Source organism: Capricornis sumatraensis, chromosome X, assembly GCF_032405125.1.
Source record: "Capricornis sumatraensis isolate serow.1 chromosome X, serow.2, whole genome shotgun sequence".
NCBI lineage: Eukaryota > Metazoa > Chordata > Mammalia > Artiodactyla > Bovidae > Capricornis > Capricornis sumatraensis.
Window position 1 is genome coordinate 78,186,505 of NC_091092.1, and position 142,185 is coordinate 78,328,689.

General features: G+C 41.4%; 3 protein-coding genes and 1 pseudogene across 4 annotated transcripts; 2 read left to right on the plus strand and 2 right to left on the minus strand.

Annotated features, from left to right (window-relative positions):
- Positions 1–45,796: 45,796 nt before the first annotated feature.
- On the plus strand, positions 45,797–46,906 carry CXCR3 (C-X-C motif chemokine receptor 3). Its single transcript, XM_068963196.1, has one exon. It carries the CDS (start codon positions 45,797–45,799, stop codon positions 46,904–46,906), a length of 1,110 nt encoding a protein of 369 aa, XP_068819297.1.
- A 2,553-nt stretch (positions 46,907–49,459) lies between these two features.
- Positions 49,460–77,720, minus strand: GCNA (germ cell nuclear acidic peptidase). The gene is made up of 12 exons (XM_068963197.1): positions 77,708–77,720; positions 77,152–77,207; positions 74,070–74,249; positions 72,255–72,318; positions 72,061–72,115; positions 61,139–61,221; positions 58,342–58,710; positions 56,104–56,179; positions 53,008–53,152; positions 51,753–51,891; positions 50,600–50,804; positions 49,460–50,303 (listed from the first exon to the last, which is right to left on the minus strand). Exons 1-12 carry the CDS (start codon positions 77,718–77,720, stop codon positions 50,054–50,056), a joined length of 1,635 nt encoding a protein of 544 aa, XP_068819298.1. The 3' UTR covers positions 49,460–50,053.
- OGT (O-linked N-acetylglucosamine (GlcNAc) transferase) lies at positions 75,747–116,487 on the minus strand. Of its 2 annotated transcripts, none has more exons than XM_068961900.1 (22): positions 116,322–116,487; positions 112,796–112,946; positions 111,683–111,926; positions 102,207–102,275; positions 98,831–98,947; positions 95,955–96,034; positions 95,281–95,476; positions 94,897–95,037; positions 94,216–94,316; positions 93,904–94,057; positions 93,701–93,802; positions 93,324–93,503; positions 92,299–92,457; positions 92,093–92,182; positions 90,049–90,174; positions 89,502–89,672; positions 89,275–89,391; positions 89,012–89,182; positions 87,512–87,664; positions 85,379–85,631; positions 85,033–85,156; positions 75,747–78,000 (listed from the first exon to the last, which is right to left on the minus strand). In XM_068961900.1, exons 1-22 carry the CDS (start codon positions 116,356–116,358, stop codon positions 77,826–77,828), a joined length of 3,111 nt encoding a protein of 1,036 aa, XP_068818001.1. In that variant the 5' UTR covers positions 116,359–116,487; the 3' UTR covers positions 75,747–77,825. The 2 variants fall into 2 exon arrangements, with proteins under 2 accessions (XP_068818001.1, XP_068818000.1); XM_068961899.1 differs by having other exon boundaries at positions 112,796–112,976.
- Positions 116,488–116,552: 65 nt separating this feature from the next.
- LOC138071771 (suppressor of cytokine signaling 6-like) lies at positions 116,553–121,509 on the plus strand (annotated as a pseudogene).
- The last annotated feature ends 20,676 nt before the right edge of the window (positions 121,510–142,185 follow it).

Sequence of the window (142,185 nt, forward strand, 5' to 3'; positions counted from 1 at the left end):
AAGGCAGAGGAACCAGAAATCAAATTGTCAACATCCATTGGATCATAGAAAAAGCAAGAGAATTCCAGAAAAACACCTGCTTCTGTTTAATTGGGAAATTCTCAAAGAGATGGTAATACCTTACCACCTTACCTGCCTCCTGAGAAATGTGATTTTAGATGAAGAAACAACAGTTAGAACTGGACATGGAACAATGGACTGTTATCAAGTTGGGAAAGGAGTACATCAAGGCTGTATATTGTCACCCTGCTTATTTAACTTAAATGCAGAGTAGATTATGTGAAATGCCAGGCTGGATCAAGCACAACCTGGAATCAATATTGCCAGGATATTTATTAATAACCTCAGATATGCAGATGACACTACACTTATGGCAGAAAGTGAAGAGTAACTAAAGAGCCTCCTGATGAAGGGGAAAGAGGAGAGTGAAAAAGCTGGCTTAAAACTCAACATTCAAAAAGCTAAGATCATGGCATCCAGCCCCATCACTTCATGTCAAAAATAGATGGGGAAACAATGGAAACAGTGACAGACTATTTTCTTGGGCTCCAAAATCACTGCAGACGGTGACTGCAACCATGAAATTAAAAGAAAAGAAAATTAAAAGAAAAATTAAAAGAAATTAAAAGAAAATTAAAGAAATTAAAAGAAATTAAAAGAAAATTAAAGAAATTAAAAGAAATTAAAAGAAAATTAAAGAAATTAAAAGAAAAATTAAAATTAAAAGAAAAGAAACCAGATAACTGGCTCCTTGAAGAAAAGCTATGAGACACCTAGACAGCATATTAAAAAGCAGAGACACTACTTTGCCAACAAAGGTCCGTCTAGTCAAAGCTATTTTTTTTTCAGTAGTCACGTATGGATGTGAGAGTTGGACCATAAAGAAGGCTGATCGCTGAAGAATTGATGCTTTTGAACTGTGGTGAAGCCTCTTGAGGGTCCCTTGGACTGCAAGGAGATCCAGCCAGTCGATCCTAAAGAAAATCAGTCCTGAATATTCATTGGAAGGACTGATGCTGAAGCTGAAGCTCCAATACTTGGTCACCTATTGTGAAGAGCCGACTCATTAGAAAAGACCCTGATGCTGGGAAAGATTGAATGTGGGAGGAGAAGGGAATGACAGGGGATGAGATGGTTGGATTGCATCACCAACTCGACGGACATGAGTTTGACCAAGCTCTGCGAGTTGGTGAAGGAAAAGAAAGCCTAGCGTGCTGCAGTCCATGGGGTCGCAAAGAGTCAGACATGAGTGAGTGACTGAACAACAACATGCAAGCAAACAAAAGTCCAGGACCAGATGTCTTCATGGACAAATTCTATCAGGCATTAAGGGAAGAGTCAATACCTATCCTTCTGAACCTATTCCAAACTCATTCCATCAGGCCACTGTCACCCTGATACCGAAAGCAAACAAAGATACCACCAAAAGAGAAAATTATAGGTTGCTATCACTGATGAATATAGGCAGAAAATCCTCAACAAAACAGTAGCAAACCTAATCCAACAATACACTAAAAGGACCATACAATATGATCAAGTGGGATTTATCATACAATACAAGAATTTTTCAATATTCACAAATCCATAGGTCTCTATATGCAGAAAAAGCTTTTGAGAAAAATCCAATAACCTTTTATGATTTAAATAAAAAGTTTACATTTCCTGAGGAAGGAGGCAAGTGGGCTTGAGTCTAGATATTTAAATCAGATTTCTGCTTGCACTTTGAAATAGAAATAACAACAGAAACAGGGTAGTCAGGCTTTGTCTCCTGAGGACACTTTAAGATGATAGCTATGCCAGAGACAGAGAGGGGTTACACCCTGTTTGAGTAAAAGATCAGGAGATCACATATTTCCCATCCTTACGGCAGGAGAGACACGGCACATGTGCAGAATGTGCTCCTTGGGGGTCAAAATGAAAAGGGCACCACCTCATAGTATGTGATGCCATCTCCCCTATAGGTCTCTGGGCTGGCTTCCATCTTGGAATAGAGTAGTGCATGCATGTTGGGGAGGGTCCTAGGGCAAGTCAGATGTGGGAAAAGAAACCAGATAACTGGCCAAACATAAACTAAGACCCAGAATGACTGCCCTATATAAATGACTTAACTGACTCTTTACTGCACTCCTCCTCATTACCACGGATGCCCACACTGTTTCTCTCCAAGTGTGTATCTTTGCCTTCAGTTCAGTTCAGTCGCTCAGTTATGTCCCACTCTTTGCCACCCCATGGACTGTAGCATGCCAGGCTTCCCTGTCCATCACCAACTCCCGGAACTTGCTCAAACTCATGCCCATCAAGTTGGTAATACCATCCCCTTCTCTGCTGGGAGCCAGCGTGAGGAATCCCGCCTGTGACAAGGTCATGAGGAAGGAAGCCTGGCAAAACGCAAGGACGTGATCAGGCTTCAGGGGTTCCCCCTGGAATTTCCTGAGCATCCACCCCCCAAGACCAGAGTCTGCCTGCTTTACTGTGTTATGCTTTCCACCTACTCTTCTGTCATTAACAGGGGGCTGTCCCCCCACCACCTTTTTCTGGGAAAAAAATTAATTTAGGGCTTTTAGATAATAAATCTCCTGGGCATAATACGAGTGTTTCAATCCAAAAACCCCTCTGATGGCTTTCTAGCCTGCCTGCAGGACTCGTACAGCTGCGCATGTGATTGTTTGAGGCCTGCCGTGGGAGGCACAGGAAGGTTAAAACATCCTAGGAATGTAGGGGCTTCCGAGGTGTCAAAATCATTAGAATAGGACTGATTAAAGGTTTCATTTGTTGAGCCAATACTTGCTGCCAAATTTTTATATCTTTTATTTTTAGATATAGTTGGTATATAGAAAAACAGGTAGTAGACCTGGTATTAGCAACATTAGATCTTTGAGTTAAGTACTTTCTTTGTTATAACCCACTGCACCTTTGTTCTACAGGACTGTAACTTTATTTAGTACTTTGAGGGTGATGCAGAGTAAAGAAAAAACTCCTTTCCCAGTTTGAAACCAGTCCATTGTTCCATGTCAGTTGCTTCTTGCTGCATACAGATTTCTTAGGAGGCAGGTCAGGTGATCTGGTATTCCCACCTCTTGAAGAATTTTCCACAGTTTGTCGTGATCCACACAGTCAAAGGCTCTGGCATAGTCAATAAAGCAGAAGTAGATGTTTTTCTGAAACTCTCTTTCTTTTCTGATGATCCAACGGATGTTGGCAACTTGCTCTCTGGCTCCTTTGCCTTTTCTAAATCCAGCTTGAACATCTGGAAATTCTTGGTTCATGTACTGCTGAAGCCTTGCTTGGAGAATTTTGAGCATTACTTTGCTATCGTGTGAGATGAGTGCAATTGTGCAGTAGTTTGAACATTCTTTGGCACTGCCTTTTTTTGAGATTGGGATAAAAACTGACCTTTTTCCAGTCCTGTGGCCACAGCTGAGTTTTTAAAAATTGATGGCATATTGAGTGCAGCACTTTCACAGCATCATCTTTTAGGATTTGATATAGCTCAACTAGAATTCCATCACCTCCACTAGCTTTGTTCATAGTCATGCTTCCTAAGGCCCACTTGTCTTCATACTCCAGGATGTCTGGCTCTAGGTGAGTGATCACACCATCATGGTTTTCTGGGTCATTAAGATCTTTTTTGTATAGTTCTTCTGTGTATTCTTGCCACTTCTTAACATCTTTTGGTTCTGTTAAGTCCATACCGTTTCTGTCCTTTATTATGCCCATATTTGCATGAAATGTTGCCTTGGTATCTCTAATTTTCTTGAAAAGATCTCTAGGCTTTTCTATTCCATTGTTTTCCTCTATTTCTTTGCATTGATCACTTAGGAAGGCTTTCTTATCTCTCCTTGCTATTCTTTGGAACTCTGCATTCAGATGGGTATATCTTTCCTTTTCTCCTTTGCCTTGCTCTGTCTTAACTAAACAAACTGTTTCTCTGTGTGGTCTTCCACTTATTGTGCTATATCACTAATAATAAACTTTGTACCTGTTTTTACAATGGAAACAGTGACAAACTTTATTTTCTTGGGTTCCAAAATCACTGCAGATGGTGACTGCACCCATGAAATTAAAAGACACTTACTCCTTACAAGAAAAGTTGCGACTAACCTAGACAGCATATTAAAAAGCAGAGACATTACTTTGTTGATAAAGGTCCATCTAGTCAAAGCTATGGTTTTTCCAGTAGTCATGTATGGATATGAGAGTTGGACTATAAAGAAAGCTGAACGCTGAAGAATTGATGCTTTTGAACTGTGGTGTTGGAGAAGACTCTTGAGAGTCCCTTGGACTTCAGGGAGATCAAACCAGTCCATCCTAAAGAAAACCAGTCCTGAATATTCTTCGGAAGGACTGATGCTGAAACCGAAGCTCCAATACCTTGGCCACCTGACGCGAAGAACTGACTCATTGGAAAAGACCTTGATGCTGGGAAAAATTGAAGGCAGGAGGAAAAGGGGATGACAGAGCATGAGATGGTTGGATGGTATCACCGACTCGATGGACATGAGTTTGAGCAAGCTCTGGGAGTTGGTGATGGACAGGGAAGCCTGGCCTGCTATAGTCCATGGGGTCACAAAGAGTCGGACACAACTGAGTGACTTAACTGACTGAACTGACTTCAAGTTTTTACTTCCTTGAGAAATGCGTTTTTCATTGGTGAAAGAGCCTCTAGCCATTTTCAGTCTAGTGGGTAGGATTCCTGGTTTTCATCCAGGCTGCTGCTAAGTCACTTCAGTTGTGTCAGACTGTGTGTGACCCCATAGATGGCAGCCCACCAGGCTCCCCCATCCCTGGGATTCTCCAGGCAAGAACACTGGAGTGGGTTGCCATTTCCTTCTCCAATGCATGAAAGTGAAAAGTGAAAGTGAGGTCGCTTAGTTGTGTCTGACCCTCAGCGACCCCATGGACTGCAGCCTTCCAGGATCCTCCATCCATGGGATTTTCCAGGCAAGAGTACTGGAGTGGGGTGCCATTGCCTTCTCCATTCATCCAGGCTACCCATGTTCAATTACTGGGCAGGGAACTAAGATCTCATTCAAGCCACTGCTCACTGCTGCCTCTCCACTTGGATTGGAAGAATCAAAATTGTCAAAATGACTACACTACCCAATGCAATCTACTGATCAAATGCAATCCTTATCAAATTACCAATGGTACCTTTCACAGAACTAGAAAAAAAATCTCAATTTGTATGGAGACACAAAGACCATGAATAGCCAAAGAAATCTTGAGAGAGAAAAATGGAGCTGGAGGAATCAGGCTCCAGGGCTTCAGAGTATACTACAAAGGTACAGTCACCAAAACAGTGTGGTACTGGCACAAAAACAGAAATATTGATCAATGAAACAGGATAGAAAGCCCAGAAATAAACCCATGCACCTATGGTCAATCTCTGACAAAGGAAGCAAGAATATACAAATGAAAAAAGACAGTCTCTGCAATAAGTGGTGCTGGGAAAGCAGTATGGTTACATGTAAAAGAATGAATTTAAAACATTCCCTAGTATCATACAAAGAAATAAACTCAAAATGGATTAAAGACCTAAATGTAAAACCAGATACTATAAAACTCTTAGAGGAAAACACAGGCAGAACACTCTTTGACATAAATCGCAGCAATATGTTTTTTCATTCACCTCCTAGAGTAATCAAAATAAAAACAAAAATAAACAAATAGGACCTAATTAAAATTAAAAGCTTTTGCACAGCAAAGGAAACTATAAACAAGATGAAAGACATCACTCAGAATCAGAGAAAATATTTGCAAACAAAGCAACCAACAAGCGATTACTTTCCAAAATATGCAAACAGGTCATGCAACTCTCTCTCTGTCTCTCTGTCCCTCTCTCTCGCTCTCTCTATATATACACACACACACACACATACACACCTGGTTGTCATATATTTTACATCTATGCACATTATAAACTCTAAATACATTATCATTGTTCTGTTTTAAATTGTCAATTTTAAATATTTTTTAATGAATAAAAATATCTTCTGTGTTTGGCCACATAAAAAGTAAAATAATTAAATAAATAAAATAAAAACTAGTCAATTTGCCTAAGTTGTCAAGCTGATTAGAATAAAATGGCTCATAGTGTTCTCTTTCCTCTCAAATTCTATTTTTGGAAATATTAATATTTTTCCTACATATAGTAGTTGCAAGAAAATAACACAGAACACCAAACATCCTTCACCTTGACAGGCTCATTATTAATATTTTGTCAAATTTCCCATATTCTGTTTCTGTCTCTGTTTTGTTTAATCATTGGAGTTACTTTAAGACACTGCAGTGTTTCTTCTCTCAATATTTCAGTATGTATCTCTTCAGAGAAAGATTCAGTTCAGTTCAGTTCAGTTCAGTTGCTCAGTCGTGTCCAACTCTTTGCGACCCCATGAATCACAGCACGCCAGGCCTCCCTGTCCATCACCAACTCCCGGAGTTCACTCAGACTCACGTCCATCGAGTCAGTGATGCCAACTCTCACATCCATAGTCTGCCTCCAATCTTAATCCAATTATCATACTCAGGAAATTTAGCTTTGAGACAATATAATTAACTTACTATATGAGTTTCATTCAAAATGTCTGATTGTCCCAGTGTTGTTTTCGTACCTGAACACTAAAATAAACTTTGCTTCCAAATAAAGGTTATGTAGTGCATTTGGTTGTCAGTGTTTTTGCGGCTGCTGCTGCTGCTAAGTCGCTTCAGTCGTGTCTGACTCTGTGTGACCCCATAGACGGCAGCCCACCAGGCTCCCCCATCCCTGGGATTCTCCAGGCAAGGACTCTGGAGTGGGTTGCCATTTCCTTCTCCAATGCATGAAAGTGAAAAGAAAGTGAAGTCGCTCCGTCATGTCTGACTCTTAGCGACCCCATGGACTGCAGCCTACCAGGCTTCTCCGTCCATGGGATTTTCCAGGCAAGAGTACTGGAGTGGGGTGCCATTGCCTTCTCCTGTCAGTGTCTTTAGTGTCCTTTAAACTATAACATTTTCCTAGATTTTTTTGGGGGGGTCTTGCCTGATATATTGAAATTTTTAAAGATCCAGTCCAGGTGGTTTTCAGAAAGCTTCTCCAGTGGAATTTGTCTGATTGCTGCTTCCTGATTCCATTCAGGTTAAACGTTTCGGCAGGAATATTGCATAGGTGATGTCCTGTCCTTCTGAATTTATGGCATCAGGATATTCTTATGATTCTTCCAATTCTATTCAGATATATTTGACATACAGCACTGTATAAATTTAAAGTGTACAGCATAGTGATTTGACATACATACATCGTGAAATGATTACCACAATAAGTTTAGTAAACATGCATCTTCTTATATAGATAGAAAATTAAAGATAAAGAAAAAATTTTTCTTGTGACGAGAACACTTGGGATTTATTCTGGTAACAACTTTCATATGTAACATACAGCAATGTTAATTGTATTTATCTTATTATACATTACATCCCTCGTACTTATTTATCTAATAACTGGAAGTGTGCCCCTTCTGCCCACCTTTGTCCCCTCCCCCACACCTACCCTTTGGTAAGTGCAAATCTGAAATATCTTTCTGTGAATCTTTGTTTGTTTGCTTGTTTGTTTGTTTTTGAAGTGTAATTGACCTACAACACTATGTTAGCTCCTGGTACACAACATAGTGATTGATCATTTCTGTACATTTCAAAATGATCAGCACTATAATTCTAGTTATAATGTGCCACCATACAAGATAGTACACAGTTATTGGCTATATTCCCTACACTGTGCATAACTCTTTCTGTATCTGATTATTTTAAGTTGCTGACCTCTTAAGTTTAAACACATTTTAACGCCCCCACATTTTTACTCCTGTCCTCATGTTTACTGTTTCTGACATCATATTTTCCCTCTTTTTTTTTTTTCTGTATATTCCTTAACTAAGGGGTTTCCCTGGTGGCTCAGTGCTGGAGCTGTGAGTTCGATCCCTGGTTCGGGAAGATCCCCTGGAGAAGGAAATGGCAACCCACTCCACTATTCTTGCCTGGAGAATCCCATGGACAAAGGAGCCTGGCAGGTTACAGTCCATGGGATCTCAATGAGTCGGACATGACTTAGCAAATAAACAACAACAACAATCCATTAACTACGTATTGCAGATGTAGATAATTTTACTACTTTTGTCTTTTAACTTTCCCACTAGCTTTGTAAGTCACTGATACATTTCCTGTAAAGCTGGTTCGATTATGCTGAACTGTTAGCTTTTGCCTGTCTGTAAAACTTTTAATCTCCTTCAAATCTGGATGACAGATTTGAAGAAATGACAGATTACCAGTAGTGTCTTCTTGGTTGTAGGTTTTTCTCTTTACTATTTTATTTTTTTAATATAAATTTATTTATTTTAATTGGAGGTTAATTACTTTACAATATTGTATTGGTTTTGCCATACACCAACATGAATCCACCATAGGTATACACGTGTTCCCCATCCTGAGCCCCCCTCCTCCTCCCTCCCTGTACCATCCCTCTGGGTCGTCTCAGTGCACCAGCCCCAAGCATCCAGTATAAATATACCGTGCCACTCCCTTCTGGCATGCAGAGTTTCTGCCAAAAAGTCCCTTGTTTGTAACTTGTTGCTTTTCCCTTGCTGCTTTTAATATCCCCTGTTTAGCTTTAGTTTTTGCCATTCTAATTACAATGTGTCTTGGTGTGGTCTTTTTGTTTGGGACTCTGTGTTCCAATACCTGGATGCCCATTTCTTTTTCCAGGTTAGCAAAGTGTTCAGCTAGTATGTCTTCACATATGCTCTCTGCCCCTTTCTCTCTTTCTTCTCCTGCTGGGACCCCCAGAATTCAAATGTTTCTATGCTTGATGTTCCAGAGGTCTCTGAAACTCGTTTCTGTTTATTCTTTCTTTTTTCTGTTCAGCTTCAGTGATTTCCACTATTCTGTCTTGCAGCTTATTGAGCCGTTCCTCTGTATCATCTCACCTACCATTGAAGTATATTTTTCATTTCACTTATTGTACTCTTCAGCTCTGTTTGGTTCTCCTATAGATTTTTTATTTTTGGTTCTTTTTAAAACTTTTTTATTGATTATTTTTAATTGGAGGATAACTGCTTTAAAATATTATGTTGGTTTCTGACATACATCAACAGGAATCAGCCATAGGTATATATATGTCCCTTTCCTCTGTTTTTTTGTACCCTTCTCTTGAACCTCCTTCCCAGCTCCCACCCCATCCCACCCATCTAGGTTGTCACAAAGCACCAGGTTTGAGTTCCCTGTGTCAGAACAACAAATTCCCACTGGCTGTCTGTTTTATATAAGGTAATGTATGTGTTTCAATGCTACTCTCTCCATTCGTCCCACCCACTCCTTCCCCCACTGTGTCCACAAATCTGTTCTCTATGTCTGTGTCTCCATTTCATCCCTACAAATAGGTTCATCAGTACCATCTTTGTAGATTCCATGTGTATGCATTAATATCTGAAATTTGTTTTTCTCTTTCTGATTTACTTCATTCTGTATAATAGGCTCTAGGCTCATCCACCTCAATAGAACTGACTCAAATGCATTCCTTTTTCTGGCTGAGTAACATTCGATTGTATATATGTACCACAACTTCTTTATCCATTCATACGTCTTTTTCCATTATGGTTTCCTTATGGTATATGCCCAGTAGTGGGATTGCTGTGTCTTATGGTAGTTTTATTCCTAGTTTGCTTGTTCGTTTGTTTTTTTAAGGACTCTCCATACTGTTCTCCATACTGGCTGTATCAGTGTACATTCCCACCAACAGTGCAAGAGGGTTCCCTTTTCTCCACATCCCCTCCAGCATTTATTGTTTATAACTTTTTGATGATGATCACTCTGACTGGTGTGAGGTGATTCCTCATTATAGTTTTCATTTACATGTCTCTAATAATGAGTGATGCTGAGCATCTTTCATCTGTTTATTAGCCATTTGTTTCTTTTTTGCATAAATGTCTATTTAGATATTTTGCCCTGTCTTTGATTGGGTTTTCTGTTTTTCTGGTATTGAGCTTCATGAGCTTCTTGTATATTTTGAAGATTACTTCTTTGTCAGTTGTTTCATTTGCTGTTATTTTCTCCCATTCTGAGGGCTGTATTTTCACCTTGTTTATCATTTCCATTACTGTGCTAAAGCTTTTAAGTTTAGGTAGATCCCACTGTTTATTTTTATTTCCATTACTCTAGGTGGTGTGTCATAAAGAATCTTGCTGTTCTGCCTGTTTTCCTCTAAGAATCTTAGAATTTGTCTTAGATTTTCAATTCTCTGTTAAAAACTTTTAACTTCTTTCCCTGTCCATCCAATCTTGCCCTGAATTTTTTGATCTGGTTTATGATCCCTACCCTGAATGCTTTCTCAGGTAAAGTGCCTACCTCCCCTTCACTTAGTGCTTCTTTTGGGGTTTTACCTTGCTCCTTTGTTTTGAACATATTCCTCTGTCTCCTCATTTTGTCTAATTTTCATTTTTAATCCTATGTGTTTAGTAGGTTGATTACATCTACCAATCTTGGAAGAATGGTCTTTTGTAGGAGACATCCCATGCATCTCGGCAGTACACTCCCCTCTGGTCCAGAGCTGTATGCTCTAGGGATGCCCCATATGTAAGCGTGGTCTCATAGGGCTAGCTAGCCTCCGGTCTGACTGCTTGCCAGGCCCTGCTTTGTGTGGAGTCTGCAAGTCAATTATGAGTGGGGTGGGGTACTACCGGCTCTGTGTCCCTGAGGGTTTTTTGAGCCTGTTTCTCTTGTGAATAGGTGCAAGCTTGGGAATCCCAGATCTAGTGTAGGCCTATTGTTTTGTAGGGCTAGTTCCTGCATTGCCAGGTACGGGGTCCTAGGTATTCCAAACTTTTTCTTGTTCCGCTGGTGAGTGTGGCTGTTTCTGAGGGCAGCTGGTTGACATGCCAAGGTATCTTGAGGCTGGTTTGTCCTGCCACTGACTGAGTTTGGGGTCCAGGGTGTCCTGGGGCTAGTGCCAGCTCACTCGTGGGTGGAGCTCTGTTTCTGTGCCTGGGTCTCTAGCTGCAGGGCCCTGGGGGTCCCAGAGATGGTTTCAGTCCACTGTTGGGTGGGGCCAGTTCCTGACATGGCTGGCTGTGGGGTCCTAGATGTCCCAAAGGGGGCTTCCACACACTGCAGTGTGGGGCCAGATTCCAGAGCTGCTTGGCTGAGAGCTCCAAAGTGTCCCAGACCTGGTGTCTCCTTGCTGGTACACTGTGCTGGGATCAGTGGCTCTTGGGGCTGGTGTGGGTCTGCTGGTGGGTGACCTATTTCCTGGTATGGCAGGCTGCAGGGCTGGAGTTACCCCGGTTGCTGTTGTCTGCCTGCTGGTGTGTGGAGCTGGTTCTTGGGTTCTCTGGCTTCAGGGCCCTGGAGGGGTCCAAGAGTTCGTGTTTTGGGCCATCGGTGGCTGAGGCTGGGTCCAGGGCATACTAGGGCTGGTGCTTACCCACTGATGGGTAAAACTGGTCCTGGGGCTAGCGATGCCCTGCTGTGGGAAGGAACTAGGTCCCAGGGTCTCTGACTGCAGGATCCTGGAGTCCTGGGCTTAGTGCCTTCTCACTGGTGTATAGGGCCAGTGTGGTGTGTCGGGGCCTCTGATTGACAGGTCCAGCTCCAGGGAGTCTTAAGGCAGCAGGCTTGCTTGTGGGTGGGGCTGCATCTCTGCCTGGCTAGTAGTTTGTCCTGTCCTGGTATTATTGCCTACAGGCTGATGGGCAGGTCTGCGCACTGGTGCTAGTAAGCTAGAGGGAGGATTCCAAAATGGCACTTGCCAGCACCAGTGTCCACGTGGTAGATGGAGCTCCGCAAATGGCTGCCTCCAGTGTCTGTGTCCCCAGGGTGAGTTCAGCTGCCTCTTGCCCCTCTGGGAGGCTCTCCAAGATCAGCAGCTGCCTCTGACCCTGGCTCCTTTCAAATTATTGCTTCAGCCCTGGGTCCTGGAGCATGTGAGATTTTCTATGCCCCCTTTAAGCGTGGACTCTGTTTCCCACAGCCCTCTGGCTCTCCCAAATTAAGCCCTGCCGGCTTCAAATCCAAAAGTTCTGGGAGATCCTCTTCATGTGAATAAATACAATTTCATCAGCAAAAATATACAAACTACCACTACACAGAATAGGCATGAATCTTACAAATTTAAAATTGACTGAAAAACCAAGAAGCAACACAGATATATTTAACAATTCCATTCGTATAACTGTAAGTAGCTGTCAACACTAACTCGTAACATTACATATATATATATATAAATATATATACATATATAGTATAAAATTTTTGAGGGAAAGGGAAGAAAGGATGGCACATAAGTAAGAGTGTGCCTGTTCTCCTTGAGGAAAGAACAGGGCTCAAAGATAAGACAGGGAAAATTCAGGAGTGTTGGGGAAAGCCGACACTATTCCTTTCTGTGACTTAGGGGTATACACTTGATAATCAATTATTAAACCCCACGTATATATTGTGACTTTTTTCTCTATGTTACGTTTCAGTATAACTGGAGAAAAATATAATGCTTAAGGAAATAACATCCAGTATAAGCATATTGTAATTATGTTCTAACCAGAAGTAGAACCAAAGTTACTTTCTTTGTTTATAACATATCTAATTGAGCTTAGTAATCTTATTTCACCTACATTAATAGCTATATTTTTGAGGACTCATACCTTTGTAACAAAAAATAATACAGTGATGCTTACATAATTATAATATCAATCTCAGTTTTTAATAAATATTCCATATTTGGTAGTACATGATCATTCAGAATTTAACTGTGAACTTGTGGTGAAACTCACGGAAGTGATGTATTTGGATACAATTTCTCAGAGACTTCTCCCCTCCCTATCCACTTCTTCTCAGAGGTGGAGCACCAAGAACCTGAGAAACAGAAATGAAGGCCAAAAATCCAGAGCAATGTCCCTGCATTGTAATACTCCGATTCGACCAGCCGAGGGCAGTATCGTTTAAGGCTGTGTGTTGGGAAGAGCCAGCTGCCATGCCTTGGGAGTTCCTCCTGTTCTTTGTGATTAGTCTGTTAACCCCTGAGACTGGGAGGCTTATTTGTGCCAATAAAGGTGGTGGTGGTGATGGTGCTGGTGGTTGGATGGGCTGCATCTCCCTTGCCCGTTTGACACTTCTATCTCAACGCCAGCCTTCACCCCTGCTCCCCGCAGCAGCAGCTCTTTTCTTCCTCTTTCTCCTCAGACAGAAACTGAGACCATTGATGTGCTCGACTGGGTGTGCTCCCACCTTCCCCTGGCACAGAAGCAGTAGGTGGGTGTGCACAGCCCTTCAAGCCCTTCCCTTGTTCTTTGTAGGGAGCAAAGCTGAAAGAATTTTCCTTAAATGTTAGCCTCCACCCCGCAGTGAGTGCCCCTGCTTTTGTTTCTAGTCTTGTGTGGCCCAAGTGAAGGCTCCACACTGGTTTGTGGCATTGATAGGGTCAATAGGAAGAATGTCCTGCTTTTTAAATGCTCATTGATTGATGAAACAAGAGTCATTTTCTGGGGCCACCCCTCTGCGTAAAGATAACATGACTTTTCCCATTATAAATACTGTTTCATCTTCTAACCTTGTTGTTCAGAATTCCAGCTATTATAATTCACCTCCCTTTTTAAGGACGGACCTGAAAGAGAAATTGAGGAAGCATTTCTGTGGAGACTTTACCTTAAATGACTGAGTGTGTAAAGGGTCTTCTCGTGCTTATTAGGGATTTTTCATCTCTTTAAACTACATGTGCTTTATTGCTAATTCTTGGACACCATAAGAAGACATTTTGTAAAAAATTATTTTGCCCTTAATTCTAGAACCCAAATGCCTCAACTAATCTTTTCCACATGGTTCCGGCCCCAGAATCACAGGCGTACAGAATATTAGAGCTAAATAATCTCATGCAGAAATCTAATAGGTCTACTTGTGAGAGGTGTACAAATGAAGGAATCTGAGAGTAGAGGGACAGTGCCATGTCAAGGCCAGCAGACAGTCTTACTATACCTCTTCAGTCCCCACTTTGCCATTTGTTAGGACAGAAGCACCTCCATCTCCTCATACTCAGAACTCTTGTGGATGTATGTTGAAGTTGGTGCAGCTTCTTCCCAACCTCCAATTTGAAACAATGAAATCTGTCCCATTTACTGTCAGTTATAGCTAGGGCCTTGTTCACTCACTTGCGCATCCCAGGTGAAGCACTCCCCTTCACTGCAGCCACAGAATCTCTAGTGTTTGGGGGTCACTGTGGATTGCTGACCTAACAGGCCTAACATAAGGCTAAGTAAGGTAGGGCAAGCGCTTGATGAGGAATCAGAAGACCTACCTCTCTCCTAACCTGCTGAAAATCACTTTCCCTTTCTGAACCTCTTGTTTCTCCATCTGGGAAAAGAGGAAGGTGATCTAGAACAGTGGTTCTCAGCCTGGGGTCCAAGAACTTCCTGAAATGGTGTGCAGAGTTGTGGAGGCAATGTATACAGTCTTATTGGGAGGGTGTATGGAGCTTTCATTAGATTCTCAAATGAGTCCTATCATTGACTGAATTGTGTTGCCCCCAAATTCCTATCTTACAGCCCTAACCTATCAATGTGACTGAATTGGAGAAGGAGCCTTTAGAGATGAGGGTTAATTGAGAGAGCTGGTAAAGAATCTGCTTGCAACGCAGGAGACCTCAGCTTGATTCCTGGGTCAGGAAGTTCCCCTGGAGGAGGGATAGGCTACCCACTCTAGTATTCTTGGGCTTTCCTGGTGGCTAGACGGTAAATAAACCGCCTGCAAAGTGGGATGCTTGGGTTTGATCCCTGTGTTGGGAAGATCCCTTGGAGGAGGGCACTCCAGTATTCTTGCCTGGAGAATTTCCATGGACATGCGAGCCTGGTGGGCCACAGTTCATGGGATCACCAAGAGTTGGACATGACTAAGAGACTAAGCACAGCACATATAGAGGTTATAAGAGTGGGGCCCTAATCCCATAGGATCTGATATCCTTATAAGAGGAGAAGATACCAGCGGTCTGTCTCTTTCTGCATACACACACAGAGGAAACATCATGTGAGGAAACATGGTGGCCAACTGCAATACAAGAGGAGTTCCTTCACCAGGAATTGACCTTGCAGGCACCTTGACCTTGGACAAGTTATCATGTGTGCCTCATATATGAAGTAGGGATAAGATTAGTATTTACGTTACATGGCTGTTGTCAGAGTCAAATGACATAATGTATGTAGAGGGCTTGGCACACAGTAAAGTTTCAACAGATATTAGTCGCTTTTGAAAATATACCTATCTATCATGGGGTTTTGCCCGTATAAACAACACTGTTGTGAGTAAACTTCTTTACACTCAGAGAATATTTTTTCTTTTAAATGATTTCCTCAGGTTCAATTCCTGAGAGTGGTGCAATGAGTCAATCCCTTATCATTTAGATGTTCTTATCTTGTTCTTATTGAAGCATATCATTTACATTTATTTAGGTGTACATCTCTTAGAAATACACAGAAAAGCTAAATAAATTTATGATGTTTCCAGCAGTTCTTACTATTTAGTATAGAATTTTATTAGTCCCTTTTCAACTCAGAATTATCAGTGTTGCTAGTTTTGTACCACATGCAATTCTTTGGTGGGACACCACTTATAAAGGGTGCTTCACACGTTGGGTCCAGGACTCCCTCCCAAATTGAGACCCCCATCTGCACCCTGTCAATGGAGATGCTTTCTAAGCGGGTTTCATGTACGTAGAAGTAATGAAAACTACATCATAAAACTGGCAGATCACCAACAGCTGGCACTGTCAAAAGTATGCTCATTTTAGAAACATGAAAATTAAAAAAAAAAAAGCCTGTCTTAGAATCAATGAAATATTCTTACTCACCACTAGAAGATGAATCCTATCTTCTTCAGATAATTTTCTTAATCTACATTTTCCAACATTCCTTGCAAGCCTGTGATTTGGTTCTCACCAGTAAGGTACTTCTGTGGAAGGCTTTGATTTGCACGTGACATTAGGAAACTGCTGGGCAGAGGTCATGGTTTCCCTGGCATGGATGGAAACCATAGAGGCAGTGTTTCTGAGGTTAGTAAGACAAATTAAGCAGCAGTGTTTCTGAGAGCTTTGCCTACAGCTTCTTCTATAGTTCTTCTAACAATTCTGCAAGGGATAAATTCCTTCCTGTCCCAACTAGTTAGAATAGCCCCCATGAGACATTTTCTTCCTTCTTGCATGTTAACAAACTCTAATTTTGTTGGGGGCAGCAATACGTGCAAGCTACAAAGGTACATTTTCCAGTCTTCCTCAAAGAGGGATAAGCACATGACTAAATTCTGGCCAGTGAGACATAAGTAGAAGTCAGCCCATAGCGCTTTGGGGAAAATTGCTCAGGAAGCAAGGTGACCTCAGCATGTCCCATGGCTGGGACTGTGTGTATGTCATGTGTATGTCAGCTCCTTAAAGCTAGGGTAGTTTTTTTTTTTAATTACTCTTGTTAAGTGTAAGCAGAGGACACAGATTCCTTTTCAAAAATAAGATCACACCCAGAAATGCATTTGAATTATAATAAGGAAACAAAAATATGAAATCCAGATCTCCTATTGAATACTGATAACTCCCCCAGGGTGCAGAATCCTCTTTCAGCTCTGTCATTTTACAGAGTTATTTTACCTGAGCCCCATTCAGCATGCATAAAGAGTCACTAGGTTCAAATTGGCCAGGTGCTTCTGCAGATAGGTTAGTGCAGGGAATAGCTGACAAGCCAGAACCAGAATCTATTGCTTTGGTTTTATTTCAGGTAAAATTTGTATTACATGACCAAATGTTTGGATTTTATTTTGTATCTGCAAGGTTTCCCACTGAAGAATAATATCTATCTTATGGAAAGCTCGTACTCTTAACTCAACAAATGCTAGTTTTCTTCTTACCCAGCATTCCTTTTCTTACCATCAGAAGTTGATTTTACTTTTCATGATGGTCTCATTTCATAGTGTTTTAAATTGGAATGATCCTAGATCATGAAGCTTTAAATTATTATTATAAATCTTTTTGCAGATTGAGTGCTCTTTGTTTAAAATCTGTTTTGATGTACCACTGCCAACTCCACACTGGATATATCATTCTTTGACAGTATACTCTGCTGAAACTAGCAGTGAAATCAGATCATCTTTCTTACCTAAAAGTACCTAAATGCTTAACAAATATGTTTTATGGCAAAGAAACATGAGTGGGGAGCTGAATCAGTTGACTAATCTCCATTTGTTCTTACCTTCACTTCTTCTCTGCTGCCTTGAAGACAGATGTGAAGGATGAAGATCAGGCAGCCATTTTGTGAAGGCTAAATGACCATTGCAACATTGAGCAGAAGTACAAAAGGAGTCTGAATTTCTGAAAGCATCAGGAAGTACTATTTCAGCCCTTGATTGCCCATCTTCAGATTTTTCCTTAAATAGAAATAAAATTTTACTTAATTTGTTTAAGCTACTGTTTTTGGAGTCCCTGTTACTGGAGCTAAATTCAGATTCTAATTGATTTAGAATGTGGTACCACTTACAGCACAAGCTGTAAGTTACAGAATCTAAAGTTCTAGAATTGACTGAATAGGAAGGATTGGACTTGGAGCCATAATGGTAAAGCTATGGCAGGTTTAAAAGTTGTTACTCTTAGGCATGTCGTGATGAAACATTTGGTCAAACTGTTGTATGTGGTACTTTAGAAAGTGGGTTCTGGGCCAACCAAAACTGTATGTTAGGGCAATTAGGTTATTTTTCAATTTGTGTAAATTTATATGTGCTTTTTAATCTTTCTACATAGGAAGTTTTCTCATGTAAGAGAATACAAGGAAGAGAGGCAGAGACAGAGAGAGATGAAAGGAAGATACCCTCACCCACACAGCTGTCCACTCTTGCGCTTGCACAGCCATCTCAGATACTGGGCCCCACTCCCACAAGACTGGAAGACTTTCCCAGATGAGCAAAAGCTGATGGAGTTCTACACCACTAGACCTGCTCCACGAGATAGGCTAAAGGAAGTGCTTCAAATTGAAACAAAAGGACGGTAAACAGCAATACAAAGCCATGTCAAAACATAAGGTTCTCTGGTAAAGGCAAATACATGCACCAAACACAATGATAGTTTTGATGAATAGAATTAAATAAGAAAAACACAAAAATAATTATAAACCTATATTAATGGGTATACAACAAAGAAAGATGTATGTTTTTAATACCATAAAAAGGCAGTGATCTGGAAGAGAATTCAGTTTTTATATATAACTGAAGCTTTTTTTAACCATTTAAAAATAGAGTGTTATAATTTAAAGATGTTTTATATAACTGCAAAGGTAACCACGTGGAAAATATCTGTAGAATATATACAAAAGGAAAAGAGAAGGGAATTAAAACATATCACTACAAAAAGCAAAATCCATGAAACAGGAGGGAAACCAATAAGAGATGAAAGGAGGGCCAAAAAAGCTACAAGACATATGGGAAATAATTAACAAAATGGCAATAGTAAGTCCTTCCTATCAATAATTACTTTAAATGTAAATGGATTAAACTTCCCAAGATACATAAATTTGCTGAATGGATTAGAAAAAACAGGATCCATATACACTGTCTACGAGCGATTTGCTTTAGGTCTAAGAACACACACAGGCTAAAAATGAAAGAATGGAAACAGATTTTCCATGCAAAAAGAGAGTAGGAGTGGCTATATAAATATCAGATAAAATGGATTATAAATCAAAAACAGTAACAAGCAACAAAGTATTATATAATACTAAAAGGGTCAATTCATCAACAAGATATAACAATTACACAAATTTAGGCACCAAACCTCAGAGCTCTTAAATATAGGAAGCAAATGCTGATATAATTGAAGGGAGAAATACATTGCAGCACAATAATAGTAGGAGACTTCGATATCCCACTTTCAATAATGGATAAAACAACCAGACAGTAGATCAACAAGCAAATAGAAGACCTGACAATGCTACAGACCAACTGAACTTAACAACATACGCAGAACACTCTACTCAGCAACAGTGAAATACACATCCCCCTGTATAAATGGAACAGTCTCCATTATAAAATACATGTTCAGCCACAAAACAAGCCTTAACAACTTCAAGAAAACTGAAATCACACACAGTATCTTGTCCAATCACAGTAAATGAAACCAGAAAACAGTAACACAAGGAAGGTGGGAAAATTCATAAATATATGAATATTTAACAACACACTCTTAAACAATTAATGGGTCAGAAAAGAAGTCATGGGGGAAATTAGAAAATACCTTGAGACAGAAAAAATGAAAACACAACATGCCAAAAGTTATGGGGTACAATGAAAGCTGGGAGTTTATAACTGTACATACAGTTTATACAGTTTATAACTGTAAATGCATACATTAAAAATGAAGAAAGATTGCAAATCAAATACATAATTTTATACCTCAAGGAACTAGAAAAAGAACAAACTAAACCCAAAGCTACCAGAGGAAAGAAATAATAAAGATTAAAGCAGAGATTTAAAAAATAAAGAATAGGGAAGAGAACAGAAAAAATCAACAAAACTAAGATTTAGTTTTTTTAAAGATCAGCAAAACTGACAAATACTTAGCTAGATTAACTAAGAGGAAAAGACTAAGTAAAATCAGAAATAAAAGAAGAAATATTACAACCAATGCCACAGAAACAAACAGGATTATATGAGACTATTATAAACAATTGTATGGCCAGAAATTGAACAACCTAGACAATTGAACATTTCACTTCTACAAATGAATAAATTCCTAGAAACACACAATTTACCAGAAAATCAAGGAGAAACAGAAAACCTGATAGACCAATAATGAAATAGAATCAGTAATCACAAACCTCCCCACAAAAAAAAAACAAAAAACAATCTGGAAAAGATAGCTTCACTGGAGAACTTCACCAAACATTTAAAGAATTAATAGCAATCTTTCTTAAATGCTTCCAAAAAGATTGAAGAAGAGAGAACACTTCCAAACTCATTTTATGCTGCTGCTGCTAGGTCATTTCAGTCGTGTCCAACTCTGTGTGACCCCATAGACAGCAGCCCACCAGGCTCCCCCGTCCCTGGGATTCTCCAGGCAAGAACACTGGAGTGGGTCGCCACCTCCTTCTCCAACGCATGAAAGTGAAAAGTGAAAGTGAAGTCGCTCAGTCGTATCCGACTCTTAGCGACCCCATGGACTGCAGCCTATCACGTTCCTCCATGGGCCAGCATTACTGTGATATCATAGGCATCAAAAGAAAATACTACAGGCCTGTTTCCCAGATGAATGCAGATGCAAAAATCCTCAACAAAATACTAGCAAAATGAATTCAACAGCACATTAGAAGAACTATGTACCACAGTCAAATGGGATTTATCCCTTGGATGCAAGGATAGTTTAACATACAAAAATTAATCAATGTAATAAAACACATTAACATGAATGAAGGACAAAAATCACATTAAAAATTCAACATTCTTTCATGATAAAAACACTCAAAGAACTAGGAGTAGAAAGAAATTACCTCAACATGATAAAGGCCATATAAGAAAAGTCCACAATGAACATCATACTCAGTGGTGAAAAACTGAAAGCTCTTCTTCTAAGGTAAGGAACAAGGCAAGGAAGCCCACTCTCACCATTACTATTCAACATACTGAAAGTCATAACCAGAGCAGTTAGGAAAGCAAAAGAAATAAAAGGCATCCAAACCAGAAATAAGTAAAATTATCTCTGTTTGCAGATAGCATGATTTTGTACATGGAAAACCCAAAAGATTACACACAAACACACTCTCACACACACACAAAACCTGTAGAACTAATAAATTCAACAAAGTTGTAGGACAGAAAATCAGCAAACAAAATTCAGTTGTATTTCTATACACTAACAAAGAACAATTTGAAAAGGAAATTAAGAAAACAATTCCATTGATGATAGCATCAAAAAGGAATAAAATACTGAGGAATAAACTCAAGTAAGGAGTCAAAAGACTTTCACACTGAAAACTACAAAACATTGCTGAAAGAAACTAAAAAAGACACAAATAAATGGAAAGGCATCTGTGTGCACAGACTGGAATACTAAATATAGTTAAGAAGTCCAATGGGGATCACCCACAGAGATGTTATGGGGAGGGAGGTGGGAGGGGGTTTCATGTTTGGGAACACATGTAAGAATTAAAGATTTTAAAATTTAATTTAAAAAAAAAAAAAAAAAAAGAAGTCCATACTATCTGTGATGGTTGATTTTATGTGTCAGCTTGACTGGTCCACAGAGCACCTAGACATTCTTATCTGGGTATTTCAGTAGAGTGCTTTTTCATGAGATTAATGTTTCAGTCAGTCAACTGAGTAAAGCAAGCTGCCCCCCAATAATGTGGGTGTGTTTTACCTAATCAGTTAATAGCCTGAATAAAACAAAACGGCAAACTTTCCTCATATAAGAAGGTTCCTTCTGTGTGAAAGCTTTTGGACTGGGTGACTGAGGATATCATGACACCATTAACAAAAATAGTGAATTCAGGAAAAGGAAGCCATTTGGGGGAGATGGATTTTTTTTTTAAACACATTGAACTTGAGGTGTGTGGGGGATAGCAAAGTATAGATATTCTGTAGGCAATTGGAAACACAAGTCCGGAACTCTAGAAGTTCCCTCCAGAGGGGTAGGAGCTGGAGGTATCAATTGGGGAGTTTTCTGCTCAGAGATGGTGGTTGAAACCAAAGGTCAGTTATAGCCAACTGACCAAATCAAACCCACAACCACCTTTTGTACAGCTTGTGAACTAAAAACAATTTTTATATTTTAAATGTTTATGTAAGTACCTACATAATAGCTTTGATTTTGCCTTTTGGCCCACAAAACTGAAAATGTTTACTCTCTGACCTTTAAGAGAAAGTCTGCCAACGCCCAGTTGAAATCATAAGAGTAAAGGTGTTCACTGAGTGAGTCGTGTCTAGGAAGTGCCTCATAGGTAATAAAGAGAATAGACAGAGGGAAAACCATAATAAAGCAGCAGCGAAGATCAGCAAAGGAGAGTGCTTCAAAAAGACAGCTAGGCCAGAGTGCCAAGCGCTGTACAGAGGGTGACAACTTCCATTCGAGTCTGGCAGCTAGGAGACTGTTAGTGGTCGCCGGGTTGGCAACAAAATAAAGTGGCAGAAGCAGATGACAAGTAGGTTATGATCAGGTGGGGAGCTCGTGTAGACTATTCTCTGAAAACGTTTCATGTGGGGAGCGACTAGGGTAGGGTGGTCTCTGGAGTGGAGGGCGAGAAGCTGGTTTCAGAATGGAAGAGATCTGAGTATATTATATGCTGGAGGGAAATGTGGAAAGAACGAATGCAGAGGTAAATGAATGATACAAAGGATCACTGTTGGAGCAAGGTCTTGAGGAGACGATATGGGGCAGGAGCCAGGGTACCCGTCAGAGGAGACTGTTGGCATGAAAGGAGACAATTCTTCCCCAGCCAGGGCAATAGAAGATCAAGGAGAAGCAGGCAGGCTTTTCGGGTGAGGAGTCCTCTACTCCCATAGCATAGGAGTGAAACACTCTCTCCTGCAAATCTGGACATTTGTAAACTAAAACAGTAAGCAGACAGTTATCCAGGCCCAGAGAGCATCCAGAGAAAGGAGTGTGGAAGCACAAGGAGCTGGTGAAAGCACAGTGACATGGCTAGACACAGGGTTCTGACTTGGCAGAGGGGTGGCTGAGACCAGACTAAGGTGGCCTGGGAGAATGAGGATGGCTTGAGGGGCCAGGAGCCAAGCTGAAGACAGACTGACTCTGGTAGAAGAAAGAGAACTGAAAGAAACAGAAGTTATACTCAGAAAAGTGGATTTCCACATTTAAAATCTTGAAAATGAAACTCTGGTTGAATGAAGAAGACATCCTAGGTGTGATTAAATGTGTGGGAGGCTGAATAAGAGTAGACTTGGAGATTACTGAAAATGAAAGGAACAAGTTACATGGCCTTATTTATTCCTTATCACATACTTAGGAAATAGAAGGCCAAGAAACTGGGGCACTGAGAGGTTAAGTAGCCAGCCCCAATTCATGCAGCTAGGAAATGGCAGAGTTGAAATTGGAGTGTGGATCTGTGGCTCCAAAATCCAGTTGACCATGTCATGGGAGAGATGTGATAATTTTCTATCACTGGAGATAGACTAAAAAAGATAGCATGGGGACTTCCCTGCTGGTCCATACTCCCAATGTAGCGGGGCACGGGTTCAATCCCTGATTGGGAACTAAGATCTCACATGCCACAGGGTGCAGCCAAAAAAAAAAATTCAAAGAAAAGATAGCATGGAGAGAAGAGGACAATGTCCCACAGGTAAAGGCAGAATTAAGCATGTGCTCAGTTTGAACAGTGGGAATGGAATAAGAAGGGTTTCATCTGTATGAATCAGGTTCCTAAATTAGGGACTTAGTTTTTTATATCTCTTTTTCTGTGCCACTTTGAGCTAAAGTGATCCTTTGGAAGTCATTAATACATGACTTCATCCATCAGTACCTTCACAACAGTCTCTAGAGGTAGCCATTATTATTATGTCCATTTTATTGAGAAGAAACAGTCTGGAAAACTATGATTTGCCCATGATCACACAGAGTGACAGATACTGGGTTCTTTTGTTGAGCCATCTCAGGGAAAGTAGACTTTATCGCCCCCACCGTCTCACTGGATTGGGGAAATCTCTAGCTCCAGTACCTCTAGCCCTCCCTCCAGCCTGAGGTGACAGACCAAAGGGAGGTGACTTTGGAGAATGAGGAACTGCATAAGTTTGAAACCATATCCTCAGAGAGAACTATTGAGAATCTTACTAAATGCCAGAAGTATAGAGATAACAAGCATAGCTTGTACTTCCAAAGAACTCATCCATAGAGGAGAAAGAAATGTCTTTAAAATGACAACCTAAAGTGCTAATGTACGTTCCTGCTGCACACAGTGCTGTGGGAGCCCAAGGGAGAAACACCTACTACTGCAGAGAGCATTCAAGACCAGCTTATGAAAGGAAGAGCTTCTCAACGGGTAAGGAGGCAACTGAGTTAGAGCAGAGCAGATGAGCACAGCATGCACAGAGATGCAAAAGGCCTGTTGATCGGTTTGGTGAATGAACTTTGCAACATGCTTGGAAAGTGGGGTCGCTCTTAACGAGCCAGGTTAATGGGGCCTTGTGTGGCAAGCTTAGAGCATTGGCCTGTGTACAAAAAGTAGCAGAGAAAACCATCACGGAGTTTCTAAACAGGGAAGTATATGATTAGGTTTGTCTTCTGAGCAGCCTTTCCATAGAGAGGCAGAACTGGGCACTGGGAAATCAGAAAGGAGTCTGTTATACTGGGCCAGGTGAGAGATGCCAGCTTGAACCCTGGGAGGAAGGCCAGAGAGGAAGAAATCTATTTGAGAATATCCTCATACATAGATTTTTGAGCACTTGTTCTGCTGGGGTTGCTGATTCAAAGAAGATGCATGTTTTCTGGATACTAGCCAATTGCTCTCCAAAAAGGCTGGAAAATTTTATGTAGGTGATGTTCATTAAGGGTACCCCAACTATTTTCCATTCTCTCAGTCTTCCTATAATGCTATTTCATATAAAATGCTCCATAGAAGAGATTTTATTTTCTGATTGTGGATGAAGAAAACTAAAACCTTCATTTTAAGCATGTGATTTCCCAACCAATTGGGTGGCTCCCTTTTGCCTTCGCTCCCACTGTGCCCAAGCTCCTCGGCAGATTGAAAAGTATGTTTCCTTCTTACAAGAAATAGTACTTCTCTTTATTGTTTTTCTAAATCAACTTAATTTTGATTCTTCACCCCATCTCAGTAGAGGGTTGGGAAATTCTACCTGAGTCATTCTTGCAGTTCCTGCCTCCCTGAGACCAAGATAGATCTTGGAAATTTCCACAGTGCCAGACATCTGAGGGAGCCCCATCTGGTCATCAATCATCCATAGTATGTAAGTTGCTACCAAGCCACTAATTGTCCTCATTGTCCCCTGCCCATTGCTGCTCTTGTAGAAAGCTGAGGAAATCTTCCAGACAGCTGGGAGCCCTGGTATTTCTGGATGAACTGGGTGAAGAAGAGAGCACTCCACTCTGGAGAATTACCAGCTCCTCAGAGCACTACTAGGAAGCAGGGTCTAGAGACCCACAGTTCTCTCTCTCCTCCCAATACCAGGCTATGTACCTCTCCTGAGACAGTAAAGTTCAGAGCTGACTTCATTTTGGTGGGGTTGTGGGAAGAAAGAGGAAAATACAAGAAAGAAAAACGCAGCCTTCAGCCTATGACACCTAAAAGGATGAACTAATTCACTGCTGAGTAGGTTTATTAAAACTGATCTAATATCAGAGTAAAGCAATCTTAGAGCTTATGGTTTAAAAATAATGTGAAAATGACAATATCCGATCTAACTTTAAAACACTTAAATGGGGCTATAGCCCCACATATTCATGGGGCATCTCCCAGATGATGTTGACATTTTTGTTCCTAGGATGGAGACTCCTTTCTTCCTAGGCCTGTGGTGGGGGGGAGGGTGCTGAATGAGTCCCCTCCCCACCCCACCAAAGATGCTCACATCCTAATCCCAGAACTTGTGAATATGTTATATTAATATTATACATCAAGGGGTAATTAAGGATTCCAGATGGAATTACGGTTGCTAATCAGCTGGCTTTGAGATGGGGAGATTCTCCCGCATTACCTGGGTGGGCCAATATAATCACAAGGGTACTTGTAAGTGGAAGAGGGAGCCAGAGTGAAAGAGCCAGAGAGATGGTAGCCTGAGGACTCAGCCTGACCTTGCCAGCTTTGAAGATGAGGAAAAGATTGCGAGCCAAAAAATGCAGCCAGTGTCCAGAAGCCGGCAAAGGCAAGGAAACCAGTTCTTCCCTAGAGCTTCCAGAAGGAGTGCAATCCTGCCGATACCTTGATTTTAGTCCAGTGAGACCCATTTCTTACAGTTCATCCAGAACTGTAAGAGAATAAGTTTGTGTTATTTTAAGCCACTAAGTTAATAATAAGTTGTTACAGCAGCAATAGGGAATAAATACAGCCTGACAGAGGAAAACAATGCTTTTTTAATGTCCTGACATTGTTTCCAGTGTAACTGTTTCCATCCCGAGGGGCTCTAAGATAGCACTGGGCAAGACTGGTATCATGTTTGCTTCTATACTTGGATGTTAGAGGGTGGGTAGAACAGATGGCTCACCTCTGGCCCTGGCCACATGGACCCTGAGAAATCAGTATCTTCCCCTTGCCCTCCAATCCATCTAAAAACCAAGCCTTGGCTAGAGACGAGTGCTAAAGGCAGCTAGGTCTACAAATGGGTCCTCCTTCAGGCTCATGGCTGAACTGCACATCCTGTCCCCCACTGAAGTTAGATGTGGCTGTGTGGCTTGCCTTGGCCAATGAAGTTTTAGGAGACAGCTTGCAGTTCATCTCATTCTCATCCCATGACTGCGGTAACCATGAGAGCAGGGGCTGAGATGGGACCACCCTCAGCCTGGGTCCTTGAGTGGCTATGGTGAGCCAAGCCGTGGTCAACATGTGTTGCACATCTGATGTGAGTGGGAAATAAAGTTCTGTTTGGTTAACCCTCTGAGGTTTGGATATTTTTGCTGTTATCACCGGATAGCCTGGTCTTGCCTGTGCTCACAGACCTAGGTCCTATCAGTAGCTCTCTTTCCTAGGCTATCTCTTAAGTGGCTACAAGAGGTGGAGCCTGAGCCTTCCTCACTTCAGGCACACACTTGGGCAACATGGACTCTGGCCCCAGCCTCATGCCCTTTTCCTCACTTGATACAAGCTGACCTCTGCTTTCCCATGGTCTACTCTGAGATGCTGTGCAAGTGAGGAAGTTTTTGGCTGCAAGTAAAGCAAGATAGGGACTTTTTCATCTCACTTCATAAACCCAGAGTAGTCTCGGGGATTATTCAGGAGCACAAAGACTTCATCAAGGACCCCAGACTTTTTCCATCCTTCCAATTTGCTAAGCATGTTGACATTTGTCCTCGGGTTTGCCCTAACTGTGAGATGGCTGCTTCACACAGCCATAGCAAAAGACAAGAAGCCACAGGAGGAACAGACCTCACCAATTTCTCTAAGACAGAACCCTTTTACTGAAACCTTCTAGCTGATTTCCCCTTATGTACCACGGTTCAGATATTAGTCATCATACATGACCATTCCTACCTGTAAAGGAGGCTGGGAAACTGAGTGCCTGGCATTTCCAACCTCTTTTGTGAGAGAAAGGCTCCCCTGTGGGAAAGAAAGGGAGGGACGTGGCTGTCAAATAGAAACCAACAGAGTCTACTCAAACCACTGTCTGCCCAAGCTATAGCCTGCTTCTCTCCCACACCAGCTGTGACACTTGGATTCCCTGGATTGTGCAGTTTGCTTCTTCCGTTCCTTCCCACACTCCTGGTGAGATGACTGCCTGGGTTACGGCATAGCTGAAACACAAAACGGAGTGTGACTTGTGGCTGAAATACCTTGAAGGTTTAATGCCCGTCTTTAGGGAATTTTGATTCTTCTATCGTTTGTGCTTATTGGAGGGGCTGGCTTTCCTTAGAAGCAGGCAAGAAAGACAGGGTTACCTTCAGGGATTTTCCGACATGCTTAGATGCAGAGGTGTTTTCAGAAGTGTCATGCAAAGCTTTGATGAGGTATTTCCTTTCTAAATGTCGACAGCAGCTGGAGGATGAAAGAAGTGAAGGCCATACAGCTTGTAAGAGACTTGTTTCTCAGACCTAACCGAGACAGAAAACTCCAGGCAGGAACTTTCCAGTCTCTTCCTCCAGCTCTTCCTGGGGGCTTAGTGGTGATGTTTGTTCAAGTGTGCCCTATAGGAGACCAGGGTGTCAGGGTGCCCTGGGAGGCAGGACACAGACTAGGAAAGGAGAGACCTCAACATCTTCCTTTTGGTAAGAAACAGGCACAAATGTCGCCCAAGCAGAAAAGTCTAGCCACTTGGCCCCTGGGGTTTGTGAAAGCTAAAGCCCCCTCATTCTCCATGAGACTCTCATTCCCCATGAGAGTCTTTGCTATGTGGGCCTGTTCCAAGCTTCCAGGGAGTGTGAATTGCCAGCTTGCAGGGTACTAAGTGCTGTTGGAGGTGGAAGGGTGGAGAGGGAGAGCAGGGCAGCTATTTCTTGGAGGCTGTCTAGCCCAGACAAAAGCCACCGGGGCTTCCCTGATGGCTCAGCTGGTGAAGAATCCGCCTGCAATGCGGGAGACCCGGGTTTGATCCCTGGGTTGGGAAGATCCCCTGGAGGAGGAAACAGCTACCTGCTCCAGTATTCTGGCCTGGAGAATTCCGTGGACCATACAGACCATAGGGACACAAAGAGTCAGACACGACTGAGCGACTTTCACTTTCACTAGACCAGACAATGGGTATGGATTTGGGCAAAGTCAGCATCTGAATCTTGGTCCTATCACTTATTTGCTATATCATCATTTCTGAACCTCACTTTCTTTTCCTACAAAATAATAATAATCCTTGTTCACAGCAACATTATTCACAATAGCCAAAAAATGGGAAAGACCAAAATGGATGGATGAATGGATAAATAAAATATGATATATCCATCCAATGGAATATTATTCAGCCTTAAAAAGAAAGTCTTGCCACATGTTATAACATGAATGAACCTTGAAAATATTATGTTAAGTGGAATAAATGAGCCAAGAAAGGACAAATACTATATGGCTCCACTTACATGAGGTACATAGAGTAGTCAAATGCATAGAAATAGAAAGTAGAATGGTAGTTGCCAGGGGCTAGAGAGAGGGGGGAATGGGAGTTAGTGTTTCATGAGAACAATTTCAGTTGAGAAAGATGAAAAGAGCTCTGGAGATAGTAGTGATGGTTGTAAAAAACTTCGAATATACTTAATGCCACTGAACTGTACCCAGAAATAATTAAGAGAGTAAACTTTATGTGTATTTTGCCACAGTTTTTAAAAGTTGCATGCCAGCTGCCAAAGTAAAAGCACGTAAGTTAAAATGAAGTGAAGTGAAGGCGCTCAGTCGTGTCCGACTCTTTATGACCCTGTGGACTGTAACCTACCAGGCTCCTCCATCCATGGGATTTTCCAAGCAAGAGTACTGGAGTGGGTCGCCATTTCCTTCTCCAGAAGATCTTCCTGACCCAGGGATCGAACCCAGGTCTCCCACATTGTAGGCAGACGCTTTACCATCTGAGCCACTAAAGAAGTCCATGTTAAAATAATATGTCTAAATTAAAGAACTCAAAACAAAGAGTCTGAATCCACGTTGACATATAGTTCTTACTCCATCCCATCACTGTGGGAGAAGGCTGAGAGTCAGACATAAAATGCAGTAAATAGAGTAGTCTTCCTGATATTTATGTGCTGTGCCGTGCTTAGTCGCTCAGTCATGTCCAACTTTTTGTGACCCCATGGACTGTAGTCCTCCAAGCTCCTCTGTCCATGGGGATTCTCCAGGCAAGACTGCTGGAGTAGGTGGCCATGCCCTCCTCCAGCGGATCTTCCCAACCCAGGGATCAAACCCAGGTCTCCCTCATTGCAGGCAGATTCTCTACTGACTGAGCCGCCAGGGAAGCCCCCTGATATTTATAATTATTCAAAATAAGTGAGAACTTTGAAGTTTACAAAAGACAGCTTCAAAGCCACCATCTTATCCTTTCAGTAGACTGAAATAATTTGGGATTTTGAAGCTAAATGTGATATTCTATATGTGAAGAATCTATTACCTATCATAAAAATGTATCTATGATTCCTTGTCCCCAACAAAGGTTAAAATAGTAAGCTTTATGTGATGTATAGTTAGTTAATGTTAGTCACTCAATCGTGTCTGACTCTTTACAACCCCACGGACTATAGCCCACCAGGCTCCCCTGTCCATGAAATTCTCCAGGCAAGAATACTGGAATGGGTAGCCATTCCCTTCTCCAGGGGATCTTCCTGACCCAGGGATCAAATCTGGGTCTCCCACATTGCAGGCAGATTCTTTACTGTCTGAGCCACCAGGGAAGCCCCTTGTGATGTGTATTTTACCACAATTTTTTAAATGAGGAAAAACTAGTAATAATGCCTGCCTGGCTTATTTCCTCAGAGAGCTAGGGGATTAAGGAGATAGTGGACAGAAAAGCCCTGGATAAGACCCCATGGAGTGTTAATTCACTATATTCCAATATAAAAAATTTTTAATGTTTTTAAAAAGACCCCCATGAAAAAAGGAAGTATTCCTTTTTGGAAGCACCAACATCAAAAAGTTTAGTCCATCATTATAAAGCCTCATACCAGTTAGCTTAAACCTCAAACTTACATTTAATACTTTAGTACCAAAAACACTTGGCCCATCCTAAAGGCCAACTGCTCATTCAGAGAATCAGCAGGGTTGCTGAAGACCCCCCAGCCTCAGCCTCAGCGGTTGTGGCAGAGTTGCCTCCTCCAGCTGGGCCAGAAGGGAATAGACGTTGCTAACCAGGGGGCCCAGACCAAGGGCTTTCCCTTCTTTTATTAAATAAACATCACCTCCTCTTTCTTTCCCGCAACCTTTGGCAGCTCTCTGCTGGGTCCCTTTGTCCCGCCAGCCCTGGTCCTGTAGACTCTGGCTGGGGGCTGAGGTTCCCACACATCTGTAGCTCCAGAGACACCTTTCTGCTTTGCCTCTGTCCCTCACACTTACTGAGCATCTCCCCACCCTCCCCCTACAGAGGCAGCCAATGCTCCTGGCACTTTCCTTGTTATCTCCCTGAGAAGGTCAAGAGGGTTAATTATGGACGTCAGCATTATGAACCTTGTTACTATTCTTATAGATAGTATTCACTAACAGCTCTATTTTTACATTCTCATCATACGGACACTATTGTCCAAGTGGTTTTTCCATTCTTGCTACTCATTACAATTACCTGGAGAGCTCTTGAAAACCACCCCTACCCAGACGCCCTTCCTGGCCTAATTAAATAAGTACCATGCGGTCATCACTCTCTTTCTGGTGTAATTACCTCTCCATGTCTTTGTACACAGTGGGTCCTAGTCCTTGACACACAAAAAGAGTCAGCAGGAGGTCTTGGTCAATATTCAGCCTCATTCTTCCACCCTGAGGAGAGCCTGACAATTATGGTATCCTTTTATGTTTTCAAGTTGTTTCTTCCTGTGCTCTACTCCCATATTCACTTCTATCCTTTCTAAAAACCCATTTTTCTCAGCTCACCATTTCTCAAAATAGCAGAGGAGTTGTGGGAAATAGGGAAGACAGTGACTGGTTGGCTGATAATGGTTCCCAAAGATCTGTCCAGCCTTAGGCCCCAGAACCGGTTAAATGTCATCTTGTTTGGAAACAAGGGCTTGACAGATATAACTAAGTTAAAGATCTTGAGATGAGGAATCAATCCTGGATTATCTGGGTGGGCCCTAAATGCCATCACAATTGTCCTTATAAGAGAGAGATAGAGGGAGAAGGCAATGGCACCCCACTCCAGTACTCTTGCCTGGAAAATCCCATGGGCAGAGAAGCCTGGTAGGCTGCAGTCCATGGGGTCACTAAGAGTCGAGTACGACTGAGCGACTTCACTTTCACTTTTCACTTTTCACTTTCATGCATTGGAGAAGGAAATGGTAACCCACTCCAGTGTTCTTGCCTGGAGAATCCCAGGGACGGGGGAGCCTGGTGGGCTGCCGTCTATGGGGTTGCACAGAGTCAGACATGACTAAATCGACTTAGCAGCAGTAGCAGCAGACAGACACATAGATGAGGGAGAGGCCATACAAAAATGGAGGCAAATATTGGAGCCATGGTTACAAGCCAAGGCATGTGGAAAACTGAAAGAAAGTGTTAGTTACTCACTCATGCCGAAGTCATTATGACCCCATGGACTGTAGCCCTCCAGGTTCCTCTGTCCATGGAATTCTCCAGGCAAGAATATTGGAGTGGATAGCCAATCCCTTCTCCAGGGGATCCTCCTGACCCAGGGATCCAATCCAGGTCTCTCGCATTGCAGGTGGATTCTTTACCCCTTGAGCCACCACGGAAAGTGGGCTAACAGCTAAAAGAGCCAAGAACAGGTTGTCCCCTAGAGCCTCTGAAGGGAATGTGGCCTTGCCAGCACCTTGATTTTGGATGACTGGCCTATAAATACTGTGAAGGAATAGATTTCTGGGGTTTTAAACTACCCAGTTTGTGGTAATTTGTTACGGCAGCCTTAGTAAACTAATATGATAACCAAATGAGTTTGAGTACTCTTGTCTTTATAGCAGAAGCTCCCCAAACATCTATGCTAATACACCTTATTTCCCAAACACTGCTGCTGCTGCTGCTGCTAAGTCACTTCAGTTGTGTCTGACTCTGTGTGACCCCATAGATGGCAGCCCACCAGGCTCCCCCGTCCCTGGGATTCTCCAGGCAAGAACTCTGGAGTGGGTTGCCATTTCCTTCTCCAATGAATGAAAGTGAAAAGTGAAAGTGAAGTCGCTCAGTCGTGTCCAACTCTTAGCGACCCCGTGGACTGCAGCCTACCAGGCTCCTCCATCCATGGGATTTTCCAGGCAAGAGTACTGGAGTGGGGTGCCATTGCCTTCTCCTTCCCAAACACAGGCCCTAGAAAAGTACTTCCCAGAATACACCTTGTGCTAGGTCACATGCTTGACAGCAGCAGTGCCAGGTCGTATGCATGAGAGTTATAGCCATCTATATATAAATACATGCACTCACTCGATAAATATATGAGCCCTTACTATGAGTCAGAAACTATTGAAGGCCCTAGGAATATAGTAATTAAAATAATAAAACTGTATCTCTTGTGAAAAGTATACTTTAATGGAGTGATCAATCAATAAACAAATAAGCAAATAAACAGCAGGTGATAATGAATATCAAACAAGCTAAAGGGACAGACTGGGTCCAAATAGGAAAAGGAGTACGTCAAGGCTGTATATTGTCAGCCTGCTTATTTAACTTATGTGTAGAGTACATCATGAAAGACCCTGGACTGGAAGAAGCACAAGCTGGAATCAAGATTGCTGGGAGAAATATCAATAACCTCAGATATGCAGATGACACCACCCTTATGGCAGAAAACTAAGAACTAAAGAGCCTCTTGGGGAAAGTGAAAGAGGAGAGTGAAAAAGTTGGCTTAAAGCTCAACATTCAGAAAACGAAGATCATGGCATCTGGTCCCATCACTTCATGGCAAATAGATGGGGAAACAGTGGCTGACTTTATTTTTTGGGGCTCCAAAATCACTGCATATGGTGACTGCAACCATGAAATTGAAAGACACTTACTCCTTGGAAGGAAAGTTATGACCAACCTAGACAGCATATTCAAAAGCAGAGACATTACTTTGTCAACAAAGGTCCATCTAGTCAAGGCTATGGTTTTTCCAGTGGTCATGTATGGATGTGAGAATTGGACTATAAAGGAAGCTGAGCACTGAAGAATTGATGCTTTTGAACTGTGGTGGTGGAGAAGACTCTTGAGAGTCCCTTGGACTACAAGGAGATCCAACCAGTCCATCCTAAAGGGGATCAGTCCTGGGTGTTCATTGAAAGGACTGATGTTGAAGTTGAAACTCCAGTACTTTGGCCACCTGATGCGATGAGCTGACTCATTGGAAAAGACCTTGATGCTGGAAAGGATTGAGGGCAGGAGGAAAAGGGGACGACAGAGGATGAGATGGTTGGATGGCATCACCAACTCAATGGACATGAGTTTGGGTAAACTCTGGGAGTTGGTGATGGACAGGGAGGCATGGCGTGCTGTGGTTCATGGGGTTGCAAAGAGTTGGACACGACTGAGTGACTGAACTGAACTGAAAGGGATAGAAAGGGATGCGGTGGCTACTTTAAAGTGGTTGTCAAAGAAGGCCAGGTGTTTCACCAGGTGATTTTCCTAAATTTGTTTCATGTAATCCTTTAAACAAACATTTTGTCCTTTTCATATGAGGTAGATATCATCTCCACTTTGCAGATGTGGAAACTGAGGTTAGGAAAGTGAAGTGATTTACCCAAATCATATAGCTGTTGAGTGGCCAATACGAGATTGAAACCCAGGCCTGTCAGACACCAAACAAAGCCCATTTACTACTACCATGCTCCACAGTTCCTGTCCTCAGTAGGACTCCTGCTGAGGTCTTCCTGAGCCTGTCTTGGTCTTTCTGTATTTGTTCAATGATTGCCAGTGAAGTGAGTGGTTCCAAGGGGAAGAAGGCTGGAGGAGAGAGATCAGATGGTCAAGGACACTTCTAGTCAGAGACTTGCCCCACAGAAGAATTTCAACCCATTTCTATCTTTGGAAGGTAGGCAGAGGGTACTGAAACTTCCTACTTCTTGCCTTGGGTCTTCTCACCTTTCCTCTCTGTCAGCCTTATCACCTAGGGCCCTCAGGGCAGAGCCATGGTGTCCAGATAAAGGGACTCTGTAATGCCTTCCTGTCTGAGCTGTACCTCTGAGTCCTAGACAGTGGGAAGGCCTCAGGTAGAGACCAACCAAGCATGAAAACTTGGGGTATGCTTGCAACAGTGTGGGGCTCAGTTTGGTTACCATATAGGATGCACAAAGCAGAGAGGAGAATCAAGCTGCACAGGAGGCTGAGGCCAGATCACAGAAGGCTTTGAAAGCAGGCAAGAGAACAGCCTCCATTCTCTGTACTGGTATTTGCCAAAGTGCATCCTACAGATAACTCGCGTTTGGGGATAACAATAGCAGGAACGGGAAGAGGTATTACGTGAGAAAGTGAAGTTTCCTTGTCACTAATTTGGAGTTCAAAGAAGCTAAACAGACCCCTTTCATGCCAAACGTCCCAGACCTGACATGAGGGTAGGGGACCAGATCAGGAGCCACAGTGGATGCCATCCTCCCAGCAAAGATGAATGGAAATCCAGGAGAGGCAGACTGGACTAGGGTGGCCGATCAGTGCTGTGGATTCCAGCTGTAAATCACCTTCTCTCTCCCCTCCCTGCCACACTTCAGCGAACACTATCCCTCCCTTTAACTTGTCTCCTCACACCTACCTGCCCCAAACTGTCTCCTCACACCCATTCTCCTCAACTGTCTTATCCTACGCCTCTTCACATGCAAGCACTTCTCTAGCTACACTATACACCACTGTGCATGAGCATGTATGCTCAGCCGTGTCTGACTCTTTGCAACCCTATGGACTCTAACCCACCAGGCTCCTCTGTCTATGGGATTCACCAGGCAGGAATACCAGAGTGGGTTGCCACTTCCCCCTCCAGGGCACCTTCTGGACTCAGGGATTGAACCTGCATCTCTTCTGTCTTCTGCATTGGTAGGCAGGTTCTTTACCAGCTGAGCCACTATAGTAGTTTATAAATCCTCTGGGTAGTTATATGAAAGACTGCAGTCACTAGCAAATATGCTAAAAATTCATCTGAATTTCACAGAGGGTTTGTTCTAAGCCCTTCTCTTAAAAAAAATCTAGAATTAAAAACTGTATATATCAATTGTTTTTTTTTTTTAATAGACCCAGACAGGCTCATCTGAGCTTGGAGCTTCATCACACTGTGGGTTTCCATGGTAACCACCTCACGTTCCAGACTCTTGTCCTTCACTTCCCTTCTGGCACTGGCTGTGAAATATGCGCGAGGAGCCTCTGTTGTCACAGGAGTGGCCCTGCCTTCGTTTCTGCAGCAGCCCCCGCACTGGCCTTGCCACTCTGGAACCTTGGTTGAGGTTTAGGATTTGCGTATTGAGCTGCACATTCATCCCGGGCCCAGCTGCAGCTCAGCTTCAGGAGCCTCTGCTTCTATGAAATCATGTAATAGCCTTTCCAAACTCAAGACAGTAGAGCAGGGTTGTTAAGGGTGTGGATTTTGAAGCCAGACTGCTGGGTTTGAAAGCCTGGCTCTGTCACTTACCAGCTGTTTCACCTCATGAGTTACTTCACCTATTTGAGTCTGTTCCCTCACCTTTAAAATAGGAATAAAAATAGAATCTCTCAAAGAGTTGTTAGGATATGTATGTGTAAAGGTGCTTCAAATGCCATGATAAGTGCTATATAAGCATTACTGATTGGTATTATTGTTGTTGTTTTCTGTCCCCTCATCAACAGACATTTTGGCCCAGTCGGCAATTAACATGATATTCTGTGAGTGAGGAACTTGTGGATATTGCAAGGGAAAGCATGTTTTCAATTTGGTGTCTCCTCAAGCTCCTTTTAAGTCCCTAGTCCAGAGCAAGGCTCAGCTTCTACACCTAGTCCCCTCTGCATCTAGAAGGAAACTCTCACCCCATCACCAGAAGACCTGGGCACTGGGATCTGTCATTTGGGCCCACAGACAAAGACGTCAGCGCTCTGACCAATTTAGCAACTCAGGACCAAGGCTTAGGCTTTCCAGTTCGGGGTGTGCAGTACCTCAATGCAACTGAAGCTGCCCCCAGACCTAAAAAACAAACTTACCATTACCGAAGTGGGAAATGAGGGGGGGGGAGGGAGTTTGGTATTAGCAGGTACAAACTCTATTTATAAAATAGATAAACAAGGTCCTACTGTATAACACAGGGAACTATATTCAATATCTTGCAATAAACCATAATGGGAAAGATTAAGAAAAAGGATAGATATATATGTCTAACTATTGCTGTACACTAGAAACTAACACAATGTAAAACAACTATACTTCAATAAAAAAAGTTAAATAAATACAAATATTTTTAAAATGAAGCTGCCCCCGGGGCTGTACCCAGTCCTGGGAGGACCTCAGCAGCCATAGTGAGGAGGGAAGTGCTGCCCATGCAGCAGGCCTTGTCTGGAGCACCTCGACATATGCAGCATACTAACTCTGTTCATCCACAGAGGGAAACCGAAGCACAGAGCAGGGAAGTAACCAGTGCAAGGTCACACAGCTAGCAAATAGCAGAGCCGGGAATCCAATCCAGACAGCCTGGACAGCAGGCTGCGCCAGAGTCCATCTGCTCACCTGCTCTGCCACACTGCTCGGCATGGAGCCAGTTCATTTCTGGCCAGATGAACCCAAATGCCTGTACCTGTGCAGATGACTTAGCGCCTGCATGCATGCTAAGTCGTTCAGTCATGTCTGACTCTTTTCAACCCCATGGACAGTAGCCCACCAGGCTCCTCTAGCCATGGGATTTCCCAGGCAAGAATACTGGAGTGGGTTGCCATGCACTCCTCCAGGGGAATCTTCCTGACCCAGGAATCAAACCCATGTCTCTTACATCTTCTGCATTGGCTTATCACTAGCACCCCCTGCAAAGCTCCCTAGTTGGAGAAATATGGGACCAACACAAATGAGAGGCCAGGCCAGAGCATGTGGCAGCCTTCTTGGGACATGTGGACAAAAAATCCCCCAGGCCACCATCACATGGGATTTTTGGAAATTAGTTTGGCTAGCTGAGGAATTTTCTAGACCAGAGTCCAGGCAGGTAGAGTTCAGACCAGAGTCAGGCTCATCAGCAAAGGGCTCTCCTGGGAGGCCAGCTTAATACACAACTGGGTTCCCTTTGAGATAAGGACCCAGGGAGAGATGCTACCATTCAGCAGCTCCTGCTCAGTGGAGTTCCTTAGTGGCAGGCACCATAGTTTCCAGGGCGTGCCTTTTCCTCTTCGTGGCAGCCCAATAGCAGCCAAACACCCTGCCCAGACCACTGGCTCCTCAGGGAGAGCAGCCTCCCAGGCAGGGTCCTCACCCAACGTGGCAGGACCACTTCTTTCGGGAACAAGAACTCCAGGCTCTCAGCTGGTGACACCCTCTGAAGGACACAAGCCCCAATCCCTTCTCTTCAACCAGCCTGAGCCAAGAGTGGGGTCACCCTGACAGCTTCAGGCACAGGCTATATTCTCTGAGAGGTCGTGAAGGGCTTGGAGGAGTACATGGGGCCAGTGCCTTCCACCTAGAGAGCCAGTGATACTTCCCTTCCTGGCTCAGAAGGCAGTGGGGAAATTTGGGAGGAACTCCAGGCCAAGAGGTTGGAGGCAGCCAGATGGTGGGAAAGGGGAAGGGAAGAAGCCAGAAGCAAATGGAGGCTGGAGGAGAGAAGGGAAGGGGACTGAGCCACGGAAGGGAGTTCCTGGGGATGAGGCCAGAGGACCCAGCCAGAGAGTATTTGCTCCCAGGCCACTTCAGACCCACCTTCTTCTCACAAGGCCTCTAAACTTATCCTAGGAAGGGCAGCTGATACCAAACCCATCCTGCATGACAGAGATCCTTTCAGTAACTTTTATTTTGATATAGTTTCAAATGTACAGAAAAGTTTCAAGAATAGTACAAAGACCTCCTTTATACCCTTTCCCAGTATCACCAACTATTAGCACGCTGACCCAGTGCCTTTACACTTTGTGCATTTTCTCTCACTCTGCATATCTGTTTTCCAAGCTATATGAAAGAAAGTTGCAGATGTGATAGCCTTTTGCCCCTAAATTCCTCAGTCATAATTTATACAAAGACATTCATTTGCATTATCAAACTTTGCAAAATGGCGTGGGTATAAGGTTTTTATCTCATCTCCAGAACATGTTCAAATTTCACCAATTGTCCCAGGTTTTAACTTAATTTTATTTTCTTTTTGGGTTTTTTTTTAAATCATGCAGATAATAGTGAATGTGATCTCCTTGTAAAATGTTACAAAGAAGGCCAAAAGTTGTCCTCTTTGAACATCACTCTCCATCCCAGTCCCTCTCACCTTAAAAGGCATGATAGCGTAACGGGTGAGAGCAGGAGTTCTCTGCTGCTTGCTGGCTCTGTGGTTTTGAGCATGTTGCTTAAACTGTGTTTCTGCTGTCTGTAAAATGGGGATGACAATAGGAGTAATGTCATAGTTACTACATAGTTGTATTAAATGAGTTCATCCCAATAAAGCTCTCAGAATAGTACCTGGTGCATAATTATGTAATCAGTAGATGTCAGCTTGTCTTATTATCCCATTTGATCTCATTCCATTGGGTGACCCAAGGAAGTTTAAGAGGCAAACACTGGGCCTGCCAATGGCTTTGTTCCATGGGGTGGCACAGCCAAGCAGCGCAGGGGAATAGCCTCTATCTGCTCACTGTGGGAGTGATGGGGACTCAAGAATCCATCAAGGTTAGATGCACTCCAATGTTCATAGCAGCACTGTTTCCAACAATCAAGACATGGAAGCAACCTAAATGTCCATCAACAGATGAATGGATAAAGGTGAGGTGTATATATACAATGGAATGTTGCTGCTGCTGCTGCTAAGTCACTTCAGTCATGACCGACTCTGTGCGACCCCATAGACGGAAGCTCACCAGGCTCCATTACTCAGCCATAAAAATGAATGAAATCATGCCATTAGCAGCAACATGGATGAACCTAGAGATTATCATACTAAGTGAAGTAAGTCAGACAAAGACAAATGCCATTTGATATCACTTATATGTGGAATCTAAAATATGATGAATTTCTTATGAAACAGACTCACAGACATAGAAGCAAACTTAGGTTATCAAAGGGGAAACTGGGTGGAGGAGGCATCAGTTTAGGAATTTGGGATTAGTGGATACAAACTACTATAGATAAAATAGATAAACAACAATGTCCTATTGGTATGGCATAGAGAACTATATTCAATATCTTGTAATAAACTATAATGGAAAAGAATATTTTTAAAAGAATATATGTATATATATGTGGAGGAGGGCATGGCAACCCATGCCAGTATTCTTGCCTGGAGAATCCCACGGACAGAGGAGCCTGGTGAGCTATGGTTCGTAGCACTGCAAAGAGTTGGACGTGACTGAAGTGATTTAGCATGCATGCATTCATATATATATATATATCTGGATCACTTTGCTGTGCACCAGAAACTAACACACCATTATAAATCAACTATACTTTGATTTAAAAAAAGAATTCCTCAAAGTCAGCCTTCCATGATAGAAATGTTTTGTGTTGCCAGTGTCGCCACTTGCACCTCTGGAGAGTCTGGACAGGCCCCAGAGCAGAGCTGGCATCCCAAGAACGAGGCGGGATGGGGGCAGATGCACACTGACTGCAGATGTGGGGAATTCTCCAAGTCGGGTCTTCAGGAACCTGCAGTGGAATGGAGACTTCCAGAAGCACCAGAGATCCTCCTGCAAGTGTCACAAAAGGGGTCTGGCACTTGGCAGATTTTTGCTTGGTCCTCTGGGCTCCTCATCCTAGAGACTCTGACATTTCCTCTCCCTAGTAAATGAGGAGGAGCAGGGCAGAAGAATGGAGATTTGGTGAGGTCCACCAAAGCTCCCTCTAGGGCATGAGCCCCGACGGGTGAACACCTGCCCTTACACAAGATGCCTGGGTGAAGCTGCATGGTGAATAAGGTGTGCCTCCTGAAAGATCCAATCCTTGGGCATGAGTGTGAGTATTGGGAGAGCACATCAGAAAGTAGCCTGGATAGGAATGTTGTGACAAACCCTTCTAGCTGACTAGCTTGGGATAGGTCGCTTCACCTTTCTGAACCTTCACTCCATTCTACAAAATGAGTACAGCAAGCTCTGCCTCCCCAGGAGGCTGAAAGATTTAAAGGAGATCATGTGTTACAAAGCCAAGAACTTGCCAAGTAGAAGATACTTTTATCAGTTCCCAGGCACTGCTGGGATGTGGACAGGATAACAGGAAGGTCATTGTGCTTGTTCCCATGGCTTGGGTCCTGAACTACTCTCCAGCCCTCTCCCTACTCTCACACATACCTTCTTTTCCAACCAGACTGCCTGCCCCTGGGCTGACAAGCTCTTCCTCACTTCCTGGCCTTGGCATCTCCTGTTCCCATGGCCTGACATGCCTTGTCTCTCTTTGCCACTTGACAGATGGCAGCAACATCCTCCTTCCTATAGCTTGGGGGCTTAGTCTCATGGGCCTGGACTGCTGAGGCTCCAGCCCAGGGCCCCAGCACTTAGGAAGGACTTGCCTCCATCAGGGTCAGAGCTACAGGGAAAAGGGCAAAGGAGGGGTGGTTCCCAATCCCTGGGCCTCCCTGTGATTTAAGCTCTCCTTCTCTGAAATCCAGAGCTGGCAGAAGCAAGCAGAGTCCCAGCACTGCCTGGGCCTCCTATACTCCTTCCTGGGGTTAGGATTCTTCTTCATTTCGTGTAAGAAAGGCTCTGCCCCAGCCTAGGCCACTGCCTGAACCCCACAGAAAGCTTGAGCCTCACTGAGCCTGCACCCATGGAGGCTGGGGACAGGCAGCCAAATCCAAAAGACTTCGGGAGCAGGGCTTCCAGCGGCACTTGGAGAAGCTGCGAGAGAGGCTGTGAAACAGCAGACACTGAGGGGGAGGAGGAGGAAGTGGCCCCTTTCCCTGGCTGGCCTGACAGACAGCTGTGGAGGCCCTCCTTCCTGTGGGGGACCAGGCCCAGGGCTCAGATCTTTGAGCCTCCCAGCTCCCCAAACCACAGCCCAGAGGTGTGAAAGAGAGAAAAAAAAACAGGGGGAGGGGTGGCAGAGAAGAGACAGGTGCACATTTCACACCTTGACCACAGGTGGGGCCCGGAGCAGCTTCACTCTGACTAACTTCCTTCTCAAGCTTCCCCCCTGGCGGCTCAGAAGGCCAGAAGCAGAAGGGCACAGCCACCAGAACTCAGGGTGCAGGCCCCTGGCTAGGTGGGTCTTCCCCAGGACTGGGTCTGCTTGGGACCTGGTCTGGGGGCTTCCTGGGACACGAGGGGCCAAATTCGAGGGCCAGGTGAGGACTTTGCTTGGCACCATGACCCAGGCAATTTCTCAGGCATGTGAGCTGTGAGAGACAGCAGCAGCCCACTGTAGACCTGACCTTCCGCAGCCTTGGGAGGGGCTGATCTGGAAAGTTACTAGAAGGGGAGGAAACTGCTGCTCACTGGGTACGTTACTCTGTGCCACATGTATTGTTTACAGTTCACAGAACAGCCCTGACATGTGTTTACTATTTTTATCCCTACTTTCCAAATGAGGGAACCAAGGTAGAGACAGAAAATGATCCTTCTAAGGTGACATAATGGCTTAGCCAGAGGATTAGACCAGGACTGGTCAAACCCTCCCAGTTAAGGCGAGGGGCAGTCTTTCAGAAGGATCCATCCTCCACCATGTCCCTGATGTGAAAGGGCTCCCAGCACCTCTGGGTTTGTGGCCAGTATCCCTCACACTCAACATTCTCAGCTCTGCTTCTATTAATGGCTGACCCTGTGCAGGGGCCTCACAGGCTTGGTCATCTCAGATCACCGTGTAACAACCCTGCTGAGACCAGCTCAAAACTGTTATGTCATTGGTCCAAGGTCACACTCCTTGAGCCAAACAAATTCAGCATTTTTTCCATTCTTCCCACCTCATCACAGGCTTCTCGGGTGGTGGTAGTGGTAAAGAATCCACCTGCCAATGCAGGAGAAGCAGGTTCAATCCCTGGGTTGCGAAGATGCCCTGGGGAAGGGAGTAGCTACCCACTCCAGTATTCTTGCCTATAGAATTCCATGGATAGAGGAACCTGGTGGGCTGCAGTCCATGAGGTCACAAAAAAATCGGACACAACTGAGCAAATGAGCCCACACACACATAGTGCATCTTGGCCACACAGGGAGCAGCGGGAACAGCCCGCCCCATAGCCCAGGCTAGCCTCTCAGGATATAGCCCAACTCAGAAAAGAAAGCTCTCTGCCCCTTTCCAATGGTCTTATCTGAACTTCTCTTGTTTTTCCTTTCCAGCAACCCATGAAGGTGGGGATAGTGGTCCCCAGGTGGCAAATGAGGAGACTAGGACACAGGAAGGAGACCTGAGATCCACAGACTTTGAAATGTCACAGGGACCTCTGCACTCCAACATGTCTGGAAGACCCACATCAGGTTGTCAACTTCTTCCGACACAAGATATTTCCAAAACTGTTAACTATTGTCACCATCAATTCATAAAGAAAAGATCTTTCTGATACCAAAAAGCAGGCGAAGGGTATAAATGCAGAATACAAGAACTCCCTTTAAGTTGAACAGAGTTCTTTGTTTTCCTCCTTTCTATCATGTATAGGAGCCCAGGGAATGGAAACTCTTCATGGGATAGCATTGCAAACCATGGTCCCAGCTCCCCCGCCCCCACCCGCAGGCCGTCACCTGCCAAGTCCTGTCTTTCCTAACTGCCAAGGCTTCTGGAATCCTCCCACGCTCCCCTACCCGTGTTGCTCCTGACCTCCTCCAAGCCCTTAGTTCCCTCTGGCCTGGATCCTGCAAGTGACAAGCTGCTTAGAGAGAGAAAAGTCATGTCTTCTGACCACAGGAGGTGGGGAAGGGCCTTGCTGCCTCCCAAGTGTGCGTTTTGTCAGAAAGTTTGAGCTGAATTCCAGGCCTGAGCCTGGAGTCTCAGGTGACACATTCTGACTGAAAACTGGACCCCAAAGCCATGGCCTCTGTCTCAAACTCTCTCTTCTCCCTCCCTCTCTCTGCTTTTCATCTGTGAGGAGAAAGGAAACTGCTTGGAGAGGCAAAGGGCCACCTCTCCCCTCTGTTAATGAGAGCAGAGAGGGGAGAAGAGGGCGGAGGGGGCACCAGGCGAGGTGGGGGAGGAACCTTTGCAGTGCACAGCTACAAAGAGACTGCTTTGCTCCACAAACGCTTTTACAGCTTTTCCTTAAAAAAAGAGATCCCCACGTACTCTTCCCCAACTCTTCTCCTGCCCTAGAAGCAACTGCTCTCATGGATTTGCGGTGTTCATTCCCTACTTTACCCTCTAAAACAAACAGCTGTATCCAAAACAAGATGGTATTGTTTTGTGTGTGTGGTTTTTCAAATTTACATAAGTGGTATCAAACGATACACAGATTTCTATCACTTGCTTCTTCCACTGTTGGCCATTGGCTTTTCTAGGTGCCTCCATGTTAAAGTATCTAGCTTTTAGTTCATCTGTTCTCACCTGCATGAATACATCACTGTTTATCCATCAAAAAACCACTGAAGGCAGTGTGAGGCAGAGTAAGGGCAGAGTAAAAGGAGAGTCAGACAACCGTACGTTCTGTCCTAGCACTTACCCTTACTTGCTGTGTCTGGCAAAGGCCTCTCCCCTTTCTGGGTTAGCCATGGGGATACTGCCTACACAAGGGGCTTGTGTGGCTAGAATGAGGCAGTGTCAGAGAAAGTGCCTGAAGCAACCCCCAGCACATAGCCAGTTCATTACTAGCAGTTCCCGTTCCTTGCTCCTGTTGATTAGCGGGGAGGGGCAATGGTGAAGGACTAGAATTCGTCTGTTGGACTGCTCTCAAATATTTTCAGTTTTTAAGAAGGTTAATCTCCTTTATACAGTTAATACATTTAGCAACCCAGTCTACAGTCATGTGAGATGAACTCCAGCCCAGGACTGATGAGCAGCGGATCTTACCCCTGGCAGCAGGGCTGCCCTGCCCCTGCCAGCTACCTGCTTTTCCCTCAGACCTCTCTCCTCAAAGCACCTACCCATGCCCCGCTGCCCCAGCCTTTCTGGTCCCAGGGTTGTGGCCAACTCCCAGAGCAGCTACCTTGGGCCAGGGGGATGGTGGGGTAGGGACCCCGTGGCCTTAGGTCTAAGGAGGTCTGGTGTAGATAACCCCATGGAAGAGGCTGCTGCTGAGAACCGCGTGAAACCCTCACTTCCTCTGTGTAGCGCAGGTTCCCGACCACAAGCACCAAAGCAGAGGGGCAGGCAGCACACGGCCCAGCAGCCAGCATACCAGCCCAGCCATGGTCCCCGAGGTAAGTGCCGCTGCCCAACCAGGCCAGACCACAGCTATGAATGGAGAGTCTAGGACATGAGGGGACCGTCAGGACTGGCCCAGAAGTCAGGGCCACCGGAGGGTTGGGTGAACAGGTACAGAATGCAGGGATTGTATAGAAGCAGCACAGGACGGGGTATTCGGAAACCACCTTGGCCACTGACTTGCGAATGACCACAGGCAAGTCCCTCCCCTTTCTGGCTTTGGTGCCTCATCTGCAAAATGCATGAGGTTGAGGCTCACCCCTCACGGCCCCCAATGCTCCCTTCAGCTCTGACTTGGAACTTTGATCTTCCGTGCTGGACTAAACTGGCACCTGGGAGACCCACAGCTCTGGGATGGTTTGTGGGGAGGTGGGAGAAGGGGAGAAGGAATATTTCTACTAGAGCTTAGTGGGGGAGCCACCCAACTTGGTGGGTGGCAAGCCTTGGTGTAGGGGAGGGGAAATACAGGGGCAGAAACTTGTGTTGGGGGCAGCAGTGATTTGTAGAGGCGCCCCATGGGGGGCAGGAAGTTGGGGTCCCAAGGCAAGGGCTGAGGAGGGAACAGGAGGACCAGTGACTGGGAGAGGGGACTGTGGGGAGGTGCCTGGGGAGGAAGGTGGTGGAACTAGGCGTGGCCAGGAACTGAGGACCATAAGCCATGAAGAAAGGGTAAGGAGAGAAGGGGCAGGGAGGGTTCGGGACAGAAGGGAAGCTCTCCCTCTGGTTCACAGTCCCTGTGCTGATGGGATGACCCAGAAGGGAAAGAGAGAAGCAGGCTTTAAGAAGGGAAGTTATCAGCCCAGCACCCAGGCCGGGCAGATGGAGCTCAGGGGGTCAGTTTGGAAGGAAACGCAGGACAGTGGCAGCCTGAAGCCCAGCTGCTTTACGAAAGGTTCCTCAGACTAAATCTTCAAGGAGTGACTTTTGTTTAAGTGAAGTATAGTTGATTTACAAGGTTTCAGGTATACAGCAAAGTGATTCAGTTATGCAGACATATATATGTATTCTTTTTCAGATTCTTTTTCATTATAGATAAGCTACAAGCTACTTAGTTCCCTGTGCTGTGTGGTAGGCCCTTGTTATTTATCTGTTTTACATACAGTAGCGTGTTCATCCCAAATTCCTACTCAAAAGAGTAACTTCCAAGGCCTTCACACGCTCTATGCCCTCCCTCCCTCCGCAGATGAGTGAACGCCAAGAGTTCCAAGCCTCTGAGTTTGCCTACCTCCTGGAAAACTCTTCCTATGACTATGGAGAAAATGAGACCTACTTCTGCTGTACTTCCCCACCCTGCCCACAGGACTTCAGCCTCAACTTCGACCGCACCTTCCTGCCCGTCCTCTACAGCCTCCTCTTTGTGCTGGGGCTTCTGGGGAACGGCGTCGTGGCAGTCGTGCTGCTGAGCCAGAGGGCGGCCCTGAGCAGCACTGACACCTTTCTGCTGCACTTGGCCGTGGCCGACGCACTGCTGGTGCTGACACTCCCTCTCTGGGCAGTGGATGCAGCCATCCAGTGGGTCTTTGGCTCTGGCCTCTGCAAAGTGGCAGGTGCACTCTTCAACATCAACTTCTATGCAGGGGCCCTCCTGCTGGCCTGCATCAGCTTCGATCGGTACCTGAGCATTGTGCACGCCACCCAGTTCTACCGCCGGGGCCCCCCAGGTCGCGTGGCCCTCACCTGTGTGGCAGTCTGGGGGCTCTGTCTGCTCTTTGCGCTCCCAGACTTCATCTTCCTGTCCTCTCACCATGACAACCGCCTCAACGCCACCCACTGCCAGTACAACTTCCCGCAGGAGGGCCGCACGGCTCTGCGCATCCTGCAGCTGGTCGCGGGTTTCCTGCTGCCCCTGCTAGTCATGGCCTATTGCTACGCCCGCATCCTGGCTGTGCTGCTGGTCTCCAGAGGCCAGCGGCGGCTCAGAGCCATGCGGCTGGTGGTGGTGGTGGTGGTGGCCTTCGCCCTCTGCTGGACCCCCTACCACCTGGTGGTGCTGGTGGACACCCTCATGGACCTGGGGGCCTTAGCCCGCAACTGCGGCCGGGAGAGCCGTGTGGACGTAGCCAAGTCAGTCACGTCGGGCATGGGCTACATGCACTGCTGCCTCAACCCGCTGCTCTACGCCTTTGTGGGCGTCAAGTTCCGAGAGCGGATGTGGGTGCTACTCATGCGTCTGGGCTGCCCTGACCAGAGGGGCCACCAGCGGCAGCCGTCAGCTTCCCGCCGAGATTCATCCTGGTCTGAGACCACAGAGGCCTCCTACTCAGGCCTGTGAGGCTGGGATAGGGATCCCTCTCCCCCTGCCACATTCCAGCCTGTTCCCTCACTCACTTCCCCAACACACACTCCTGGGAGTCCCCCATGGCCCTAGTCTCCCAAGGAGCCACCCTCCTGACTCTGAGGGCTCTGCCATCACTGCTCCGTGGCCGCCCTGCCCCATCCCACTGCTTCAGGGGTGGCTGCCTTCAGGCCCTTCTTACCTTGGCTGTGCAGAACCCCACCACCCTCCCAACTCTTGCCAACTAGGCCTCAGCCTTCCCCATATGCAGGGAGCATGAGGCAAACAGCATGATGCTCCACAGTGACCGGCAGTGGTTTCTGAGACTGCTGTATTTGCTCACTTTGACTTTCACACATAAGACTGCTTCAAACTTTTCAATAAACAAGCTAAACAGGACCACACTGTGTTAGTGCATCATTACAGCCAGCCCTGCCCAGCCTCTGGGGATGCTCTTCCTGCTTCTCCTTGTCTGGCCCTGGGTTTGTGCCAACCAATGCTGCCTGTCTCCCCTCCTCTGACCTCCTGGGTACACCACTCACTCACAGGGTGAGTGGGTGCAGGGTAAGCAGTTAGTCGACCAGCTGGCTAGACACTGTCTAGGCATAATTTGGGGAAGGGGCTTTCAGACAGAAATAAAAGAGTCCCTGCACTCCAGAAGCTTAGACTGACAAGGAAGATGTGTAGGGGACTACCGAGCAGTCTATGCCACGAGGCAAATGTGTGGCACACGTTCAGAGTGCTGTAGCTGGAGCCATTTGGGAAGACTTCTTGGAGAAATGAGCAAAACTTAAAGGGCAAGTAGTATGTCCAGGGTAAAGAGAAGGAAAGATGGTATTTCCAGGCAGAGAGGGTAGTATACCAAAGGTGGGAAGGCTAAAAGCACGGCAGCTTATTGGAGGAATGGTAAGTGGTCCACACTGGCTAGAATTAAAGGTTCAGATAAAGAAAGGATTGAAAAGACTGGAAGTTAGTTTGGGACCCCAAGGCTGTAGTGGCTATTCATGTTAGAGACGACACAGGCTTTTACTAAGCAAAGCAAAAGGGGGATTGGAAAAAAAAAAAAAGAGATAGGGCAATGACTTACCACCACATGTGTGGGATGCAGGGAGCACCTTCCTGTAGCTATAGCTGGGCTGGGAGTGGAGGAAACTATCAGGGCTCGCCAGGAAGGCAGATGACAGGGCTACTGAGTTAAGCAAAGGGTTGGACCCTACTTTGGCAGGGATAGAACCACTGCACTGTCAGTTCTCCCTGATGGAGTCACCAGTGTGCCATGATCCAGTTTCACAGGCCAGCTGGGCCTTTGCTGAGACTGCCGATATAGCTGGAGGTGGGACTGGAGAAGGACCCAAGGATTCAGCTAGGGAAACTCGCACTACCCCGTGCATATACCCAATCCCATCTAGACTTGTGCTTAAGACTTCAGTTTGTGGCCACTTAAAGAACACCCTCAGGATCTGCAAAACGAAGGAAAGATGGAAAGATGACAGAATAACACATCTTGCCTATAAAAATTATCAGTGATGCTAGACTAGTAAAGATGTTTGGGGTAGGCCGAATAACAAGTTCCCAAATGTCCACACTCTAATCTCTAGAACTTGTGAATGTGTTAATACGTTACCTTATTTGGCAAAAGGAAATCAAGATTTTCCTGGATTATCTGGGTGAGCCCAATATTATCACAAGGGTGCTTAAAAGGGAAAGAGGAAGGCAGGAAGAGAGTCAAAGAAAGAGATGTTGCTGGCTTTCAAGACAGAGGAAGAGGGCCACAAACCAAGGAATGCAAGTAGCCCCTGGACACTGAGAAGACAAGGAAACTGATTCCCCCAGGGCCTCCAGAGAGGAATTCAGCCCTGCCCACACCTTGAGGTCTGAGGTCTGCACCAGACTTCTGACCTCTTGAGATGGAAGATAATACATTTGTGTTAAGTCACTAACCTCCTGGTAATCTGTTTTGGCAGAAATAACAAACAAGTACAACATTGATTCCAGCCTATATTCCAGATACCTCCCCACTTGTTTAAGTGCTTAGGGGCAGTCACAAAAATCCAAGAGAAACCCAAAGTGGAGGCTGTTCTTCCAGACACATCCTGGAAAGCTTATGAAATCAGGGGTCTTACAGAGAGATGTTATGGGGAGGGAGGTGGGAGGGGGGTTCATGTTTGGGAACGCATGTACACCCACGGGGATTCATGTCAATGTATGGCAAAACCATACAGTATTGTAAAGTAAAATAAAGTAAAAATAAAAGACAAAAAAAAAAAAAGAAATACAATGTATTCAAAACTTTACTGTAGGAAAAAAAAAAAGAAATCAGGGGTCTTGGACCAAAGACCCAAGGATTTGTTCCGCTCTGGACATGGGTTGTCAATGAACAGACTTTGCTAACAAGTAAACAGCAAAAAACGTTTTATTTTTATTCGATGAACAATTACACTGCTTAGGTGGCTTCTTCTTTATTTTACGAACAAATACACTGGCTCAGATGACTTCATACAATGTCAAGAGCAACTCAATTCGTGAAGCACATTTCTCTTATTTCTATGTAGGTGTAACAGGTTCCATCAGACAGAAGCCTTGGTTTTGAAATACTGCCTTTAAAACACGTTCTCTTTGCAGCACGTCTCTCCTTCTCTCAACCCGCCACTCTCAATCTCCTTCTCTCAACCCGCCACTCTCAATCTCCTTCTCTCAACCCGCCACTCTCAAAAACTTATTTCTCTTTTGCATTTTGTTCTACGCGTTCACATTTTGCTCTACATATTTTGCATTTTGTTCTACGCGTTCACATTTTGCTCTACATATTTTGCATTTTGTTCTACGCGTTCACATTTTGTTCTACATATTTTGCATTTTGTTCTACGCGTTCACATTTTGCTCTACATATTTTGCATTTTGTTCTACATGTTAAGAATAGCATATAAGCAAGATCCAAGGTATATCCAAAGGGCTTTTGAGTATCAGCACAAAATGGTTAACAACAACAGAATCCTTGGGGAAGAACAATCATCGTTAACAACAGGAAGCGTTTTTCAAAGAATTTAAATTCTAATATTCATAGTTTCACAGCATCAAATATATCTTCCTAAAACTCCTTACTAATAGATGAAGCCAAAGATGACTCATCTCACACAAATAACCTCAAATACCCTGACTTTGTTTTTTGGCAAAAAAATCCTTGCTGAGCTTTCTCATCACATCCCCATGAGTTATCCCTTCTGTCTCCCTCTTGACTTCTCTATAATTCTCCTGTACATATTTGGCAAATGGCCTCACGTGGGGCTTAATGGGGGTTCCATCTTTCCGAGTTAGTGGCAACATGGCCAGAGAGCCCTTGCACCTGGCACAGATGAAGCGGGTGGTATCCAGCGATCTGCTATAGCGCCCGACCCTAAGGAGGAAAGAGACACCACAGAGCAAAGGAATCAGTTACTGTACCTCCACATCTTCTCAGAGCTGCTGGCCTTGGGTCCAAAGCCAGACGTTTTCTGTGGGATCTCAGAAAGTGGGACACCACGAAGGGGCTATGGTCAGGCCAGCTCAAAGCAGAAGAGAATGGAGAAAGACATCACAGAAAGGTGTAGAGAAGTTTTACTCCTCAAGTCAGATAGCCATGTACTTCCTGAAGAGCCACGTGGAGGCCACAGTAAAAACATAATTGGAAAAGTCTAAGGAGAAGGGTCTTACCTGAATTTGCACTGAGTACACTCATAATGAATCTTGTAGTTAATCTTGTAGTTATGGCAACGGGTGACCTTGGGCAACTCCGGGTGCACCATGTTCGATTTTCGGGCATAATATCTCCACATGTCACCATGAGAATCACGGATGCCATCGAGCAGCCAGGAGGCTGCGTGGCATAACTCATGGGTCAAAGTGTCTCGGAGTCGGTCTTAGGAGAGGAATGGAAAGAAATCCTGAGCCTTAAACCAATTACCCCTGGTCTGTTACCCAGCCACCCCTAGACTTTCCACCCGACCAGATCCACAAGCATATGTGGGCAGGAAGAAGCGTTATCTCCCCAGGATGCTGAAAGTGAAATTTCAACCTACCCCAACCCAATTTTGTTAATGGCAGAGAGCCTCAGGTGAGCAAATACTTTCAGAAAAGCTCCAGTGTGCTCTTTTTATGGGACACTGCTACAAATACATCCAGCTGAGACCCAGTCGCCACCCTCCGAGAACATCAGTGGGGTTTGGTCAGGAGAAGCTCCGTGGAAAAGCTGGACAATTAACAATTGGCTGGATGTGGTGGGAAAAGTGAGCCAAGGTTGGGGTCAGGAAAGTGTTCAGTCTATTTTCAAAGGCAGCGTGAAGAAAGGCTAGCTAAAGCACAGGTGGAGTAGTCAGAAACAAGACTGGCCAATGGAGGGGGGCAGAGTACAATGGCCTCGTAAGCCATACTCCAGGCATTGGCAAGCCTGAGGTTTCCTATCAGGAAATTGCACGGAGCAGGGAGAAAACTGAGGTGACAGGGGTCCATAGCTGGGCAAAGGCAAAGACAGAGAAGGAATGATAATAGGAGAGTCATTATGAACATCCAGTGATAGGCTAGATATAGGGACCCTTGAACTTGTTACTAGGAGAATGGAGATGCTGCCGCCTGTAATGGGGAGCTGCAGAAATTAAGTTAGGCCTGGCAGAAATATGGACAAACTAGACTCTCAGTGGTGGTGAGACATCCAATAATAATGTCCTCTAAGCAAAACACAGTAGACCTGTCCACCCAGGAGTGGTAGGGAGGCTGTGATTCAGGCGGCCGGAGGACACCAGCACCCAAGAGAAGCCCTTCAGGTGTGGGAAGGAAGCACGGAGAGGAGCCACCCTACTCCCACCGTCACCTGCAGAGTCGCAGACTTTCAGAGAAATCTGAATCTTCGCATAACGCTCTCTCTTAGGGTATCGAAGCTTGCCAGTGGTGCATAAGCCAGCAGTTCTCAGCATCTTATTATTCCAGCCAATGTCGATTTTCTCCGGCAACTGAGAACAAAAAGCAAACAAGAACAAATCAAAAAGCAGTTCTAAGCAGACCAGAAAATATCAACTCAAGAGTTGTACAAATCTAACATTCTGGGGAGAATAAAATGTAAACTGAAGCCCAGGCAAAGACAAGATTGTTGCAAGAATATGAATGCAGAATCTCTGCTCCCTTGCATGGAGACAAAAGTCAGGGGCAGCCAAGGAAAGGACACTTCTGCTGGGCTAGGAGACAGAGACCGTGCAACTCAGAACACTTAAAGGTTCCACTCATCAGAGTCATCTGATGTAATACCAGTGTCATCAGGAAGGGCTCCAAAGGTTGGGGAACCTTTAGAAAGATCTAAGAACTTTCCATGCAGAAAGTTTTGTCACCAGAGACAATAAAGTCTGAAAAACCTAATGACCACAGGTCTCTCTGCCTCCAGATTCTCTCCGATCCAGTCCATACCCCCATACCACTGACAAAACCATTTCTTTCAGCAGCCACTCCATGTTATATCATATTCCTGGGCAGTGGTGCCTACTGATTTCCATTTTTCCAACCTGATTCCCAAGACCCTCTATTAACCAGGCCTACACCAGCTAACATGTATTGTTCACCATATCACAGGTCCTGTTCTAGGCACTTCAGGATTCTGTGTAGTAGGCAGGAGGTATACTACTACTGCCCCCACTTTACAGATGAGCAAACAGAGGTTCAGTAACGCCCAAGGTCCCATAGCTGTTTCCTAGTATCCTTAACACAAACCCTCTCTTCCAGATAGTCAAGCCTCAACACTTGTCATCTCCCCAACCACTGCTGTTCTCTCCCCTTACCATCCTTCAAGACCCAAAACAAGTCTCAGTCCCTCCAGGCAATCCTATTTCCCAACTTGCTCAGGCTCTCAGTGATTTCTCTCTCTGCTGATCGCCTATGGCAGTAACAGTCTGGACCATATACTATAACCCACAAAACATTCTGTTTCTTTCACATATGCATGTCTCATCTCCCCTCCTCATCTAAACTCACTTCTCAAGGGCAGGAAATATACAGTTAGTACATCTGCACACCTCCCAGCACCCAAGAGAGCTGGGCATACAGCAAGTGTTCAATAGGTGCTTATTCATTGACTCTACCTTTTGATCAAAGACAGATCTGTTAAGCAGAGTGTAGATTTTCTGAATCAGTTCATCCTTATTTCGTTTGTAATTCCTTCCAGAATACTGCTTTACGTTTTCAAGGCCATGAAAGAAACATCCAGGTATTTCGCACTGAGAATCCCTGCAAAAGTAAAAAAGGCTGAGTTTTATAGAGTGAAAGAAATCAATAGAAGAAATGCATTTATACAGGTCACGACAAGAGAGACTTAGAAGACTCGCTGGTCTCTCTTCCTTCCAGCTCCTGCTACAAGGGCATCTCCTATAAGGTTCCATTCATAGCCTTTTCGCCTTCACTCCCCGCACACTGTCAGAGATGTGAAGCCCATGGTTCCAACCCCAAAAGGAGCGATCCCATACCTGGATCTGCAGTCTCCACCTCTCTCCTAAGATCTAGTTCTGAGTTCACAAGTGCCCAGTGCAAACTTCCAACCAACTAACCTGAGTACAGAGGAGCCTGGTGGGCTACAGTCGACAGGGTTGCAAAGAATTGGACATGACTGAGCGACTTGACTTCACTAACCTGAGTATGTCTCCAGCTAAATGTGTTTAATTGTCCAACTTCTGTTACAATAGGCTAAAAACCTGAGACATTTTAAAATCCATTTTCTCTTTCACCCCATATTCAACTAGGTACAAAGACAGATCACTGTCTGCTTCACATCATCTCTTCCAGCCAGCCTCTCCTTTCCAACCTGTTGTCATCACCCTAGGTCAAGTTCCTGTCCTCTTCTCTATGCCTTGCTACTATAACATCCCACTGTGTTCCTTACCTACAGGCTCTTTTTCTTCTAATCCAACCACACACATACACCTTCAGATTAATTTTCCTAGGCCATGTTCCAGTGATGTCCCTCTCTGTGTGGCCTAACATTTAAGGCCCAGGTCAATCTGGTTCCAACCTCTATTTCCAGCTACCATTTCCACTCTGGCCAAAGCGAGCAACTTAAATGTTCCCAGGACATGGACTGACATTTCGCATAGTTCATTCATACCTTGGCAAAACCTATTTGTCCATGGCCTAGAATAGTCACACCTTCACTTCTCCGCAGACCCACCCTCTGTGGAGCGCTTCATCATTTGCCAAGAATTTTTTTTTTACATCATCATATTTAATCCTCACACCATCCTCCAAAGAAGCCACTACTATTCTTTCCATTTCCACTTAGCACATGACAAAACAAAAGTTCAGAAGTTAAATGACTTACCCAAAGTTCAGAGACACTGAATATACTGACCCAAATCTTGTGGTCTTTCCATTAGACCGCTATTGCTGTCCCATCTTTCAAGGCATAATTCAAATGCACAAAGAATAGTGCAAACAAACAAACAAAAAAAGAATAGTGCAGAGCCCATAAAAAAACACACTTGTAATAACTATTTAACATTTTAATCTTGGCTTGGACAGTCCACAAATCCAAAAAGATCAGCCCACAGAGCTGAAAAGATAAACCACTAGCAAACATAGGGAAGTGTTTCTGACTTAACAGAACTTCTGAAACGGAGCTTTTGCCAAGACACTTGTTACCCCTTAAGTCACAAAATAAAACCCCATGAGAGGTGCCCGAGTTGCAGGTGGGCGAAAAGTACCAGACAAGACAAAGGCAGCTAAAGATAGAATCTCTCACCCCAAAACCTGATATGGGTGACTAACATTTCTGCCTCCAATTATTTAGCTCTGAAAGCAAATTTGCATCAGAAAAGGTGGCAGATAAAAACCTAAACCCTCTATAGACCTCAGCAGAGCATGACCCTTGCATGTGTCTGTGCTCATGTCAAGCAGCTTGTGGCTTAGCAAGCCTTCACTTCAGTGGTGATGCCACTCTACTGCAGGCTGAGCATCTCCACATCAGAGGAACCAACAAGACCCCAGACAAGTACATCAGACACCATGACCAGCCAGCAGCCTCCACGGGAACAATGCTGAGAACAGGAAGCCTACAGACTAAAACAGGAAGCAGCAAAGCAACAGTGAAGAGTCCCAACAGGCCAGGCTTCTTTGGATGAGGCAGAGGACAGCGACAGAAAGGAGCAGCTTTTTCCTTCATTCGTCACGTTCTCTAGCAAAGCAACCTGGGACCTACCCAAGACACATGTCCCTAGAAGCAAAGCAGCTTAAATATGGATCTGAGAATCCAGAGAAGAAGCTTTGCTAAAAGAGGGCCCATCTAAGAAAGGGTACACCAAACTGAAGAGAAATGCAGAAACAGAAAGCCTCTCTACTCAAGTCCAGTTTCTCTGTTGCCCTCACGCCTGACATATCATTTTTCTTCTTCCCTTAAGACGCATTTATTGTCCTAAAATACAGGTAAAAAAAGAATCATACAGTCCTTCAAATATACCCCTTCTTTTGTAACATAATTCAGATGGAAGTATACATTATTCCTGAATGCAAGTTAAAAAAAAAAAAAAAACTCAGGGGACTATACTCAATATTATGTAATAACATCTAAGGGGAAAGAATCTGAAAATACACACACTGAATTGCTATGCTGTATACCTGAAACTGAGATGATACTGTAAATCAACTACACTTCAATTAAAAAAAAATTTTTTAAGGGTTCATCTGAAACCCTGGAAGATAATCTTGACTGCCTCCCCTCAATTCCAATGGATGGGAACACATTCATTCTACCTTCTCACCATTCCTACTGCCTTTGCTTTTAGTTCTGTGAAAACTGGTGGCCATAGGGCTGTATCTAGCCTGAAAAAAAATGATCTTGTTTGGCTATACATCATTTAAACAATCTGAGTCTAAAGACAAAGGAAATCTCAGAAGCCAGAGCTGCTGTGGGGGTAAAAGCTCCAGTCTGCCCAGAACCGCTAGGTTCTGCGTGGAGCGCCCACACCAGCTCTGCTAGGGAGATGGAGGAAGGGGACACAGAGGTTCCTCCTCTCCCCATCTTCCTCCTGCTGCTGAGTCTATCCTCCCAATTCAGGGATATAAAACTTGTTCCAGGCTGCCCACCAGACCCCTTCACTTCCTCAAAGACCCTCCCACGTGACCAGTGAATGGCTTCGCATGTGACAACTGTGCAGTCAATTCCTGAGCCACTGACTGTGAGCAGTACATACCCAGGCTTGGATTTTTCAGATTTCGGTGTCTCGGGTTTCTTCTTTGAAGGCTTACGCTTCTTTCGTTCTTTAACAGCTGAAAAGATAATAGTTCATCCACACCCTGGAAATTGGTACCAAGTGGCAACTAACAGGAAGGTAAACCCAGGAGAGGCCCCCACAAACAAGCCCAGAGTACATTTTAGTGTTGATAAAAACTAAAAAGGATAAACTAAAAGCTTCTTTCTGAAGCATGCATCCTACTCTAGTAGCTGGCATGAAAGGTTTTACCTACATGAGTCACAGAGCTGCAGGCGGAGTAAGTGGGGCAGGATTCTATCCTAGGCACCGAGGACTATTATGAAGCTACATGAATATACCATAGAAGGTTAGATTGTGGGGACAACAGAGGCACAAGCAGTATAAGAAATGGTGTGGCAGAGCTCACACACTTGCTTTGAGGAGGGTGGTCCCCATCCTAGGCAGCACCTTTATTCAGTATACAAGCCAAATTTTCTCTCCTTTGTCTAGTACCCACACTGCTAGTTGCTCCAGCTAGAAATTCATTTATCAGTGGAAAATTCTTAAGGAGATGGGAATACCAGCCCACCTGACCTGCCTTCTGAGAAATCTGTATGCAGGTCAAGAAGCAACAGTTAGAACTGGACATGGAACAACAGACTGGTTCCAAATCAGGCAAGGAATACGTGAAGCTTGTATATTGTCACCATGCTTATTTAACTTATATGCAGAGTACATCATGAGAAATGCCAGGCTGGATGAAGCACAAGCTGGAATCAAGATTGTCAGGAGAAATATCAATAACTTCAGATATGCTGATGACACCACCCTTATGGCAGAAAGTGAAGAACTAAAGAGCCTCTTGATGAAAGTGAAAGATGAGAGTGAAAAAGTTGGCTTAAAACTCAACATTCAGAAAACGAAGATCATGGCATCTGGTCCCGTCACTTCATGGCAAATAGATGGGGAAACAATGAAAACAGTGACAGACTTTATTTTGGGGGGCTCCCAAATCACTGCAGATGGTGACTGCAGCCATGAAATTAAGATGCTTGCTCCTTGGAAGAAAGGAGCTATGACCAACCTAGACAGCATATTCAAAAGCAGAGACATTACTTTGCCAAAAAAGGTCCATCTAGTCAAAGCTATGGTTTTTCCAGTAGTCATGTATGGATGTGAAAGTTGGACTATAAAGAAAGCTGAGCACCGAAGAATTGGTGCTTTTGAACTGTGGTGTTGGAGAAGACTCTTGAGAGTCCCGTGGACTGCAAGGAGATCCAGTCAATCCTAAAGGAAATCAGTCCTGAATATTCATTGGAAGGACTGATGCTGAAGCTCCAATACTTTGGCCACCTGATGTGAAGAACTGACCATTGGCAAAGACCCTGATGCTGCGAAAGATTGAAGGCTGGAGGAGAAGGGGACGACAGAGGATGAGATGGTTGGATGGCATCACCAATGTGATGGACATGAGTTTGGTTAAGCTCCAGGAGCTGGTGATGGACAGGGAAGCCTGGCGTGCTGCAGTCCATGGGGTCGCAAAGAGTTGGACATGACTGAGCAATTGAACTGAACTAGCTAGAAATTCATGTATTTAGGAGGTAGCGCCATTCATTCATTTATCTAAAAGTTATTAAACATCTATTACATGCCAACTACCAGGCTAGACTTTGGGAGAGACTAAAAGATGAGTGAGAACCCTCTCACCAAGAGGCTCACTATCGGGACTTCTCTGATGGTCCAGTGGTAAAGACTCTGTGCTTCCACTGCAGAGGGCATGGGTTTGATCCCTGGTCAGGTAACTAAGACCTCGGATGCTGCACGGAGCAGCCAAGAAAAAAGAAAAGGCGGCTCACCATCGACTAGGGGGACAGATTCGGAAAGATACTTAACACAGTTATGTAAGTGCTCTTATTACTGATGAAGTCTGGGAACTTTGGGAACCTGGGAGGGAGGAGCAGCTCAGACTTACAGCTTCCTACAGCAAAGTGGCAATTAAGCCTGGGAGCATGAGGACAACAAGGCCATCCCTCCCCCTCCTCAGAAAGAGCCTTTTCACTGTGATGGCTGCCACCCTTGGCCACTAGAGAGCTGCTGAAACATGGCAGAGGGTTAATAAGCAAGACAGACTCTACAAGACAAACATATCTGGGGGAAAGGGAACAGTGAGCCTGGCTGGCACACTTGTTGCACTAGGCTTAGTCAGTCGGACAGACATACTTGGTTTGATTGGCTTACCAGGTGGCACAGTTATGTTTTTGGTTTTATTTTTCCTTTTCCTTGGTTGTTCCACCACAGGCATAGGCTCTTCATCAGTTGACAACTTTCTGTCTAAAATCTCTGGTTTAGCTTTAGGATCATCATTTGGCAGCTGGCAGAGATTTTTCAGAAGACTCTGCTTACCAGCTGCAGAAGATAACTTGTGCTGGACGACAGCAAACTCATCCTTCTCTTCCTCAGTTTTGACAATTTTCTTCTGATCACACGAATCACTTTCTGTCACCACAGGTTTTTCCAGATCATCATCATCATCATCATCATCAGTGATAACTATTGGAGCCTCCTGGGTCAGCTGCTTCTTAGTATCAGACACTTTCTGACTCTTACCTGAAATTCGAAACACAATCATGTATAAACATACTCCCCCCACCCTCACACACCCCTCAACTTCAGATTATTGAGCACAAATTAAACAAGCCAGGAACTGTGGTATAATGAATCATAGTTAAGAATCAGTTATTTTAGACTGTTTTCCCTCTGCTACTTTATCTTACTGAGAACAATGACAGATAAAATAGGAATTCAAACCCAGAGGCAATTTTCAAATCACATTCTCTGAGTAGCACCATGGAGGTGCTCAGGGGTTCCCACAGGTCTGAAACTTGTATATTTTCACTGGGCCAAAGCAAAAAAAAAAAAAAGAGAGAGAGAGAGAATAATAAAGTGGGTTCTCCCTGCAAATCAAGCCTGGCTTCTATAACTTAAAGGACTGTACTTTATTTTGAGATTATGTTGTCATAAACTTTTGGCACTCTTTGTTTTATGAAATTATGATGACAGATGATAGTTGGAGTTTATTTCCATCATTAGAAAAATTAAAAATTGGCAATCCTTTGTTATCCCCCAAAACTTCTTTCTTAAACTAGTCCATAAGTCCAAAGCTCTCAGAACCACTGATGTGAAAATGAGGACAGAAGTTCTGATGCCAGCACCAAGAGGCCATGGGAACACTGGGATGGTCCCTAGCCTCATGGAGGACCCATCTGTTCATCTAGAAACAAGGGGCAGCATGCCTAAGACACAAGCTGTTTGCATTCTGCTCAGAGTTCAGCATCTAGATTTCTACGATTCTGGATGTAAAAAATACAAATCACAGCACAGACAAGTTATAAAAATGTATTTATGGTGCAAAAACTCTTTATCCTAAAATTCCATATTTGGGATAACATATTCTGAGTACCATCTATGATTTAAATTAATTATCAAAGAACTTAAAAAAAAAAAAAAACTGCAGATATGCAGTAAGGAAAAAAAAAAGCAGTGGGTGTTCCTATGGGAAAAAAGTCATCCTTCCTAGAAGATTTAAAGATTTCCCATGTGCAACTTAAATTCTAAAAAGTAGGGACAAAAATGAACAAATTTATAAAACAGAAACACTCACAGACCTAGAAAACAAATTTCTGGTTACAAAAGGGGAAAGAGGTGGGCGAGGGAGGAAAGATAAATTAGGAGTTTGGCATTAACATATACACACTACAATGTGTAAAATGGATAACCAACAAAGACATACTGTATAGCACAGGGAACTATAGTCAATGTCTTGTAATAAACTAAAATGGAAAATAATAGAAAAAAGGAATATATGTGTGTGAGTAACCTAATCACTTTGCTATGAAACTAACACACCTGAAACTGACAAAATATTGTAAATCAACCCGATTTATGGATCTTCTGACTAAAGGAGTCAGCAACTGACTTTGGCTTTGTCATTCAGGCCCCTACGCTAAAGCTACTTCCCCTGGGGCTCTGTGTACATTGCAGAAGCTTGTCATGTTACACCCCCTACTCTGCACCTGGGCCTGCATCCTGCTCAGGCAATCTACTCAGAGCTAAAGAGGAGGGGAAAAAAGAAATCAGATGGGACAGGTGATGAAACAGTAGGAGATGAGGGTTCCAAGCCACCTATCCTTTCCCTGCTCTGATATCCCAGGTTAACTAGCAGAATCTGGCCAATGCTAGCTCGGGGGGTAGTTACCAAAGCAGGAGCCAGTATTTTGAAGGGTGCCAGTACTTTAAGCAGGTGCCCGTGTCTCTTGCCCTATGTCAGGTCCTAAGCAAATGGAGATCAGTAAAATACTATCCCAAAGGTTTAAGAAGCTCCTAGTCTTCCTATGTCTCAAACCCACTGAACAGGTTCTGAATTGCAAGTAAAACTCCACACCTCCTGAAAGGTGATGAGGGCCTCTGAATTCAAAGAGGCAAGGATCTGTTATGGCAAATACACACTAAGAAAAACAAGACTCTCTAGAAAATATAAAGAGGGTAGCAAAAGGCAAAGACAAACAGCTAGACAGAGAAAACAAGCGTACCCCTGAGAAGTCACCGCCAGCTAGCCTATAAGCCTCACACGTCCTCATCTCCATCAGACTGGAAAGAATGAGTCCCTTCCTCCTCCCTGTCATCCACACAAGAGAGGGATGAAGAGTGGAAGGCAAAAGAGCAGGGCAACCTTCATGTTGCTCAAGTTGAGTTCCTAACTTCCTCTGCTCCTGCAACATAATGCTCAGTAGGTAAGAACCCTACAGAGGGTGATGCCTGGGTTCTACGGTAGCAGGAACAGCTGCTGCTCTGTTAGGAAATTAACCAGGGAGTGCAGGGGACCCAGCCATATCCACATCCAGCACATAGGAAGGAAAAACAGTGGCACTCACTACGGAATGATTCAAAACAGAATGTTTGCCGACTCATCCTGAGATGACTGTGCATGGTGAAGCTGCACTGCACAGCTCTTTCTCTAAGTTAGTAGTATACTTGCCTTTGCTACTTATTTCACGTGTCTTAGGTTTCTTTTTCTTAGGGACGTATTCATCATCAGAGTCTGAGTCAATCACCACGTAGCTGAGTGACAGGACAGAGAAAAACAAAAGCATGAAAGCAACATTCTTCTTTTCATTGCATTTTCTATTATACTTTTCTCCAGTGAGCAGAATCACTTTGAAATGATTGTGTTGGTTTCCTAAAGTAACTCTGTTCCCCTCCTCTGGAACCACTCAATCATTGTTCCTGATTTTCCATCTTTCCTAACTTCCTATCAAACCTTTCTTTCCATCTGGCTAAATACTTTCAAAGGGAGGAATCTGTCTAGTATTGAGAGTTGAAGTGGGGTGTCAGAGGGTATGTGTTCAAATGGTTTTGGTGTGAGGGGAAAATGATTAAGGAAAAGTCTAATTGCCATTTCTCTTTATCCGCATTGAGATCCCCCTGCCACAGATGCAGAGAGGCAGCCTCGGTGGGGAGGTTTTTCCCGGGTGCTACTCTTTGCAGCCCAAAGCCAGCACCACCTCTCTAAGTGAGCAGTATCCCTGTGACACCCAGGATGTGGGTGTTGTGGGCACACCTCTGGAACTGTCATTTTCAGCTCTCCAGGTTTTTGGGTCAGATGTTCCAGAAGGCTGAAATTCACCACCTTTATTTCCTACACAGTGTATAAGCGTGATATACCTTTATGATGAGAGAGAAAACTACTTAAAACGCTGCTAGAGAACTTGTCTGCCCTCATTACAGACACAAATCTATTCATCCATTTCCTTCATATTCACCACTTTTAAGCTGCCAAGTTTACAGACCTTTGCTCTCTTGTTGACCATTCATTCCATCCTTAAAATTCTTGACTCTTGGGACACTATTGATTTTGGTTCTCTTCTCACTTGTTTGCCCAATCCTTCTCACTCATTTCCCTTCCTCGCTCGTCCCCAGGTTTTATCCACATCCCTTTCATGCCAAGCCAATCAATCCCTAAGGATTGGGTAAACATTATCTATCCACCAGCCCAACTTTGCTTCTGACTTCTGGCTCCATAGTGCCAATCTCCTACCTGGATGTCCTATGGGCAGGGTCAATTTTTAGTCAGTCTACACAGGTACAGCCTTACCAACTGTTTATTGGTGGTGTCTGTTTGAACCAGTCAGGCAGCAATCCTGACTAATCCCTGTTTGTATCTCTTGGTTGTTAAATTTTTTTAGTATCAGCCCTGCCTGTAGGCCCCTCAATTTCAGCATACCCAAAACTGAACACATCACCTTCTTCCTCAAATCCACCCTTCCTACAGCATCCCACAGATAGAAGGCCCCAGAACTGGATCAAGATCTGTGGGCACTCCAGGAAGACACCTCAAAATGGATTTTCTTTACATATTTGTTCAACATCTATCTAGTGGAGACAGGAAGAAACCAATTGGATATTCTTAAATTATTTTCAGTCAAGGGCTCTATAGCATATAATATTGAAAATCAGGATATTTCTAAGGATCTATGACATTCAAAATGTAAATGGCAATGATGGAAATTCTGCATCTTTGTGGTGATGTTTACAGTACCTACTCCATATACATACCATACACGTTTGTCAAAACTCATCAAACTGTATACCTAAAAAGGGTGAGTTTTTCTGTATGTAAATCATACCTCAATAGGCCTAACTTCAAAAATATAAATAACAAAACCGATCATTTCCAATAGATAGCTTTATACAATGCATTATTCAGTTCTAGAATTTCAGCTGATTGCCAACTGCTGACTTCACACATTGGTGTCAGGCTTGGTGGCTTGCATGCTGTAAAAATAATCAACAGAGATAAACCAGAACTAGCCAGAAAAACATTTTCCCACTTGACAGCATTATTTCGTCTTAGTGTGGGAAACAGAAACGACCAATTCACATTCCTACAGGATTCAAGGAGCTGATATGGAAACAAGTTATTTCAGATTCATTCCAGTAAATTTAGCACTATAGTTTGGCACCTGGGCAACAATCCTTAGTGTAGCAGAGGACTCCTAAATAGGAAAAGTAGTAGATAATGCTGACAGGTTATGGCCAATTCTCAGAGGACTTTAACTCCTAGGGTTACCTATTTGATCTCCCTTAGATAGACAATTTGAATAGAAAATTAATATGATCAAAGCAGTGTCTCAGGAGATTAATCTGGAAGTGGAATACAGACTTGATCAGAGGAGGAATAAATCAGGCTAAGGAGCCCACTTAAGAAGCTCTTGCATGAATACAAGGGTAAAAATTGATAAAGGTCTTAGTAGTGGAGACTAGAAGTTAAGGTATGGTTCAAAGAGACATTATGAAGAAGAAACTGACCAATTAGATAATGGGCCAGTGATAAGGAGTCTAGTATTTTGAACCCAGGTGTGAGATCCAACACCCATTAGAACCCTGAACATAGGATTCACAGAGAAAATGTGATGTTTATTCTGAAATCATCTTACCCAAACATTATTCCTTTAAAAAAGTCAATTTTCACCAATTCTACCCACCTAGTGGTCTCCTTTTTCATCTTCACTCCAGTTATATCTGAATCAGAGAAAGAAAGAGGGCATTAGAAAGCATGTGAAGCATGGTCAAATCTGATTACCTATGTCTTTAACTCCCTAAAACCAAAGTCCATAAATTAGACTTGGTTAAAATTTATGGTGGACTCTTAAGTCATCTCCCATGAGAGACAGAGAGGAGATAAAAAAGTACAGAGATCTATAATGAAAAAAAGGACAGGAAGCAAATTGGAAAAGAAGCACAGAGGACATCCTCTGTTCCTCACAGTAGGGAAATAAACTTTGTTTCACCAATCTAGAGAGCTCTAGAGGAAACAAAGCTAGAACAGCTTATACCAAATGTCCAAAATCACATTTCAGTCATCTCTACAAAGACATGGCTAAATTACGCTTTTAGACTGTAAATTACTGCTTTGAGAAGACTCTACTTACAGCAGTCAGGCTCTTCATCAGTGTCTGAGTCCACAGTAACAACAGGACTGCAAAATAAAATACATTCTGTTTTAAAGGAAAGCTACTAACATACGTTCTGTTTTATTTTTTTTTTATATGTTCTGTTTTAAAGGAAAGCTACTAACAATATTAGCAACCAAATGTCAAAAATCTCATATGAAAAGAACCACCAATCTGAGTTTCTGAAATGTAAAAAGGCTTTAAGGGCTTATGAAATGAAGATCACAGTAGTGGAAGAGAAGAAAAATTAAAAGCCACAAGCTGCTCAAAGCCGCTTTGTGCTCTACTACACAAAGTCAGGGAAAGAATGTTAGTTGAGTATCATTAGCTATCAGTGAAAAGCCTGTTTTCTGCCCAGTGGTATATTTCTATTTAAAAATATGAGGACTTCCCTGGTGGTCCAGTGGTTAAGACTCCACATTCCAATGCACGGGAAGCAAGTTCAAATTCTGGTTGGGGAACTAAGTCCACATGCTATGAGGTATGGCCAAAAAGTAAAAAATAAAGTTAAAAATAAAAATAGAGATATGAAAATGAATTCCAAGAAAGGAACCACAGGGAAAAGGACTTGAGAATGCAGAGATTACAGTTAAAAATCAAAAGGGCAAAAGAGCAAGGGGGACACCTTTTGGGGCTTTGCTGCGTGAAGAGGATCTACTGATTGGGATTGCTATCTGAGTAAATGCACAAATGCTGAAGTGCATTTCTTGGGGAGAAAACACAGGGTGATTTCAAACCTGCAACTGCTCCCTGTGGTGAACCATGGCATTGGGTCCATTGCTTCCCGGCCTCACAATCTGCCAGAGACCCTAGCACTCATTCTACCCCAGCTAGCAGCAGGCTGCGTGGCTGGTTGTTCTAGCTTCACATTACAGTCAGCCCTCTGTATTGAAGGGTTCCACATCTGCTGATTCAATCAACCTCAGATGGAAAACACTCAGAAAAAAAATATGCCAGCAAGTTCCAAGAAGCAAAACTTGAATATGCTACGTGATGGCAATTATTTATGTAGCATTTACATCGTAGTAGGTATTATAAGTCATCTAGAGATGATTTAAAGTACATGAGAGGATGCGCATACATCATATGCAATTATCACACAGTTTTATGTAAGAGACTTAAGCATCCAAGGATTTTGGTATCCAAGAGGAGCCCTGGAAGCAATCCCCGCCTACCCCAGATACTGAGGGACAATTGTACTGAGGTGACACCAGAGCACATTCCAGCTGGGGGTTCTTTAGCTCACCAGAAAGCAAGTGACTGGACATCCCCTAAATCAGCCACTCATGATGATTCAGAGAGGCTCAAAGTCCAGCTCAGAAAAGCCATACTTCCATGCTGGAGCCAGGTTCCAATTCTAGGACCTACTCATGGGTAATCTTATCATGAACTATTGTGACAGACAGCTAACAGAGGAAAATAAAGTGCTGAAGAAATTGGGCATCATAGCTCTAAAGTTTAACATATATTTATATTGCTTTACATATTTATTAGGTTTTACAAAATATTTATAAGGTTTTACATAAAAAATCAGCCTTAACCACTTCTTGCAGACTTTTATTTTGGCCTTGAGATTGATTACTGGACTGATTATATACCTTTTAAACACACATGTTGGCTCACCCCCTTGATTAAGTTTTCTATTCATTTATTGGTCATTGTACACTGGACTTATTCAATAGTAGGCTTCAAGTCATTTTTGTTCAATCAAGAATGAAATCTCTTGGTTTCCTAGGTATGGGTCAAAACGTGACTTTGGTTATATAAAATCTATTATCAATATACATCACTACATATAAACTAAAATGTGATTCATACATCATCTATCTTTTCACACACACACACACACACACACACACACACACACACACACACATTTTCTTTAGAGGTCAAATAAAAGGAACCAGGGATCAGAAACAGGACACAGAAAGTTATACAACAGAGTTCCACTCTAATCCCCAAAGAGAAAACGTCGAATTCTGGGTTGGCAGGTAACCAACAGGAAAAGTAAAAAGGTCTGAGGACAGCACTAAGGAAGAAATAGGTGGTCACAAAAGTAGAATGTAGTACCCTTTTCAAGTAAAATGTATGACCAGGAGTCCAAGTCCCTAGAAAGTGTTTAAAGACTCATGTCACTAGATGCATATTAGAAAATATATGCACCTGAGAAAAGCCATTTGGCTTACCCAGAACTCTACCATGGAAGGACTAAGAAATCCTATTAGAAAGCTTTCAAGAAATATCAAATAAAAGCCCTTGAAAACTTTTAAGTACCCAGAGATCTTCCCTTTAAAACTGAAGCCATAAACCATACAGATTATGCTTTCCTTAACTACAGAAAAAGATATACAAGAATCAATATCAAGTTATTAGTAATTATTACTTCAGAAGAATGGGAGGGTGTGTACATGTGAGGTTGACTCTCACTTTTTACTTTAGATGTTTCTGTATTGTTTATTTTTAACATGGGCCTGTATTCTACTGGTAATTTCTGAATAAATATGGAATAATTAAATAGGATGGGTACATCCATGGTTCATTCATTCATTGATTCAACCATTTATTTATCATCTATAATAGCCAGCCCACTAGGTGACCCATTTGCTTTTCTGACCCAATTAAAGTGAGTCTAACAGGGTAATTTTTACAATATGGGATTTCTGCATTTTTATTGTGTGGTAGTCATTAACAAAACAAAGAATCCTGCGCTTAAAAACAAAACAAAACAAACAAAAAAAAAACTACTCAGTGAGCACCAGAGAATACGAATTAGGCTTTGACTGCTCAGTGAAAACCAGTCCCCTATTCTTTGTATTATGTATCTCAGTAGCATTTCTGCCGTCAGAGTGCCAAAACCTCCTCAACGACCTTGTCCCATAAATCACTGGGAAAATAAGAGGTAATCACGCAGGAACACCCTCATCCTCCCACCAACAAATCTACTGACCTGTCTGTAACTATAACCAACTCTGCCTTAACAAGGAATGCAGTGTCCCCTCCACTATCTAAGGCCATACCCTCCCTTATTCCTTGGATCTCTCCCTTGCAGTTCTCAAGGAATTGTTTCCTGCCACCTTCCATGCTGTGCTGCAGGACTGACCCCTCTCTCCTGGGTCATTCATTCTACTATCCCTAGACCCCATGTCTTCCAATCTTATATTTCTAGCCTTGAACTCTCCATTGAACTCCACCTATCTATATGGTATCTTGGATATTTACTAAGTATTTAAAGTGTGACATGACCAACACAGACTTTTTTTATTTTGTCCTTCCATTCTGTTCCTTTCTGAGCTCAGTCAATGGCACTACCATCCAACCACTAATGCAAACCAAAAATTTAGGAGTCATCCTTGATTTTGCTCTCTCTTACCTCTCATGTCCAATCCATCAGCACGACCTGCTGGCTCTACTTCTAGAGTGTATTTCATCTAATCTAATACATTATTATATGTACCTCTAAGAAAGGAAAAAACACTATCAAATGATGACATGCTATCAAATGTATGAAGCATCCCAGCCTCAGAAATGTTAAGATGTGGGGAAAGTCTCTGAACTGAACAATAATATATTCTATACTTATCCAAATCTCTCCAACTTCACTATCACCACCCTACTCTAAACCATCATTACCGCTCACCTAGATTTCTGCAAATCAAACCTGGGCCTCAGTTGTCAATGAACCATTTATCTCAGAGGGCTACTATGAAAATTAAACAAGATCCTATAGGGTCATGTACTTCTCCCCCATTCACGGCATTTACCACACTATACTGTTTATTGCCTGTTTACATGCATCTATCTCCCATTTCAGACAGTAACCTGTACATGGATCTCGAAGTGTGTCTGTTTCATACTGTTAAGTACAAAGTCAGTACTCAATAAATATTTGCTGAATAAATGAATGAATCTCAAAAAGTGGTTCCAAAGATCCCTTTCATTATTTTCCATCCTCCCACCCATATCCCACTGAACCTCATTCTTAAAGGATTTTTTGTCTATTGGATCTCATTAAGAAATATTTTTCCACTTAAAAATTTAATTACATACATGAAAACTCAACCCTTAGAATAGAAGAAAATAATAGCAAATGAAATAACAAAGGATTAATTTCCAAAATATACAAGAAGCTTATGCAACTCAATAACAGAAAAACAAACAACCCAATCAAAAAGTGGGGAGAAAAAGTGGGAAAAAAACCTAAACAGACATTTCTCCAAAGAAGACATACAGATGGCTAGTAAACACACAAAAAGATGCTCAACATCATGAGAAACACAAATCAAAACCACAATGAGATATCACCTACACCGGTCAGAATGGCCATCATCAAAAAATCTACAAACAATAAATGCTGGAGAGGGAATCCTCTTGCACTGTTGGTGGGAATGTAAATTGATACAGCCACTATGGAAAACAGTATGGAGATTCCATAAAAAAACTAGGAATAAAATCACATATGACCCAGCAATCCCACTACTACCCTGAGGAAACCAAAACTGAAAAAGACACATGTACTCCAGTGTTCACTGCAGCACTATTTACAATAGCTAGGACATGGAAGCAACCTAGATGTCCATCGACAGATGAATGGATTAAGAAGCTGTGATAAGTATATACAATGGAATATTACTCAGCCATAAAAAGGATCACATTTCAGTCAGTGCTAATGAGGTGGATGAACCTAGAGCCTATTATACAGAGTGAAGTAAGTCAGAAAGAGAAAAACAAATTATCATATATTAACACATATATATGGAATCAAGAAAGACAGTATTGATGAACCTATTTGCAGGGCAGCAATGGAGACACAGACATAGAGAACAGACTTATGGATGAGGGGAGGGGTAGGAAGGAGAGGGTGGGACAAACAGAGAGAGTAGCATGGAAACATACACACTAACAAATATGAAATAGACAGCCAGTGGGAATTTGCTGTATGACTCAGGGGACTCAAACTGAGGCTCTGTGACAACCTAGAGGGGTGTGAGGCTCAAGAGGGAGGGGACATATGTATACCTATGGCTGATTCATGCTGATGTATTGCAAAAACCAACACAATATTGTAACTATCCTTCAATTAAAAATAAATAAATTTTTAAACAAGGGGCCTTTTAAAATATCTACTCAATACTGTCTCAATGATTTATCAATTTAAAAAATTCCCCCCCAAAAAATTAATTACATATATATGTCCATCTATGAGACAGCCCAAAGTACAGAGTCAGCCTAAAGCAAAAATAAACAAACAAGTAACAATATCACCTGCATTAATGAAAATACAGTGCCCAGATACTTGACATAATGGTCCTAACTTGCAGTGGGGGCAGGTGGAGAGCCTGGCAGGTTGCTGTCCAGCCTCAAGAGCAATCTCCAAGCAGAAGTCCAGCATCTGGTCTTTGCATCTATAGCTTCAGGAATTCAGGTTTCTCAATTTTTCATCAAATGCTAGAGGAGTGACTCCTGTTAACCAAGTTTTCAAGGGGCTGATTTATAAAGCAGAATATACTTGCTTGCTTCTTAGGGGAGAACTAATGCCAACCAAGTGCCCTGGGAATTCCCTATTTGGGGCATGTTACTGAGGGTCATGGAGAGAGCCGGGACTTTACCTTGTGCATTTTTGATCACACACACACACTACTTTGATTCTTTAGTTGAATGCCACACCTAGCATCTTTGTGCATTTAATTACTTTCATAAATTGGATTTTTCTAGGATTGAGTTACAGAAGTCAAATTACTCAGTCTAAAGTAGGACCAATTTTATAGCTCTAGGTACATTTCCTTATTTGTTTCCAAAGGGTCATACTAGTTTACGGTGTCAGGAATACTACTATAATAAGACTAAATATTTAAAATTTGCTAATTTAAGCAGTAAATAATTTTAAATTAGCATTTCTTTCTATTACTTCTTAAGATATGTTTCCAAATGTTTGTTTGCTGCATTCTTTTATTAATCCTCCCCATTTTAATGGCTATCAAGAAAAAGTGTTTACCAGTTTTGTGACTGATAAAATACACTGAAAAGAGGAGTAGAGAAACACTTTGTCCCTGTTCTTCCAACAGTCCCACTTCCCAGAAATAAATACTGTTTCTTATTCTTTCAGAAAGTTCTCAAGCAAAGGACATACCCCTACAAGTCAAGTGCACAAAACTTTTTTTCTTATAAATAGTATTATGCTTTATGAATTATTCTGCAACTTACAGTTTTTGACTTTATAGATCTTAGTACTTCTACTATCAGCATATATAGTTCTTATCACATTTTTTTGGATGATCCATAATTTATTTCAAGTACACCCTTAGGATATATAAACTTTCAAATTTGTGTTATTACAAACAATGCTGCAGTAAACATCCTTGTATGTATTTCTCAGTGCACTAGTAATTAATCATACATCCTTCATCCACAGAACTGAACAAAGACCAAAACAGTCTGTGTACGTTTGTACGTGATCCAATGAGCATGAGTTACAGGGAGAAGGGACATGGGAGAAGTAGGCGGAAGGAGTCAAGAGAAAGTAAGAGTGAACTACAAAAAGAACACGTATGAAACAACCACTTGTTTTTAAAAAGAAAAAGTCCTTGTAGTCGAATTACTGGCTCAAAGGACATGGACATTTAAAATTTTCATATTGCCAGACTGCACTACAAAAAGGTTGTACCAATTTACAGTCCCACCATGACTGCATGAAATTTCCCTATGGATTTGCCAACACTGGGTATTATCAAAATTTTTAAATCTTTGCTAATCTGATATTTGAAAAATGGTAACTTGTTTAAAATTCCTTTAAATAATAAAATTAAAATTTGAATAAATTTTAATGTCTATAAGCCATTTGTATTTTTTCCCAGAGAACTACCTTCTAAAACTTTTGCCCATTTTCTCTTTGTTCACCTTTTAATTGTTGCTTTTATTTATTTTTTGGCCATGCCACATGGCTTGTGAGATCTCAGTTCCCCAGTCAGGGAATGAACACAGGCCACCAGAGTGAGAGCCTAGAATCCTAACCACTAGGCCACCAGGGAACTCCCTAATTGTTACTTTTTTCTTTGTAGACTAAGGAAGATAGACTTTTATCATAAGTAATACAAGTATTTTTTTCAGTTTCTTGTTCATTTTTATGTTTTTGTTAAGATATTAAATTTAGAAAGACATTCCTCACTTCAAAATTATTGGAAATAAAATCCAGCTATATTTTCTAGCATTTTTAATGGTTTCACTTCTAATTTTAAAGTATTTTATCTGTGCGTAATTTATTTTGCTATAAGGAGTGATGAGGTAAGAATCTAATTCTTGCTGTTTTCCAAATGGTCAACCAATTATCTTCAAATTATTTGTCAGTGAATCTATCTTTTCCCCACTGATTTGAAATGCCTTTTTTCCCCCATCCTGAACTATATTTTCATATGCATTTGGGTCAATTTCTAGACTCCCTAGTCTATGGTTTCTACTTTCTTCCACACCATACACTTATCTGTATGCTTATCTTACCTAGAAAGGAGAAAAAGAGAGCAACCTTTCAGGAGAATGAAGACTTAAGAGATGAGACAACTATTTTAAAATACCTATCATGAAGAAGAAAAATGCTTCATCTGTGCACCTCTAGAGGGGAGTACTGACAACAATGGGGTGTGAATAACAAAAGGACAGACTTGATGGTCATCAGAATGACGAGTTTTCTAGAAATTATGTTCAACAATGCATAAAGTTGCTTCATGGAGTTGTATACTCCTGGCCACTAAAAGAGCTCTTATATAGAGGGTTTATGCATTGGATAGGAGGCTGGACTCCCATGATTCTAAGATCTCTTTTCACAATTCTCATTTTATGACTAACCAAATTATACATTCTATAGACTCTAAATGACATAAATGTATACTTTTTGAGAAAATCGATTTGACAACAGAGTAGGAGTAAACTAAGAGAAAACAATTTTTTCAAATCTCACCATTTATCATCCTCGACCTTCAAACGGCCAGCCCCTTCTTCGGACATGTCTACATCTGTTAAGAAACCAAAACCAATTAGACGTTTCTACACTCTGCATTTGCTTTTAAGCAGCTTCCTCACTGTAACCTAAAACCAAAACTTCACTCCATGAAATAAGTATTTAAATTTGTTTACTGTCGACCTTTCTCCCACCTCGCTCCACCAAGATTCTTTGTACGTCAGTCAGAACGCCCAAAGCATATGAGGGCTCCGCCACCTATTACAGAAATAAGCGAGAGCAATCATTCATCAGCCTCCAGATCAATTTTCTCTCCGTTATATGGCTTTAGCATGCGCTACTAGGTCCCTGGCCCAATGCTCTTTCACCCTTAAATGTATTCCTAACCCACACACACATCACCACCCTCTCTTCCCTCTCCCCACATCTTCGTTTCACCTACTTCTACCTCACACCCCAAGAAAGTCTTCCGTCAGGCTTTCACAACCCCCCTTCACCACCTCCCTACTTCTGCTCAGAGCTAGACTTATACAGACCAGGCCACACATCCCCACACACCTCAATCCAACTCACAAACTCCCCAACCCCCTCCTCCCACAGGGGATCAGGTCACCCTCCCCCCACACCTCCATCTTCCTACTCTCACCTTCTCCCTCAGCTAGTCTTGCACTCATCAGGCCTCGAACCCTCTGTTCACCGTCACACTCAACACGGTGCCTCCTCTCCCCCTCCTTTGCCTCCCCCTCCCTCTTCTCGCCACTTTTGCACCAATCAAGGCTAGACTCCGCCTCCCTCCAGTCTTGAACCAATAAGACCTCGACACCTCCACCACCCCTCACGCACACTTCCACTCATCTTGTTTCTGCCTCTTCTCCCCAGGAGGTCCTTACACAAACAGGTCTAGACCCTTCTGCTGCTGCCTGGAGACAGCCTTGCACCAATCAGGCCTCGACTCCCACCTCCTCTTCCCCAGGGACCTAGACCCCTCCCCCATCTCACCTCTCCGCGCCCGCCCGCAGTGAGTCTTGCACCAGTAGGGCCTCGGCTCCTCCATTCCCCCCTCCCACACTTGCCTCTCACCCCTAGCTGATCAGGCATCGACACCCCTGCCTCCCTCCCAAAACTTACCCCACCCCTCCCCCACCTTACCCCACCCCCCCACCTTACCCCACCCCTCCCCCACCCTACCCCCAGGAACATACATGCACCCCTACCCAGCCTCCACCTGCCCCTACCGCCATACTCCAAACTCCAGCCGGTCAGCCTTCCACCCTGCTGCAGCTGCATGCCACCTCCCAGGCCTATTTCCTTATGCCCCAAACTGGTATATCTGCTTGCCCATCCCCCATCTTTAGCGGAGTTAATATCACTAACACATGCACAAAAATTCCTTCTTCCAAAAGTATTAGGTGCAAACAGGCAAAATATTTCGCCAAAATCTCAGTCTCAAGATTCACGGAAAATCAGTGTCCAGGGCTTATGGCGGTCCTCACTTTAATGAAGCCTGCTCAACCGCAACAAGTTTCAAGATTCGCTCTCGCTTTGGTACCCTCCGTTCACCTACCTGCTTCTGCAGCCTCTGGCCTAGTCAGTCGCTGCTCTCCTCGGACAAGTGCGTGGTGTGCAAGGTCCCGAGCAACTGTAACGAATGCCAAGCGCGAGCCCTTTTATAGGGCCCGGGCTCAGGGGGGCGGGAGGAACTGACGTAGTCCCGCCCTCCCTGTACCCACCTATCAGTGTGTTCACCAGGCAGATTCAAATTATCGCGGTTATGAATTTGGCGCCCTGGAACAGTACTTCCGGAATCACGTCCATCTTTTTCCACAGTGAATGCGCCATTTCACAGAGATGACGTAGTTTAGCAATCCTTCATTTTGGGGGGCGACAGGGAAAAACCGAGCCAAATCCTCCAAAACAATTTCACCATTTGCAAGGACTTGGATAAGCGAGCCCTGTTTCTTGCTTGAATTGCCCGTGCCTCTAGGTTCCTTTGCCTCCCCCAATCACACATGAAGTTGAGGGATGGGGTGTGGGGGCGGGGCGCAGGTGCGGGCCCAGGGGCACGGGCGCAGAGGCACGAGGCACGGGCGCACGGACGGGGGGGTGGCCACGGGGGTGGGGGCGTGGGCGGCGCAGGCGCAGGCGCAGGCGCAGGGGCGGGCGGGGGCTCGGGCACTCAGGCCAGACGCCTAGATAAGAGTGAAGCAGCAACCCGAAAGTGCCTGGCAACACTGAACTGTGATGCCCGCTTCCAGAACCCTCCGAATTTTGCAGATAAAGAGGAGTTAACTTGAAGCTTTTTGGCACTCACTCCTGACACCAAGAAAAACAAACGGGGGTAGATTAAAACACACACACACAAACAAACACACACACACACACACACACGTAAGCAAATGCTTTCTATATTGTGCCCGATTCTCTGGCAAAAACCCATACATCCCATAATTTAAGCATCTGGCCAACAGAATACAAACAAAATGTCCTTGGCATTTAAAAATATTAATAACTGAGTTTATATCATGTTAGAAATGGTTCCAAACGTTTTATTTGGATTTAATCCCTACAGACAGTTTAAAAAAGCAATGTTAGTACTCTCATTTTATAGCAATCAGTGGCTAAAAAGTGGCAGGGAGCTAGAATTCAAATTCCAGTAGCACTAATTTAGTCTGAAGCACCAAACTGCCTATCTACATATATAAAGGTACTTTCTGATTTGATAAGAAATTGGGTTAAAAAAGGTTTATCATTATAACCTTATCTCTTACAAGAAACTTTCAATTTACCTCTATAAGCTGCTTCCATAAAATAAGGCTTACATAACTGTGTGGCTCAGAGGTTTGGGGAAAGAATCTGAACATTAGCTGTAGTTAGTATTAAAAGACATGTGCTTCAAGTAAAGAGTGGACTTAGGACTGGAATCAAATGGTAAGTTACACAAGTTTATTCAAGGTACATAAGAAACTCCTTTAGACCGGAGGCAGAAGGAGCTGAAGCAGACTGAAAATAACTGATGCAGATTCCTGATAAATAGTCAAGAGGGTGGTATTTATGACTAAGTTACTGGATACCTTTCTTGTTCCATCTTCCAAGAAACAAACACCAACCTACATTAGGGCTTTGAGGGTCACAGTCCACAGAACTTAGGAGGTAAAGCACCAGGTATTTTATTGGAAACAAATTCTTGTTTATATCTCTGTGAAAACAGGCACCTGAACTGCCTGTTCTGGTCCCTGATACATGGATATCCTCCTCCCTCATACCTGTCTTTGAGTTCAATCACCATACAAAGTGGGAAGGAACAGTCCACATAAACAATGAGACTACAAGGGTAGATGAAGCCAGAATGGTTATAAGCTAAACAGGAACAAGCACAAGTGAGTGCGCTGGGAGTCTCAGGCTTTCTCAAGTCTTAATAGATTATACACCAACCTGACCCATGCTCCACCACACATGGCTGAGAAAATGAAATAATTCTTATTATCATAGGTGCACTATAAGGAAATTTGGTCCTGTTGTCGTTTGGAACTGTTGAAATAAAGATTTCATCATTGGAGGACCCTATTATTCCAGCCAATGCTCAATTTAACAGAACACAAAATACATCAGCCATATTAAGGGCAAATCATTCATTTATTGTTTAAAGATTGCAAGACAACATCTGAATTTCTGTAGCACAATTTAAATGTTTTACTTCTTTGATAAAGCAGAGTATAATAGAAAAAAACAAGTAGTTTCCAGTAATATCTATATCTCTATTCAGAAATAAGTCCTCCACAGACATGTTACCTGGAAACAAAAGCCTGTTACAATAAGCAAAGCTTCAACCAGAGCGGCTACTTTTCGTGCCAGGAAAAGGTTCATCCCTATAGGAGGAATGATGTGCTATGTAAAATGGCTGTAAGGTCACAGCCTTGAGGGCACTGGAAGTATATTATCCTATTCCACATTAAGTAGCTTGGTGAATTTCAAACATCAATTTATTTGCAACCAAGCTGGCAACCTTTAACTGGTATCTTAATTAGATAAAAAATAAATTAAGAAATCCCTAAACTGATGTTCTTTCATTTACATTGTTAAAAGGTACACAAGTTCATTAACATGTAATTCTGGTTAGAATTACACTTGAGACTCTTTGCTCAGATTTTGGTTAATAGTATGAATCTTTCAGAAATTTCAGAAAGTTCTTATTAATCAATAATTTGTCAGCTAGGATACATTCAGGCATCAGCTGCAACTACAAAATAGGTGCACTGCCTCAGCACTTTGGAAAGACATTATAATCTAGAACACTACTAGCAGACAAAATATTACCTGTTACTGGATAGCATATGTGCAGTACAGCAAGACAAAAACATATATTCATATGTTGGCTTATTTAAGCCTCAAGCTCTCCATCCTTTGTTGAAATTCAATTTTATTCCTATGGTTTTTTAATACCAAAAAACTCAAGCTCCAGGAGGGCTAAAGTCTAATTTGTACTCCAAACCAAGTAGCAGTGCAGTTTGCTACTACTGAGGCTGAGTCCGAAAAGACTTCAGGATCAAGTCCAGAAGACAGTTATTACACATGATACCCTAGAAGGTCTGAAAAATAATTACTCATATACATTATCTGGTCCTTTAGAGCTTTTTTCCTATAACATGTTTTTTGATGAAAGTTATTTAATGTATCAGAGATAACTGTGACTTACTGATCAAATATTTGAATACTTACCTGGGATTTCATTTCTGCTGAAAGAAATAGGAAGAACAGGACTCACTTTAAAAAAACAAACTTCAGAAATGAAGGTAAAAATATTATCACACATTATCACTTTTGGAAGCAGCATAGAGGGACAGTCAAAGGTAAAACACTGGTGAAATAGGTCAAGACTCTAGGCCAAGAAAACCTATATTATTATCATCAATGACAGTACCACAACTGTGCCCTTCATAATTAATAATCACTCCTAAGAATTTTCATTTGGCACCAGATGATATGTTTAAGAGAAACACTCTGGGAGGTTCTGAATCAGACTTGGTTTTGTTAGCCAAGTTACAGGAAACATTTTAAAGTCAGGGGAGGGGAAGAAGGAACTAGGAAACAGACCAGGAAAAATATTAAGTCATCATCATCGTCGTCGTCGTTGTCATCATCATCATCATCTAAACCAAGAAAGCACTGATAGCTCCAGACATTATGTCAGACACTAAAACGACTGATATAGGCTCAAGTGGTTTATAAAACCTATAAAAAGACTACACCAGCAAAGTTCCCATTAATCTGTAGAGTTCAGAAACTAAAACAAGGAAAATTTTAGCTTAAAACCTTATCTCAAGAGAATCATATACACTTCACATGAATAAAAATACCTGAAACCAAACATTTTTAAAAGCTCCAATACCCAAAATATAAAGAAAAAAATTAATTCAGAAGACTCATCAATCCATGGAATCACAAAACGGCTGGACAATCTCTCTCTCCCCTCCACACTATCCATCCCATGGAAGACCAAGGGAGATCAGACCTTCCAGACCTATGCACCACCTGGTTGCTGCAAAATCCTATGGAGACTCCTTGTGGAATAGCAGTTTCCCATCTCCTGTGTCTCTCCCTATCATGCAGGAAGCAAGTCTGGCTGTGCTATTGTATTATTATTTGTCACCCATCTGCAACATGATGATACCATACAGATAAGTAAAAAGTACATATCTAGTTCCCTTTCACCAGAAGGTTGAGGCTCAGGTATAGGGGTAATTCTCCTGTGTACATGGTGTCTTTATTTAGGCAGATTCAGTGACTTCAACAGGCTTAATCATGTGATCAGGTTTGTTGCCAGCTGCATAATGCTCCCACATCTGTAGATACAGCCTCTCTAGTTCCATTGTGTATTGTTTGGTGTTGAACAGCGGGCTAGATATTCTCTGCTTCCAGACTTTGCCACGAATTTTCTTCAGGCTGGATAATAAAAAGGAGCCAAATTTATAAATCACAACAGAAACTCAGAACTAGCTCTCATAAATACCTAAACACCTCTGTGGTAAATTACATGGCCAAACTTTTTTGTAAGATTTTCTCTTCTGACTGGCCCACCATTACCTCAATGCTAAAACAGTGAAAGATCACAAATAACAAAATGTTAAACACCTATAATGGAGTTCACCCCCACATTCTGTGAAAAAATTTAATTCTTTCCTAAACAAGTATATCCAAGAGATACCATGCTTTCTCCATTCATCTTATTCCTACCTTTAAAATAAAAACAATTCTTGGCAATGACACATATCTATTCCTATGTACTACTGGTTAGAATGTAAACTGCTTTACTCTTTCAATAAGCAATTTAGCAATGTGTCTGTTAGAACCATAAATGTTCATAACTGTATGACCTGTCAATAACCTTTTTAATCTATTCAAAAGAAATCAGAGATGCAGACACATCTGGCCATGCAAAGATGTTCACTGAAGCACCATTCACAATAGCTAAGGCACAAACAGATGGAAGTATTCATTTTATGAATATTTTAATGAAATAGGAAAACACTCCAGGGGAAAAATGCAATGTCTACTGCTATAATTTTCCCCTTGTACATGAACTGAGTTGGTTTAGATACAAAAAAAGTGTTCTCAATAATAGTGGGGGATTTAATACCCCACTCACTCCTATGGATAGATCAACCAAACAAAATTAGCAAGGAAACACAAGCTTTAAACTATACAATGGACCAGTTAGACCTAATTGCCATTTACAGGGTATTTCACCCCAAAAAAATGGATTTCACCTTTTTCTCAAGTGCACATGGAACATTCTCCAAGATAGATCACATCCTGGGCCAAAAATCTAGCCTTGGCAAATTTTAAAAAATTAAAATCATTTCAAGCTTCTTTTTCTGATCACAATGTACATACCAACTACAGGAAAAAAAAAAACTATAAAAAACAAACATGGAGACTAAACAACATACTTCTGAAAAATCAACAGATCATGGAAGAAATCAAAAAGGAAATCAAAATATGCATAGGAACAAGTGAAAATGAAAACATGACAACCAAAAATGTATCGGATTCAGTAAAATCCATAAGAGGGAGGTTCATAGCAATACAAGCATACCTCAAGAAAGAAGAAAAACATCAAATAAACAACCTAACTTTATACCTAAAGCAACTAGAAAAAGAACAACAGAAGAACCCCAAAGTTAGCAAAAGGAAAGAAATCATAAAAACCAGAGAAGAAGTAAGTGAAAAATTAATGAATGAGACTATAGCAAAGATCAACAAAACTAAAAGCTGGTTCTTTGAGAAGATAAATAAAATAGACAAACCATTAGCCAGACTCATCAAGGAAAAAAGGAAGAATCAAATCAACAAAATCAGAAATGAAAATGGAGAAATCACAACAGACAACACAGAAATACAAAGAATCAGAAGAGATTACTATCAGCAACTATATGCCAATAAAATGGACAGCTTGGAAGAAATGGACAAATTCTTAGAAAAGCACAACTTTCCAAAACTGAACCAGGTCGAAATAGAAAATCTTAACAGGCCCATCACAAGCACGGAAATCGAAACTGTAATCAGAAATCTTCCAGCAAACAAAAGCCCAGGACCAGACAGCTTCACAGCTGAATTCTACCAAAAAATTAGAGAAGAGCTAACACCTATCCTACTCAAACTCTTCCAGAAAATTGCAGAAGGTAAACTCCCAAACTCAATTCTATGAGGCTACAATCACCCTAATCTAACACAACCAGACAAGGATGTCACAAAAAAGAAAACTACAAGCCAATATCACTGATGAACATAATTGCAAAAATACTCAACAAAATTCTAGCAAACAGAATCCAACAACATATTAAAAAGATCACACATCATGACCAAGTGGGCTTTATTCCAGGGATGCAAAGATTCCTCAATATTCGCAAATCAATCAATATGATACACCATATTAACAAACTGAAAAGATAAAAACCATATGATTATTCCAACAGATGCAGAGAAAGCCTTTGACAAAATTTAACACCTATTTATGATAAAAACTCTTCAGAAAGCAGGCATAGAAGGAACATACCTCAACATAATAAAAGCCATATACAACAAACCCACAGCAAACATTATTCTCAACAGCGAAAAATTGAAAAGCATTTCCTCTAAAATTAGGAACAAGACGGGTGCCCACTCTCACCACTACTATTCAACATAGTTTTGGAAGTCCTAGCCACAGCAACCAAAGAAAAGAAATAAAAGGAATCCAGACTGGAAAAGAAGAAGTAAAACTCTGTTTGCAGATGACATGATCCTCTACATAGAAAACCCTAAAGATACCACCAGAAAATTACTAGAGTTAATCAATGAAGTTTCAGGATATAAAATTAATACAAGGAAATCCCTTGCATTCCTATACACTGCAATGTATATGAAAAGAGAGAGAAATTAAGGAAACAACCCCATTCTCCATTATAAGGAAAAGAGTAAAATACTTAGGAATGCATTTTACTAAATAAACAAAAGACCTATATATAGAAAACTATAAAACACTGATGAAAGAAATCAAAGATGACACAAATAGATGGAGAAATATACCACATTCATGGATTAGAATAATCAACAGAGTGAAAATGATTATACTACTGAAAGTAATCCATAGATTCAATGCAATCCCTATCAAGCTACCAATGGTATTTTTCATGGAACTAGAACAAATAATTTCAGTTTGTATGGAAACACAAAAAATCTCCAATAGCCAAAGCAATCTTGGGAAAGAAGAATGGAACCAGAGGAATCAACCTTCCTGACTTCAGACTATACTACAAAACTACAGTCATCAGGACAGTATGGTACTGGCATAAAGATGGAAATATAGATCAATGGAACAAAATAGAAAGCCCAGAGAGAAAACCATGTACCTATGGACACCTTATCTTTGACAAACGAGGCAAAAATATACAGTGGAGAAAAGACAATCTCTTTATCAAGTGGTGCTGGGAAAACTGGTCAACTATGTGTAAAAGAATGAAATTAGAACACTTTCTAACACCATACAAAATGGATTAAAGGTCTAAACGTAAGACCAGAAACTCTAAAATTCTTAGAGGAAAACATAGGCAGAACACTCTGACAGAAGTCACAGCAAGAGCCTCTCTGACCCACTTCCCAGAGTAATGGAAATAAAAACAAAAATAAACAGTATGGGACCTAATTAAACTTAAAAGCTTTTGCACAATAAAGGAAACTGTAAGCAAGGTGAAAAGGCATCTTCAGAATGAGAGAAAATAATAGCAAATGAAACAACTGCCAAAGAATTAATCTCCAAAATACACAAGTAGCTCATGAAGCTCAATACCAGAAAAATGAACAACCCAATCAAAAAGTGGGCCAAAGAACTAAACAAACATTTCTCCAATGAAGACATACAGATGGGCTAATAATACATCAAAAAGTGCTCAACATCACTCATTATTAGAGAAATGCAAATCAAAACCACAATGAGGTATCATCTCACACCAGTCAGAATGGCTGCCATCAAAGTCTACAAACAATAAATGCTGGAGAGGCTGTGGAGAAAAGGGAACCCTCTTACACTGTTGGTGGGAAGGCAAACTGGTAACAGCCACTATGGAGAACAGTGTGGAGATTCCTTAAAAAAACAGCAATTAGAATTGCCATCCAACCCAGAAATCCTACTGCTGGGCATACACACCGAGAAAACCACAACTGAAACACATGTACCCCTATGTTCACTGCAGCACTGTTTACAATAGCTAGCACATGGAAGCAACCTAGATGTCCATCAGCAGGTGAATAGATTAGGAAGTTGTGGTACATATACACAATGGAATATTACTCGGCTGTGAAAAAGAATGTATTTGAGTCTGTTCTAATGAGGTGGATGAAACTGGAGCCTATCATACAGAGTGAAGTCAGTCAGAAAGAGAAACTCCAATACAGTGTATTTATATATATATGGAATTTAGAAAGACGGTAATAATGATCCTATATTCAAGGACTTTTGCACTATGTGGGAGAAGGTGAGTGTGGGATGATTTGAGAGAACAGCATTGAAATATGTATACTACTACATATAAAATAGATGACCAATGCAAGTTTGATACATGAAGCAGGGCACTGGTGCTCTGGGACAACCCAGAGGGATGAGGTGGTAAGGGAGATGGGAGGGGGATTCAGGATGGGAGGACACATGTGCACCCATGGCTGATTCATGTCAATGTATGGCAGAAATCACAACAGTGTAAAGTAATTATCCTCCAATTAAAATAAATTAATTTTTTTAAAAAGTGTTCCTAATATCACTTGTTCAGAAACAGGAAAAAAAAATCAATTCTTCTGGGAACACAGGAAAGAATTCACTCTCGACTCTTGTTCTGAATATATCATTTGTCATGAAACTATTCTTATATAGAGACAATTATTACTTTAAAACCAGAAGCTGGAAGACTCCTGAAGAGTTTTTAAATTAATTAAAGTGTTATTTTATTGTTTGCTGTGCCAGAAACTAGTAAAATGGCTATGCATATCCACTGGCCTCAAACCAACCATAACCACATTAATGTTATCTTCCAAATAAAATTCTGAATCTCAGCACTCTACATCCATACACTGAAATATTACTCAGCAATAAAAGGGAATGAGTTACTGATATTAGCCAACAACATGGATGAATCTCAAAACATTATCCTGAGTGAAAGAAGCCTTCAGAGTACATAATGTATGATTCCATTTGCCAGAGGTTCTAATAAGACTAAGTAAATTATGTGCATGCGTGTGTGCATGCTAAGTTGCTTCAGTGGTGTCCGACTCTGCTACCCCATGGACTGTAGGCTTCTCTGTCCATGGGATTCTCCAGGCAAGAATACTGGAGTGGGTTGCCATGCCCTCCTCCAGGGGATCTTCCCAAGCCAGGGATCAGACCTGCATCTCTTACATCTCCTGCATTGCAGGCAGGTCCTTCACCACTAATGCCACCTGGTAAGCCCCAAATAAAGTAGGGTGAAAAAAAATTCAGAACAGTGGTCTTCTCAGGGCTGGTGAGGTGGACCAACTGAGAAGGGGTGTGAAGCAACCTTCTGGAGTGATGGTAATATGCTATATCTTGTTGGAGGTTTGGCTTATAAAGGTATTTCTCAAAACTCACTTCAGATTTGTGTATTCCAGTTGGGATTAGCAGATACTATACATAGCATACACACACACACACACACGTATATCGTATATATAAAATAAACAAGATCCTAGTTTATAGCACAAGGAACTATATTCAATATCCCATAATAAACCATAATGGAAAAGAAAATGAAAAATGTGTGTGTGTGTATAACTGAATCAATTCTGCTATACACCAGAAACACAATGTTGTAAATCAACTACACTTCAATTAACAAAATTTAAAAAAAGATTTGTGCATTCCACTGTATTTAAATTTTACCTCAAAAGAAAAGAGAAGCAAATATTAAACTCTTAATGATGTCCATTCTCAAGTAAAAACACTGATGTCTATAATTTACTTCAAATAAGATGGATTACTAAATGGGTATAGAAATAAATAGATGAAATAAATGTGGTAAAAGTATAGAAGAATATTAGTGGTGGAAGCTAGGTGGTAAGTATGTGTTTATTATAAAACTGAAATTTTTCACAACAAAATCTTGGGGAAAAGCATTATTTATATGAAATCAGCTAAGTTCCAAAAACATTAAAAAAAATACACTAAATTATTTATTCTAGTTATCTCTGGGATGATGGACCTGAAGCTTCATATTTAATGCCCGGTCTCAAATTTTTCACTTATTTTTCTTAGCTGTATGTGATGTTCAATGGAGAAAATTTTGAAAATAAATAAATGCTTAACATACATCTGTTGAATGCTTACTATGTACCAAGAACTGCTGTAAGTGCTTCACATGAAAGACCTTTTTAAAATCCTCACATCTAAAAAAAAAAAAAGAAAAAAAAATCCTCACATCTCTGCAAGGTAGGTACTATCATCCATCCCCATTTTGCAGATGGAAAAACCGAGGGACATAAAGACTAACTTCTCCAAAGTCACAAAAATTATGAGAGCCTGGATTCAAATCCAGGAAGTCTAACTCAAAGAGGGTGCTTCTTTAAGCTTCTACATAATATGCTACTTCTCAGAAAAACAAAAAGAAAAAAAAAATCACCCATAATACCCAAAGAAAAATCTCATTTAAGTATAATACACTATTTTATTGTATGGATAAAGCATCATTTATCTAAGCATTTACGTTGTACCTGGATATTATCAGGGTCAAAGATTTGGCTTTTTTTTTTAAAGCTTTAAAAAGATTGCACCAATTTATTTACCAACGTATGAAAAGGCCAGCACCTCGGTGCTCCCTCATCATTGGTATCATATTAAAAGTCTTTTACTTTATAGCCAAATAATGGGTATACCTCAATGTTATTTTATTTCTACTAGGGAATTCCCTTGTAGTTCAGTGGTTAGGCTACTGCACTTACCCTGCCCAAGGGCATGGGTTCAGTTCCTGGCCAGGGAACTAAGATCCTGCAAGCAGCATGGCACAGCCAATAAATAAGTACATACAGAAATATTTATTTCTAGGACAGAGGCTGAAACTTTTTCCTGTTAACTATTTGATTTTCTACTTTGGTCAGTTGTCATTTCCTTGTTTACTTTCCTATTAAAGGATTTAAAATGTAAATATTCTTCAGTCTTTATATATTGGCAATCCAGTGGTTAAGACTCCACACTTCCACTGCAGGGGGCAAGGATTTGATCCCTGGTTGGAGAACTAAGATCCCTCATTCCTCACAGCACAGCCAAAATAAATTAAATAAAAAATAAAAAGTTCTTATCTCATCCAGAGAGCATACAACTAATTCACTTATTTTATATTACCCTTATTTTATGATTTCACACCTAAATTCCCTCTAAATTTTCCTTATTTCCTTCACTATACCATATAATTTTTCATGGAAAAGTTTACTTACTATTCTAGATCAGTCCCCAGCTTCACAGCTATGTCTTCATATTCTTGTCTATTTTTAGCAATAAGTTCAAGACAACCTAAACAAGTGAGCTGGGAAGCTGCAACTCGAGAAGCAAGAGTCTCTCCTGCAGTAAAAAAACATAATTGCACATTTGAGAATGCAAACAGCAGACAGTTATTAATGTTATTTATGTTTAAATATCCACACAATGCAGATGAGGCATGTTCAGACCTGAACAAGTCTCATTTTCTATCATTTTGCCCTAAATATTGCTTCTAGTACATATGATTTCACCTGGAAGTGTTTCTTCCAAGGAGATTTTTAAAAGAATAAGGAAACAACTCACCTGGCATAGTCACCATGGGTGTCCCTGCCCAGAGAACATCCATCCCTGTGGTGTGTCCATTACAAAGGGGAGTGTCTAGACAGACATCAGCCAGCTGCCCTCTCCGGACATGTTCCTCTTTAGGAGCAACAGGTGAAAAAATAATACGGTTCTGAGGAAGTCCCATATTTTGTGCATACTGTTGAATATTAGGTTCTCCTACTGCTGGAAAACGTAACAGCCACAGTACACTATTGGGAACACGCTTCAGAATCTAAAATAGGGAAAACAAGAACAAGTATTAATAGCTCTGCCCTTCTCAAGAAAGACTCCCATAAATTTCTAGTAATTCTACCATATACCATACTCTATGCTTCTCACCCAGAAAGCAGCCTACTGTGAACTTGTTTTTTTTTCACATAGATAAATTAGATCAACTGGGTTATAGTGTTCTGCTTAGCTGTCCCCAAACACAGTTCAAAGAAACAGGAGACTGATGCAAGAAGCACAAAACAAGTAACTAATTGGAAAAATCTGAGGCAGCTATGTCCTGTGGGAACTGATACTAGGAGTGGTTTTTGTCCACAAGATAGGAATTTTCCATTTCAGCTTTCAAATTCCCCAGCATGGTACAACAAACAAAGTTAGCTCACATTTGCCAAACTTTATTTGCCCAATCTAGATCAGGGGTCGGCAGATTTTTTTCTGTAAAGGGCCAGAGAGCAAATATTTTTGCTTTTAATGCCAGCATGGACTCTGTCATAACTATTCAATTCTGCCCTCGTCACTGGAAAGCAGCCACAGACAATATGTAAATTAGTAGGCATAGCTGTGTGTCAATAAAATTTTATTTACAAAAACAAGCAGTTGGGACTTTCCTGGCAGTCCAGTGGTTAAGACTGTGCTTCTACCACAGGGGGTGTGTGTTTGATCCCTGACTGGGGAACTAAAAGCTGGCATGCCTCACATTGTGACCAAAAACAAACCGAAAAACCAAACAAACAAAACAAGAACAAGCAGCGGACTGGATTTGGCCCACTGGCCACAGTTTGTCAACCTGATTTAGATCCACATCTATTCAATTACGTTCACCATCCCTTCACTCAAAGTCATGAGAACAGACAGATTTCAGAATTTAGAGTATTTCAGATTTTTAAAAAGTAGTACATAAGTATAAATTACATAATGTGCTCAGCAGCAACTTCCTGTAAACAAACATATTAATATCTTTCCATCAAGATGTAGGAATATTCATACTAAATGGAATAAAATAAAGAATCATAAATAGCTTATCATCATTTCAGGCAGTTTTGCTACCAAATAAATTACCGCAAACTTATGAACATGTTTTTGGTTTTCAGGTTTTTTGAAATGGGGAACTGAAAACTAAGGGATAGTAAACCTGAACTCATCTGCTTCCTCTTCTCCCCCACCCTCCCTCCTCCTTCAAAAAAACAAGAAAACACACCAAAAAACCCAGATATTGATCAGAAAAAAAGTCAACCAAGAATTATCTCCATTTTAGCTCTATGGAATAAAAACCAGGTTATGGATAGCAAAGTTTAGAACCTTCAGAGGTCCTGCTTACACGAAGTAGTACAATGAAATGACTGATATAGGTAATGGCATAAACCAATTCCTTCCTAGTTTTAACTCTACAATATTGCAAGAATGCTACTAAACACGGATGTATATACATTAACAGCTTTACTATCAGCTTAGACCATGAGATAGCAAATATAGCCTATGAGCCAAATCTGACATATCTCACGTATTGCCCGCTTTTGTAAATAAAAATTTATTGGAACATACCTACGTTCATTCATTTACATAAGTATGGTGTTTTCCTGTTACAATGGCAGAACTGAGTAGATATGACAGACAGTATGGACTGAGAAACCAAAAATATTTACCACTTGGCCTGAAGAAGTTTGCTTTTAAATACATCAATTTTAAAAGTCCATAATGTGATATTTAGACACATGAAAGAAAATAAAAAACTGCCGAAATCTACAGGTCTTTTGAAAATCAGACATGAGCACAATAGTTCCTGAATGGGGGTGGGGGAGGGGCAGGCAGCCTCAGCAAGATGGCCTATATACAGAATCTTTTCTAGAATCTCTAGACATTAATAATGAATCTACACATACTCACATTTGCCCACATCTGCAAAGTGGAAGGGTCAATTTTATATAACTGATTAAAGTTACAGTACACAATGGCATCTTCTGGTAGCCCATACTGAGACCGTGTGGTTACAATAATGGTACGAGGAACCTCTTCTCCAGTGGCAGCCTTATTGTTGATCTACAACAAGAAAAAGAATATGAATGACAATTATACTTAAAGTCAACATACTCCAATATTTTTCAATCAATAAAGAATCCTTATGATGCAAAGTGGTATAACCATTAAAAGTCATATAACTAAACTACAATGGGAAAATATTGGTGATGCATTAAGTTAAAGGAAAAAAGTTAGGGCACTATCTTAATTTGGGGTGGACTGCACCATGAAACATCTCACTCTAGCCAAAAAGTTCTCTTCAAAATCGTATAAATCCAATAGCAAGCTTCTTCTCACTCTTTTTCTTCATGAATGAAATGTCCTTTTCTAAATCACATCCACCTTTCAGGACTAAACTTCAGTTACCAAACAATCTCTGTAAAAGCACCTCGCCTCACCACTATTTCTGAGCATCCTATATACATAATTATAGTCTTATCTTGCAATTCTCACACATCTGGGGACTACCTTACATTGTTATGTAACTATTCCAGGTGTGATGGACGTCTCATACAAATGGGCATTGTGTTCTACATTCAAAATTCTTTGCCCTTGTACACTTCAAGAATTACACTTTTTTTCCCTTAAGTCAAGCATGTCTGCCCTATTGTTTCAAAGGACAGTTAACCAGAAGGGGGGGAAAAACACATCAGTCTTTTCAACTCACCTGAATTCACTTCAAGCACCCTCTGTATAAATTACTATACCACTAAAACGTTTAACTCCTAAGAGGCCAAAGATGCTTGCCTTATATCTCTTGACAGAGCTACACATTCACTTATTCAAGTACACAAGCAATATATATTTACTGAGCACATACTACATTACGGAGGCTAAGACACAGGCTCTAAAGTAATTCAATTCAGTGGCAAATACATTCAAACCCAGGACTTAGAATGTGTTGTGCTGGATGTAAAGATACATGCCAAATATTTCAGAAGCAGAGAATACAGGTACCAATGGAGCAGGGAAGGAGAGGTTACAGATACGGACAAAAACAGATTGTCGGAGGAGCTGTCTGAACTGAAAGTCTTAGAGATGAGTAAGATTTAACTGGGGAAAGGATGAGTTATATAGAAGCAAGAAACTGTACGATGTCTACAGATATTTCACCACTGATAAGAGTAAAGCCACAGAGGCAGGGAATAACAAGGTATTAACACAGAAGACTCTCATTAAGTAATCTGATGGCTGAATACAAGTGACTTTTAAAATCAAACAAACCTATGTAAGATGCCAGTTTTCCCCAAATTCATTTCCTCATCTATAAAACAGGAGTAATGATGCTTACCTCCTAGAGTTATGAGATCTGAAAAAGATAAATGTATACTTGGTGGTACACAGTACATTCTATTATTCTCTTCTTACCTGGGTAGTTGCCAGTCCATTGCTAATACTGAATCCATTAATTGTTATCTGAATTTGTCCTCTGTTAATCATTTCAATCACTGCTTCTGCAATAGTATTCATAGGAATGACAGGCATATTAAGAGCTGTATTACTGCTGTCCGCATTGTCTCCTCCATCAGGACATTTCATCTTAAAATAATTACACACAAAATACATCATTAGGGAAAAGATCCCAAATGCAGATAACTTTATTTCAATTACAATATTGACCAGGTTCTGACCTTGACAATTTTCACATCTGGTAGACTATCAAGAAATGCTTTGAGGTCGATGCCATTCAGCACAATCCGATTGTCATAAATGTGCCCATTGGACTTAAAATCGATAACTGCTTTTTTCTAATCAAAAAAAGTTTCAGACATATCTGTTAGGATGCACAGGAACAGTAGTAAAAAATAAATGACTACAGTTCTTTGCAATTCCCCTACAGTATTGTTTTTCTACCTACCTTGAGGTGAGGGAACATATTAGCATGATCACCAATAAAGAAAGTATGAGGCATATAAGCCAGCTTCTCAGAATATTGCTCAGCAACTTCAGCAGGTGAAGTTTCCTGATCAGTGATGATATAATCCATGAAAAGTGCGCCACTAGTCCCAGGATACCCCAGCCACATTGCCTAGAAGAAAAAAAAAAGGGTCTAAAATTAAATAAGTAAACAAACGAGGGTGGACTTCTTTAGCCAAGAGCAATCAAGTAATATTTCAGACTAAACTTCCAAGTGCTAAACTGTTTTTCCAATTTATAATACAGAACAACTGTTTACATCAACTACAAACTGCATGTCTCCATAAACATGTACCTGTGGGCATTGTGTCCTTACCTATAATTCTTTGTCCCTATGCATTTTCAAGAACTACACTTTTTTCATAAGTTAGGCACATCTATCCTATTGCGTCAAAGGACAGTTAATCAGAGGGGGGAAAAACATATCACTGTCTTTTTGGCCCAATAAACATAGTGAATGTTGTTATTATTATCATTATTTCCTTTACCTGAATAGGAGCTGGCCTCAGAGCAAAGAGTTCATTTCGAGCACCCTTGGTATAACCATTCATATTTACAAGGATGTGTATACCATCTTGATGGATGCGATCAGCTGCTTTTCCATTGCATGGAATCTACAGAATAAAAAAATAAAAAAATAAAAATTTATTATGAACAATCTCAGACTGATTCAATTAGCCTTAATGATATTAAACAGAATTCAAATTCCCAGATGCAAAAATACAAGAACACAAATTAAGAAAACATTAATGCAGAGTAAAAATATGGTTAAGTGCCATTAAAATGGGCCCACAGTATCACAGAAACAGGATACAGAGGAAGGAGAGTTTAATTCTACATTGAATGTATGAACAACTAGGCTTCATAGCAGAGATGGTATTTGAAATGGGTGTCCAAAGATGGCTAAGAGTTTGAGGGAGTTGGAAGAATTATAATCTCACAGAGAACTGTATGAATAAGGAACCAGAGTAAAGTGCACAGTAGGTTGAAAAAAATGGGTAGATCACTTCTGTTTGCTGTGGGGTATAACTGAAGGCTGATGGTGGGTGAAAAGCACTGGCAAACAAGGTTGCAGTCAAACTCAGAAAGGTTGTGAAGGCCATTCTGAAGAGTCTGGACTTCATATATGAAGTTTACCTATATGAAGATTACTTTAAAAAAAAACCCTCCAGGCATAAAACAAGCCACAGGGATATAACTTATGACATGAGGAATATGGTCATAATACTGTAGTAACTTTGTAAGGAAACAGATGATTACCAGACTTTTCATGGTGATTTCATAATATGTGCAAGTATCAATTAACTATGTAGTACACCTGAAATTTTCCCAGGTGGCGCTAGTGGTAAAGAACCCGCCTGCCAATGCAGGAGATGCAAGAGACACAGGTTTGATCTCTGGGTTGCCAAGATTCCCTGGAGAAGGGAATGGCAACCCACTCCAGTATTCTTGCCTGGAGAATCCCATGGACAGAGGAGCCTGGGGGGCTACAGTCCATAGGGTTCAAAGAGTCAGACACAACTAAAGCAACTTAGTGAGTGCACACACACCTGAAACTAATATTGTATGTCAACTATGCTTCAATTAATATATATGTATAAAAGATATATATATTTTAAAGAGTTTATACTTCAGTCAATAAGCAGTGAATCCTGAAAGGTCTCAAGAGATGGAGGGTCGTATGCTGCTTGGTCACAGAAGAGTCCAACCCTACACCAAAAATGGTAAGGTGTACTTCCAAAGTAATAGCTATAATGCAAAAGATGTTGGGTACAAATTATTTATGAAATGACAAGAGTCTTGCAATTCTACTAGGACTTCAATGATTCATCTATATGAATTACTAGACATACCATACATACCTCTGTTAATCACCAAAGTGGCCAAAAGGGCCTGTAAGAAAAAACTCTAGTCCATACCTTCAGCAACATTCCCTCACAGGTTTCAATCTTAATTTATCATAAAACTTTAGCTCCTAGAGAAAATAGCAATGGAGCCAAGTATAGAAATAAAGATTTAAAGGCAAAGGGCTTTAAATGACCTCTTTGTTCTTCCAAGCCACCATCTTGCTCAACTTATTCAGGTAATATTAGATATCTACTGTCACAAGTGCTAGCTCAATCCCCAGAGAAGTTCTATGTCCAAGCAGAGATATATCATATTTCTATTTAATTGCAACCTCAGCAAAATCCATGATGATTATAAATGTAATGTAATAAATGTAAACAATCAAGGAAATAAGATCAAAGCAATTGCCCACAGGCATGTAGTATGCATGTGCGTGCGTGCGAGCGTGTGTTAGTCGCTCAGTCGTTTCTGACTCTTTGCGACCCCATGGGCAAACCCACCAGGCTCCTCTGTCCATGGTATTCTCCAGGCAAGAATACTGGAGTGGGTTGCTATTCCCTTCTCCAGGAAAGGCATGAAACAGCTGATGTTAAATATTTGTCAGGAAAAATACAAGCTAGACGTCAACAGTTTTATTCACTATTTGCTCAAATTAAAAAGCTAAAGTATAAGAGTTACACCTACCTGAGAAAGATCAATGAAATGATTGGCTTCTGCCATCACCTTCACTCGGAAGTTTGTGCCGTCATCTGGGCTCAAGGCATAACAGAATACCTGAAAGGTAGCACATAATATGTATTTAATAACCTTGGCTCAGATCTTTCCTAAAAAGACACTGGGCTTAACACCTAATGGCGACAATAGTGGCTCTAGGGAAACACTAGTCTTACCTCAAATTTATCAGGATTGTGCATGCCTGGAATAGACTGCATAAGATGAGAAGTAGGATGATTCCCAAAGTCAGAACTCACGTATCCTACACGCAGTCGACCATCACTGAGCTTCAAGTCTTTTGGATGCTCATATGGTGGTTTATGAAGTACATTAATCTAACAATGGAATTCAAAGCTTGTTAGTAAAATTGAATCTATATGTAAACTTTCACCTAGGAAAACTGACTAAAAACACAACTCACACCTATTGGGAATGGTTTTGTGCCCAGAATACCTCTTGAATTCATATAGCCAGTTCAATACAACCTTAGCAACTTATATAACATGGTTCATACTGTGACCTGTTTCTGAGGCCAGTGAAATAGCCCAAGCAAGTCTAAAAGTTATAGGAAGGAAGCAAAGTGGACAGAGTATGACAAACCCTACATTTTAGAAGAAAATTCTGTAGGGGAACATTTTCAAAAAACAGAATTAGACCTAGCACTCCACTCTATTCTGCTAAGTAAATTCCCACCTTTTATCAAGTCGTGCTCTGATTCTCAAAAGTGAGTATAAAATACATTATTAAAAACTATGATTTTAAAACTAAAGGAAAACAACATCAGCCTACTGGTAGTATTTCAGTTAGGATTCTGCCTTATAGAATGGAAGGGATTATGATCAAGATAGGACAGGGACTTCCTTGGTGGTCCAGTGCCTAAGACTCCACACTCTCAATGCAAAGGCCTGGGTTTGATCCTTGGTCAGGCAACTAGATCCTGTGTACTGCAACTAAAGACTGCATATGCCACAATGAAGACTGAAGATCCTGTATGCCACAACTAAGACCTGGTACAGCTAAATATAAAAATAAAAGACAGGACACAATGGAAGGAGCTTCTGGGCTCACTCACAAAGCTTCATTTCTCAACTTGGGTGGTGTTCACCTTATGATAACTCACTAAGCCATAAATCTGATTCACACAGTTTTTTGTATCTGTGTCTTACTTTACAACAAAAAGATTAAAACAAAAGACTTGCACCTTATCCAAGCAGAGGTTTCCATGCCTCTCAGCAATAGCTTTCCTGAAGCCATGAGAAAGAGGATATAGCATACTATGATGAGGATGCACAGAAGGCAACCTATTCTTCTCTAACTGGTCAGCCACAATGCTAACCAACTTCTTCATTCGCTCATCATAGTCTGTCCAGTCACAGACAATCTACAGAAGGCAAAAAGAAGATATTATCCAGTAAATCGTATTCCACGACTTAACATTTTATGTGTCTTTGGCCTCAAGTAATGTCAGATAACCCATTAGAGAACACTGTCTCCAACCAAGCTTGGATTAATATGGCACATAACAATTAAAAAGAGATTACAACCCTGAAAGCCAGTTACTGGCCCGTTATTCTTTACCTGCAGGCAATGAGCCAAATTACAGTAAGCGTCAGGAAAATCAGGTTTAAGCTTCAGAGCAGTGCGATAAGAAGCAATTGCTTCTGGAATATTCCCTGAATCCTGGAAGTAAATAAAAGTGGGATGGTTAAAATGTTCCCTAAAATTAAAAACATTACCTACTAAGATGCACATATAATAAAATACATATTAAAAAATAGTACCTTGTGAATGGAAGCCAGATTACTGTGGGCATCTGCAAATGCAGGGTTAATCTGAATGGCACGAGTGTAACACTGCAAGGCTCCCTGAACATCCTGCATCTCCTTTAGAGTGTTTCCCATATTAGAGTAAGCATCAGCAAAGGTAGGACTGATTCTAAAGGACAGAACAAAGATTTTATTTCTCTAGTACTAAAACCTTTAACCCTGTAATGTTAATTTAGTCTGCTGTTACTAAAAGTGCCATATATCAAATGTGCCAAACACCAAGCATTTAAAACCTTGAAAGAAAAAATAAGGCTGGGAGTCTCTTACCGAATTGCCTCCTTATAATGCATCAGAGCTTCCTGCAGTTTTCCCTGCTGCTGTAATACACTTGCTAAATTTGAATGGGCAGCAGCAAACTCTGGGAAGACCTATAAAGATTAAAAATGATAACTGAGGTTTAAAAAAATAACTTTAGCTTAAACAGCAGTAATAACTTACAAGAACCTGGCTCAAGCACCTTTATATCCCTATACTTCTCTCTACCTTCTCCAAGTCTATGCATTCTTCAAAGCCAAAGAGCTCAAATTCTACCTCTTTCTTTTATACCTCTCCATGTTTCAAAACATAATGAGGCAGACCTCTCCTCATCTTAATTTATGCTGGTAACTCTAGCATCTCTCTCTTTGAAATTGCTACCACATCTAACCAACCAACATTATAGCCATCAGGCACTGAAATTATATACTTACTGATAACTCCTCTTGAACTGTCGCTTACTGTTTAAATTTTTATGCAGATCTTATCTACACATAAAATGACAAACTCAATGTTAAGGACTTTCTTGAATGTTACACAGGACCTCACTCATACTTTAGGTACTCAATTAATTGGTTCAATGAATGATTCAACCACTATTTATTTTTACGAAAGAGGTAGATGACATGGCAGATTTAACTGCCTTCCCTCTACTATCACACAAAATACCCAGTCACACCACCCTCAACATACTTCTAATGCTTTACGATACAAGCGAACTGCCTCCTCAATGTTTCCCTGTTCCCGTTTGATATTGGCTAGGTTGTTCAGAGAGTCTGCATGGGTGGGACACAGTCGGAGAGCTGTATTATAACAATCTTCTGCTTCGGCAACCTAAAAAACAAAACAAACTATTCAAACCCTATACAGAGGAATCAAAGAGCCACCAGTGATATTATTCTAACAATTGCTTAGTTAAGCCTAGTCCAGAAACAGGTATTTTTGCTATTCCTCCTCTCAACCGAAACTCCGAAGTCAAACAATTTACCGCTTCAATATTTAATGACAATAAATACAAAAATGACTTAAAAAAAAATCCCACCAGGTAACAAAGAAAAAGTGAATAAAAATCCTTACACTGCCCTTCTCTTTGAGAGCATTGGCTAGGTTGCAGTAAGCATCAGGGAAATGCGGTTGCAGTTCAATAGCTCGCCTGTAGGTGTCTATTGCTAGATCTATCAGGCCTTGCTCATAGTATACACAAGCCAGGTTGCCATGTACCACTGCATGATTTGGACTCAAGCTTAGGGCACGAAGGTAAGCTGCCACAGCTCTGTAAATAAAACATACACACACAATACAGCTAACCTTTAGTGGATGCTTTGTTACAATTCATGCCATACTATACTTAATCTCAAAAATCAATATTGCACCTTTATAAAATGTATTTTTACACTGAAAATTTTTCTATACCCACATAAGAAACAGGCTTTCCTTTGAAAACAACACAAAGTTAAAATTCAGGATTTACTTTACTTTTTGAACCATTAAGAAGGAATAATTTTGTCTAAAAGATAACCATTTCAATAGTTTTACAATAAAGGAAATTTCAACTAAACTAGTGAGACAGATAGTGACTTTGTGAAAAGCCAACAATGCAAAGTCAGGCAATAATAAAAGGTAACACAGCAGACCTGATCAGGGAAAGCAACACTGTAGAAAAGGAGTACATTTCAACAAACCATTGTAATAATTTCAGTCCAAACTCTCAAGTGTTGATACAACAGACTCCAAACAGAACATTCTCTCACCTGTCAAAAATCCGTGCCTCTTTCAAGACATTTCCTAAATTGATATAAGCATCCAGAAAATTGGGGTCAAGGGTGACAGCCTAAAAATTGCAAGATAGTTACTTAGATGAAGTTAGAATTTCAGACTCACTTCCCAATTACAATTCTTAATTCTGACATAATTTTAGATGTCCCATTACATTTTCTAGTATAATTAGATATTATTTCTTTCATTTTTAAAACCCAATTATTTCAGTACATTCATTATTCACAAGCCTCAATATCATCAAAATAACTTCCTATGTAATATGAGTAAAGTGTGTCCTGAAGGAAAAAATTTTAAACTGGGTCTGCTCCAATTTTATTCAGCTGAATAATTCTAATAGCTGGCCCTATTTTATTCTCAGTTAATGAAGCCTAGGTTTTCTAAAAAAATAATGGCAGGAAGAAGCAGCAAACTCTGAGAAAGGAAATATATACTTCAATAACTACAACTGTATACTCAGACATTAGTAACATATGTAATTAGAGCCATATATTCAGTAAGATATATTACTACAATGGGATGCTAACCATTAAATGGTCTTATCCAAATAGTTCTGAAGCTATCTTAACATATAAGCAGATATATCCACAGAAGTAATTCTCAACCCTGGCACTGTATCAGAATTCACCTCCTAAATGGTAGGACTTCCCTGGTGGCTCAGTTGGTAAAAAGTCTCCCTGCAATGTCAGAGACCAGGGTTTAATCCCTGGGCCAGGAAGATCCCCTGGAGAAGGAAATGGCAACCCACTCCAGTATTCTAGCCTGGAGAATTCCATGGACAGAGGAGCCTGGTGGGGCTACAGCCCATGGGGTCACAAAGAGTCAGACACAACTGGAATGACTAACACTTCGTAAATGGTGCCTGAGTTCTATCACTGGGAAATTAAATCAGATTCTCTGAAAATGGGGCTGGGGGACTTTCCACAGAGATCTAGTGGTTAAGACTGCCTTCCAACACAGGGAGTACAGTTCAATCCCTGATAAGGGAACTAAAATCCCACATGTCTTGGCTGCAGGCAAAAAGTAAAATAAAATAAAAATTTTAAAAATGAAAATGGGGCCAGGACATCCATATCTTTTACAAGCTCCTCATGTGCAACCAAAGAGAACCACTGAGCAAGAGTAGGTACTCTTTTTTTTCTTTTTAACTTTATTTATCTGGCTGCACCAGGTCTTAGTTGCAGCAGTCAGGATCTTTGATTTTCTGCAGCATGTAGGATATTTAGTTGAGCCACATGGAATCTAGTTCCCTGACCAGGAATCAAACCTAGGTCCCTTGTACTGGGACCACAGAGTCTTAGGCACTGGACCACCATGAAGTCCCAGTAGGTACTCTTATAGTGTCAAAAGCAGAAACCTGAACTGAAACCCTGAAAAGGTAAAGGTAAGAAGGAACTGCGAATATATTTAAGATTCATTAAGAATACTTCCTCTTCATAGATGGCAACTTTGTTGCACTTAAATTAGATTATCTATAGTGATAGATGTCCACCCACTAATTTTTTATTATGGAAAATTTCAAATATATACAAAAGCAGAGGACTATAATAAACCCCCAAGTCTCCAATACCGAGATTCAACAATTAAAAAGTCATGTTCAATCATATCTAATCTATATTCCAGCCTAACTTGCCCTCTTCCCAGATCATTTTGAAGTTAATTTTCAGAGCTCTCAAAAATATTTCAAAATCTATTTGAGGGACAATACAGGAATATTTTTTCCTAGCATAACCACAATACCAATATCATACTTAAAAATGACAGCAATTCCTTAATATCAAGTATCCATTCAGTGGTCCAATTTCTGATTAACTTTGATTGAGGATCCAAATAAGACCCATACAACTAACATGTGAGTTTAATCTTTTAAATTAAAAGTTTAAATCTCCATTTTTATTCCTGCAATTTGTTGAAGAGGTCAGATCATTGTTCTATACAGCTTCCCACAGTTTGAATTTGCTGACTGCACTCCTATGGTATCTTTAACATGTTTATGCTTTCGTCTCATGTTACTTCCTATAAATTGGTGGAACTACAAGCTTAATCAGATTTGGGTTCTTTTCTCTTTGGAAAAGGCTACTTTGCTAATGGAAGTATCAATACTTACTTCTATCACAAGGTACAAAATGTCTGGTTGGGTCTCTTTTTTGCCACTGATAAATGCCTAAATTAATGGTGATACTCAGATTCTATCATTTAACCTACTTCATTTATTAACTGGAACACCTGTATAAAAAGAAACTTTCTCCTATCAACTCTTGGGTTACCCTGATGTCCAGTTGACACAGGAGAGGACAATTTTTTAACCAGTTTTCATAATGAATTGGTCCTTATCTTCTGAAGATGACCCATGTATTTCTTCTGAGAATAATTATGCACTCATGAATTTAAAGAATTTGATAAGTTTCAATAATATTTCAATTATTATTCCCACTGATGCTCAACGCCCATTTTTAGACAGTGGAAGTCTCTTCCAGTTTCCTCCTGAGTACTTTTGACATAAATATATCGAAACTTCCGTGCTTTCTGCTATGACAGACTCTGGCACTCCAGATTAATTTTGTACATTTCCTGCCCCAGATCTGCAGTCAGTCTTTTCACCAAGGAACCCTGCTTCTTTACAACCCTGCTTCTTTTCAAGCTGCCAGTTTAAAAAAGCAATTTCTAATTACTAAAGTACATTTTCAGTGCAAAACTGGAAACTGCCATATACCATCCAGCAAATGCTATAATACTGTCAGAGAAAGATATTACATGTCTACTTAAGTAAAGGACTATTATTCAGTTCTAATAGAAACACCCTGCATACATAAGTATTTCATAAATACCAATTATTAGTTTAATGACTAACCTTTTCAAAGTGATGAATTGCAAGCCAAATCTCCCCTTGTGCATTAAAAACACAGCCAAGATTACTCCAAGCTACTGCAAAGTTCGGTTGCGTCTCAATTGCTTTCAAATAACATGCCTTAGGAGGGGTTAATGAAAGAAGATGGGAGGGGAAGGAGGTAAAGGGAAAGGGGAAAATTTGTAAAGGAAAAAAAAAAAGATTGGGGGAGGGGGAAGAAGGTGATATCATTATTCCTTCTCTGACCAGCCAAAAGTGACCCTGCAGCATAGGCTCGCTTGCGCCAAAACTAATGCGCTGCCACAGCTGGCTGCTCCTGCGCTTGCGCCACCAGAACCCAGGTGCAAACCACCATGTTCAGTTCTGCCAACCGATAACCAACCCTTACACTGGGACTTAACCAGGAAGTCAGTTGCCTTAAGACTCCATGCCAGACTTCTCTTATCTGAACACCCAAGGGCTCCTGCTGTTTTCAAATGGTATCTAGGAGGTATAACTTGAAGGCTAAATTCTTCCCACCTATCCTCCCTACTCAAGTTTCCCAAAGTGTGTTCTACAAGGTGATAATAGTTATTACCAGGAAAAAAGGATTTCATGATCAAATAAGAAAATAGAAAATAGGTTTCTTGACTATAGGACTTCCCTAAGCCTTTAACAGTATACAGAGGGTTCCCTAAACTTAGTTGATCATGGAATATTGGACATTTCATGATAATACTTATAAAACACATTTTGGGAAATGCTGCTCTAAATAAACAATATTGTTCCTCACTAACGTCAAACTATGCTGAGGAGGAAAATGTTTTTTCTGCCAAGGCAGATATAAGGCCAAGCTGTCAGTCACATCCTCACAATGCCCTTGTCTCCAAGGGGGACTGAAGCTGAAACCTCATATGACAGGATTGCACCTAGGTTGAGGTCCCTGTAATGCGAGCGCAAACATCGCTTGCGCAACCTAACAGCATCGCACTGCGCAATCGCTGCGAACTGCTGCGCTACAGAGAACACCCCTAGACGCAGCAAACGGCCAACCAGATCCATTAATCTACTAGACAGGCCCATAGAGAATATTTTCTTAATGAGATTAGTTGGACTCAAGGTATGTTAAAACCCAATTTTATCCAAAAAGGCTACAGAATAGGACTGAGGGAGCCAGTCAATCAGATTACTCATCTAGTCAACCGTTCACAGGGGCTCATTTGCACGCATTGCGCATTAACGCTGCGCAGCCTTTGCGCTACTGCAGGGTCACAGCGCATCATCAGAAGAGCAGAATGCTGCAATCCAAACAAAGAAGAAAAAAGGAAAAAATGAACAACAAGAAGAGTTAGAAGCTTTTACTAGTAAATTATCTCTAATAATTTTTAATATCAATTAACTTTTACTTATCTTTGACAGAATTGTGGCTACAGTATAAAACATTTTCTTACATAACTTGCTTGTATTAAAATTATTTTAAGCTGTTTCTGAAGCCACAAGACAGAAGATTCAGGCATGGAGGCAAATTGTTTTGCTGTGGCAGTTACAAACCCGTTACCATATTTCTCATCATGTGACTTTTCGGTGCGTTCCTTGCTGGAAGAGGAGGAGGTGTGTGTCTGCCCTAGATCCAGGCCTCGAGCTCCCTTCAGCGAGGCACCTTACGCATGGAATAGGAGGTTTCACCCACCTGAAACCTTCTAAATACAATATCAATGGTGAAAAACCAAAAACAAGAGAGAAAATAAAAACAAGATCATTAGTAAAAGTTCAACAAAGCAATTGAAATTCTTTGGATGTCTATTACATATGGGAATGAGGACAGTCTCAAGTCTGTAATATGGGAAACATGCAGAAGGGAGAGGGTTAATCAGGGCTATTGCATACAGCAGGGATTTTGCTGGAAGAAAGGCTCTTTATTTTCTACAAAGACAACTGAATTTTGCTTCCATCTACTAGGAATATGCTGGCTTGAATTTTCAAATGCACTGATTACAAAAGAAATACATTGCATTTCACTCAAGAGTATTTTCTTGTTCACTAAATTCTCACAAAAAACAGAGTAACATTTTTCAAACTAGGTGTCTCCAGAGCTCTGAAATAAAGAAGTCAGCAACCTAAGGCAGGCGCAATGTCTCAGCCTAAACCGATCTCTAAAGCTGCAGTGAAGTGCAATTCATGTTAGCTGTCCGCTTGGTGGGGTGACAATTAATAAAAGCTTATCAAATATTTGTTCTATAAATTACCAATTAGATTTATCAACTAAGACTGAAATCAATTACAATTCATTAGCTGGAAACCTACATAAGGTTAATCCAAAGTGTCAGCAGAATTTATGAGCTATGCACTTAAAACTAGTGCCTTTTAACATTAGATAGTGCTGAAAAGCCTTGTCCCTCCCTGGATGAAGCAAACAGACAGCTACGCTGCGCATACACTCCACGTATTAGCATGCGCGTGGGGCTCAGAGCAACAGGTGGGAGTTTCAGAAGCATTCTGGTTTCTCCCCACTCCTCACCCCTGCAGCGCGGTTGCGTAAGGTGGCTTGTAACAAGACAATTTCATTTACAAATTTAATTTAAAATTATACCGAAAGCTTTAATAACCCAACCTGGTGTTCAAATTCATTATTTGGAAACACAATGCTAAAAGCCACCTTTCCACTTTGGCAAGTTTTCTTTCGATCAGTCCATTTCTCAAACAAACCAGCTTTGTCCTTCTGACTTTTTTTTTTAAGGAGGTGGGGTGGGAAGAATAAAAGAAGGAAGTAAGGAAGAAAAGAAGGTAAACAACTAGGATTGGAAAAGAGGAAAAAGGAACTTGGGGGAGGGAGTGGGGACAAGAAAGGGGGAGGATGTTCCAATTATTAATTTGCAATCATTTAACAGCCTTTCTTCCACTGTAAAAAGGGTGAGGAAGATGAAGGGAGGAAGGTTAAATAAGAACTTTAAATGCCAGTATTATAGGGTAACATTTGGATGAAATTCTTCTCCACTTACAAGCCACAAAGGACTTAGAAGAGCAGCATTTTCAATGGCACCTGCATCATATAGGAGTCTTGAGCCAAATCACAGGCGCTCTGCTTGTCACCAGCAGGCAAGCCTCAGATTTAATGGAATGTTATTTATTCCCACACAAGATCATGACGGAGCCCATTGTTATAAAGATGATCTAGTCAGCAGAAAGGCTCCAAAATGTTCAGGTTCTTGCTTTACCCCCAGATTTAGAACAGAAATGCCAAAGCCTGGCCCTGCTCTAGTCTGAGGCGATTCATGCCGTCAGTTTTCCTCAGTTTCATAGGACTGTTTTGTGAAGATAGCTCAATGAAGAGTTGAAGACTTGGCAAAAAGTACAAGTTTCCATAACACTGATGTTTAAATGTGTTCTATCAAACACCTACCTTGGCTTCTTCCAAGCGACCCAGGGCTTTGAGCAGGTTCCCCAGGTCACTGCGAACACAGTACAAATCCTAGAAACCCAGAGATATTATAGCATTAATTACACTCTGCTTCGTCAACCAAAGATATCTTGACATTACTTCTATTCATCTAGCTCCATTTTTCCTATCAATTAGAGATACTGCTTGACAAATTTCAGTACAGAACCACAATCCCTCATCCTCAATTCCAAATTCCAAAAATTTAAAAAACTCATTTGATGATTAAATCTGACTTGAACTGGAATGAAATTATTTAGAGTTTACTGGTCCCACTCAGTATGAACACTCATACCTTTTGCTGCAGAAATATGTGTTGTACTAGAAGGTGCTGCTCCAGACTCACCTGGGGGTTATATATGGTATTATCATCTTTCTAAAGTCCTCAAAATTCTGAATTGTAAGATGCATTTGATCCCAGTGGTTTCAGATAAGACTATGGGCCTTGCTATAGTTCTCCTCTCCCCAAATGGTAGTCATGTTTAAAAAAAGCATCAAGTGTTTGTTCAACTATTTTGTTCAAGGTTATTATGAACCACTACTATATCAAGGGTCAAAAATTTTCCATAGTGGAAAAAAATATTTAGCTGTGATTAGTTATCAGCAAACCTGACCCTAAGGCTGTCAGACACATTTAGAAACTTATTTAGTGACTTCATTTCACTATTATAGACAAAAGGATTACCATCCAACCAAAGCTTTAATCCTGGCACCAGATTATTCATTAGTATTAAGTGCCATTAGAGTTGAGTGGGCGAATAATGAAAAGCAGTTGACTCCACTTTTTATTAGCAGCACAATTGTGTTACTAGTCATCTGACTCACCAGTCTGTTCATCAGTATGAAAGACAGGTCAGGACAGTGAGCTTAAATTTTTATTTGTCCTTATTTGCCTTGTCAGTCAACAAGCAAAGACAATGGCAATAGGGAGCAAGCTTATCATTCTAAATTGTTTCATGGGTCTAAGAGCCTTACACTAAGGCCTAGAAAGTGAAATTCAGTCAACTGTGCCAGAGTATCATCATATATATTATTCTATATACAACTATATCATGGTTCCCAGAACCAGGTGATTAATTTAACTGATAAACAGCTTTTGTGACTGTATATTATTATCCATCAGGTGAACCAAAAGTCAGCCAGCAAAGAATAGGCTGCCACAGAAAACCCTTATGGTTGGCCATTCTAGGTCACTTCCATGAGCTACATGGTATGTCTGTCCATTGAACAATGATTGGTGTTTTGGGGAAGAAAGGTTGTCTCCTGTGACCTCAAGCACAAAAGGCTAACACTAATCCTTATAGGTATCATTAATCTTATTACAGACTTCTCCTCCTCTAATGAGTCTAAGTACTTTTTACCCCTATTTACACTCTGAGAAGTAATGAATTATATAACCTTGCTATCTTCTTTGTATGATTTTTTTCCCCTAAACTTTAAGGGTTACCCTTCTGTTTTGGCAGACCATGACTGAACAATCCAATCTACTCATACAAACTCCTTCTACTACATCTGATTACTGTGGTTATACATCTTTGGACTTTTACCAATCCCTATGCCTTTTCTGAGCCATAGTAATCAGAAGTCTTGCAATACTTCTCCAACAATGACCCTAGTGGGCTATACATCTTGGCCAACTGTTGCATAATTTTACCCTCCAGTTTCTATAAACTCTTGGATGCACGCCATCCAAGTGCTGACAGTGTATGTCATATTTAGTTACATCCCAGTGTATGTAAATATTTAGTTACATCATTTAGATCCATTACAACATGCTAAATCAAGTTAACACAGTGCCCATAGTTTAAAATAGATTATCTTCAAGATCACTATAAAATAATAAAGCAATTTTAGAAGGTAAAACATATATTAAATATCATAGTGAAATCCAATTCTCCCATTGGAAATTCAAACGTTCATGCATGAATAACTAATTTCTAGAAAATTCAAAATTCAAGGATACCACTGTTCTCCCCCAAAGTTCAAAACCTATTCTGCTCCATTTGTCATATCAAAAAAATATCTACTAGAAGAACCACATTTTTCAAACCTGGCCCATTGCATCCATTCCTAGGTTAATATTAGGTTGGTACAAAAGTAATTGCAGTTTCAGACTATGAATTTTAAATCATTATAACTTGGCTCAAAAGCATCATTCTTGATAGGAATCATTACAATCAACACATTTTTGCCAATGAGAAATGTTTATTTGTTCCTGTAGCATAAAAATCTGCGCTTCAGAATTTGATGAACTCTTGGAAAGCATTTTCTGCATCCTACTGGTTGTGGAAGCATTTTCCCTGCGAAAAGTTATTGAGGTGCTTGAAGAAGTGGTAGGTGGTTGTCGAGAGGTCAGGTAAATATAGCAGATGAGGCAAAGTAGCCGAATTTGCTCAACTTCTGAAGCATAGGTTGTGTGATGGGTGGTCAGGCACTGTGGCCTGGAAGAATTGGGCCCTTTCGGTTCACCAATGCTGGCTGCAGGCATTGCAGTTTTCAGTACATCTTATCGATTTGCTGAGCATACTTCTCAGATGTAATGATTTTGCCAGGATTCAGAAGGCTGTAGTGGCTCAGATGGGCAGCAGACCACAAACAGTGACCATGACCTTTTCTGGTGCAAGTTTCACCTTGCAAAGTGCTTTGGAGCTGCTTCTTGGTCCAGCCACTGAGCTGGTTGTTGCCAGTTGTCCTATAAATTCCACTTTTCAGCACACGTTGCAATCTGAGAAATGGTTTGTTGCTGTTGCATAGAATAAGAGAAGACAACACTAAAAAAGGATAATTTTTTTTGATTTTTGTTCATCTCATGAGGGACCCACTTAACTGAGCTTTTTCACCTTTCCAATCTGCTTCAAATGCCAAATGACCATAGAATGATCGATGTTGAGTTCTTCAGCAACTTCTCGTGTAGTTGTAAGAGGATCAGCTTCGATGGTGGTTCTCAATTGGTCATTGTCACCTTCTGATTGTCGACCACTGTGCTCCTCCTCTTCAAGGCTCTTGTCTCCTTTGTAAAACTTCTTGAACCACCACTGCACTGGTATTTCTGGGCAAATGTCTTGTTGATGTTTTGAGTTGTCTCCACTGCTTTACAACCCATTTTGAACTCAAATAAGAAAATCACTCTAATTTGCTTTCTAACATCATTTCCATAATTATAAGTATATAATAAATATAAATATTAAATAAACAGCAAGTAGTAGGCAAGTGCAAAAGTAACTGTGGCTTTGCATTGTTGAACTTTGCTATTCAATATTGGAATACATTCTTAAATAAATCTGGTTATGTTATACATCATTTTAATGTGTTTCCTGATTTATGTTTTTTGCTAATAACTTATTACTTGCTGTGTATTTTATATTTATTTTAGACTAAGGAAATGATGTTAGACAAAAAGCAAATTCAAGCAATTTGCTTACTCAACTACAAAATGGGTCATAAAGAAGAGACAACTCACTACATCAACAATGCATTTGGCCCAAGATCACCTAACGAATGTACAGAGCAGTGGTGGTTCAAGAAGTTTTACAAAGGAGACAAGAGCCTTGAAGAGGAGGAGCACAGTGGTCGACAATCAGAAGGTGACAATGACCAACTGAGAACCATCGAAGCTGATCCTCTTACAACTACACGAGAAGTTGCTGAAGAACTCAACGTAGACCATTCTATGGTTGTTTGGCATTTGAAGCAAATTGGAAAGGTGAAAAGGCTCAGTTAAGTGGGTCCCTCATGAGATGACCAAAAAAAAAAAAGTCATTTTTTAGTGTTGTCTTCTCTTATTCTATGCAACAACAATAAACCATTTCTCAATCAGATTGCAACGTGTGCTGAAAAGTGGAATTTATAGGACAACTGGCAACAACCAGCTCAGTGGCTGGACCAAGAAGCAGCTCCAAAGCACTTTGCAAGGTGAAACTTGCACCAGAAAAGGTCATGGTCACTGTTTGTGGTCTGCTGCCCATCTGAGCCACTACAGCCTTCTGAATCCTGGCAAAACCATTACATCTGAGAAGTATGCTCAGCAAATCGATAAGATGTACTGAAAACTGCAATGCCTGCAGCCAGCAATGGTGAACAAAAAGGCCCCAATTCTTCTCCACAACCACGCCCAACCACACATCGCACAACCAATGCTTCAAAAGTTGAACGAACTGGGCCACGAACTTTTGCCTCATCTGCTATATTGACCTGATCTCTCACCAACTGACTACCACTTCAAGCATCTTGACAACTTTTTTCAGGAAAAATGCTTTCATGACCAGCAAAATGCAGAAAATGCTTTCCAAAAGTTCATTGAAGCCCAAAGCACGGATTTTTATGCTACAGGAATAAACATATTTCTCGTTAGCAAAAATGTGTTGGTTATAATTGTTCTTATTTTGATTAACAAAAATGTGTTTGAGCCTAGTTATGATTTAAAATCCATGGTCTGAAACCACAATTATTTGTTCACCAACCTAACAAGTCATTAGCCAAAAAAAAAATTAATGCAAGAAATGTGCATTAAAATGATGTATATAACATAACCACATTTATTTAGAATGTATTCCAATATCAAACAGCAAATTTCAACAATGGAAAAACCACACTTTTGCACCAACTTAATATCTTTTATGCAAACCTTTATTCAACAATATGCCTGAAACTGTGGGGAAATAATAGAATCCTTATCTTCAAAGGGCCTACAATCTATGTGGAAAGACAAACACATACATATTTTTTCCCATGTAAAACATTGCTTTTTTAAAATTTTATTTATCTTTGGCCGTGCTGGGTCTTCATTGCAGCACGGGTTTTTCTCTAGTTGTGAAGAACGGGCTACTCTCTAGGGGCGGTGCATGCGCTTCTCATTGCAGTGACTTCTCTTGTGCAGCACAGGCTCTAAGGTGCACGGGCTTCAGTAGTTGCCTCACGTGGGCTCAGCAGTTGCAGCTGCCAGGCTCTAGAGCACAGGCTCAATAGGTGTGGTGCACGGGCTTTAGTTGCTCCTCAGCATGTGGGATCTTCCCAAATCAGGGATTGAACTTGTGTCTCCTGCATTGGCAGGCAGACTCTTTACCACTGAGCCACCAGGGAAGCCCTTGCTCTGAGTTTTACTTTTATTTCCCCAAGACAGCCTAGCCTTCACTCTACTTGGATAAATTTTACAAGCTACTTTTCTGCTGCTTCTAGTCTTAAACTTTTAACAGTATTTCTGATTACAGGGAATGCTGCAAAAATAATCTAGTTCAACAAAGAGTTAGGATCACAAAATAATTTTTATCTATTCTACAGTGTTTCAGAATTACCAACTGATTTTTAAACACAAAGTAGATACAGATGTTAATGATGGTTAATCTGGTAAGTTTCTTATAGCAAACTTTTGTTCATGCAACACTAAACCCATACATATTAACCAGCCACATAACTGTAAAGAATTTTAGAGAAGTAAATGAACTCAAAGGAGACACTAAAAGCTGGGCCTTAAAGGATGAGTAGGGTTTTAACAGACAAAAGAGGAGGGCATTGTAGACAAGGGAAAATAGTATGAATAAAGGTAAGATGGAAATGAGTAAGAATTTCCTGTACAACAACCCCTCCTAAGATAGCATCTATTTCCCACCTATCCTCCTAGAGCCTCCCACCCTCGACACCCAACATAGATGGGAAATAAAATCGGGTTGATAAAAGCCTACTGCTGCTGCTAAGTCACTTCAGTCATGTCCAACTCTGTGCGACCCCATAGATAGCAGCCCACCAGGCTCCCCCGTCCCTGGGATTCTCCAGGCAAGAACACTGGAGTGAGTTGCCATTTCCTTCTCCAGTACATGAAAGTGAAAAGTGAAAGTGAAGTCTCTCAGTCGTGTCCGACTCTGTGTGACCCCATGGACTGTAGCCTACCAGGCTCCTCCACCCATGGGATTTTCCAGGCAAGAGTACTGGAGTGGGGTGCCATTGCCTTCCCTGGATAAAAGCCTACAGTAGTTCTCAATTGCCTCTCAAATTAAATTCAAACTCCTCAGCCTCTCTATTCTTTCTAAATCTTCCAATTGACTCTCCTCTACTATGCTTACTTCTTGTTACTACTTGCTATTTACCTTCCTACAGAATGCTTAGGTTATAAGCATCCACTCGAGAAAACCTCATGATTAATACTCTAATAATAATCATCTGAGGAGCTTACAACTTTTTTCCTTTATGGGTCAGGTCCTGCTCATGCTATAATCCACAACCCCCTCCAACACATCTCCCCAGTTCCTAACAAAGTATTGTACATACAATAAGTACTCAAATATTTAAATGTGACATATGCACAGCAAACTTAAAAAAAAAGCAAAGCAGAGAGGGATAGAAATACAATCAACCCTCCGCATCTTTGGGTGAGGAAGCCATGGACATGAAGAGCCAACTATACTACACCGCTTTATTTAAGTGGTAAGGTATATACTAAGGGCTTGAGCACCCACAGATTCTGGAACCAATCCCCCATGGATACCAACGGATGACTGTATAAGTTTTTCTACAGTTTAGCTGTATGAGTGAGGCTTGCAACAGTAACAAATAACAAAAGACAGTAACACTTGATGGTCAGGATGCCAGCAGATCTCAGTGCTATGCTTCCACAATCAAAACAGAAGTACAACCTATAAAATCAGAAACAGGGCTCCTTATAGCAACTCAGGGTTACAGCCATTTTACAAAGAACATTTTAAACATAATTCATAAAAGGGATTGTCAAGTATGAGCAACTCTAGTGAGTCACCATGTGAAGATTACCAGCTGCAATAGTACATTCAAATACGATGGACTAAAATTTTAGTGAAATTATTAAATCACCCAACATTATGGAAGCCAATTCAGAATGTAAAAATATGAAACAGCTCTACTTCTTAAAAGTAATTTCTATAACCAAGTCAGAGAATAACATCCAAACTGACATACCATTAACCTAAAGAGACAAACGAAAAAGAGAAAACACATTGCCAAGACTACCGCCATAACATTTTACTTTTTCACTACAGCAAAACCAGAATAACCTGAGTTTAACTATTCCTCACAGAAGGCCAACTACAACTCTGATTCAGGCCAGCAATGCACTGCGACAGAAGCACAATTAAGGACAGACTCAAGTTTCTCTGTCAGTCCTGAACTGACAAAGACATTTGACAGTAAGCTTTAATCTAGTTAGGAGCTTCCCAGGTGGCACAGTGGTAAAGAATCTGCGGGCCAATGCAGAAGACACAGGAGATGTGAGGTCGATCCCTAGGTTGGGAAGATCCCAGGGAGGAAATGGTAACCCACTCCAGTATTCTTGCCTGGAAAATTCCACGGGCAGAGGAGCCTGAGTGGCCTCCAGGCTGTTCATAGTATCACAGAGTCGGACACAACTGAGCACGCACAGAGTGCATTGGGAAGCTCTTAAATCTAGTTAAGACAAGATACCCTGAAATGAATTAAAGCATGATCACTACGATATATTTAGGTGAAATCAAGGCAGTAGGCACAATCTCTTTCTCATTCTCACTGGTAAAGACAGAGAAATAAAGCAGCACCTTTCACTAGTAGAAACAAAAGCAGGGAATGCAGAGCTGTTCAATACCTTCAAGGGTAGTCCCATGACTTATTTTCATATTATCTTACTTCTTTGGTAGGGCACAATGATAAGCTTTCTGTTAACAGGTTAGATACTGAAATGCATGGTTTTGTCTCCCACTTTAGTTTTTCTTTCTCATCATACTCCTGCAGTTTGGTATACTGTCAGCAGCAATGACTGCTCTGCCACACATGTGGAAACCTGAGCAAAGGGGAGCAGAGTTCAAGACGTTTGGGCCCACGGCTAGGTAAGAGGACACAAATGAATGTCTATGCAATTAACAAGTGAAGGATGGGACCAACCTAATTAATAAAGGGAAAGAACTTACTATCACAGTTAGATGCACAAGTGAGCCCTGAACCTTGGCAAGAACAAGGTCCAAGCCCCAGCAGCAGCACATACAGGGGTACCTAAAACTTTCTGTAACTAGCTAGATAGTACTGCAATAAAAATTACAAGAAGTCCTTTAAATTTACATATATACCCACTGAGTATCTCCAAAAGGATACCTAAGAAATTAGTATCAGCTACCTCCAAGGATACATTGTATCCATACAAAAAACAATAAATAAAGTTTAAAATTATACACTCAAAATTAACTCAAAAAAAAAAAAAACCAACTGTTAATAGATGTCCTGATAAAAAGTGATTTCAAATCTTTGCATAAACTACTAAATTAAGCTTCAGTCTCCTACCTGTAAAATAAGGATTAAGGGATAGCAGAATGGTTTTCACACTGTGCTCAAGGGCTATCTTGAGGAATGTGTGCCCTCTGAGCACCTCTTCCCCTTTTTATCTTGTCTTTCTTCCTCTCTTCAATGTTTGCTTTCAAGATATTCAGACTCAGGTTTCAACATCCACTTCATCATTCTATTTGCTCCCAAGTTACATAACCCCTCCATTACTTTTAAGTGATAAAACTGGAATACCATCTACTTTGAAAGATCATTGTGAGCATTAAGAAAGACCAATGTCTGACTGGCACAGTGTCTGAGTATACAGTAGACTTTTAAATAAATGGTAGCCATAACAGTTAACTATTAACCACTTCCTGGGTTGCTGCAAAGCTAAAAGTTGACGACATAGCTTAGAAACATATCCCTGAATTTTTTTCTGGAACCTATAATCTCTCTATCACTTTCCTCTTAAATTTATGTCTTATCTTATTTCCTTAACTACATCAAAAGTTCTAAGGGCAAGTCTTACTTTTTCTGTTGTACCTTTCAGAGACCCTAACACACTGAATGTGTCCGCCAACTGGGCCTCACTTGCTTCCCAGAAAACATCTGCAATTTAGATTAAAAAAAAATTTTAAGGACTAACCAAAAGCCTTGTGTGCATACTATTACCTCTATTTTACCACTTCTAATTATGTTGAAGGAAGAGAGAATAGGATATTGAGGGAAAAAATTTGCAGCCTAGTTTTCATGTTATGGATCCATATATTGACATCTCATTTTAACTAGTCTATATTACAGATTAAGGCCCTGCTACCACTATTCCTTGAAAATCAATTACCTGTTGTGAATACATTATAGCAGAAATTATCCAAATTTAATCAAAAGAGCCCAAAGAAACAATATCATGTGTTCTGTACTTTTACAGGCATTCTAAAAATAGATGTAAGACTCTCGTGCAATAAGGTAATTTTTATGCTAATAACTTGCTAGATAAAATGAATTTTTTAAAGACGACAACACAGGTCTGGGTCAAAGCAATTTCATCATTTTAAGTAAACTAAACATTTCCAAACTCTTGACTTTATTCCATGCAAAAAAACCTATTTTAGTGTCTAAAGTATCAAACTATGCTTCTTTCTAGGCTTTTGTGAAAGGAAAACAATAACCATTAAAATTATACTTACAGGATTGTACTGAAGAGCAGAGACGTAAGCTTGTACTGCCCCTTCCATGTCGCCTGCTGCTACCAAAGCAGCTGCCAGGTTAATATAACCATCGATGAAATCTGGTTTGAGACGCAATGCATGCCGGTAATGCTCAATTGCTTCCTGCAACTGCCCTCTTTCCTTGTACACATTCCCCAAATTTGAATAGGCTTCTGCCAGAAGGGGGTTCTGTTTAATTGCCAGAGTACTAAAGTGGGCAGATCTGGAAAAGGGGAAAAGTGTTGATGCATGGGTATGCATGTTACAGAAAGAAGGTATGGCCCTTATGCAACAGTTTTTGAAGATCCTGTGTAATGATCATTATATAATAATATATTATCTTTTAACTAGCTCATAGAAGGAAAAATTGTGGAAATCAAAGTTTTTCAGACGTGGAGGCATTCGGAGTTCAAATTAGAACACTTTTTTCTTGAGAGAGAAAATTCTTAACTAGTCTCATTACCAAACTGCCTCATTGTAAACAATGATCAATAAGATCAAGAATGAAAATGCTATGTGCATGAGTCTCATTTTCCATTTGCTGATAAAATTCAATGATGCACATCTTTAAATGTCTAAATAAGCCAGTGACAATTTATTAAAAGGCCAAGAACACAAATTCTTCCCTTTTGATTAATTCAACTGATTAGCTAAAAGTAGTACATCATAATGATTTAATGATGGCATTTGCAACTTGAACTACATATGCACCTCCTACCGCAACATATACACTATTATCTCTGAACACTTCTGTCCCTCAAGGTGACACATCTTACAAAGGTGAGACTGGATGCTCAGATGTAGACCAAGAATAATTTATTACCTGAAAAAGAGGTCTAAAAAAGCAGCCGACGTAGGTGGAAAAATCTAGAAAAGGTTCCTAGTTATACCAATAATACAACCACCACCACAAAAGAAGGGAAGAAAACTGGCAGCTGGGCCTATCACAAGTGGGCAAGAGAGCAGATGTGCGTTGGTGGCTCCAGGTGAAACCCAGAACTGGAAAAATTTCAAGTTCAGATATTTAAGTAACATTTTTCAAGCTCAGCACTCAGAGGCAGCAATCACCAGCATCACCCCCACATCTCCTACCTGTCCAGCCTTCGACACTGGAAGTGTATAGATGAAAGTAATAAAAGCACACCAGTATTGTCTGGCTCTTGTCTCCAGAGCTGCATGCAGTGTCTCTCAGCTGCCTCAAAATCTCCTGCCTGATATTCACGATGTGCCAACTCAGCTAACCCTTGGAAGGAAAGCATACGTTTCGTTGGTTCTGGAGAATCATCAAAACATTTGAGGAAAGGAGGGGGGAAAACAAAAAGTTAGAAATGCAAACAAAAAAATGTAAAAATATGGTATATTAAACTTAAAGATGAAAACGCTTGAAACTATGTAAAGCACTAGAATGTTCTGCACATTATCGACACCCCCAAGTTAACATCAGGTGCAGAATTGGCATTTTTAGAATTCCCGCCTAGACAGAAATATTTACTTCCAAATGAGATTATATTTTACGACCAAAAATACTTCGTATTTTAAATTACAAATCAGATGTAGCATCTAAAGATTCACTACTAAACATTATTCCTTATACTTCAGTTAACATAGAGAAACGAAATATAAAACATGTGATTTGCGAGGTCACATAGATGTAATAATGTCAGAATAACCTACTGGGAAACTTAATACTTTGTCCCATGTTTTAGGTTGGATTGGGGGGGGGGTACTGGTAACAATCTACCTCTTAACCTGGGTGGGGACACCAGATGTGTGGTTAACTCTTCAAATTATATTCATGCTTTTGTATTATTTCACAACTTAATTTTTAAATTATTTTAAGGGTGACACTAGAAACAGGCATAAGGGGAAAAAACTAAAAGTCAAGGTGCTATTTTTAAAACAGCTGATAAACAAGATGAATTCATCTGTCAAGAGCCAAAATATTTAAAGGGGTCAAACATTTTAAATCAAAATCCAAGATTATATTATATTGCTCCTGTAACCATTCCAAACTCACACTGAGACCAAATTAGCTAAATCCCACCCACGATGGTTTAACACTAGCATTTTCTAAAGAGCTCTGATACTGACTAAAAGGACTAAAACACTGCAAACAACCCTATATAAACTAAGCAGTTACCTACAACTGCAATGAATTTTTTAAAGAATGGAGAAATGCTAAAATATAAAACCATTCAATAAAGTGCAACTAAATTAATAATAAATGAATGTACTTTGCTGTGTGTAACTTTGTTCAGATACAAAAAGTTAAAGAATATACAGCTAAAGCCCAGAGATGGAAAACAACAACAAGCTGCCTAAGTCTCAAGTGTAAATACTTTAACAATGATACATTACTTGGGAATTTGACCACAGTACTTCCACGAGACAGAGTAAGAAACTTTCTACAAATTAAATACTTAAATTCTACCAAGCTCCAAGTGAGAAGCTAATATTGAGCCTAGACCCTCAATCATTAGACCTGGCAAATGAACTGTATACTCAGGAAAGTAAATTTCCTAACAAGGCACAGCTAGCTGACCACTAACGTTAAGAGCAGAGAGACCTGCATCCACATTTGTGGACGGTTATACCTCTTATGGGCTTCCCTTGTGGCTCAGCTGGTAAAGAATCTGCCTGCAATGTGGGGAACCTGGGTTCGATCCCTGGGTTGAGAAGATCCCCTGGAGAAGGGAAAGGCTACCCACTCCAGTATTCTGGCCTGGAGAATTCCAGACTGCTATTGTTCCCCAGCTCACTCTGCTTCTGTTCAATTCGGTCCCATTTATTTTGGGGCTTCCCTGGTGGCTCAGACGGTAAAGTGTCTGCCTGCAATGAGGGAGACCCGGGTTCGATTCCTGGGTCGGGAAGATCCCCTGGAGAAGGAAATGGCAATCCACTCCAGCACTCTTGCCTGGAAAATCCCATGGACGGAGGAGCCTGATAGGCTACAGTCCACGGGGTCGCAAAGAGTCGGACACGACTGAGCGACTTCACTATTCACCGTATCTATTTTCAACAAGTCTCTAGAACTCCCTTCCTTGCTCTTTATTTTTAACCCATACTTTATCAACTTTTCAAAAGCCGCCTATCTGCTATTTTAACACTAGAAATGACAACTTTCTCAAATAAAATAACAGGCAGAAAAGGGCAAGCAGGGGCTTCATTGGTAGTCCAGCGGTTAAGACTATGCGCTCCCAATGCAGGGGGCACAGGTTCCATGCCTGGTCCGGGGAACTAAGATCCCGCAAGCCGCATGGTGCGGCCAAAAAATAAAGAAAAGGGCAAGCTAGAACAAGAGAATCTAGGACAGACTCTTAAATCTTAAAAAAAAAATCCCTGAGCGAGAGGGGAACACTACCAATCTCACTACCTACAGTCAAATATAAGATACAATTGAAGATTCATCTCTTAGTGCACAATGTCCAAGAACAATAAAACCCTTGACATATCTCAACTGAGAAACCAACAAAAAAATAACCTCGTGGGAAACCTTAGAACCGCAGCCCAATCCCCCCTCCCTCCCGCCCCAAATAGCCTCAATACGGAAAGGCAGCTGAAGGACACTCCTATAATTTGGAGTTTTCTTATTTTTAGTACTAAATGCTCTCAGACTAATTGTCTAAAAGGGCAACCGCCTTGCACTTGTGCAGCTACACTCCAGTTGCTTTACAAACTCTTCAAGCAGGGATGAAAACTCAAAAAAATATACCCCCTATGAATAAAGAAATACCGGGCTAAAGAATGGGGATGGAAGACCCAGAGACGGCGGCGGAGGAATACAAGGACAAAGTAACACAAAGCGAGAATGGGGCGGGCAGGATGGTCAACGCCGAAGCCCCCGCACTAGAGTGGTTTCTCCCCGAGGGTAGGAAACGGACCGCAGGGCTGGCAACCACGCGAAGGAAAGGGTGTGGCTCCCCGCGGGAGCGGAGGGAGGAGGACAGGGTGGGAAATCCAGGCTGGGGGCAGCGAGTGGAATTGGGCGATGGCAAAAGGAACCCCTGGAAATTTCCAATCGAAACCGGGGCCGCTCAACCCAAGGCACAGCACACAGGCGCTGCCAGGCGCGGTGCTGCTCAAAATCCCCTGCTGGAGAGGTTACTCGGAGCGCACCCAGGAGCTTGCGCTCGTCCTTGGGGTGATGCAAAGCGAAGATACGATTTCATTGGAACGGCACCTCCGCCCTACATTGACAGAGGACCACCAAATCGGGCTAAAGGGAGCGGGGTGGAGGGGGAAGAGAAGGGGGCGGTGAGCTGAACTGGGGAGAAAACGACTGCGAAGGAGAATGAAAGGCAGCGAGAAGGGCAGGGATTCCAATGCAGTCCATTCTGAGACAGTCTAAGCGCGCAGGTGTAGAAGGATCCCGAGAGCAGAAGACTAGAAAATGTATAGGATTACAAAGCAAGAAAGGAAGCAAAAAGCAAGCAAGCGAGAGAAAATGTTTTAGGAACGGACGACAGCAGAATACCCAGATCAGATGCCGCTAGACGCCGAAAAGCTTAGCGATGCCACTGATGCAATGGGGATGGCCAGAGGGGAGGGAGTGATGAGAGGCAGAGGACGGCGCGAGACCCCAAGGGGGCGTCTGCCAAAGTAGAACAGACACCGGTACCTGTGCTGTCGGCCACGTTGCCCACGGAAGACGCCATCTGGAGCTTCTAGAGCGAGTGCAAGAAGGGGGTGATTGAATCCTGCAGCCGCCACTACTGGCAATAATGTTTCTAGAGGTAGGAGCACGAGGGCAGCAGCCGTACCAGTGCTTTGGCAGGCTTAAGCAGCAGCAACAGTTACAGCTTTCGAACCCTAGAACTCTGGTTGGCCATCTACCTCTCACGGTCTTGAAATGGCGGCGACGGCTCCTCGGCCGAAACAACACGGACCGGAACTACTTTCTGTTACAATCAAGTACCAGCGCGGAAGTAGCGCGGTAACCAGTGCTACCAACAAAATGACTATAATCAAAGTCAATCGCTCCTATGTAACCTTCCGCGCAGGGCCCATTGCGACAAACACGATTATGTCTAGAGCGCATGCGAGCAGCCGTGTCAGCCCGACTGGCTGTTAGGGCACTGTCTGGGACAGGAGCCACCAAGTTTTTTTTACTAGCGAAGCGGATGGTTTAAAAGAAACTATACACTTGAATGATACTTTTGCCAGTGGTATAGTCTGCTGCTGCTGCTGCTAAGTCGCTTCAGTCGTGTCCGACTCCGTGCGACCCCATAGACGGCAGCCCACCACGCTCCCCCGTCCCTGGGATTCTCCAGGCAAGAACACTGGAGTGGGTTGCCTTTTCCTTCTCCAATGCACGAAAATGAAAAGTGAAAGTGAAGTTGCTCAGTCGTGTCCGACTCCCAGCGAACCCGTGGACTGCATCCCACCAGGCTCCTCCGTCCATGGGATTTTCCAGGCAAGAGTACTGGAGTGGGGTGCCATTGCCTTCTCCATGGTATAGTCTACTACCTAGCAAAGAGCATAGATTTTAATAGGAATGCCAAAGGCGTATACAAGTTTCATCAACTTCATTCGTATAGTTGAAAGATGATGAATCAATTCTGAGCAAGTAAATTTAAATGGTCATATTTCAAAGTCTAGAATTCAAAAGAGAGTTCCAATTTGAACACGTCTTAGTTCTGATTCCAGCCATTGGTTTAAGCACTTTGATTACAAGGATTGAGTTTCTCAGGGCCAAATGAACCCAAGCATCTCAGATTTTGGCCATATAGCCCGAAAGTTCCAAATCCTCTTGGTGTTCACGATAATTTTGCCCACAGTATTATGGCAAATGCTTCACAACTCAGGGACATGCTGACAGTTTGCACTGCAAAGGCAGCAGCCATAAAAATGTTAAAGATTCATATTCTTCAAAATCCATGACCCTTCCGAGTTGACTTCATTTCCACCACATTGCTTTGTGAATTGTTACAATCAGTGATACCATTTAACTCAAGGCAGCTCAACAATGATAAATTGATTCATTTGCCATCTACCTAAACCACACATCTAGAGACTAAACTGCTTCGCTTCCTCGAACAAATCAGTTCTTTATGATCCTCCTGCAGTTTCAAGTCCACTGTTCAGACGTTTTGTCACATTTGGTATTAATTTTTATTGCATCTCTTGTTCCAGAAAGGATTAAAGTAGCTTGCCACTTTAGCAAGAAATTACAAACCAATGAAGGCAAGAAGCTGGGGCTCTCAGAGCCTTTTTATTTCCCAAAAAATAGTCCTTGATCTAAGACAACAAGTCCGTGAGTTTATTCAAAATGTTTCTACTACCTAGTCATCTGACCACTCTTATTTTTTAAAAAAACTTAGGTCCTCAAATTTTATTTGAGACAGTTCACATACTGTTAATTATGGATATGAGTGCAGAAGAAATTTGTAATGTTGATAATTTCTTCTATTACATCCATAATTAAAAGTCAGGTGCAGTGAAAAAGTTCACTGCACAAACTCTCCTGGAAATTGGGCACCAGCTTCTTCTCTTAATTTAACTGGTAAAACCTTCCCCCCACCCCACTCACCCCGGTGCCCCACCCCTCACTGCAAGTGTTTGATCTGTGGTGAATAAAATCAGCTTTTCAACTTTTATAACAGACTTCTCAAATTCCACTGGCAGATGTTTAGGCCTTCCTGAGTAGAGGGTGCTTAGCTAATTAAGTAAAATTCTTCAATGCCAGGTTATGTTGCCAGCTGGGCCAGCTATTTGGCCCATCCATACTTGTGTCTAAGTTTCCTTCTCCTGAGAGAGGAATCAAGGGATGCTGCTGGGAAAAGCTGGGTGGTGGGGCTCACTGTGAATCAATAAGGAAACACCCCCCACACACACCCTGTTGGAATCTCAAGAACCCCCTCCAGGTGCTTTCCAGGAGTAGCACCTGGAGGGTTTAGTTTGAAGGACTTACCAGATAAAACCATCTTCTTTGGCCAATCAAGTAACATTTACTAGAGTCTGTGCAAGGCACTGTGGGAGATGCAAAAATCAACAAGAAGATCTTTGCCCTCAAGGAAATTGAAGCCCAGTTAGTTAGACTCAGAAAGCCACTAGAGCATAAAAAAGAAGAGCATTATAAAGGTGATAAAATACATCAGTGTCTGTAAATATCTGAGAAGGGAACAGTCACTTCAGGCTGGAGAAGGGTGACAAAGAAGGCCTGACCTAGGTGTTGAAGGGGGTGCTTTTGTGTGTTCTCTTTCACACCGATTTCTGTTTAATGTTTTGTTTTGTTTTCTCCCTTTTATGGGTAGCAATTCAAAATTCAGAATCATCTAAAACAAACCAGATGCTTCTTCCACCGCAACCCCAAACTTTGCCACCTTAATAACACCGCTAATGGTGTATTAGTTTTCTGCTACTGTCTCACAAATTACCACCAACTTAGCGGCTTGAAACAAATACATATTTTGCAGCAGTTGCACCAGCGCTCGGTGAGGGATCCTGAGACACGCTCTGGCCGCCGCCACCAAATGGTTCAATGAAGCTGGAAGAATACACAGATGTAGCACCGCAGGCTCATCAGATGTTTGCGGATACTGTTCCAGAGAGAGATCGACCTCCACCCGCCCCGGATTAGCTAACCAGTCATAACAAAGAAAATTTGTTTAAAAACCTTCCGGAAATCGTTGAACCCGAATAAAAGGATGAAACTGATTTCATGGTAGCACAGCAACCATCACTAGCCAGTGAGTTTGGAAAACATGATTCCTTATTTGGTAGCTGCTATGGTAAAGACATGGCCACCTGGGATATCAACAGGGAAGATGAAAAAGAACAAAATAGATCAAAGAGTGAAAGCCTAATGGGTACCTTAAAGGTGGCTTTCTGCAGAACAAAAGCAGAAAGGCAAGAGGATCGCACCCTCTGGGAGCTCTGCCAGATGAGGATGCAGTGTCCTCTCCTCAGCACCAGTCGTTTTTAAAGATGTGACTTCTGAAAGATCAATAAGGTCCACTTCCCTTGGCAATCATCACTATAGTCATACCCCTTAGCCTCTTGACCAGCAAACTCTTGAGGAGGCCTGTATCAAAATGGAGGAAGTAAGATTCAAAGTCTTGGTTCATTCTTCCAATCCAGATCCAACACAGAATGATGTCTGAAAATATTTTCAGTCTTCAGACTGAAACTGTGCTGAGAACAAAATAATTGAGGAGTTTAGAATCTCAGAATGGAGATTTGCATCTTCCCTCAATGAACCTGTAGTTATTGGACTTATGCCTCAAGGCTGCCCTTGGGACTTCCCTCCTGGTATAGGGGCTAGGAATTTGCCTGCCAGTGCAGGGGATACAAGTTTGATCCCTGATATAGGAAGATGTCACATGCCTCCGAGCAACTGAGCAGATGCGCTTAGAGCCCTGTGCTCCTCAACTAGAGAGCGTTGAGAACCCGGGGCACCACAGTGGAGGGTGGTCCGTGAAGAAAAGGCTCAAAATCCCCTCCGGGTCCTCCCCACCATTCCATGCAAAACAAAGAACTCTCTCACTGGAAGAAAAAAAATGGACGTTCAGGTTGATTACGCCCAGCTCCCAGCCTGTCCCAGCCTCTGGCAGATCTCCAAATGCCTTGCCCCAGCCGTTTAAGAGAGAACTATTCTGAACAACCTTGGAGAAGAACAGGCCCCCTTAAGACAGTAGATTTCCACATATATGCCTATATATATACTTACTCTTTTCTTGGGTTAGTGCAGCAGCTCACTAATCTGACTACTGCCCCTTCTCACCTCATTAAAGGTGATCTGTTCCTGTAAAGTGCCCGTCTTGTTCTTTCTCCGAACCTCGCTTTCACTGACTCCCTTACCCTACAGTCCCTACTTGCCACGACTAGAGAAAGCCCTCTTGGCAGCAATGAAAACCCAGCACAACCAAAAATAAATAAATTATTTTAAAAAATACTGCGTTTGATATTTTGTGCCTAGAAATGAGGTAATGTATGCTTTGGAAGGATAGCCTAGCTATTGTCTGGATAGTTCTCCCATGAAAGTTTCTGCAGTTCCTTCTCAATCCAGAGAGAACTCTTTCTCCCAAAATGAAAATCCAGAAGACAAGGACCTAGTCGTTGCCCTAGAGAACTTTGTGGATCCGTCTATGTATAGCTTGTTCATTGACACCACAGGTGTCACGTTGCAAAGCCCAAGAGTGAGTCATGATGATGTCCCTCCACACTCACCATTACAGAATAATCAAATCCAAATGAACATCGCTGGACTTACCAGCACAGATGTCCATGTGTTTGAAAGTATGTGTGCTATCATATGAATTTTGATCCTGACTCTGCTCCTGTGGTTGCAAGAGTTATGACTCAATGGAAAGTAGTGGTCTTATGGTTGTGAGAAGCTTTACAGAGGAGTTGAAAAAACTTGCGAAATAAGGATAGTGCTGGGGACCAATCACATGCTGGGAGAAGGAAGGAAATCTAGCAAAAATGCCAGATGGTTCTTTTCTTGCTCCAGCTAGTTCTGATGACCGTTATCTTTTAAGCTCCAGCTATCACTCCCATAGTAAAACACTTTACACTAGAATTGAGCGCTCAAATGTTAGGTTTTGCTTTTATGAACAACCAGATATGATGGACAATTTGCTGATCTAATTAAACATTCAGCCAGAAACTGGGAAAATAGAGCTTTTTGTTATTCAAGGTCTCCGTTACCTGGATATGCAGTTTACCCTGTCAGACTGACCAATCAAGTATCAAGATTCCTGCAGGTGCATTCTTTGCCACACCTGTGCTGTTTTTTTATATGTCAGCATATCAGAATAGATTTATTTAATAAACTGCTTTTGCCAAACAAAATGAAGAATTATTGAAAGATTAGGAGAACCCTCCATCTTGCACTTCGGGTTCCAGAAATGAGACTGGACTATAGTTTATAAACTTACATTACTATCAAAATCTTTCACTGCCATAACTGTTCAAAATTAAAGTGAAAAGAAAAGCCAATTTGTTTAGGGGTGAGGAAGTATTGCCAACATGTCTTGAGTTCATTTTTGGTTCTTTAAAAAGAACCAAAAGGTTTGAGAAGTGTGAGTTGTCTTTTATCATATGCAAAATAATGACAATGTAAATTATCAGATTCTCCTTAATCTATGCCCCCCCCCAAGTCCTTTGCTGCTATCCATTGTGATTTTTATGCATTGAGAACACATTTCACCTGTATGCAACCTGAAGTTAAGCTGAAAGAAATTTTTAGAATAAAAATTGTGGTCTATTTAAGTGGCCTGTTTTCAAAAAATAGTGTTGAAGAAACATGCCCATGTGATAAAATGCAGAATTTACATATACACTAAAAGAGATCTTTAATCTTATACTGTAGAAAGATTTAGAATTATGAATTGACATAGATTGGGTAATAAAATGAAGATCTGCAATTTATCTTTTATGACAATTTTTTTTCTAAATTGTTTTTAAGGTTGTGCTAACCTTTTGGTTGTGAAAAGTTGTTTTTCTGTTGCCTTCATTTTCATCCAGTGATTTCTATATTTTATAAAAATGGCCTTGCATTTAAAAATCTTGAAGAAATGTAGCCTGCCAATTTAGAAATTGTTGCCTTTTCTGTCTTTATAAACACTGATACAAATTGACATAACATATAAAGACCTATGGAACTAGAACTATTATTAAATAAATATTACATGAATTTAGATTACTATGGTAGCAAGTTTTTACATCTGTACTTTCCTATGGTGAACGCTTTATCTCAGTTTCTTCAGTTTAGTCAACATTTTCTTGGTAGAACTTGATTGTACCACTAATTTGCATAAATGGATTGGAGGATTCTCTTGCAATATTAAAGTTTACATTAGGTTTGGAATTGACTTAGATAAAAAGAAAACATTGTTTTGCAGTTGAATTTATATTTCTCCTTAATGTAGTCACTAGCAAAATGTGTTAGATTTGACCTCTGCCCCCACCAAAGACTGTAGTGGAAAAAAGTGTGGAAATTCTGAAGCATTGTGTAAGAAGAATATTAAACCATATGAGATATATGGAAGTCTTATTGCCTATCATATGTACTGCCATTTTTGAAAGTTTTTTACTTGTTTATTTTAAATTTAGCCAAGTCTTGAGTAATTTGAAATCATTAAACATTTTACCTCTGATTCAGTAGTTATGGGGGTAATTATCCCTAATATTTTTTTATTTTGAAATGCAGAGTGTTTATTCATTGCACAATGCTGTAACATAGTGTTTTGATATTGCCCTGTCTAGAAAATGTTTCCATTTGCACAAGAAAAATGTTTCTATCTAAGATGACACATGTAATTCAAGATGTTTCTTCCTTTGTCACTAAGTTTTCCCTAGCCTCATTTAACCACAAGGGTAAAAGTCTTTTTTTTTTTTTTTAAGGGTAAAAGTCTTAAGTCAAATTTATTTGCTTTGTCATTCAAACATATCTGTATCCCTACTTTTTTCTCTATTTGTTCTTTAAGGTCAGAATTGAGATATTACCAAGAAAAGGCACAAAGCCATAATATCATGGCACTATTTCTTTTGACTTGAGAGGAAAATACTGAGTTTTGGCAGATGCTGATTATACCTTGTTGTGGAAACTCCTCTCTCATTTTCTGATGTTTCCACCTAATAAGATGCAGACTATTATAATAATACCATTTGTGTTCACTATAAGCTATTCATATTAAGAATTATTACACAGTTGTAAGCTTGTTATCAAATTAATGTAATACATTTAAACTATTCTTTTGCAAAGTTATTTATTTTTAAACAATTTAAAATGTATCTGCTGCTGCTGCTGCTGCTAAGTCGCTTCAGTCGTGGCCGACCCTGTGCGACCCCATAGACGGCAGCCCACCAGGCTCCCCGTCCCTGGGATTCTCCAGGCAAGAATGAGTTAAAAATCTTGTGCACCTATATTAGATGGCATGTGTTGTCAGAGAGCCAGTGTATATTAAAATGTTCTAGAAGCATTTACATGTGCTTTGTGTGAAACCATGGTGCACAGAAGTCCTTGGACTTCCCTGAAACACATTTTTATTTTACTTTACTCTTTTTTTATTGAGGTATAGTTGATGTACAATATTATATAGGGTTTTAGGTGTACAATATAGTGACAATTTTTAAAGGTTTATATTCCATTTATAATTATAAAATATTGACTGTATTCCCTGTGCTATACAATATATCCTTGTAGCTTATTTATCTTATGCATAGTAGTTTGTACATTTTAATTCCCTACCTCTTGCCTCTCCCCTCCCCTTTCCCTATTAGTAAATACTAGTTTGTTCTCTCTATATCTGTGAGTCTATTTCTGTTTCATTATGTTCATTTATTTGTTTTATTTTTAAGATCCCACATGTAATTGATATCATGCAATATTTGTCTTTCTATCTCTGACTTATTTCACTAAGCATAATAGCCTCCAGGTCCATCCATGTTGTAGCAAATGGCAAAATTTCATTCTTTATAGCTGAAAAGTATTCCATTTTGTATTCATATACCATATCTTCTTTATCCATTCATCTGTTCATGGACACTTAGGTTGCTTCCATACCTTGGCTATTGTAAACAGTGCTCCTGTGAACATTGGGATACATGTCCCTTTTCAAATAGTGTTTTCATTGTCTTTATTTTTTTTTTCATTGTCTTTAGATATGTACCCAGGATTGGAATTGCTGGATTATATAGCAGTTCTATTTTTAGTTTTTTGAGAACCCTCCATACTGTTTTCCACAATGGCTTCATCAATTTACATTCCCACCAACAGTATATGAGGGTTTCTTTTTATCCATATCCTTGCCAACATTTATTTGTGTTCTTTTTGATGACAGCCACTATGACAGGTGTGAGGTGATATCTCATTGTAGTTTTAATTTGCATTTCCCTGATGATTAACAATGTTGAGCATCTTTTCATGTGCCTGTCCATATGTCTTCTTTGGAAAAATGTCTGTCCAGGTCATCTGCCCATTTTTTAAATGGATTATCTGTTTAAATGTTAACTTTTTAAAAATTTTGTGTTATTTTAGAGGGAAAATGTCAATACTGTTCTATTCAGAAAGACAATTTTTAATGTGTCTTTGTGAAGCTGGATGATAAAATACTTTAAAGAAACATGCCCTGTTATAATGCAATCTGAAATTATTAGGTTCTAACAGTATATAAATTAAAATAAAAAATTTTTGCCAAAAAATAAATGTATAAAAAGAAAAGTTTATTGCAGTATTTTACACTTTTGTATTAATACATAGAGAGCCATTAGACATAGGTAGTACAACAGAATGTAAAATGTTAATTTTACATGATACTCAAAGAGTCTAGTTAAAAATGGAAGGGAAGGAATTTCATGGTGGTCCAATTTTAGTATATGTGCTGCTGAAGTGAGCACTCCCTGGTGGTCCAGTGGTCTGCACTCTCACTGCCAAAGGCCCAGATTCAATCCCTGGTAAGGGAACTAAGATCCTGCAAGCTACGTGACCAAAACAAGTTTAAAAAAATATGTATATATATATATATATGTGTGTGTGTGTGTGTATGTATGTATGTATGTATATAATTTCTGGGCCAGTATTATTGAAACTGGATAAAAAGATAAAAGTTACTGAAATCTTAAATAGATTATGTGCAATGTCTCTGCTAAAGGTAAAAGTCTAAACATTTTGTTTAAAATGCCTTCATAGGGCTTCCCTGGGAATCCACCTGCCAATGCAGGGGACAAGTGTTCAATCCCTGGTCCAGGAAGATTCCACATGCAGTGGAGTAACTAAGCCCCTGCACCACAATTACTGAGCCCTCACTCTAGAGCACGCATGGGGCCGCTACTGAAGCCTGCAGAGGCTGGAGCCTGTGCTCTGCAACAAGAGAAGCCACCACAATGAGAAGTCTGTGCACTGCAACTAGAGAAAGATAGCACAAAAGCAACGAAGACCTAAGGCAGCCAAAAATAATAAATTAATTAATTAAAACAATAATTTCCTCTATAAAATGGCTTCAGAGGGACTTCCCTGGTGGTCTAGTAGTTAAGAATCTGCCTTGCAATGCAGGGGACATGGGTTTGATTACTGGTTGGGGAAGTAAGATCCCCCACACCACAGAGCAACTGAGCCCAGGTACTCAGGGGCCTGAGCGTGCCATGGCTAGAGAACTGGGGTTCTATTCCACATGAGGCAGCAAAGATCCTGTATGCTGCAACTAAGATCCAATGCAGCCAAATAAATAAATATAAAAAAATATATATAAATAAATGCCTTCAGAAATTGCAGTTTTAATTATTGTACATTTCATGTTGTGAGAGATATTGCTTTATGAATGACTCAATAATAGGTATTTATATATATATGTATACAGTAATGCGGAGAAGGCAATGGCAACCCACTCCAGTACTCTTGCCTGGAAAATCCCATGAGCGGAGGAGCCTGGTAGACTGCAGTCCATGGGGTCGAGAAGAGTCAGACACGACTGAGCACTTCACTTTGACTTTTCACTTTCATGCATTGGAGAAGGAAATGGCAACCCACTCCAGTGTTCTTGCCTGGAGAATCCCAGGGACGGGGGAGCCTGGTGGGCTGCCATCTATGGGGTCACACAGAGTCGGACATGACTGAAGCGACTTTGCAGCAGGATATTGTAATTGGTTTTCATCAACATTTTTTTCTTTTTTAGTTGCACTGCTCCACTTGTGGGATCTCAGTTCTCTGACCACAGATTGAACCCAGGCTACAGCAGTGAAACCTCAGACTCCTAACCATTAGGCCACCAGGGGACTCTGTGAATTCTTTTTTTTTTAATTGAAATGTAGTTGATTTACAGTGTTGTGTTAGTTTCAGGTGTACAGCAAAGTGATTCAGTTATACATACATATTTTTTTTCAGGTTTTTTTTCCATTGTAAGTTATTATAAGATATTGAATATAGTTTCCTGTGCTATACAGTAGGTCCTTGGTCTTCAAATGTGAAGTCTTTGAAAAATGATATCATTACTATCAGCAATAGACAGTTCTGTTGAATACTCCAATAAAGAACAATTGCCAGTTCCATAAATAACTTTGCATTTCTAGAATAAAGTGTTGATATGCTAGTAATCACAAATTTCATTTCTTCTAGTACTTTTTTAATCTGGTAAAGAAGGTTTTTTTTATAATCACTCTTTATTAATCAATTATGACATGACAAAATGTTTAGCTGCTGTTTCTGAAAAGTGTTACAAACTCTACATCTAGAGATGATGAAAAATCCTTATGGAATTTGTGATAAGTACACATGTTGGGTTAGAAATTTTATAATCATGGTGTGTCATGAGATTAATACTTGCAAACCAGACTGCTGTAGTTTATACTTTTTCTCTGTTTCAAATCAGGTGTGTAAAACCATTTGTATTTAGAACCTCACTTATCATCCCAAGTCCACTGACTGCAATATGTGGTTTGGTTTGTAAATAAATAATAGCAATTTCTTGCACACTTTTGGAAATAAACTGTACACGAATTTATGTATCTACTTCTATATACAGTGTATAAATAAAATTTTCATTTAAAAACATATACGAAACACACACATTTATTTTTTCAGTTTCCATGGATCAGAAATCCAGGCACAGGGACTTACCTGGTGGTCCAGTGGCTAAGACTCCGTGCTCCCAATGTAGGAGGCCTGGGTTTGATTCCTGGTCAGGGAAATAGATCCCACATGTCACAACTAACACCTGGTGCAGCCAAATAAATAATTTTTTTTTTAAAGAGAAGGAAAGAAAGAAATCCAGGCACAGGTTAACTGAGTCTTCTGCTTAGGGTCTCATCAGCTGAAATGAAGATGTCAGGCTGTAGGTTCATCTGAGACTTCAGATATTCTTCCAAACTTATGTGGTTGTGGCAGAATTTTAGTTCCTCATGGTCATAGGACCACAGTTTCCACATCTTTAATAGTAGTCATCTTGGAAGCTACTCTCAGCTGGTAGAGGCAACCCAAAAAGTCAGCAATGGAGAATCTCCCTCAGGTCAAATTCCTCTTGCACTTTGAATCTCACCAGAAAGAGCCCCATCTCTCCCACTTTTTAAAAACTGTGATAAAAAATAACTTAAAATGTACCATCTTAACCATTTTAAGTGTACAGTTCAGTAGTGCTAAGTATATTCACACTGCTGTGCAACAGATCTCTATAACTTTTAAACTTTGCAAAACTGAAACTCTAGATTCGTTAAACAACTCCCCATTTCCCCCTTCCCCAGCCCCTGGAATTTACTTTCTGTTTCTATGAATTTGACTACATTAATGTGAGTGAAATCATACAGTATTTGTCTTCTGTGACTAAAGAGAGACCAGCTGGTTAGGTCAGCTCACTTAGGATAATCTAGTTTTTTTGTTTTTTTTTTTAAGTTAGATGATTCTGAATTACATCTGCATAATCCCTTCACAGCAGCACCTAGATCAGTTTTTGAGCAAAGATCTGGGAGAAGGTGTGTATTCACCAGGAGGGCAGGAATCCTGGGGACCACATTAGAATCCTACCTGCAACAAATGGCAGAGTAACCCTGGAAAAGGAGGCAAAGTGCTAACTAGAGGCTGTCAGTTTCACATACTGAGTTCAGCTCTCATATACCATACTAGCCCTTTGGATTTGCCACATGTGAGCTCCAGGCAATAGAGCACAAAAAGAGGGAAACAGCCCAACCCCATATTCTAGCCTCAGATTAACTGAAGGATTTGGTAGTGGGTGGGGAAAGCAAAGACAAGTAAATTCATTGAGACCAAAATCTTTGATAAGTGCATACCCTGTCCTATACAATGGACAAAGTGGAGATATTACTGATAATATCAAAGCTTCTATGATGAAGAGCTGAACCATAAAATACATAAACTGAAAGGATAAACCTAGCAGGCTTCATACTGCATATGCTGAAAATAGGTGAAAGGGTGTAGAGCTGCAAAAACACAATTGTGATATCAAAATAGCTCTGAAATTCATCTTCCACCTCCTCTGTCAGTGCCACTTCCCTGGTACTGGCCCAGGCAATTGCCAGAGCCCTCTAACTGGTTTCTCTCTTTCAAATTTTTATTTGAATATAGTTGATTTACAATACTGTGTTAGTTTCTACTGTAGAGCAAAGTGAAACAGTTATATGTATACATATATCCCTTCTTTTTCAGATTCTTTTCCCATATAGAAGTGACATGGCACATGGGTCTTCCCTGATGGCTTAGATGGTTAAGAATCTGCCTGCAATGTAGGAGACATGGGTTTGATCCCTGGGTCGGAAAAATTCCCTGGAGAAGGAAATGGGAACCCACTCCAGTATTCTTGCCTAGGAAATCAGCAAAGTGAAACAGCTATATGTACACATATATCCCTTTTTTAGATTCTTTTCCCATATAGGCAATTATAATGAGTAGAGTTCCCTGTGCTATACAGTAGGTCTATTATTATTAGTCATCTATTTTATAAATAGCACACTACTATATCTAACTGGTTTCTAACCCTACCTGACTCTAGTTTTCCACACTTCACCTTAGAAAATCTAAAACACAAATCAGAATGATGTCAATGCTCTGCTTAAGACCTCTCAGTGGCTGTGCCTCCAATGTCAGCTCCACTTGCTAATCCAGCCTCATCTGCTGCCACATCTCTGTGCACACTCATATTGGTTTCAGTTCCCTGAAAAGATCAGGCTGTTTCACACTTCCAGCCATGCCTTTTCTTAATCTGCTCTATCTAGACTGGTCATCCTCTCCATCTCAGTCTGCTGAGAAAATTCTTAGGTATCCTTCACTCCTCCCTTCTTAAATAAGGAGACTGGTGCCTCCCCCATGCCCTCCCACTCCACCCTAATTCCTGGTACTCATACTAGGAAATCTCATTGTCTATGGAGATGACACAACCAGCAACCTCTGGGTCCCCTGGCCCTCTCAGTTACCTTCCCCATTCCACTTAAGCCACCTGCACCCAAAGCACCACATCTTGAACTTTACTGTGGCCCAGAATTGCTCACCTCTAACATTGAATCCTTCACTTTTCCATTCTGAGACAATCTCTTCTCCACCTGATCCCTCAGGAGTAAGGGTCTCACAGGACACTTGTTCTTTTACCTCATATACCTCTTTTACCCCTTTAGTCCTTTGCACCCTCCATTTTTTCTCCCAATCTCCCAGCCCCTCCTGGCCTCATTTCCTTCTCTTCCCAACCTTTCTTAACGTCATGCTTGATCACCTGAACTACTCTCTCACCAGCAGCCTCAGTTCCCTTTTCCTGTCTGCCAAACCAGCCCCACAAACTTCTCACTCTGTGTCAGTTCTACCAACCACCCTTCTCTCCTCCACCTAGTTATTAAATTCATTGTCTAATCTCTTCCACAGACAAACCTACATTCACAACCATCCTTGTCTCCATCCCACCTTCCCGTTCAAGATCCACTCACCCACTTGGGCCCTATATGCCATCTTTTTCAACCACCTTTAGCAATTTGCCCCATCAATTATCCCTCTGTCTCTGATTTCAATCTGTAGTACCTTTTCTTATCCTTAAACCTGCTTGGGTCTCTCCTGTTAAAAAAAAAAAAATGTTTCCTGACCTGAAATCTTCATGAGGTGCCAATTACTCTCTTTACCTTCTCAGGTTAAGCCTCTCCAAATAGTAGTAGCCTATGGTTGCTGCCTCTACTTCCTCAAATTCATTCATGCCTCAAACTACTGAAAAATGTTTCTATTGAATTTTCTTTTGGAAAAGTCACCAGTGACTTCCAAACTGCCAAGGCTTTTCAGTCTTGATGTTATCGAACCTCTCTATGCCTTTGACACTGCATATAATTGCCTCCCCCTTGAAACGTTCTTGTTCTTAGGTTTCCATCACATGGAATTCATTCAGTTGCCTGGTTATTGTGTACTTCTCTGGGCATTTTTTTTTTTTTTTTGCCACACTGTGCATAGCATATGGGATCTTAGTTCCCCAACCGGGGATCAAAACCATGCCTGCTACAGTGGAAGCATGAAGTCTTAACCACTGGACCACCAGGGAAGTCCCTCTTTCTTTTTTAAAATTTATTTTTATTTATTAATTGAAGTATAGTTGATTTACCATATCGTGTTAGTTTCAAGTATACAACACAATGATTGTTATAAATATATGTGTGCATGTGTGTGTGTATATATATATGTGTATATATATATATATTCCTTTTCAGATTTTTTTCCTGTCTAGATTATCACAAAATACTGAGTATCGTTCCCTGTGCTATACAGTAGATCCTTGTTGGTTTTGTAGGCAATATTATTTTCAGGCATTTTCTTTTATTTACTTTTTATTGAAGTATAGTTGATTTACAGTGTTGTGACAGTTCCAAGTGTCACATCGTTTTGCTTTTTCATACTGTTGTGGGGTTCTTGAGGCAAGAATACTGAAGTGGTTTGCCATTCCCTTCTCCAGTGGATCACGTTTTGTCAGAACTGTCCACCATGACCTGTCCATCTTGGGTGGCGCTACACAGCATGGCTCATAGTCTCATTGAGGATAACGAGGTTGTTATCCTGCCAACAAAGGTCCACATAGTCAAAGCTATGGTTTTTCCAGTTGTCATGTATGGATGTGAGAATTGGACCATAAAGAAAGCTGAAAAGTGAAAGTGAAGCTCAGTTGTGTCCAACTCTTTGCGACCCCACAGACTATACAGTCCATGGAATTCTCCAGGCTAGAATACTGGAGTGGGTAGTCTTTCCCTTCTCCAGGGACCCTTCCAAACCCAGGGATTGAACCCAGGTCTCCTGCATTGCAGGCAGATTCTTTACCAGCTGAGCCACCAGGGAAGCCCAAGAATACTTGAGTGGGTAGCCTATCCCTTCTCCAGGTGGATCTTCCTGACCCAGGAATGAAACCAGAGTCTCCTGAATTGCAGGCAGATTCTTTACCAACTGAGCTACGATGGAAGAAAGCTGAGCACTGAAGAATTGATGCTTTTGAACTGTGGTGTTGGAGAAGACTCTTGAGAGCCCGTTGGACTGCAAGGAGATCCAACCAGTCAATCCTAAAGGAAATCAGTCCTGAATATTCATTGGAAGGACTGATGCTGAAGCTGAAGCTCCAATACTTTGGCCACCTGATGCAAAGAACTGACTCACTGGAAAACCCTGATGCTGGGAAAGATTGAAGGCAGGAGGAGAAGGGGACGACAGAGCGTGAGATGGTTGGATGGCCTCACCGACTCAATGGACATGAGTTTGAGCAAGCTCCGGGAGTTGGTGATGGACAGCGAAGCCTGGCGTGCTGTAGCCCATGGGTTCGCAAAGTCGGACATGACTGAGCAGCTAAACTGAACTGATAGTTTCAGGTTTATAGCAAAGTGATTCACACACACACATCTATGTTCTTTTTCAGTTTCTTTTCCATTATAGGTTATTATAAGATATTGAATGTAGTTCCCTGTGCTACATAGTAGATCCTTGTTGTTAATTTATATATAGTAGTATGTATCTGTTCCTTTCAAATTCCTAATTTATCCCCCCTCCTTTCCCCTTTGGTGATCATAATTTTTTTTCTTTTTTTTTTTGGTCTGTACAGCATCTGAGATCTTAGTTCCCCAACCAGAGATTGAACCCATGGCCCCTGAATGGGAAGCATGGAATCTTAACCACTGGACTGACAGGGAAGTCCCCAATAAATTTGTTTTCTATATCTGTGAATCCATTTCTGTTTTGTAAATAAGCATCTGTATCATTTTTAAGGCCTTAAATATAAGTAATGTCATATGATATTTGTCTTTCTCTAACTTCACTTAGTATAATTATCTCTAGGTCCATCCATCTCACTGCAAATGGCATTATTTCATTTGTACTCTCTTTTTTAAAATCTCTTCCTCCTTCCACTGTTTAAATGCTTATTTTCCCCAATGTTTTGCCAAGAACTTTTGTCAAGGGGTCTGAGGTGTTACCCCACTTGCACAGTTATGTACATTATATATATGTATGGATACTAAAGAAGCAGACTACACCTGGATCAGGGATAAGTTGTTTTGTTTTGTTTTTGTTTTTTTGATACTCAGAACCAGATCAACAGCCAGAGTAATATTACCATGTCAATCTACCATACCTGGACCCACAGGCAACAGGGTGAGAACTGATGGAAACTTTCTATGTGAATGGTGGATTCACCCCCAAGATAAAGGATAGAGAACAGTGGATTTTCTCCATTTATATATGGGAAAGAGACAGCCATCCTGCTCCCCTCCAAAAGGAAAGAGAAAACCCTTTGTTCCTGGGAGAGGAGCTGGAAAGAGTCCTGGTTCTTATACCAATCTTTTGTAAGGTCAGCATGTCCTTCCAAAAGCCAGATAAGTCCCCTGTCTCCAGCTTTTACAGCCTAAAGTCTGGGCTTTATCCCTTTTGAAGTGTTAATACTTAGGGAAATAGTGCTCAGTCTTCCTGGAATCTTGGGCACTTCACCTGGGGACCTGGTCCAGGCTGTCACTGCTTGGAGCTCTTGGAGAGATAAGAGAAGTTTTATCATCCCTTTGGATCACAGCAGTGAGCTAGACAAAGGACTAGAAATATCCTCAAGGTATGTAAAAAGTGAAATGCAGGGGAAGTGAAAGCAAACATTCTCCATCTTTACATTGTATACATTCCTGTGTTATAGGCTTTTTACAGGGGCACTGAGAAATCCTGGCAAGTTTTCTTTCCCACTCTAGGATTCTATCCTCTGTCTTCTCATCTCACTCTACATGCTCTCCCTGGGCCATCCCACCTCTTCTTGTTATTTTAACTGCTACCTCTATGCTGGGACCTTCAAATACCCCAACCACCTTCCAGACATCTATAGCTGAGTGTTCTAACTACACAAGTTTGAGATGGAACTCATTACCCTCATCCCCAAAAACTTTTTAAAAAGTTTTGGCTGCACCCCACAACATGTGGGACCTTAGTTCCCCAACAGGGACTGAACCCATGCCCCCTGCACTGGAAGGCCAAGTCTTAACCCCCGGACCGTAGGGGAAATTGCAAACTTGCATCCTCTACATTAGCTGACAGCAGCACCGTGTGTGTTATACTTGTGGCTGTCCTCATTATCGGAATACCTTTTTACATATGGAAGTATTTGCATGTTATGAGCTCTGTCTCCCTTGTGTAAGAGTCAGGACTACCTGCTGCCCCCCCCCGCCCCCCCCACTTCTCCACTCAGAAACATCTGCATGAGACTGATTCAGAACTGAGCACCATGGGGAAACCAGCTTTATGCAGAGCTTCCAGTTTTGCTATCAGAGATTTCCCAGTGTTTTCAAGATTGACCTCTTGCAGCAGCATCAGTAGCAGTTTGCTTTTGGGCTCTACGTGTATTACCTGTATCATCTGACTGCTTCTGCAGTGGTTTGGGGCATTGTTCCTGGAAGCTTAGCCTTCAAGCTCCAACCCTTCCAACACTTGTGGGAGCACCTCAATACTCTTTCGTTTAAAAACTGGCTTTTCTCTTTAGTCAACTGGAGTCAGACTCTATTGCTATCAACTAATACCTTTGACAAATATCATACCATCACACAAAACAGAAGCCTAGAGTTGTTCTTGATTCTCCCTCGCCACCAACATCCACTCAATCCTCAAGTCTTGTTCATTTTATCTCCTAAGCATTTCTTGGTTCTGATCTTTCCTCTTTATCCCAATTACCACTTCCCTGGCTCAGGCCCAGATAATTTCTCAACCAGACTTATGGCAACAGCCTCCTACTAGTCTGCCTGCCTCTAGTCTCATGCCCTTCCAATCCCAGTCTCCACTGTTAATAGAGGGATTTATCTAAAATATAAGCCCGATTGTCATCCTCTTGCTTTGAACCTCATTTGCCACTTGCTGTTTTGAAAATTTTTGCTATTACAACATGGAACCACTTGTAATTACTCCCTACACACACACACACACACACACACACACACACACACACCTTTTCTATCTTGGTTCCATGCCTTTGCTTGTTATGTTCCCTCTACTAAAATTACTTTCCTTCTCCCTCTTCACTCATACTACCTACCTATCCTTTCAAACACTCCAAGGGTGTGTTTCAACAATACCTTGTGAAAAACAAAACAAAACAAAACAATACCTTGTGCACACATCTATCACTGCACTTACTACAAGGCCCTGCAATTGCCTATTTATGTATCTGTCTCTCCCAACCAGATTATGAGCTCCCTGAGGGGGCAAATGAGACCTCAATTCATATTCATTCATATATATATATCCTCAGTGCCTTAGTGCTTGGCATTTGCATGCCCACAATAAACGTTTGATAGTTGATTCATACATTGATTGACTCAATTCAATTCAAACAATACTTTCTTGAAAACTGCTTTAAACCTTCCCATCCTCCCATCTTCTGACCTCTCCTAAAGCAGTTAGTGGTTTCCTTCTCTATGTACTTTGTACATTCCTTGGTTTTTAAATCGAGGTAAAATTCACATAACATTAAATTAACCAGTTTAAAGTGTGCTATTCAGGGGCATATACTATATGCAAAATGTTGTGTAACCATCACTTCTATCTAGTTCCAAAACATTTTCATCATCCCAGTGGGAAACCCCATACCCATTAAGCAGTCGCTTCCCATTCCTCCAGTGCCCCCCAGCTTCTGGCAACCACTAATCTTCATTCTGTCTCTATGGATTTATCTATTCTGGATATTTAATAAAAACGGAATCATACAATATATGACCTTTTCTGTCTGTCTTCTTTCACATAGCATAATGTTTTCAAGCTTCATCTATGTACCATACATCAGTAATTCATTCCTTTTTATGATTAAGTAAAATTTAATTGTATGGCTATATCACATTTTATTTATTCATTCATCCATTGATGGACAGTTCAGTTGTTTCCACTCTTTGGCTATTGTGAATACTGAGATAGGTACAATTGTGTACAAGTTTTGGTAAGTTATGGTTTAAATACCTGTTTTCAATTATTTTAATATCTAGGAGTGGAATTGCTGGATCATACAGTAATTCTATTTTTAAAAAGATTTTTGTGGAACTGTCAAACTGTTTTGCACAGTGGCTGCACAATTTTACATTCCCACCAGCAGTGCATGAGGGTTCCAATTTTACCACATTCTTACCAACACATGTTATTTTACTTTTAAAAAATTATAGCCATCCTAGTGGGTGCAAAGTGGTATCTCACTGTAGGTTTCAGCTGCATTTCCCTAATGACTAGTGACATTGAACACCTTTTCAAGTGTTTGTTGGTCATTTGTATATCTTCTTTGGAGAAATGATAGTCAAGTTCTTTCTTCATTTATTTTAGTAGACAGTGTTTTAGTACAGTTTTAGGTTTACAGAATAATTAGGCAGATATTACATAGAATTCTGTATACTCACCCCACCCACCTCTCCCTCTCCCACCACTCCAACTCTGGCATGCACAATTTTCCCAATTATGACCATTTTGCCACAGTGTAGTACATTTGTGACAGTTAAGGAACCAATGTTGACACACTGTTACAAAGTCTAACAGTTAATAGTTTACAGTAGGGTTCACTCTTTTGTTGCACATTCTGTGGGCATTGACAAATGTGTATGACACTTATCCACCATTACAGTACCATGCAGTTTTATTTCACTGCCTTACACCCCCCTGAACTCTGCCTATTCAACCCTCTCTTCCTTCTTTCCCAGAACCTCTGGCAATCACTGATATTTTTATTGTCTTCAGAGATAAATTTTATTTTTTAGAGCAGTTTCACATTTGTAGCAAAACTGAGAAGATAATACAGACAGCTATCATATGCCCAACATCCATCCATCCCTATTAACAACATCCTACATTAGTATGACACATATTACAATTAATGGACCAATATTGATACATCATCATTAATAAAAGTCCACACTTTGTTCAGTCTTACTTAGTTTTTACCTAATGTCCTTCTTCTCTTCCAAAATCCCATCCGCGACCCCACATCACATTTAGTCATGTCTTACCTTAGGCTTTTCCTTGATCATGATAGTTTCTAAGACTTTTCTTGTTTTTGATGACCTTGACAGTTTGGCAACCCATTCCAGTATTCTTGCTTAGAGAATCCCATGGACGGAGGAGCCTGGTGGGCTACAGTCCACGGGGTCGCAAAGAGTCGGACATGACTGAGTGACTTAACTTTAACTTGACAGTTCTGAGAAGTGCTGGTCAACTACTTAGCAAAATGTCCCTCAACTTGGATTTTTCTGACGTTTTTCTCATGAGTAGACTAGGATTATGGGTTTGGGGGAGAAGACCACAGAGGTAAAGTGCCTTTTCATTGCATCATAGCTGCGATACGTAGTATCAACATGACTTTGCACGACTGATGTTGAACTTGATAGCCTGACTGAGGTAGCATTTGTCAGATTTCTACACTATAGAGTTAGTCTTCCCTCCCTCTTTCCACAGTGTACTTTTTGAAAGAAAGTCACTATGCCCACTCAATCTTAGGAAATAGAGAGTAATGATCCATCTCTTTGAGGGCAGATTACCTATGTAAATTATTTGAAATTCTTCTGCTTGGGAGATTTGCCTCTTCTCTTCCATGTATTTATCTGTTCATTCAGTCAATCACTTATTTATATCAGTATGGACACAGAGATATTTATTTTATACTTTGCCCATTCTCATTTTTTTTGTTCAATGATTTTTACTTTCTTCTTAATGCAATTAACAGTGATCTGACATCAACCAATCAACCAATAAGACAACCCAAGCACATTGTTCCTGATGCTGGGGAACCTTTCCTGGGACCTGAAGAATGGTTTCCTTCCAATCAGAGGCAATGATGGCCCTCGGTAAGTACTTACTGAAGTTCACCTTCCACCTTAAGGAACAGATAAAAGAGTTTGAGGAGTACCTTCTTACACTTGTCAATGAAATGAGGACTTCCCAGACTGGATGGAGAAAATACTTTGAAGGATGTATCAGTCAGAGTTCAACCAGAGAAACTGAACCAATAGAAGATATATATTAAGAGATTTATTGCAAGAAACAAGCTTACATAGTTATAGGGGCTGGTTAGGCAAGTCCAAAACCTGTAGGGCAGTTGGTCAAGAAAGGCAGGCTGGAACTGCTGTTCACAGGAAGAATTTCTTCATCAGAGAAGCCCCAGCTTAAGGCCTTTGAACTGATTAAATGAGGCCCACCCAGATTATCTAGGATAATCTCCTTTACTTAAAGCCAACTACTTATGGACTTCACATCTGCAAACAGCAAGATTATTTTGATTCAATAACTGCGGACGGTAGTCTAGCAACTTGACCCATCAGAAACCATCACAAAGGAGGAGGAAGAGGGGAGAAGTGGAAGAGAAAAAGAAGGAAAAGGAGAACAAAGAGGAGGGAGAGAAAGGGGGAAGGGAGAAAGAGGTGTAGGAAAAAGAGGAAAAGGAGAAGGAAGACACCAGGAGGTCAGCCGAGGGGTTCATAACCAAGGTTATGATGATAAGCAGAAAAATGTGAAAAGAAAAACAAGTTGAACCAGCCACATTACACCACAGCAACAGAGCATTCTCCATGAAGGCTTTGCACACTCACTAGAAAAGATGTTTTATCACATTCTCCACAGAAGAAGAGGGAGGATTCTGTAAGTGGAAACAAAAAGAAGTGGAAACAGTTGCCCTTGGCAGCAGTAAGGGAGACTGTGGAAGTGGATGGTTTACTGCCATCATGTTCAAGAGATCACTGGATAAAGCTTCCTCAGGGGCCAATCAAAAGCAATAGTGCCATAGTTTGATCTAGAAAATCCACTTCAAGTGATGTATTCTATATATAACCTACATATTTAATCTGTATATACTCTATAAATGTATGTTTGAAATGACACATGTACAAAAATATTCACCGAAACACTGTTTGCAAGAGCAAAAAATTGGAAGTAGCCTAAAAGTCTGCCAGTGGGAAACTGGTTAAATGAACTATGGTATAACTAGCAGTGTACTACTACACAGTCACACAATGAGCAGCTCTATAGGGACTGACCTAGAAAGATCTTCAGGATATAGTTTTAAGTGAAAAAAGCAAAATTGTAGGTATATGATGCTACTATCTGTGGCTTTTAAAGAGGAAATAAGTTGATCAATGTATAGAATATTTCTAGAAGCATATTCAAGAAACTGATAACTGTAGTTATCTCCAGGGAGGGGAAGTGAATTGGGGATACAGAAAGAAGTGAAACTTACTCTTTACCAAATACATTTTTGGAGATTTTAATTTTTGTACTATCACTAGGTATACAAAAATTAAATATTGTATGTCAAGTAATGTTGAACGCAGTGCCATCTTCCCACTATGAATACGGAGTATGTCATAGCATCCACCTAACTTTCTCACTTCTATCTGCTCCTGGCACCTCCAACAGGGCTGAAGGGCACATCTACAAATAACTTGCAAAGCAGTTCTGTGGAAGGATGCTTGGGCAAAAGCTGACGATCCTGGGAGAGAAAGGGGGCACTGCCATTTCTTCATCCACTAAAAGAAGGGCTCTGGGAAGAGCGAGGAGGATATCAAATTCTCAGGGTCAGAGAAAGCAATTTGGCCTTTTGGACCAAGACTTAAGATATTAGAATGACAAGATTTTTGCTACAGAGAGAGCACATTTCATGAGGGCTAGAGAAAGTATTTCCTTGGAAATACGTCAATCTGATCATATGAATTTTAAACAGAAAGCAAAGTAAGAGTTAGAAATATGTTCAAGTGAAACTGAAATCAGTTATAATGGAGCACATTAAGAAGGGCATTGAAAACAAATGACAGTAGAGGAGGTGTTACCACCTTTGCAAGATTGGAAAAGAGGTGAAGACTGATATTAGAGCCCCAGATGCTCTGTTTCCTCCACATGCACCCGCAACCTGTTTTTGCCACTATTTGATTTCTGAAAGCCCTTTCCACTGTGCCCTCTGACACATTGGCTTTCTCTGCTGAGCTTTTCCTTCCAGTCCTTAACTGATCTGGGGTTGTCTCCTGAGGTGCCTGCTTTCCTGCTCCTCTCCAGAAGGAGGCTGCTTCTTCTCTCACACTCTGATTACCACAAAGGTGAGGAGCAGTAGGGCGAATGAGGGAAGCTTTCTCCTTGCTCTCTGTTGTCAAGTCCACCCACTCATGGGTGAACCATTTCTGTTCCTTTGAGGCTGTATCTGGATTTATAACTGTCTGCGTGCATACATGCTAAGTCGCTTCAGTCGTGCCTGACTCTGTGCAACTCTATGGACTGTAGCCCACCAGTCTCCTCTGTCCATGGCATTTTCCATGCAAGAATTCTGGAGTGGGTTGCCATGCCCTCCTCCAGGGGATCTTCCTGACCCAGGGATCCAGCCTGCGCCTCCTCTGACTCCTGCATTGCATGTGGATTCTTTACCACTGAGCCACCGTGGAAGCCTATGATCCCACCCTCGTTTATTCAGTAAGAATGTTTGAATCCAGCTTTCAGTTTTCCTCTCTACCCCATGTCCTGTCATCAGCTAGACAACTCCAGAATTAATCTGGATGATCATCTGACTCCCCGGCTTCCCAATTTCCTGACTTTATCAATTGCCTTCAAGAAAATATCCAAATTCCTTAGTATAACAGACAGCATCCTTCAAATATAGTCACCAGTCTACTTTATTTCCTGGCATGGCTTCTTGGGTACTTTATATTCCAGCTATAAGAAATATTTTACAGTTCTCTGAAGCTACTGCTAATTTATTCCTCCAGGCCCTTTGCCATCTTCCTCCTTCTGTCTATAATGCCAGTTCCACCCCCACTTAGTTTGCCAGTTGAGCATCCATATGAATGACTCATTTAACAATCCAGCCTTCCAGTTCCTATTCTGCTTTTACTCCAGGAATTTTATCTCCATCCCCTTTCAGCCTCCACTCTCAGAGCCACATCCTGGGCTTCTTCATTGCTCAGAAAAATAAGACTTCTGAAATCTCATGCCACAGTCTCACAAAAAGCCAGAAGGGATTTCAACTTGTGGCCAAGATAGAATAATTTACCTTCCTGCCACAAAGACAAATGGACAGACTATTAAACAAGTTTTCAGGTATTGGACCTCAGGCAGGACATGATAATGATCACAGAAAGAGGAGAAACAAACAAGCTGAGTCTTATGACTGTTCTAGCATACTATCAGTAGAGAGTTTCTAGGCTACTGTGCAGAGAGGTGGAATCTAAGCAGAGCCTAGCAGCTTCTGTGAGCTGAGAAGAGAGAGCTGGGAGGTCAGGGAGGACAAGACAGCTAAAATTCACAGGACAAAGTACCAGAGAGAAGAAGGCTGAATATAGAGAAAGCTCTGGAGATCTGCAGAGGATCCTCCTTGAGTCTTCCAGCTGAGGACTGGTTAGTGAATACATGTAAAGAAACTACCTAAAGCTGGAGAAAGAACCACCTGAAAGGATTAGAGGGGAAAAATATTCAAAGCTCACAAAAGGACCAGATCGTTTGTATTCCCACATCCTGCATGGCAAAATGTCACAAGACACAGGATAAAAATATTGATGAGGGTTTTGCCTCAGTAGTAGAGCAAAATTAGCCCAAGACTAAAAGGCTGCTTTGATTCTGGATTTGAGGAGGGGGACTGAAAAACAAGTCTCAAAAAGATCAAATTGTTGCCAAGTAACTTAACTTCCCAGGAGCCAGGAGCAGCTGAGAGGAGTTACCCCACGTCCGAGGTCAGAGGCTGCAGCCGAGAGGAGCAATCCCACCTCCAAGGAGCAATGGCTGCATGGGCACAGGAGGGCTGAGAGGAGCTACTCCACGTTCAAGGTCAGGAGGGGCAACTCACCCAAGGTAAGGAGCAGTGGCTGCGCTTTGCTGGAGCAGCCGTGAAGAGATACCCCACGTCTAAGGTAAGAGAAACCCAAGTAGGTGTTGCTAGAGGGCATCAGAGGGCAGACACACTGAAACCATACTCACAGAAAACTTGGCCAATCTGATCACACAGAACACAGCCTTGTCTAACTCAATGAAACTAAGCCATGGTGTGTGGGGCCACCCAAAACAGACAGGTCATGGTGGAGAGGTCTGACAGCTTGTGGTCCACTGGAGAAGGGAATGGCAAACCACTTCAGTATTCTTGCCTTGAGAACCCCATGAACAGTATGAAAAGGCAAAATGATAGGATACTTGAAAGAGGAACTCCCCAGGTCAGTAGGCACCCAATATGCTACTGGAGATCAGTGGAGAAAGAACTCCAGAAAGAATGAAGGGATGGAGCCAAAGCAAAAACAATACCCAGCTGTGGATGTGACTGGTGATAGAAGCAAGGTCCGATGCTGTAAAGAGCAATACTGCATAGGAACCTGGAATGTCAGGTGCATGAATCAAGGCAAATTGGAAGTGGTCAAACGAGATGGCAAGAGTGAACGTCAACATTCTAGGAATCAGCTAACTAAAATGGACGGGAATGGGTGAATTTAACTCAGATGACCATTATATCTACTACTATGGGCAGGAATCCCTTAGAAGAAATGGAGTAGCCATCATGGTCAACAAGAGTCTGAAACGAAGTACTTGGATGCAATCTCAAAGACGACAGAATGATCTCTGTTCGTCTCCAAGGCAAACC

Bases quoted from the DNA above. Each gene is read 5' to 3' on its own strand.
- CXCR3 (XM_068963196.1), top strand. From the start codon at position 45,797: ATGCCCTCCCTCCCTCCGCAGATGAGTGAACGCCAAGAGTTCCAAGCC.
- GCNA (XM_068963197.1), bottom strand. The intron at 58,711-61,138 runs GCAAGTATACTA...TTCGAATTTCAG, and splicing joins ACGTGAAATAAGTAGCAAAG to GTAAGAGTCAGAAAGTGTCT. The intron at 50,304-50,599 runs GTAAGACCCTTC...TTTCCTCCTTAG, and splicing joins TGTACTCAGTGCAAATTCAG to GGTCGGGCGCTATAGCAGAT.
- OGT (XM_068961899.1), bottom strand. From the start codon at position 116,358: ATGGCGTCTTCCGTGGGCAACGTGGCCGACAGCACAG. The intron at 92,458-93,323 runs GTGCAAGTCTTT...TTCCATTGTTAG, and splicing joins GAAACCTCTGCTTGGATAAG to ATTAATGTACTTCATAAACC. The intron at 87,665-89,011 runs GTAAGAAGAGAA...TTCTTGTTGTAG, and splicing joins ATGGACTGGCAACTACCCAG to ATCAACAATAAGGCTGCCAC.